The sequence below is a fragment of the Molossus molossus genome, unplaced genomic scaffold (assembly GCF_014108415.1).
Source record: "Molossus molossus isolate mMolMol1 unplaced genomic scaffold, mMolMol1.p scaffold_m16_p_19, whole genome shotgun sequence".
Taxonomy (NCBI): domain Eukaryota; kingdom Metazoa; phylum Chordata; class Mammalia; order Chiroptera; family Molossidae; genus Molossus; species Molossus molossus.
In genome coordinates, this window is record NW_023425354.1 from 27,959,828 (window position 1) to 28,104,006 (window position 144,179).

The 144,179-nt window shown below is 39.9% G+C and overlaps 2 protein-coding genes and 2 pseudogenes across 7 annotated transcripts in view; 3 read left to right on the forward strand and 1 right to left on the reverse strand.

Annotated features, from left to right (window-relative positions):
* Positions 1–6,123: 6,123 nt before the first annotated feature.
* On the reverse strand, positions 6,124–108,794 carry NPEPPS (aminopeptidase puromycin sensitive). Of its 6 annotated transcripts, XR_004960280.1 has the most exons (24): positions 108,351–108,685; positions 96,452–96,536; positions 53,920–53,997; positions 42,500–42,621; positions 40,504–40,611; positions 38,689–38,889; positions 38,133–38,229; positions 37,986–38,019; positions 37,024–37,138; positions 34,190–34,354; positions 33,221–33,325; positions 31,968–32,028; positions 28,432–28,541; positions 24,674–24,737; positions 22,235–22,374; positions 19,680–19,814; positions 18,186–18,405; positions 15,785–15,927; positions 15,297–15,353; positions 11,159–11,266; positions 10,238–10,393; positions 9,959–10,006; positions 7,455–7,657; positions 6,156–6,674 (listed from the first exon to the last, which is right to left on the reverse strand). XR_004960280.1 is itself a non-coding variant. In XM_036268023.1 (23 exons), the coding sequence occupies exons 1-23, from the start codon at positions 108,609–108,611 to the stop codon at positions 7,505–7,507; spliced, it is 2,766 nt and encodes a 921-aa protein (XP_036123916.1). In that variant the 5' UTR covers positions 108,612–108,794; the 3' UTR covers positions 6,124–7,504. The 6 variants fall into 6 exon arrangements, 5 of the variants coding, with proteins under 5 accessions (XP_036123916.1, XP_036123917.1, XP_036123918.1 ...); XM_036268023.1 differs by having other exon boundaries at positions 6,124–7,657; positions 108,351–108,794; XM_036268024.1 differs by lacking the exons at positions 6,156–6,674; positions 108,351–108,685 and adding an exon at positions 101,435–101,450 and having other exon boundaries at positions 6,981–7,657.
* Positions 59,741–60,514, forward strand: LOC118633867 (annotated as a pseudogene).
* LOC118633868 lies at positions 61,193–61,775 on the forward strand (annotated as a pseudogene).
* A 33,922-nt stretch (positions 108,795–142,716) lies between the features above and the next one.
* MRPL45 (mitochondrial ribosomal protein L45) overlaps positions 142,717–144,179 on the forward strand; it is a 17,052-nt gene continuing 15,589 nt past the window's right edge. The window contains exons 1-2 of the mRNA XM_036268834.1: positions 142,717–142,923; positions 143,743–143,920. Of these exons, the coding sequence (XP_036124727.1) occupies positions 142,858–142,923; positions 143,743–143,920 (244 nt within the window). The 5' untranslated portion in view covers positions 142,717–142,857. The remainder of the gene's footprint in view (positions 142,924–143,742; positions 143,921–144,179) is intronic.

Consider the following 144,179-nt stretch of genomic DNA (forward strand, 5'->3'; position numbering starts at 1 on the left):
TCTGAGGACTGAGGGTCCCCATCCCACACCAGGCACCCTGCTCAGGGTTCCAGTGCCAGGAAGAGAAGTCCCCATAACTTCTGGCTGGAAAAACCAGAGGGAACTGAGGCTCAGGGAGGCTGAGGTGGCTGGAGCCCCAGGCAGCTCCTCTTAAAGGGCCCGCACATGGACTTATTGGACTCACTCCCTCTCAGCTTGGAGGGGAGGCAGCTCGAGGGGCGCCAGAGACATACAGGGAAGAACTGAGCTGTTTGGCATTGAAGCGAGGGCTGGAGAGGGGGCTTTCTCCAGGACAAATGTGCTGTCAGAGGCCTTTGTTCCCTTGGTGAGCCCTTCCCTCAGTTGGCAGGCAGACACACCTGCCATATCTGGGACTCCAGCAACCTGGCTCACACTGGATGCCCCGCCCTGGTGATTCCCTGAGGCCCCACCCCACCCAACTTTCAGGCCCACCCAAGCTGTTGCCAGTTGCTTAACCATAGGATTGGCCTGTCTTGGATCCTGCTTCAGGTTTTCCTAAATTCTTTCAAACATGCAGCATCTGGTTTCAGATAGCCCCATACCTCTCGTTAAGCAATACATAGAAACAAACACGGGGAGGCAGCCAAAATGAGGAGACAAAGAAACAGTCCCAAATAAAAGAACAGAACAAAACCCCAGGAAAAGAACTAAGTGAAATGGAGATAAGCAACCAAACAGATGCTGAGTTCAAAATACTGCTTATAAGGATGCTCAATGAACTTAGTGAGAACCTCAGTAAACTTAGTGAGGGCCTCAAGAGCATAAAAAAGGACCAGTCAGAAATGAAGGATGCACAGTCAGAAATGAAGGAGGCCCTAACTGAAATAAAGAATAATTTACACAGATTCAGTAGTAGAGTAGGGAAAGCCAAGACGCAAACCATCATTTTGGAATATAAGGAAGCAAAAAACACCCAATCAGAACAGCAAAAAGAAAAAAGAATCCAAAAAAATGAGAATCGTGTAAGGAGCCTCTGGGACAACTTCAAGCGTGCCAACATTCGCATCTTGGGGGTGCCAGAAGGAGAAGAGAGAGAACAAGAAATCAAAAACATATTTGAAACAATAATGGCAGAAATCTTCCCTAACTTGGTGAAGGAAACAGACATACAAGTCCAGGAAGCACAGAGAATCCCAAACAAGATGAACCCCAAGAGGCCCACACCAAGACACATCATCATCAAAATGCAAAAGGTTCAAGACAAAGAGAGAATCTTAAAAGCAGCAAGAGAAAAGCAGTTCGTTACCTACAAGGGAGTTCCCATAAGACTGTCAGCTGATTTCTCAAAAAAAAAAAAACTTTGCAGGCCAGAAGAGAGTGGCAAGAAATATTCAGAGTGCTGAAAAGCAAAACCTACAACCAAGGTTACTCTATCCTGCAAAGCTGTCATTTAGAATCGATGGCCATATAAAGAGTTTCCCAGACAAGGAAAAGCTAAAGGAGTTCATCACCACCAAACCATTATTATATGAAATGTTGAAGGGTCTTCTTAAAAAGTATGAACAAACAAAATGGCAACGAACACATATTATCAACAATTGAATCTACAAACAAAATGAACAAGCAGAACAGAAACATTCTCATACATATAGAGAATATTTTGTTGGTTGCCAGATGGGAGTGGGTTTGGGGGAATGGGTGAAAAAGGTGAAGGGATTAAGAAACACAAATTTGTTGCTAGACTGACAAACCTCAAAGGGAAGGGGGGTTGGGCGGTGGGAAGAAATAGACCAAAGAACTTATATGCGTAACCAATGAACACAGACAACAGTGTGGGAAAAGGCAGGAGGGGGCAGGAGTGGGGAGGAGGGGGTCAATGGGGTAAAAATGAGGAACATCTATAATACATTCAACAATAAAGATTTAAAAAAAGTATAAATTGGTTGTTAGTCTGACGAACCTCAAAGGGAACGGGGAGATGGGCAGAAAGAGATAAACCAAAGAACTAATATGCATAACCAATAGACACAGACAATAGTGTGAGGAGGCGAGGGGGGTGGGAGCAGAAAGGAGGGGGTCAATGGGGGCAACAATGGGGGACTTCTGTTGAACATTCAACAATAAAGATAAGTTTTTTAAAAAATGAAGTGAGAGAAAACACTTTACACTTGTAAAGGCAATAGCATTAACTTCATTTTCAACACCCCTTTATATCTTCCTAACATTCAAGTGCTCCATTAATAAAAGAGGGAACTGACCTATTAGAAAATCAATAATATCATTCATCTGAAAATTTTTAATGTTCTATACTTTTTATAAACTGTTTCTCTCCCCTCCGTTATCTTGTATTCAATGTTCTTGTTTTGAGACTTCTCCCACTAAACTATCAGTCATTCAACATGTGGTTTTCTTCTCTTTTAGAATATCCGTAAGATTAGTATATATAATACAAGTCCATTAATACATTAGACTGGGTTGAAATTGCAGCGTGAAGTAATACACCTGCACAATTTGTCAAATTGATAAAAAAGGTTATGGTGGGTTGGGGGTGGGGAGAAGGCAGATGTCTCAAGGGGACCATACTGGTATTGTCAGTTAAACCATAGCAAGATTTATTATTTTTTCCTTCCCTGTTGTCATCTTAACTGGCATATAGCATGTCTGCTGTCAGCTGCTAGCAACTTTCCCGAGAAAGCAGACTATGAGAGTTAAGCTATGTTCCTTCTCTGTTGCTAATTTCACCCCAATGTTGGAACCAGAAGTTTAATAATGAAAGCAATCGCTGGCAGATAACAGCAATAGAATTACAGGAGCAATCGAGAGTTCTTTACAAGTGGCAGTAACTACTCAATTGACTTCCTCCAACACTGCCATCTATCACATTTGCCATCAAATATACTGGTATAACAACCAATCCTCTGATGTTTTCCCAGGGAAAGCAGTTGTTTGGCCCAGTATTTTATTAACAGCAGGTTCTCCTGTCTCTTACTCTTGCATTTGAACCCAAACACCCCGACCACTCTGCACGCATAGGGTCGGTACAAGAAGGCACAGTCCATCTTGGTAAAGTATTTTGCACTGTCACAAAAGATAGTTTTATTGAACACACACACACAAATTCAGATCCTAAAACTAATATCTAAGAGGAGATTCTATTATCATCAGGTAATTTATTATTCAGTCAAAAGTGATGCTTTAAGTATAGATTCAGCACTATAAATAAATTACCAAAAGCTTTTTTTCCCTGACTTGCTGAGGAGAAAAAAATCACCCTACAAGTGTGGCTCCAAGTCTTTCTTATAACATTCTAGGAACTTTTTGGGTAATAGAGTAGGTTTATTTAAAGCTATAAAACTCAGCCCTGGCCAGTTTGGCTCAGCAGTTAGAGTGTCAGCCTGCGGACAGAGGGTCTCGGGTTCAATTCCCAGTCAAGGGCATGTCGATTTTCCTTTTTCTCTCTCTCCCTCCCTTCTTTTCCACTTTATCCTAAAAGTAAAAAAAAATTGCCCAGCCAATGTGGCTCAGTGGCTGAGCGTCCACTCATGCACCAAGAGGTCGCTGGTTCGATTCCTGGTCAGGGCACATGCCCAAGTTGTGGGCCCAATCCCCAGTGGGGGGCACGCAGGAGGCGTTCAATCGATGTCCCCTCATTCATGGTTCTATCACTCTCTCTCTCTAAAATCAATAAAGAAAAAAAAAATCAATGGAAAAATATCCTCAGGTGAGGATTAACACCACCACCCCAGGATATTTTTCCATTGATTTTTAGAGAGGAAGGGAGGGAGGGAGAGAAGCATTGATGTGAGAGAGAGACATCAATTGGTTGCTCCCCTCATGACCCCGACCAGGGCTGGGGATTGAACCTGCAACCCAAGTGCATGCTTTGACTGGGAATCAAACCTTCAATCCTTTGGTCCAAGGCTCTAACCACTGAGCAAACCTAGCCAGGGTAGATAGTCCTTATAATTTCAAGGTGTTTCTTGCTCCCTGAAACCCATAATTACAATTCACCCACCCCTGCCCATTGTTCCCATAAGGCTTTACTGCTTCATATTAATAAAAAAATGATATAAAATCCTCTATAGGGAGTATCAACATTTGTCTTTCCAACGTTCTGATTTCCACTACAATTAAAAACATTTTTTCTTTATTGATTTTAGAGAGGGTGAGGGAGAGAGATAGAAACATTGATAACTTGGGTGTATGCCCTGACCAGGAATTGAACTGGTGATCTCTTAGTGCATGGGTAGATGCTCAACCACTGAGCCACATGGGCCCGGCTCCACTACGATTTTATTCTTCTTTTTCTTTAAATCCTCACTCGAGGACATTTCTCTATTTTTTTTTGTTGTTGTTGTTTGTTCAGATAGAGTGGAAGGGAGAGAAACATCTATGTGAAAGGGACACATCGAGTGGCTGCCACCAGCATGACCCAACCAGGGCCGGGGACAAACTGCAACCGAGGTACATGCCCTTAGCGTGAACCAAACCTGGGTCTCTTAGGACTGCAGGCCGATGCTCTAACTGCTGAGCAAAACCGGCCAGGGCCCCACTACAATTTAAACCAAGAAATATTAGGGAAAAGGAAAATCATCAAATATGTTTAAAGCTAGTGCCTTGGTAGAGTTTGATTACATTATCTTCTAATTGTGGAAATGTGACTATTAGTAGTTGGAACACAGGTTTTGGATACTGTCAAGCTGGTTCTCAATGTTATGTGCAGTATAACTACCTACTTTTTCTGAGTACATTACCTACACTAGGGAGCTATTTAGAAGACAATAAATTAAAACACCCGACACAAAAGGTTGGATTAAGACCTTTAAAAATCAGGAATATGGTGTCCAATATATTAGGAGAAAACAGAAAACACACTTAAACTGGATAACTTGAGGAAGGTTTAATAGACTATTTACAAAGACATGGACAGAGTTGAGGGAAACCAACATGGAATGATGGAGTAATCGGGAGTCAGTAAAAGAGTCATCCTTTTTGTCCCTAGATTTGAAGGGTCTAAACGAAGGAGCTAAAAGCTAGAGAGGGCTGCTTAATGGGAGTCATGGTCTTCGGTAGAGGGACATAGACAACCCATGTGACCTGGCAAAGAGGAAGCCAGGAGAATCAATCCCAAGCATCCTTTTCTCATGCCCTGTGATCATCCAAGGATGTAACTAATTCGATCAATACAGTCTGAAATGAGAGAGCAAAAGAGCTTGTTAATGCCGTTCATATGGGCCAACAACTCCTGGGGCATAGAAGAGAATGGAGTAGTTCTTCTGAAGGGGAAACGAAAGATATTCAGCACAACCTCTCCCCCAACATAATTCAAAATTCTGATCTATTATACACAAAACTTGCGTGTAGGCTGAAATGAAAATACATTCTTTCTAAAATTTTTATTTTATTTTTTTATCCTCACCGGAGGACATTTTTGCATTTATCTTCAGATACAGCAGGAGGGAGAGAAGGAGGGAGGGAGAGAGAAACATCGATGTGAGAGAGACACATCAACTGGTTGCCATCCACACGATTCCAACCAGGGCCGGGGACAAACTGCAACCAAGGTATGTGCCCTTAGTGGGAACCGAACCCGAGACTCTCCGGTCCGTGGGCTGATGCTCTAACCATTGAGCAACTGGCCAGGGCCAGAATTTTTATTTTTATTCCTAGGGGAGAGAGAGCGAAGAGGGGAGAGAAAGAGAGAGGAAAGAGTGGGAAAAGAGAGAGGGAGGAGAGAGGGACTTTCCAGAATTTCTGGTTGCAAAATTCTGTGAGTTCTTTAATTAAAGCAGAATTCTTCTGTCTTTCTGTGGCCCTGCTTTGCAGCTTCCTTAAGCACATGCCTGGAGAGACTACAGGACAGCCCTGCGCATGGCACCTGTATAAGGAAGCCTCAATAAATGGGAACTGGTCTCAACTCCTGAATGCTGACTTTAAGGAGAGAGCTCTAAGAGATTTTTGAGAATCCAGAACTGATTTAGAAGGAATCTTACTATTTTTTGTTTAAGTACTGTTCATTAGGAATTCAGGAACTGGATTTTCTTAGACTCAAAAAACCCTATGATAGTGAAACTTATAATCCTACTGAAACGATAGGAAAGTTTTTAGTTTCTTATCAAAGATAAAAGACATCAGGACATCAATTTCACATTGACATTTTTATTAACGCCAACTGTTTTTTAATTATTATTTTTTAAAACAATAGCACAAAAATGTTTCAAGGAAGCAGTCTCACAATCTGATGACCTTCTGAAATACAGTTAAGCCACACCAAATATGAATTTGTTAATAACACAAAAAATATTTTAAAAAGAAAAATCGAAGGAAAAGAGGGAAAAAATAAAAGTTGTAGGGACAGAGAAAGGAATGAGATTTAGAGTTAAAACTCACTGCATTAGACAGGTGAGGCTTGTTAGTAGGATACACTGTTGAAGCAGAGTGGCACACCACAGGCTTATAGTCTTTGTTGCTGTTTTTAACCACTTACCAACAATATATAGGCCCTGCAGCGGTTACCACTGGCTTCTTACGTGCCCAAAATGAACCAGGAGAAGCCAGTGTTGATACTGTCATAAAGAGGTTTGGTAGTTGGCCTATAAGACAACTAAGACCATTTTCAGCAGAATTAACTCCTTCAGAAAGGCCTGGCTGAAAACCTTTTCAATGATTTCCATGGTCTCACCTATATGCCTTTCAGGGTTCTTAAAAGTCATCTTTAAAAAGAAAGAAAAAATTATGTTTATCAGTTTCTCTTATTTAATGTGGCTATAAAAGATGTTTCCTTATTATTTCTTTATCTCTAAGAAGGACACCGGGGGTGGGTACTGGGGGCGGAACTAAGGGGAGGAAAAAACCCAGACCAGGATAGGTTGTGTTTTTCTTTAATCTTTTTTTTTTTTTTTTTTTTTTTGGCCAAGGGGTCACACAGAAGGGAAGACAAGGAGGAAAACTACAATCCTTGGTTTGTATTGAGTTATGCAGGAAAATAGGTCTTCCAGATCAGTCCCCATGCCAAAAAAAAAAAAAAAAAACCCACTTGGAATTATGCACAGACTCTATGTTATATCAGCTATCAGTCTTTCATGTTTAATCATTCCCCGCAATGGACACTACCCTTGGCTTGTAGGCTGCTTGCAGAACCCACTTCACAAAAATCCTCTTCACCCAGAAGCCTCTAGTTTCCTTTTGGTAGGTTATAAAAACAGAACATCTGTCATTAACAGGAGAGTGTTAAATACTTTTAACCACTGACAAGGCTTCAGGAAGTTTCACAGTTTCATTATGCTCTATTTATTACTATCATATTTACAGTTTTATTTTTTTATTCTTTTTATTTTATTTTTTTTTCTGAATTGCTGATTTTCCTTTTTCAATAGAATTTAATTCTGGAGTGTGAGCAGGAACCAGTTAACTACATTCATTGTCCAACCCCCACTGGTTTGAAAGAAGACTCCAAATTCTTGGTATATAAATCAGCTGTTTGGTAGCTCCACCTCTTCCCTGCATCGAAGCAGCAGAACCGTAGTGGCAGCGTGCTCAGGGTTCACACCGTGGGTGGCGAAGCCTTTCGCTGAAGGAGGTACTGATGGATGCTCTCAGCATCTCGCTTAAGCCAAGCAGCATTCAGCAGGATATTTTCACAACACTGCTGGATGGTACGCTCAGCTGAAGGAGCTGGGTGACTCTCAAAGAAAGCCTGGTATAAAACAACCCAGAATGTGGGATCATTATTAGCAATAGTAAGAGGTTAGTACCACAGGGTCATAAAAAAACATCCACTGGTCTATAAAGGATTAATAAGCTTCACTCAATATAATTTACCACTGCCACCCCAAGCTAAAAGAAAACAAGCAGCTCCTTGGCCTTACCTACAGGAATTCTCTCCTAAGTATTATATGCTTAAAACCTAATCAAAAGTTAATATATAAAGAGACAGAACCTACAACCTTTCCTTAGATTCGTCCAGTGATTAATCTAGGCTTTGGAATCAGGCTTGAGACTTAAATCTAGGCTTGACCATATACTAGTCCATGACTTTGAGTAAATTAACTGCTCTAAATCTGCCTTCTCATCTATGACAAACTATGTCTTCCAGAAGATTAAAGGGACAACCCATATAAATAGTCAGCATAATACCTGGCACAGAGTACTTAAGGATTCAACACATTTTGGCTGCTTCAAATAAAGACTTGTAAGGAATGATAAAACCAAGAAACTTATATTGCTGCTATGCCCTAATAATTCAATACTCCATTGACTCATTTTTTTTCATACCAAAAAACTATTTCTGAGTTTATTATAATTTATTATAATGCTATTGTTTCAAGATTGAATTCACTTTCTAATGAAGTCTACCTGGTTTTACAGAAAACAAAGCAAGTCTTAAATACCAACCAGCAAAAGGATGGAGTCTTTCCTTTGAACTAGTAGTCACTAAAAAAGAGAATGACTGCCCAGCCCGTGTGGCTCAGTGGTTGAGTGTTGACCCATGCACCAAAAGGTCGCCAGTTCGATTCCCGGTCAGGACACATACCCAGGTTGTGGGCCCAATCCCCAGTGGGGAGCATGCAGGAGGCGGCCAATCAATGTTCTCTCTCATTGATGTTTCTTCCTCTCTCTCAAAAAAAAAGAAAAAAAAAGAGAGAGAGAATGACTAACTCATCAGATTAAGTCTAGACCTTTTAGAAATCAATAACCTTATTTACATAGATGACAACGGCTCCTGCTCATGCTCTGTAAGTCTCCTTATCATAGTTGTATTCTTGGGACCTGAGTAAAATGCAAGACTTCTTCCTCTTATTACAGCACCACAATTTATACAACAGAAACCTGGGAATTATCCTTGACTCTTTCTCCCCGCTCCCAGGTATGTTCATAACACAGAGAAGCCACTCAGTAAATATTTGTGGAATTAAAGATTAACAAATGCAAGGCCCTGAATCTCTTTCATTACTTCATCTTCTCCAAGTTACTAATGCATTCTTGCTTGGAGGGTTAGCTTCCCAACAACTTCACTTCCCCCTTTCAAAATATTCTCTACAATGCAACTAGGCTGAAATTTTTATAATACAAATCAGATCAAGTCACTCCTTTGTTTAGCTTTCCATTCTTAGGAAAATTTTAATACGGCTTATAGGGCCCCCCGGGTCTGGCCTCTACCTATCATACCATTCTTAAATTATCCACTACCCTCCTCTCCAAACCCATTATATGTATTTTGCCTTCAGAGTACTTATCTTTACAATACATTGTTTACATAAAACAATGCATAATACTAAATAAATGAAGGCAGAGATCAAGCCTTTCACTGTTTTCTCACGATCTGAAATCTTAAAAATCTTATTCCCAACAATGGCTCATAGAGTGAACCAAATGACACTGTAACTCTCAGAACTTCCAAATTCACACCTGCTAACCTCCTTGCCTTAAAAAAGATGAAGGTGAAAGTGACTTTAAAAATACTTCACAATTAAAAACAATGGAAGGCTTAAAGTTAAGATGTTCCTAATCAGTGTAGATTTCTTCACCAATGAACTTTACCATTATACTGATTATCAACTGTTTAAAGGCTAAGAGGAGAGTTCCTATATAGGTTATTAGGAAGAGAAAAAGAGCTAATACCAAGGACATACTCTGTTCCATCCCCACTATGTTATTTAATCTAAATCTTATCATCACCCAACTTTACAGATGAGGGAAAAGGCTCATAAAGGTTAAAAACTTGCTTGAAGTTGGAGAGCTAACACAGAGCAGAACAGACCTTTAAACACGGGTCAACTGCCTCCAAGTTCCTCATTCTCTCAAATATATTTCAATTCCCTCAAAGATGATTCCAACCCCAAATTCTTCAGGCATTAAAGAATCAACCTAAGCTGTCTTTCTCTAAGCAATAAAAGGAGACACTAATGTACATTACCCCTACATGCTATGATTATAGTTTGGTTAGTGTTTTTATTTACTAGATTGAAAAGTGAAAAGTTAACAGCATTTTCCTTACCTTAACCTCTCCAGCCATTTTATCAACTGCAAATCCCTCAACTGATAGCTGGAAAAATAAAAACAAGAGGCTTGGAATAAATCTCATTCAACCTAAAAACAAATCATTCTATTTTCTCCCAACTTCAGTTTATTCTAGGGGGTGCAGGATGGGTGATGGAGAATCCCTTTAATAAGGCTAAAAACCAAGGAAACTCTTAAAGAGCAAAGACCATAATCTATGGGTCCAGTGAATCATGGATGTCAATAACATCCACTCGAAATAAAAATCTTCACATACCTTTATTAGTCTGGATATTAAGAATCCTCCCTGGTATCGATTATAAAGTTCTTCCCAGTTTTCCTTTATAAATTTCCAAGCAGCCTTCCTTCCATGCTTGCTGCCTCCAGCCACTCCACCAATTACTGATACAGTGTCCTGTGGACGTACCTCTTCCTAAAAATAGAAAGAGAACTGAAAGTCTACTGTATCCAAAACATCTTCTGGTACCAGAAAGAGCAAATATTACTGAGGTACTCAAGTAATCATCACTTGAAGATACTTGTTCCCTGTTTTAGGAATAGCTGGCACCATAAGCTTCCAACAAAGAGAACATTTAACCTAGAGATCAGCCAAATTGAGAATAAAGCATTGAGATAGGTACAAACAGGCTGCTCAACAGATATTTGGCTTGGGCTACTACAGGGTAAAAAAGAGAAGAGATAGAAAAGTAGGCACAGGGATAAGTCAGCTTTCCAGTTTATTTCTTCTTCCAACTATTTTGATTCTCACCACTAGAGGAAGATGTAGAGGTCAGTAACAAAAGCTCATTCCAGTTTTCCTAACCTATGTTTAGGGCCAATCAAGACACCGAATCAAAGACACTTGACAGAGATCAGTGGGTAACAATTCCCTCTAAAAGCAGTTTTCAGCCCTGGACAGTGTGGCTCAGTTGTTAGAGCATCAGCCCGCACACTGAAGGGTCGTGGGTTCGATTCCCAGTTAAGGGCCCGTACTGAGGTTGCAGGTTCCATCCCCAAATGGTTGAGGGTGTGTGGGGGAAGGCAACCAGTCAGTGGGTCTCATACTAATGTTTCTTTCTCTCTCCCCTCTCCTTCCTTTCCACGCTCTCTAAAAATCAATGGAAAAAAATATCCTCAGGTGAGAATTAACAATAAATAAATAAATAAATAAATAAAATAGATTTTCATTGTAACTTACTGAAAGTGCAAACGTGAGGACTTTTTGAATCAATTCAGGTGAAAGAGTAGCCCCAAGGACTCTTTCAATTCGGTTTTTCTCTTCCTGCATATCTGCTTGCTTGTGAAGCTATAGTGAAAAAATAAAAATAGAGACCGTTAATTCTTCCCTGGAAGTTATGCATATGCTTATATGAGCTTCTTCCTCAAAACGGCGAAACTTCTGTTCTACATTCTCATTGGCTAAGAACGCAGGGTATGCAATTAATAAAAGAATACCTCCTAAGATGTTTGGCACTAAATTTCTCATATGCCATTTTTGTAAGTCTCTATATGTAAATGCTCACTATATGAATGGCGTCTCCTCAGTTCTGAGCAGTTTACTTCAAGATCTAAGGGTATCCCCTTTATGACCAAATTCTATGTTCAATGTTATATGAACAAATTAATCAATACTAATACCACCAATGATTATCAATTTAGAACAGGGAAAAATATGTATGATGCATTATTGAAAATAACATTTAAAAAATATTTGGTGAGTCTGGCTGGTGTGGCTCAGTGGTTGAGCATCAACCCATGCACCAAGAGATCTCTGATTTGATTCCTGGTCAGGACACATGCCCAGGTTGTGGGCCCGATACACAGTGGGGGGTGGGCAAGAGGCAGCCAACTGATGTTCTCTCTCATCAATGTTTCTATCTCTCTCCCCCTCTCCCTTCCTCTTGCTCTAAAATCAATAAAGAAACAATAGTTTTCTAAAAAACAGAAGCATAGACTATTTCCGGGGGTGGGGGTGGGGGTAGTAAAAAAAATAATAATAAAAAAATAAAAAACAGAAGCATAAAGAAAAAAATCAAAATACTACTTTATGTACATTATGAAATCAGGAATAAGATTATATTATACATGTTATTATTGTGCCCTGATATTTTTAAATTTCTGGTGAGATTTTTTTTTCTTTCTCCTTTTTTAGTCTCTTAGTCTTTTATAGTTAATATACAAAATATTTTTAATAATCAGAAACAAAATATTAATACATTTAAAAAAATTAGAACTACAAATGTACATGAGGTATCTGTTCAAGACAACTTAATTTATAGACTCTCTTGACCTTTTTTCCCCCTAAAGATTTAACACTGACCAGTGTCTGGAGACCCCCATCACAGCTCCCAGTTTCCTCTTCCTTTTCTTTGGACTCTTTTGTGCAGCAGTGTGATAAAATAGATAGGAAGTCAGGAGACCTGGGTTCTAGTCCCAGTTTGCTTCTAACTAGCTGTGGGATCTTGACTAAGTCCTTAACCTCTCCGGGTCTCAGTTTCCCCATCTGTAAAATGAGTGGAGTGGACAGATAATTTCTAAGGTCCTTTTCTGCTCTAGTACTCGGGTTTTCAAGATGCATTTTTCCCCCCAAGGAGAACCTGTTACATTAGTCCACTAGATGACACCATAGTCCTTAACCTCTCCGGGTCTCAGTTTCCCCATCTGTAAAATGAGTGGAGTGGACAGATAATTTCTAAGGTCCTTTTCAGCTCTTGTACTCGGGTTTTCAAGATGCATTTTTCCCCCAAGGAGAACCTGTTACATTAGTCCACTAGATGGCACCATAACACCCCATTTAAAATATACTTTGAACTAGTTACTTTTTATCCTGCCTCATTATCCCTAAATTACCAACAAAAAACAATCCTCCTCATCTCTTATGTTTTTTTTTTCAATCCTCACTCAAGGACATTTTTCCATGTTTTGTTCAGATAGAGTGGGAGGGAGGGAGGGGGGGGGGAGACAGAGAGACAGAGAGAGAGAGAGAGAGAGAGAGAGAGAGAAACACCGACATGAAAGGGACACATCGCATGGTTGCCACCCGCATGACCCAACCAGGGCTGGGGACAAACTGCAACCCAGGTACGTGCCCTTAGCGGGAAACGAACCTGGGTCTCTCCGGACCGCAGGCCGACGCTCTAACTGCTGAGCCAAATTGGCCAGGGCTCATCATGTTTTTTTTAAAAAAGAACTTTGATTCTGGGCTCTGGCAGGGTAGCTCAGTTGGCCAGATATGCCAACGTTGCAGGTTCAAACCCTGGTCAGGGCACTAATAAGAAGCAACCAATGAATGCCTAAATAAGTAGAATAACATACCGATGTGATTTTTTTTCTCTCTCTCTCCTACTCTGCCCCCCTCTTTAAAATCAATTAAAAAATAGCAATAATAACTCTTGCCCTGGCCGATTTGGCTCAGCGGTTAGAGCGTTGACCTGTGGTCCAGAGAGGCCCGAGTTCAGTTCCCGCTAAGGGCACGTACCTCGGTTGCAGTGTGTCCCTGGCCCCAGTTGGGGTCGTGTGGGTGGCAGCCAGTCGATGTGTCTATTATTTTTTATTTTTTTATCCTCGCCCGAGGACATTTTTTGATATTTTGTTCAGATAGAGTGGGAGGGAGAGAGAGAGAGAGAAACATCGACGTGAAAGGGACACATCGAGTGGCTGCCACCCACACAACCCAACCAGGGCCGGGGACAAACTGCAACCGAGGTACGTGCCCTTAGCGGGAACCGAACCCGGGTCTCTCGGGACCGCAGGCTGACGCTCTAACCGCTGAACCAAACCGGCCAGGGCTCTCTATTATTTTTTGTTCAGATAGAGTGGGAGGGAGAGAGAGGAAGAGAGTTGGGGCATGTGCGACAGGTAACTGATCCATGTTACATCACTGTTTCTCTCCCTTCCTCTCTCTAAAATAAAAAATAAAAAACTGATTTTGTCTTCATGAGAGCTCTTTCCATAGTAAAGCTGATTACTTTGAGCTTCTTGTGTTAAACAGATGCAAATTCTTATTAAATACACATACTAATATAAATTCTTTAAAGTATGTCATGACATGAAAATGTCAAGGTATCTGTCATAAAATTTTCAGAACCCCTATTTTGTCCCATACCCTTCATGGAATAGACAAAACCCACAAAATATATCATTTTGTATGCAAAGAAATATATGATTTATAGTGCACAGGTTTATAGACTATTAAGAATGAGAAGGGACCTTAATATCATTTAGTTGAAAGGTAAACCCAAAGCATAATTTATATTATTAGGAAGGAAACTCTTGCACAAGATGGGTAAGGAGCACATTTTGAGATGCAGTATCTTGAAAAATTTTTTTTTATCCTCACCCGTGGACATTTTTTTGATATTTTGTTCAGATAGAGTGGGAGGGAGAGAGAGAGAGAGGGAGAAACATTGACGTGAAAGGGACACATCGACTGGCTGCCACCCACACAACCCCAACCAGGGCCGGGAACAAACTGCAACCAAGGTACATGCCCTTAGCGGGAACCAAACCCAGGACTCTCCGGTCCGTGGGCTGATGCTCTAACCGCTGAGCTAAACCAGCCAGGGCAGTATTAGGATTTTCAAAAGTTTTGCCTATATTTTTTTCTAAGCCAGAGTTTAATTATGTGCCAACCACCCTGGGGAAACTACAGAGACTATACAGTCAGGTGAATTAATTTTCTGTCCATTCATAAAGAGGCACTGGTATAGTTCAAACCCTTGAGACACCTGGCCATCTATCCCTTTTCTAAGCACAAAAACAAATCTTTTGTTTAAAATGGGCAGAACCTTAAATAAGTTTACATTAAAGGGGGAAATTTTAAAGTACCTGACTTGTTAATCAAAACAAATGAATATTTTAGTGTTAAGATTTAAGATTAGAGCGTCGGCCCACAGACCAGAGAGACCCGGGTTCAGTTCCCGCTAAGGGCATGTACCTCGGTTGCAGTTTGTCCCCAGCTCTGGTTGGGTCATATGGGCGGTAACCACTCAATGTGTCCTTTTCACGTTGATGTTTCTCTCTCTCTCTCTCTCCCTCCCACTCTATCTGAATAAAAAATGGAAAAATGTCCTCGGGAGAGGATAAAAAAACAAACAAACAAACAAAAAAAACCCATAAACTGAGTAAAAATAAGAAGTAAAAAACTGGGTTACTTTTTATATCATATTAATAGTGTACATGAACAGACATTACATATTTCTCCCATAGTTTCTTAATATTTGGTGTCTGCAATTATTCATACCTGCATATATTTTTTGCCAGGACTTTAACCACATAAAACTCATACTATCTAAGTTCAAAAGCAGAAAATGGTAGCCCTTCCCCAATTTACTCACCTTTATCATAATGTCTAAGGTAGTGCCATCACCATGCTTCAAAACAGTCAGATAGACCTACAAGAGAATATAGGAACAAAAAAAAAAGGCATCTGATTAAACGTATCTTGTTCCAAATATTCTTAAGTTAAGAAAAGACAGAAAGCAAGTTAAAAAATGTAAATAGTCACATGTAGATGCTACATACAAATTGGGGCAAGGACCTAAAAGCCCACATGAACCAGAAAAATAGTAGTAATAGAAGGTCACACCAGCTTTCTCAGGGGAGTGTGCTCTGATAATCACCTTTCAGCATCATAGTGCAGACTGAGAAACTTTAAACAAATGAGAAGCTGGCTACAAACCCCTAAATAGAATATATTAAAATTGGGTCAGACATGATTTGCAGATCAGTACTTAGGTCATTTTTAGTTACTATTAAATAAGATCACACTACACAGAATGATGCAGTCACCTAGAAATTAAAGTAATTCATTATAAAAACCTACAGGACTCCTCAGATCAGCGGAGAGAATCTGTTTCCCTTCCACATGGTCCTTAAACCGGCGACGAGCTTCTTCTAACGTTGCCTTATGTCCTGCTTTTCCTAGTTTGCCCAGGACCAAGCCCCTCAGGAGTGCATCTAGATGACCTGATTTAGAAGTAAAAGAGACACAGAACTACTTAAAAAGCCTATTTTTGCAAATATGCCACCTAGATATCTTATAATTGTGTTATATCATGTCTACAATCTTGAACAAACAAAATCAATTATCTTAGTACTTGAAAGAACATGATTTAAATTTATCAAATCATAAGAGTGAAATAAAGTGCTAAAGAGACTAGATAGGCAAATAAATTGCTGACTTTGTCTATACTCACAAATGTCAACCATCTAAATTTACTAAATGTTCACTCTAGGTAATTACACAGCCAAGGATTATGTGTGAAAGAACAGGCATGGACCATGCAATTTTAATTTTAATGCAAATTTCAGGGAAAGGTCACATATAGAACTAGTGTATGGTATATAAGAAATTGAAATCTTAGATTTAAAAAAAATATTTTTCTTCTTATTTATGTTAGAGAGAGAGGAAGGGAGAGGGAGAGAGGGACAGAAACATCGACGAGAGGAAGAAATATCGATCGGGCGCCTCCTGCATGCCCCCTCTATTGGGGATTGAGCCCGCATCCTGGGCATGTGCCCTGACCAGGCATTGAACCAGTGACCTCTTGCTGCATGGCTCGATGCTCAACCTCTGAGGCACACCAACTGAGTGAAATCTTAGATTTTTAAAATCAAAATTTGACAAATCTATTACTCCAAAGATATGCAAATGACCAATAAGCACACGAAAGATGCTCAACATCATTGGTCATTAGGGAAATGCAAATAAAAACCACAATGAGGTACCATTTCACACCCAATAGGATGGCTAGAATAAAAAAGACAGATAATAACAAGTGTTGACAAGGACATAAAATCAGAACACTCAGACATTGTTGGTGGAATGTAAAATGGTGTGGCCAACTGTGAAAAACAGATTGGCAATTCCTCAAAAGGTTAAACATAGCATTACCATATGACCCAGGAATTCCACTCTTAAGAATATACCCAAGAGAAATTAAAGCATATGTCCACACAAAAATTCATATACAAATGTTCATAGCAGCATTCATAATAGTAAAAAAGTTAAAATAATCCAAACATCTATCAACTGATAATAGACAAAATGTGGTACTGTATATCCATACAATGGAATATTGTTTTGGCTATAAAAAGGAATAAGGTGATATATGAAGCATGGATGAACCTTGAAAACATGCTAAGTGAATGAAACCAGACACAAAAGGCCACAAAGGGTATGATTCCATTATGCAAAATGTCCGGAAAAGGCAAATCCATGCGATAGAAAGCACATTAGTGGTTGCCTGGGATGGGCTGCCAGAGAATGGGGAGTAACTGCCAACTGCTATGAAGTTTCTTATGAGTGTTCTGGAATTAGATGGTGGTGATGGTTGTGCAAACTTGTGAACATACTAAAAGACACTGAACTGTATATTTTAAAGGGTGCATGTTATGGTATATTGATTATATAAAAAAAACAAAAAACAAAACAAAAGCACCAACATACAAATCTAATAGATTTGCAACAGTACAGTGGCCAAATAAGTTGTATGTAGTATATTCATATAATGAAATACTACCCAGCAATAAAATGGAATGAACAACCTGGATCATAGTGAATGACAAGAACATCCTATTGAGGGACAGAAGTCAGATATAAAAACAGAATATATATGATTCCATTTATATAAAGTTCTAGAAGAGACGATATTAATCTAGGGTAAAAGAAATCAGAATACTGTTTGCTTCCCAGAACAAGACTGGTCAGGAGGAAATACCACCTTTAGTTATTAGCAGATGGTAGAAAATAATATTTAAAGCCCTGAAATCACCATTCCCTCAAAGAGAAGAGAACACAAGTAGAAGGCCAAATAACTTCCTTAATTCAGAAAACTGTCCTGTGTCTTTATAAGTGGTATATAAGGTACCTGGTATTTATGGTAATAATAGATAAAATAATCCAAAATTCCCTATAGCTTTTCTTGACTATAAATGGAACTCATTTTTTGAAACTCATAAAATACTTTTATTTCCACCATTTGCTTATGCACGAATCATATTTAGCAATGAATACAGATAATACAACCAGCACTATTTTTATGTTGGTCACCCATCTAACTTCACAAATAGGATTAAAAGACCTAAGTCTTAATTCTGGCTAGCTGAATTACATAGTAACATCTAGCAGATACCAAGATGATGCTACTGCTATTGTTAACCACAGATGAGTAAAAAAAAAAAAATTTCTGATCAGTTCTTTTTCCATTTAGTATATCTATTACCTTCTCCAGGTTTGGGATCCCAGCCCAGTCTCTCCCCTATAGGTGAAAAGACATCTTTCACAAACTCCTGGATTTCCTCATAGAAGTCTGTGTGGGACAAGAGAGTTGAGAGAATCCCCAGGTTACAGCTCAGGTCGCTCCATACAGTATAATTGGGCTCATTCACAAAAGCCTCCATGACTTTTAGAACCTCTACAGTGCTAATGATTCCAGCTCGAGCCTGGGATAGGAAAAAACATAAATTAATCTAGTCTACAAACAAAAACAAAACAAAAAACACGAGCATGCATTTTTGGTATTATCTACTGCTAGTCAGTCATCTGTTTCAAACGAAATGAAACATATCTATATAAGTTCAGAATACTAGGCTTTTATAGAATAAAAATCCTATATGATAACATTCCTTATTTACTTTTTTTGCTATTTATAAAAGAGCCATGTAAAAATATGCTAAATTCTACCAATTTGGAAATAATAAAAAAAAAAGAGAGAAAACAGTTAACTTCCCATTTCTATACAGTTTCCTTTAGAAAATTTTCATACTTTTAGAAAAGTTGCAAAAAACAAAAACAAAAAAACAGTTGGGACTTTGGTTTTTGACAGAGGCTCTTTCAAAACTGGACCTGCAAACTGTGTCAACTTTAGCCTATCCTTTACTCATTTCTAAAAGAACACATACTGGAAGGCACTACAAATTCAGAGTCCTTTCAGAATTAGCTAAGAGAGTTAGGAAAAAGAACTTCTGTTACAGCAGCCAACTGCACAAACACACCACTCTCCTGGGACAGGTCTCTCTCAGCAATGAGATCAGCAGATGTAAGGTTTTGTGCATCAATGCTAATCTGTGTTTACACAAAGGAGGAATCCAAAACCAGTTACTGCAGAGGGGAGGGAAAACTTCAAGTCCAATTTAAAGGAACACTAGGAGGAATCTGACAATTTTATCACAAAGACATCTAGAAATTATCTAACCTATGTTGGAGTCATAAAGATACTACTACTACTCGCTGCTTTAAATCTTTTCTGGAACAAAGCCAAATACAAATATAATTCTAAAGCTAACGGGCTATTAAAATTGAGTAGTAACAAAACATTAAAAAAAATTCTAGACTTTCCCAGCAAAGCACAACCACTATTTTAGAAAAATATAAATCACTCTGAATCAATTAAGTATTTTTAAAAAATCATATCAGTAGGAAAATTTCTTCAAGGCTCTTATCTATTTCTATTGAAAAGAATTTCTGCATTACAAAGGATAGTTTAAGTAGACTTGTAAAAGCTGGCTTAGGAGTAGTGAAATGGGATTCGTTTCTGGTAAATTATATAGGTTCAATCTTGTCATGTTAGTCAATAATTAGTCATTTGCTCTAATCCCAAAGGCATTCAACCTTCAGGAAGAACTATATTCTTCTAATTATGTTTCAGTTAGACACTCCAGGAAAAACAAAATCCTTTAATCAACAAAATCCATCGTACTACTTGAGAGAGGCTCACCAAGGAGAAGAGGTCATTCTGTAATCCAAGTCGATCCACAGGGGGCAGAGAAAGGTCACGAATGCCTGGTAATAAACTTTCCAGCATGGCCGAGCTGTACTGGGTCCGATAAAACCCAACTGTTCCCAGGTTTAACTGAAAAGATATCCAGTAGGTATTATTAAACAGTTGCATTTTTTTAATAATGTTTTTTAATCCTCACCCGAGGACATTTTTTTGCATTTATCTACAGATAGAGCAGGAAGGGAGGGAGAGAAGGAGGAAGTGGGGAGAGAGAAACATTGATGTGAGAGAGACACATCAACTGGCTGCCACCCGCACGACCAACCAGGGCCGGGGACAAACTGCAACCGAGGTACGTGCCCTTAGCGGGAACCGAACCCGGGTCTCTCTGTACCGCAGGCCGACGCTCCAACCGCTGAGCCAAACCGGCCAGGGCTGCATTTATTTATTTTTTTTATTTATTTATTTATTTTTTATTTTTTTTTATGTCCGTATTTATTATCTACCTTTTTTTTTTTTTTTTTTAATCCTCACCCGAGGATATTTTTTCCATTTTTTTGTACAGATAGAGTGGGAGGGAGAGAGAGGAAGGGAGAGAGAGAGAAACATCGACGTGAAGGGACACATCGAGTGGCTGCCACCCGCACGACCAACCAAGGCCGGGGACAAACTGCAACCGAAGTACGTGCCCTTAGCGGGAACTGAACCCGGGTCTCTCCGGACCGCAGGCCGACGCTCTAACCGCTGAGCCAAACTGGCCAGGGCAATTTTTTAAGTCACTCTTTTGTACGTGTGAAAGAGCTCTGGTTTTAGTATATCTGTATTAAAAACAACAAAGATCATATTTTTAAGTTTAGAGAGAATATTTACTGTATGTAAAAACACTTTGACAGTGGAATCTCTAAGAAAGACGAAGCCTTTACAAACATTGATCCGTTGAGCCTAGAGCCACAAGGGAATAACAACTGCCAGGTCCTAGATTTTAAAGACTTAAAAAAACGCCAGTTCGTATGATTTTTGAAGTGAAGATATCACAGACTATCCTTTTCTGTGGGCTATTTGCCAACAATAAAAAATACTTGTGATAGTATTTACACACACAAATTTTTTTTTTTAATCCTCACCCGAGGACATTTTTTCATTTCTTGTTCAGATAGAGTGGGAGGGACAGAGAGGAAGAGAGAGAGAGAGAAACATTGACGTGAAAGGGACAGATAGAGTGGTTGCCACCCGCACAACCCAACCAGGGCTGGGGACAAACTGCAACCGAGGTATGTGCCCTTAGCGGAAACCGAACCAGGGTTTCTCTGGACCGCAGGCTGACACTCTAACCGCTGAGCCAAACTGACCAGGGACACACAAAATATTTTAATGGTAAAATAACACTATAAGATTTAGTATTTATATATAAATACTATAAAAAAAAATCACCTCACAATTCTAATACAATTATTATTTTATTACCTTTATCTTTTACTGTAGAAATAAAGCCTTTATTTACCTAATTACAATCATAGTGCAGCTATAACATTTTTCTCATTTATAAGAAAATGTTTGTACTGCATTTTAATCTTCCAGATTATAATTTCAAATAGAAATACAGTATACCACTGAGTATAAAAATTAAAACAGAAGGAGAAATGGCTCTTTTCAGAAAAGCAAAAAATCCAGCCAATGTGTAATTCCTATTAGGAAGCTACAATTGGGAGAAAAGTTTCTAGTAGATATTTTTATTATGAAAAGTACAGAGTATAGAATAATGGAAAATAAGATTTATCAACTGTTTTTATGTTTGTTTGTTGTTTTTTTAATCCTCACCAGAGGATAATTTTTCCACTTATCTTTAGATAGAGAGGAAGGGGGGGAGGAAGGGGGAGGGAAGGAGGTGGGGAGAGGGAGGGGGAGAGAGAGAGAGAGAGAGAGACATCAATGTGAGAGACATCGACTGGCTGCCTCCCACACGACCCAAACCAGGGCCAGGGCCGAACCTCAAGCAAGGTACACACTCTTGGCCAGAACTGAACCCGCAACTCTTTGGTCCGCAGGTTGCCGTTCTAACCACTGAGCAAAAGCAGCCAGGGCACCAACTGTTATTTTTATGAAATGGTTTTAAAACACCAGCTAAAGGAATTTCACATTCCGGTGACACAAACTGATTATTATGTCTGATGATAGTTCTACACATACGATGACAACACATCATTGAAGTTAACATGTCATTACAATGACAGGACAGTGTGAAGTTGCAAGACTACAAATATTTTGGTTAATGTGACTTTATACATAGTCTATTTTTTTCTCTTTAATGTTTATCCCTTTGTATCTGCTTATCTACCACTCTCTTACCTGACATAAGGCAAACATCTAGACAATAATATTTGAAACTGGCCTTAAATTTACACAGGGAAGTTCAGAACTGTTTTTTTCTTTGCAAATCCTAGTCTAAACTGAAGCAGTAAAATTTAGTAGCAGCCATAAAAAGCATAAAAGAAGTGGCAGAAATAAATCCATTTAGATAAGATAAAAGTGGACATGCCATTTTCCGGACTCACCTTTACCCATTGGTCTGGTTTTACATTCTTTAAAACAATATTCATCTCTGGCTTATCCATTAGAATTTTCAGTTTGGCATGGTTAGGATCTTCACTAGTAGAGATTGTGATAGGAACCATCCACTGGGGACAGTCTTCTCCTTAAGCAAAAGAACAAATACAAAACTTGAAAAATAATTTCTACTGTAAAAAATAGAAGGTGAAGTGCAGAGAGAGGACTAGAACCCTCTGCACAGACTTGAGTCTATTAAACCAAAAGCTCTTTTTTTGGTACCAGATTACTTTATTTGAAGCAATGGTACAAATGCAAAGATGTAAGTGTATGCTTTGGTACAAGTATAGAAAAGGCAAAGGTAACTCCAACATGCATGTTCTGCTTTGGTAACCAGGGAAGTCACTCCCACAGCTATGGGAAGCCATTTTTAATGGTACAAAAACTCTTTCAGGTGACCTAAACAATACCAATGCAAAGGAAAAGAGAATCTATTAACAAAACCATAATAATCTAAAAAAAAAAAAGAGTTTACTTATTTGAAGAATAACAAATAGAGTGATTTTTACTTTTCTCTTTACAGACCAATAAAGACAGCAATGATTCTACTGTCTTAAAGAAATTTCGAATGGGTGTTAAGTCCTCACATAACATTTAAAAACAAATGCTAAGGTTCAGTCTTTAACAGGTATATATATGTATATACTACTGAAACATTAAAGGGGTGGTTTTTATTTTTCTGATAGAGAGGATTCAACCTGGGAGCTATTGGATTCCATTATGGATGAATTGTATCTAAAAGCCAAAGCTTTTGTATGGTAGATACACATACTCTCTTAGTTATCAGACAGCAAAACTGACTTTGCATTAAGATGCCAAGCAAAAGAGAGTCACTGCCCAGTAGTACACTAAAGGAAATATTTTAATATGTTATATACTTTATGTTATCAGGCTACACCACATATTAAAATGTCCTCTTGACACGGGATATTTCAGGTTTTAACACTGCCTATATTGGTCATAGAATATTAGAAGAACCTGCAAAACCTGTTGGTCCTACAGTGCAAGATTGGAGGTGTGAGGCATAAAATGGCAACTGTGACACTTAGGGATTTATGTGGATAATATACCTGTCATCTGACTTGTCAAAGGTATTTAATAAAAGAGTAATTCTAAATACTAAGGAAGATTAAGGGTGGAAGATTGTATATCTTTAACCTTAATAGAGTGCATCATATTTAGGTAAGTGGAACATGAAAAGGCACTGGCGATTCTGATAAATACCTCTTCCTGATAAGAACTATTTTAAAGGAAATCTAAAAGGTGTAGAAAAACACTTGATTTATTTATTTTACTAATCTTTAATTTCCTGGGTAAAAGAGTCTAATGATATGTAGAAGTACTGAAAAAAGCAGAGATAAGTGGTAATTAAGGGTATAAACTCATGGAATTCAATTATTTTGTTTGAATTCTTACTCTTTTTTTTTATCCTCGCCTGAGGATATTTTTCCATTTTTTGTTCAGATAGAGTGGGAGGGACAGAGAGGAAAAGAAAGAAAGAAACATCGACATGAAAGGGACACATCGAGTGGCTGTAACCCACACGACCAACCAGGGCTGGGGACAAACTGCAACCAAGGTACGTGCCCTTAGCGGGAACTGAACCCGGGTCTCTCCTGACCGCAGGCCGACACTCTAACCACTGAGCCAAACCGGCCAGGGCTGAATTCCTACTCTTTAACTCATTAGAGAATTAACTCAAGGTGACCGTGGGCAATTTAACTAACCTAGCTATGCCTCAGCTCCCTCATTTATAAATGGAAATAATTTTACCTACTAATAGGGTTGCTGAGAGTATAGAATAAGTTATAGAACTTAGCACTGTAATACATCTAAATAATCACAGGGCTTTACTTACTTACTTACCATGCCCAAGAAATTAAAAAAATAATTAGCCACCCACACAAATGTGTATCAGGTGTTCTTTTAGGGAGTAAGGCTAGAGGCATCATTTCTTGAATGTTCTTGTTCTTATTCTTCTTCATACACAGAGACATGGAATTTAAAAAATCTAAGAATATGACATTACATAAATTTCATGAACATATATTTTTTTAATTAAAAAAAAAATGATTTGAGAGGGAGAGAGACTGATTTGTTGTTCCACTTATTTATGCATTCATTGGTTGATTCTTTGTGTGTCCTGACTGGGGATCAAAACCACAACCTTGGCGTATGGGGACGATGCTCCAACCAACTGAGCTACACGGCCAAAGAATCTCCTTTCTTGATTTTTTGGATTTCATTTTTATTCTATTACCATTTCCTTGTTTTTATTTAATTCTATTAAAATTTTTTAAATGGATAGTTATTTCCTATTAGTTGCAACGCAAATGGTATGGTATCCAAACTCACTGATCAGCTGCCACTTATAGCCATTTGCTTACCAACATATGGTCCACTGGCACAGAACTTCCTTTGGGACAACTTCAGTATTCTGTCATCTTCTACCTAAAGAAGGAAAACAAAGGCTATAGTAGTATAAAATTGTTTTCTTTTTTTTTTGAGGGGGCAACACTTCTGTAACAAAGTAGAAGGTAAAACTAGTATAATCAAATGTCTTACAAGTATACAAAATGCAATGATAATGATGATGATGCTACAGAATAGTGAAAAGTCGCTATTTCTTATTTAGTCTTCAAAATAACAATAGTCTAAATAAAAAGGCAGGTTCTATGTAATATGTGCACTCAAAAGAGATATGTACCCAGATGAGAACTTTAAAGGATTCAAGTTTTCAAAGGGATATATAACAATAAATAATATTACAGCAAGTTATTTTAGATTAGCATGAACTCAATATTCAGAATTCAAATTTTTAGAATGACTGATAAACATAAAAGCAGCACACATTTTATTTTCAAAGGATAAGCTTTGCAATGAAACCAAAAAAATGGGGGGGGGGGGACTGCAAAAACTAAAAAGCAACCAGAAGCAACAAAGGCAAGTATATACTTTTATTTATTGATTGATTTTAGAGAGAAAAAGGAAGGGGGGAAAGGGGTGTGTGTGTGGGGAGAAAGAAGCAAGTACATATATATATATTTTTAAATATATTTTTATTGATTTCAGAGAGAGGGAGAGGGAGAGAGAGAAACATCAATGTGAGAAACATCTTGTATGCATCTTGACAAGGGATGGAACCCACAATCAGGGCATGTGCCCTGACCAGGAATCAAACCAGTGACCTCTTGGTGCATGGGCAATGCTCAACTAACTAAGCCACTCCGGCCAGGGTGTAACTACATATTTTGAAAACTACTTCAACAAAATGTAGTCATTTGTTTTATTTATCATTTATTACTATACCCCAGGACACTTTTAATTTTTTTTTCTTTATGGATATTAGAGAGAGAGGAAGGGAGAGGAGGAGAGAGATAGAAACATTGATTGGCCGTCTCCTGCATGCCTCCCATTGGGGATCAGGCCCATAACCTGGGCATGTGCCCTGACCAGGAATCGAACCGGCAACCTCTTGGTGCACGGGTCGATGCTCAACCACTGAACCATACTAGTAGGGCAGAATATTTAAAAAAAATTTTTTTCTTTATTGATTTTAGAGAGAGAGAAAGGGAGAGGGAAAGATAGAAACATCAATGAGCGAGAACATCAAATGACCACTTCCTGCATGCCCCCCAGTGAGGATATGGCCCACAACCTGGGCATGTGCCCCAACCGGGAATCGAACTGTCAATCTCTTGGAGCATGGGTTGACACCCAACCACTGAGCTACACTGGCTGGGCAAGCTCTCCTATTTTTAAAAGAATTACAAGTCATGGACATACAAATGGCCAAGAAACATATGAAAAAATGCTCAACGTCACTAATTATCAAAGAGATGCAAATTAAAACAACAATGAGGTATCACTTCACACCTGTCAGAATGGCCACCATCAACAAGTGCTGGCAAAGGTGCAGAGAAAAGGGGACCCTAGTACACTGCTGGTGGGAATGCAGACTGGTGCAGCCACTGTGGAAAACACTATGGTGTTACATCAAAAAATTAAAAATTGAACTGCCATTTGACCCAGTGATCCCACTTCTAGTAATATACCCTAAGAAGCCTGAAACACCAATCAGAAAGAATATATGTACCCTTATGTTCATAGCAGCACTATTTACAATAGCTAAGATCTGGAAACAGCCCAAGTGCCCATCGGTAGACAAATGGATAAAAAAGCTGTGGTACATAAACACAATGGAATACTATGCAGCTGTAAGAAAGAAAGATCTCTTATCCTTTGAGATGACATGGAGGGACTTAGAAAGTATTATCCTAAGTGAAACAAGCCAAGCAGAGAAAAAGACAAATATCACATGATCTCACTTATTTCTGGAATATAATGAACTAAACAAACTGATGAACAAAATAGACCCAGAGACATAGAAGTAGGGTACAGACTGACATTCCTCAGAAAGGGGGGGGGTGGAGGGAAGGGATAAACCACAGAACTTATATGCATGTATGCATAACCGATGGACATAGACAACAAAACTGGGGATGGGGTGGGAGGGGATAGGGAAGAGGGAGTCAATGGGCGGAAAAAAGGAGAAACATCTGTAACAAAAATAAATTAATAAAAAATAAAATGAAAATAAATAAATAAAAGAATTATAAGTCATAACTAGGCTTTTTATAATAATAAAAATCGAGGATGAGTTTGGCTGTGCTTATAGACAAAAAACAACAACAAAGTAAATAAAGTCTTGATAGTAGCTTGATTGGAGAAGTTAAATTAATCTCAAAAATATTGGGATGAGCCCTGGCCAGTTTGGCTCAGCGGTTAGAGCGTTGGCCTGCGGTCCGGAGAGACCCGGGTTCGGTTCCCGCTAAGGGCACGTACTTCGGTTGCAGTTTGTCCCCGGCCCTGGTTAGTCGTGCGGGTGGCAGCCACTCGATGTGTCCCTTCACGTCGATGTTTCTCTCTCTCTCTCCCTTCCTCTCTCTCCCTCCCACTCTATCTGTAAAAAAAAAAAAAATAAAAAAAAATAAAAAAAAAAATAAAAAAAAAAAAAAAATATTGGGATGAGTAGTCTCTGTTCTAACTTAAAACTGTGCTCTGCTTGAAGAAAAAAAACTATGGCCTGATAGCTTTTTGTGTAATCATCAAATAATTTTGAATTGACAGTTTTTGAGGGAAAAAAATCCCATGAGGTGAAAGGAACAATCACCTTTGTATGTTATCATTCTTTTTTTGTTGTTGCAGTTGTTAATCCTTACCCGAGGATCTTTTTTCATTGATTTTTTTAGAGTGAGTGAAAGGGAGGGAGAGAGAGAGAGAGAGAGAAAGAGAGAAACATCAACGTGAGAGAGACAACGACTGGATGCCTCCCTCACAACCCTGACTGGGGCCGGGGATTGAAACTGTAACCCAGGTATGTGCCCTTGACTGGGAATTGAACCTGAGACCCTTTAGTCCACGGGCAGACACTCTGACCTCTGAGCCAAACCAGCCAGGGCTCTTATTATTCTTAAAACAGTTGGATAAAATGAAAACTATTTGGCAGTCTAATTGGAGTGTCAATATCAAGTTTGATCAGACATCTCTTATAACAGACTAGACAAAAATGGAGAAAGAAGACTAGAAAGAAACAGAATGGTCACAGTGGTAGGTCACTAAACTTATATTTTTTCCACCAAATATGATTGATTACATTCCCTAAACTGCCTTTTCAAATGCTTACAGCCAGTCTAACTAAGAGGTCCTCCAATGTGTGTACTTTATTACAAAACACAATTGTGTTTGCCCAGCCGGTGTGGCTCAGTAGTTGAGCACTGACCCATGCACCAGGAAGTCGCTGGTTCGATTCCTGGTCAGGGCACATGCCCAGGTTTTAGACCGATCCCCAGTGGGTTGTGCAGGAGGCAAATGATCGATGTTTCTCTCTATTCCTTCCCCTCTCTCTAAAATCAACTCAGAGAAATATTTTAAAATACAATTGTGATTAAGGTTAAGATGTGGCTTTGAAAGGTTAACTTACACTGTAATGTACCATGTAAATTTGGGTGCATTTTAAGTGTACCAGGGTTGGTCTAAATGTCACCTAGAATTCTTAAAGTACAGACAAACAAATTTGATACCACTGATTGAATGTCATTTAATACAGTATCAGACAAATTGAGAGAATTTTTATTAAGTTTACCTGTTCTGCTTCCACATAAATGAGGGGGAATCCCATTTGTTTGGTCCAGGTATTCATCACCGCTGCTATAGGTTTACCACTAGCACTTTCCAAACATTCCCAGAGGTCCTCTAGGAGATAAACACAAACAATGAAAATGTAAATGGTTACTTTTTTATTTCCCTAAAATAACAGAAATTTTATATTAACTCTTGACACTGCATTGTTGACCAACTCTTTGGTTCTTTCATGTTCAAAAAACAAACAGTGGGCCCTGGCCGGTTTGGTTCAGCGGAGAGCGTCGGCCTGCGGTCTGGAGAGACCCGGGTTCGGTTCCCACTAAGGGCATGTACCTTGGTTGCAGTTTGTCCCCGGCCCTGGTTGGTCGTGCGGGTGTCAGCCACTCGATGTGTTCCTTTCACATCGATGTTTCTCTCTCTCTCTCTGTTCCTCTCTCTCCCTCCCACTCTACCTGAACAAAAAATGGGAAAATGTCCTCCGGTGAGGATAAAAAAAAAAAAAAAAAAAGAAAACAAACAGTGGGCCAAAGTAATGTCCTCCTTGCCTCCCCATTAAGTTAACTCTATCACAAAAACTGGTCTTATATTCTAAGATGCTCCTAATTGTTAATTTGTTAAAAATTTTAAATTATAATAAACAAAAGTAAAACAAGTGAGTTTGAACAAGAATAAATAGAAACAAACAAATGGCAATGTGTTTAAGATCATTACTGCCCTGGCCAGTTTGGCTCAGCAGTTAGAGCGTCGGCCTGCGGTCCGGAGAGACCCGGGTTCGGTTCTCGCTAAGGGCACGTACTTCGGTTGTAGTTTGTCCCCGGCCCTGGTTGGTCGTGCGGGTGGCAGCCACTCGATGTGTCCCTTCACATCGATGTTTCTCTCTCTCTCTCCCTCCCACTCTATCTGTACAAAAAATGGAAAAATATCCTCGGGTGAGGATTAAAAAAAAAAAAAATCACTACTAAACAATCACTCACAAACATAAAACCATTATTCACATTCAATAACAGAGATAAAAATACTCATGAGGTGGTGGTAGAGTGAGCAAAACAGTAATGCCACGTGATACATACTTTCATGTGGGCATGAACAGAGAAAAAACACTTAAAGACAGAAAATATAAAAAATAACAGCATGTTCAATAAGCTGAAGATAGAGGGCACATGTGTGGGAGTAATGGGCCATGATGCTAAAAAGCAGGTAAGGCCAAACTGCTTATGACTCTGTATGGCTTACAAAGAAGTACTGACTTTATCATGAAGGGAATGTGGCATCCCAAGTTTTTAATCAGTAGTGTGATGCAATCAGGTATTCACTTCAGAAAGATAACCCTAGCTAGCCTCAGAGTGAGATGAAATTAAAGAGTGGGGCACGCAAGTAGTGAGTTAACAGGCAACTGCAGAATTCAATGGATAGATCATGAAGGCATGAATTAAAGAAAGCACAGTAAGGATAGAAAGAGGGCACTGGAACTGCTGCAAGAGGATAAATACCATGGATGGTAACTGAAATGTATTTGAATTGCCAATTGTTCCTAAACCACAAAACAAACCAAAAAAGCGTACACATGGTAGGCCTTGCTATTCAAATGTGGCCTATGAACTAGTGGTACTGGCTTCACTTCAGGGCCTGTTAGAAATGCATGCTCTCAGGCCTTACTCCAGACCTACGGAATTAGAAACATTTTAATAGACCCCAGGTGATAGTATGTCCATTACAGTTTAAGAAGCACAAAGTGCCCTGGCCAGTTTGGCTCAGCGGTTAGAGCGTCAGCCCGTGGACCAGAGAGTCCCAGAGAGTTCCTGAGAGTCCCGGGTTCAGTTCCCGCTAAGGGCACATACCTCAGTTGCAGTTTGTACCCAGCCCCAGTTGGAGTTGTGTGGGTGGCGGCCACTCGATGTGTCTCTCTCACATCAATGTTTCTCTCTCTCTTCTTCCCTCTCTCCCTCCCACTCTATCTGAAGATAAATGCAAAAATGTCCTCGGGTGAAGATAAAAAAAACCCCACAAAGTTCTTTCTTCATATATTATATACCCGCATACCTTGGAGATATTGCAGGTTCTGTTCTAGACCACCACAATAAAGCAAATATCTCAATTAAGTGAGTCACACAAATTTTTTGGTTTCTTAGTGCATATAAAAGTTATGTTTATAGTATTTTTTTCTTTATTGGTTTTTTTTTTGGTTTGTTTTTAGAGAGAGAGGAAGGAAGAGGGGGAGTCAGATAGAAACATCGATGACAGAGAACATCGACTGGCTGCCTCCTGCATGCCCCTGACTGGAGACTGGGCCCAAAACCCAGGCACATGCCCTGACCAGGAATCAAATTGGCAACCTCTTATTGCCTGGGCTGATGCTCAACCAATGAGCCACACTGGCCATGCTAAAAGTTATGTTTATACTATACTATAATCTATTAAGTGAGAAATAGTACGTATTATGTCTAAAAATGTACATACCTTAGTTAAAAAATACTTTATTAATAAAAAATATTAACCATTGACTGAGCCTGTTTGAAAAATAGCACTTACAGACTTGGCTCAGTGCAGGGTTGCCCTAAACCTTCAATTTGTAAATAACGCAATGTCTGCGAAGTACAATAAAACAAGGTATGCCTCTATATGTATTCCAAAAACTCATAAAACTTGCAAGAGTACATTTTTTGTTAGCCCTTCTTTAAGGAACAGGATGCCTCTATATTTTATAAACTGATGGAAATTTATGGGGTTGGGGGTGGTGGTGTCAAGGTTACATCATGTCCTGAACAGAGGAGCTACTGTATTTTTAAATCACAGGTCACAAACCTCAGGAACAGCCTATGGCCAGGACTCTCTGAACTTCTGGCATTCTATTTGACACTTATGACATTACATAAATCTTGTTTTTTTAAAAACTATTTCTGTTCACTAAAGAACTCAACACTATGACTCTGGCTCTTTTGCATATCCAACCAACTCTTAAGCCTTCATTCATCCTTTTGATTCTGATAGCAAATAAACAGACCATCATACGCTAAAAACCTAAGATTTCACTTCACTGAAACTCCGTAGTTCCATAAGTTCACTTCTAAAAGCAGTTAATCTGCAGCTATTTTAATGGCAAATGATTAATTTAGGGCAATAAAACCAACAAATCACCAAAAAGAACAAGCTCTGATATGGTAAACAGAACCCTTCAGACTTTTTTTTTGGACAGTTTATTTTTTGATAAACAGCTTGTTCTAAGTAACACAACATTTTTGTTTTTTAAAATACCAGTTTTGTTGAGATATAATTCATACAACATACATTTTAGCCATTTAAAGTGTGCAGTTCAATGGTGTTTAGTCTTCAGACTCTTTTAATGGCAGAACACGGAGCTATGGAAATTGAAGGATGACCAAAAGGATAAGGGGCCCTGACTTAACAAATGGCACCAAATAGGTCAATTTTATTTCCTATCCATCAAAAGGAAAGTTAAGCACTTAGAAATAAGTAAATGTCCTACTCTCAATAGAGTCCCAACACCTTCTATTTCTCTTTCAAGCTATTAGAGATTACCTGTGGCAGCATTCTTTTGCTGGAACTTGGTTAAATACATGTTCATTCCTTTCTTAAAATCCTGAGAAAACACAATTTTTAAAATCCATGAGTCAGACCTCAGAATTTACAGTATATTTACATATCAATACTCAAAAGCTACTTTACTCAGATACATATATGTCTACTGCCTTTTATTTAAGAATGCATACTCTGGCCCTGGCCGGTTTGGCTCAGCGGTTGGAGCGTCGGCCTGCGGTACAGAGAGACCTGGGTTCGGTTCCCGCTAAGGGCACATACCTCGGTTGCAGTTTGTCCCCGGCCCTGGTTGGTCATGCGGGTGGCAGCCACTCGATGTGTCCCTTCACATCGATGTTTCTCTCTCTCTCTCTTCCTCTCTCTCCCTCCCTCTCTATCTGAACAAAAAATGGAAAAATGTCCTCGGGTGAGGATAAAAAAAAGAATGCATACTCTAGCCCAGCCCGTGTGGCTCAGTAGTTGAGCGTCGATTCGTACACCAAGAGAGAGGTCTCTGGTTCGATTCCCAGTCAGGGCACATGCCCAGGTTGTAGGCCTAATCCCTGGTGGGGGGCATGCAGTAGGCAGCCAATCAATGTTCTCTCTCATCGATGTTTCTATCTCTCTCCCCCTCTCCCTTCCTGTCTCTCTAAAATCAATAAAGAAAAAATATTAAAAGAAAACAAAAAAAAAACCCACTCTGGCCCTGGCCGGTTTGGCTCAGCGGTTGGAGCGTCAGCCCACGGACCAGAGAGTCCCAGGTTCGGTTCCCGCTAGGGGCACATACCTCGGTTGCAGTTTGTCCCCGGCTCCAGTTGAGGTTGTGTGGGTGGCAACCAGTCGATGTGTCTCTCTCACATCGATGTTTCTCTCTCTCTTCCTCCCTCTCTCCCTCCTGCTCTATCTGAAGATAAATGCAAAAAAAATATCCTCGAGTGAGGATTTAAAAATAAATAAATAAATGAATGAATGAATAAATAAATAATATGTAGACTCTACCTTTTACTTTCACTTTTAAGCTTTATACCAGCCTTCCACCCACTCCCAAACATAGCTGTACATCACTCATCTAAGAGATCACAAGTTTCAATATAAAAAATAAATAAATAAAGATAAGCCGGATCAGTGTAATATCTTTCTAGATTCTAGAAAAATATTATTTAGGAACTTAACCTAAATAAAATCTGACACGTTTCCATGCAAAATCTATTATTTCACCATAAAAGAATAGAAGACTTTTAAAATTGCTTTTTTACCTTATCCCCAATGTAGTCATGTAGCATTCGGATGACAGATGCACCTTTGCTATATGATATAGCATCAAATATCTCATCAACTTCAGAAGGATGGCCCACACTGACCTGGTAGACAGTGTGATTCAAGGTTATGAGAGGAAGCAGACAACCTATAATTCTGAATTACATAAAAAGCTTTCTAGGAAAACCCTTCTAACCAATAAGATATTTTTCTGCCTTTAGCTCACTCATAATGTATAATGACGATTCTTAAAAATAGTATCACTAATAAAATGGAATATATAACATGATTCCCCTTCATCTCTTAGGGTCCAGTCTTGGCTCTATTTTGCGAGGAGGCAAGTCACTATGGATCTGTTTATTGGTGGTGGTGGTGAATGGGGGTGGGGAAGGAAGAGATGAAAAACTTTTGCTTTCTTTCACTAACTGTAATAATGGCTTACAATTATATAGAACTTTGGTTAAATATGTTAAAGTAGACTCTAAATCTTTAAAGGCAAATTTTATACATATAAAGTAGCTGAAATGACAATAAGCTAAGTCAAGTGAATTTATTTAACTATATCTATATATGTATATGTGTATATATTTACCTATATATACACACATACATACAGATGACAACAATAAAAGAATAAAAGAATATATTCAGGATTTTCTTTGAAATAAACAATGGAATGATAATATTCCACTATGTATATTTCCCAACAGGTATGGTTCTCCCATACTATTCAATGAAAATGTATTCAGTGAATGTTAAGGGTACATAGTACTTGACTTTACAAAGATCAATTTTTAAACTGCCTATCTTAAGAAGAAACATAATTAGACCAGTCTTGCTAGATATTCAAGACTAGAAATATAGAACTATAAAAACAACTGAAATCACCCATGCAATTTTCAGAGTCCTAAGTATCTCTATAACAAATTACTTTATTAAAAATGAGAATGGTTGAAATTATGGCTCACTTCAATAGGATGGCTGTTATCTAAGGCATCAAGCTCCTGGGCGCGGGTATAATCAGCAGAAACAAACTGAGTCCAGATATCATACTCTGGGAAGCAGTGGTCTACACACAAATATTCAATCCAGGATGCAAAACCTTCATTTAACCAAAGATGTGTCCACCATTCCTAAAAACAAGAAAAAACATGTAAAGAAAACAAAATGCTTGTCATTCTACTAATTTTTCAAATGTCCTTTCCACTAGACTCTAAAACTTACCAACTTAATGAACTAAATTCAAAACAAAACAATAAATAACTCACTTTTTTTTTTAAATCCCTACCTGAGGATATGTTTTCAACTATTTTAGAGAGAAATGAAGGAGAGAGGGAGGAAGAGAGGAGAGGGGGGAGAGAAAAAAGAGCGAGGGAGAGAAAGAAACATTGATGGGACAGAGCAATATCAACCAGTCGCATATGGGTTCTAACAGGGGATTGAACCAGAAACCTTTCGTTGTATGGGATGACACTGCAACCCACTGAGTCATACGGGACAGGGCAGTAACTCATACCTCTGAACAAAAGAGATGCCTAAAAGGAATTCCAAGAAAGGCCAACTGATGATATTAGCATTATGCCTGAAGGACAATTAAAAACATTAATAAGTAACATTTTACTACCAAAAATAGAAAAGGAGGAAGGAGACCTGGACAGTAGTTACAGCATTGGCCCTTGGACCTAAGGGTCACGGGTTCAATTCCTGGTCAAGGTCACATACCTGGGTTGCAGGTATGATCCCTGGCCCTGGGGCTGTGCAGGAGGCAACCAGTCAATGTGTCTCTCTCATATCAATGTCTGTATCTCTCTCTCCTCATCCTTTCCTTCCACTCTGTCTAAGAAAATCAATGGAAAAATATCCTCAGGTGAGGATTAACAACAAAAAAAAAGAAAAGAAAAGGAGGAAGGAGCCAGGAGTAGCAGGGAAGCCCTTGTATGGAAAAGTGGAAGAGAGTAGATAAATGTAGGCTTTCCCTCCTATATTATTTTCTATATTGTCATATAAAATTTAGTTTAATAAAGATGTCTCTTTAAAAAAAAACAGAAATCTACCAGGACCAAACAAGAAACACTGGAACTATTACCATAATGACCAAGAAAAATCATTGTTTATGGATGAGTTAAACTTTCTAGATAAACAGAATAGCAACACTGCTTATATAAAAATTAGGTGAGAGGAAGAGAAATGTCATGGTAACAAGTAGTTTAGTAATGAATGGTATTTAAGTATTTGTGGAATATAAAATTCTCACCTGTTAAGAATTAATAGGAGAATGGACAAAGAATATAATGAGTCACAGATAAAATCAACTTAAAAAACACACAACTTTTTAGAAAGATTTCAATCTAATTTTCATTAAAGCTGATTAAATCTCTTATGACAAGAAAGCAACATATGCATCCATGATAAAGGATTAATGCAATGGTAAAAAACAAAAAGGCATTTTAAAATTCCAAAAAGACAAAAATGTTCCAGCATTAAGTGATAAATGGCTATTTGTCTAAGTACTTTGTGCACTTATTTAATGAGTAGCCTCCGTTAAGATGGATGGTACAAAGCTAGTTATTTTCCAACCTATCTCTAAGCTCTTGAATTTCAGTCAGTGAAAAAACTGGCATCTAATAACTAGAATAGTTATTCAAATCCAGTAAAAAGCTGTTTAAAAACAATATAATAATTAATGCACACATTTCCCTTACTAAAAGTTATTACTGGTAGTTTCAAAATAAAATTATAAAAAATAAAGTCTACTGAGAACTGAGCAAAAAAAAAATTGTTTAGTAGCAACAAATGCTGCATTAAATAGAAATGAACATTTCTGTACATACTTGAATACAGGTACTAGCATACTTAATTCCACATAAAATTATATTTCAAAACATATTTTATCACCCCTAAGTAAAATTTAAACATCCAAAGTAAAAAGAAAGGGTTTACTTTCCAGGGCTGACTTCCTTTAGAAACTCTCTCAGATATGTCATAGTTGCTACATGTCTTACTTTCTTGCTTATTTCTGTGACATATGGTCTCAACTAACATCCAACTCAGGTTTTGCTCTTTGGCAGCCTAAAATACCATCAGAGATTTGGATGACTCCAGAATCTCTAGTTCTTTCTTTGCAGAGGTAGTTTTAGTTCACTTATTAAACCTTGTACTCCCAAGCTCTAACATAATTGGCTGTTATAGATAGTATTTATTTAGACTAAGAGGGAAAGGTCAAGACTAAAGGACAGTGATCAACGCAAACATCATAATAAACACGGATTTCAATGGGACAGTAGAAATTTTAATAAACTTTACACTAATTCTGCAGTTTCTTTGCTTTAATTTCTATCAAATTTCACATAACATTTTAGGCAATGAAAAAAAACTGACTTTTAAAAACATTTCAACCTAATTGACTATCAGTGTGTTATTTATCAGGTTACTTTTGTGAACTACACAATAAATATGACTAAGGAAACTACAGTTAACCTGGAATCTCATTGTATGGAATCTCTCCACTTAAGAGGAATCTCATTCTCTTACCCAAATTAGTATCATGACTCCCCCCATCAGCAGGCAAATTCTAGAACAATTTAGGAAGTATTTTCTGTTGAAAAAACATTGTCCACATGCCCTTGATCAACACAGAGATTATGATAAACACGTTTCCATGTCTACCTTTTGTAATAAAGTTTTTCTATCATTCAATTTTTTTTGGCACAATGTTCCAGGCAACCCTGAAATACTATGTAGCCAATATAATGTGCAGCAGGATAAAGATAAATATATTTGAGCACTTAAAAATATTAAATACCATAGTAACAAGATTTCCAAACCATTGATGGGCGAGTTCATGTCCCACAACCAGAGCAACCCACTGGCGTGATGAAGAACAGGAGTTTTTTGAATCAATAAGCAACGCAGTCTCCCTGTGTTAAAAAATAAAATAAAAAAAGAATTAAACAATAAAAATATTCCAATAAAAAAATTCACAAGTAGGGTAGCGAGATCCAAACGGTAAATAAGATGGTCAAATTAGTAATTAAGAGGTGGCAAGAAAATATTTCCTTAGAGTGGGACAGAAAAAGTTTCAGGAAGATTAAAGACTACATTCTACTGTAGAATTCATACAACAGAAGATAAAGCGGTGACACAAGTTTAATTATCAGTTTATTGATAGGATAGCTGCCTGAAATTTTAGAAAAATTTTGTCTAAGAGACTTAGGGATTATTGTGCTAGATAGAGAAGACGGTTCTTCCATTAAAAGACGATAGTGCTAAGTGGGGAGAAGATGCATTCCATAGTCCCCAAAAGAACACTAAGTAGGTTATCTAAAACTTAGCTCAACGAAGAAGGCAACTGCAGGTAGAAGGCAAAACCTGCTTCAAAAATTATACAATCCACATGTTTATACTGTGGTGACAGACATGTAAGAAACTTGGCTAGAAAATATTAAATCAGGGAAGGTTCTTCAAGTTGGATAAATAACTGCGAAACTATTGGGAGGAATGGAAGGCACTGAAATAAGAAATTGAGCAAAAAACATATCTAAAAATGTTACTAATGACAGATGCTCACTTTAAAATTTTATACTTTCAGATAGTAGCACTGGAGGGTGTTCATCACATTTTTGAAATGTGCACAGAACTGACGGGAGGTAGGAAAATGTATGGCACATCATAAAGCAGAAGATATATTCAACTGTGATTAGGAGTGAAGCTCTTATGAAATTAGTGATTGAAAAGATAAGGCAAGGTAATACATCATTAACATACCTATAAGTAACAAGGCCCCAGTTCTCCATGGCACCTTCATAAAATAAATATAAACATTTATTGATATATATACACACTTCTTCCTCAAAAATCACAAAATTCAAAAAAAGTTATTACAATTCAGCAATAAAATGAAATTTACTTTACCAGCTGCAAAGTCTGCAATAGCAATGAGATCAATTTTAGGTAGAGGATAAGGAACATTGAAGTAGTCCTTATAAAAAGGCAGGGTTTTAGCAGCAACCTATAAAAGTGTAAAAAAAAAACAACACCATCTGATAAATATTTTATTGTAATTCATAGAGAAATCCACAAAGGAATCCTGTTGCAAGCCAAATTATCTCAAATTACTAGAAATCAATCCCAGGGGGCCCTATGTCCAAAGACTGCCTTAGCTCCAAGCTATGTAAATGTTGGCCAAACTTTAATTTAGTTATAACTTGGTATGAAAAATATAATTACATATTTTCCCACTCACTCTCTAGATAAATTCTACTCCGATATTCTCTTAATCATTATCTCATAAAATATTAGTGCAACAGCAAGGTTGGTAGTTTAAAATATTCTATTACAAATAAAACCAAAGTAGCACAATGAATATCAGATTAAATTATAAATAAATGTACTAATAATTGATCAGAAATGTAAATTCCCCAACCTGGAGTTATGGACTGTTGGAACAATCCTCTTCAAGTACATTTACCTCTAACGCAAATTTTCCTTGCTCTGCTTTGCCAACAGGGGTGTAAACACGGACACACACACCATCTTTTGACCTTGTTTCTACAAAGTCATATTCACCCACAACAAATGCCACCAGATACGTTGACATGACAGGTGTGCGGGCAAACTTCACTTCCACTACATTTTCATCATCAGGGTATGGTTTCCGATCAATTACATTCTTTAAAAAAAGAAAAAATGTAAACAGGTTTACTTGAAACATAGAGCAAACACTAGCCCAAAATGATACGCTTTGTTGCCTCTTCTCCCTCCTTTCCTGAACTTATCCTAATCCATCCAGTGCTTTTATGCTGTCACTGTCAAGATCTTTCCTATTAAGAAGGAAAGTGATTTTATCAAGCTTTCACACTAAGAAATTTGAGGCTAAAGTATTAAAACTACCAAAGATTTGTGAGTAAAAAGAAACAACTTTATTATATGCCATGCACTGGAATGTTTTAAGACAGATCTCAATACTCTTTAAGTAAAATAAGGACAGGAGACAATAATTATTAATAAAAAGAAAATGTAATTGTGGAATCTACATTTCAAAGGGTACAGATTTCTATATTTAGAGCATTCTCTGTACCAAGACTGGCTCTAAGTAAATTTGTGAAGTAATCTCCACTTTACCTCTGGAGTCCCCAATTTCCCTTTGGTGTTCTCCCTCTTTTTCCTATTCAGGCTCTCAGTGTCCTCGAGTTCTATTCCTTCTTCCAAGGAAGACTTATTCAAGAACAGACCTGAGCCCTGGCCGGTTTGGCTCAGCGGTCAGAGCGTCGGCCTGCGGTCCTGAGAGACCCGGGTTCGGTTCCCGCTAAGGGCATGTATCTCGGTTGCAGTTTGTCCCCGGCCCTGGTCGGTTGTGCGGGTGGCAACCACTCGATGTGTTCCTTTCACATCGATGTTTCTCTCTCTCTCTCTCTGTTTCTCTCTCTCCCTCCCACTCTACCTGAACAAAAAATGGAAAAATGTCCTCGGGTGAGGATAAAAATAAATAAAAAAAAAAAAAAAAAAAAAGAACAGACCTGATAAATTCATACTAAATTGTAAATGAATATTTTAATTAATATATTAGCCTCCTCTCTAAGAATATTTGAAAAGAGAATGTCATTCTATCTATGGAACCCTTTCCATCAATAAAGGAGGCAAAAGCCAGTTATTTTCAGGTGCAGGAGGCTTTTCAAGTTCCCCAGATTCATAATATAAGTTACAGGCTACTCTGTATCTTGAAGCAATACACTTCAAGTGTTGAATGCTTACTCTGTTCATGAATGAGATCAATGCATATTCCAAAAATATAATCAGCCAAAAACCTAAATACAATGTATTATGAGGTAATATCTTTTGGTATTTAATAAGAAAGTCAAATTTTTTTGAGGATGGTGAACACACAATACAATATATAGATGATGTATTATAAAACTGAACACCTGAAACCTATATAATTTTATTAACTAATGTCACCCCAATAAATTCAATTTTAAAAAGTAAGATTTTTTTTCCTTTCAGGTCATATTTATTAAACTTGTCATTTATTTATGTTTCTAAATTAAAAGAAGTATATAATCTTATTAATATAGTTTATAAGGAATTTCTCCCATGAGGTGGAAAACTCTCCAAATAAGGCAATTTGGAAAAAGAGGTCTTACTGAAAATAAAAAACAAAACCCTGACATTTGTGTTCCTATTATGTATCAAGCACTGTGTTAGGTGGTTTCATGCTATCCTATGTAATCAGAAAAATAATATGCTAAAATTTTAAATTTAAATATACTTACAAACACATACATACCATGTTTGATAAAGCTACTCTGTCTTTAGGAACAACCAATGAGATATCAAAAGTGGCTTTGATAGCAGGCTCATCCCAGCAAGGAAAAGCCCTCCGAGCATCAGTAGCCTCAAAAAAAGAATACAAAATGTAAATATCACTGAATTAACCTAACAGTCTATTTCACAAAGTAACCGTCATTTCTCTCTCTCTCTCCTCCCCCCTTTCTCTATTTCTATCATTCATTCACTTGTTCAAATATTTACTTTCTACTCAGTGCCAGAAAACAAGCTAGGCACTGACTATAAAGAAACAGAAGACTTACTATCATTGCTACATAGTAAGGAACTAGATCTACTACAGATCGTAACAATTCACAGCATCGATTTTCAATCAGTATGGGGCAAGAATTTTTAAAATATGCAATACCTGACCTATTTAATCAAGGGCACTGACCTCTTTTCCCTTAGATTATCAAATTTAAAAATGACAACAGCCAACACAATAGCCAGCTAGTGTGAATGAATAAAAATTATACTTATTTTTTTTGTCAGATTGGCAAAAATATAACATTTTTTGGTGTGCCACAAAATTTCAGTAGTTTATGTGTGCCATAAGATGAAAAAGGTTGAAAACTGCTTGTTTATAGTATTATATATATATATATATATATATATATACATACATAAAAAATATGTATATAAATTTGTATGTAAATAATGATAAATTATTCATTATTTTTTATTGATTTTGAGAGAGAGAGAAACATTGACTGGATGCCTCCCTTATGCACCCTGACTGGAAATCAAACCCGCAACTTTTCGGTGTTCAGGATGACACTCCAACCAACTAAGCCACACAGGCCAGGGCTATAATTATATTTTTAAATAAAAACATTTAAAAAATGTAATGCAAATGGTTTCATAAATAATGTTAACACAGAGCATAGGGAGGCCAATAGTACACTATAAGGATTCAGAATTGGGAAAACATGGTAAGTTGCTTCTCTGGCTTTTATTTCAAAAATAAAAATATTTTCAGAATCTTTAATGTACTTTGTTCTTTACCTGGAATGGCAGCAATGAAAATAAAAACAGATACTCCATCAATTATAAGCAGGTAATTTGTTCAACAGCATTTCTATATACTACACATAAAACTGTCACTACTTGACCTACTTAAAGAGACCTCATTCTTTCTTTAAAAATAAAAACAGAACACACTTATTAAAGAAAAATAAAATTTAGTGGCTCAGTAGAACATCAGTTACAAAAGGAAGGAATTAAATAAAATAGAAAAAATAGTACTAATGACAAATCCTGTGTCATGAAAAGAAGTAACAAAATATACAGAGGTAGATGAAGCACATACTTCTGAAAAAGGTTTTCTCAGAGGAAAAATGTTAGATGGCTGATTGCACTCTCAAAAAATATTAAATTATAAATTCTATCAAAGAATAAGTAAGACATTTGAAAAGTAAGCATGTAAGAAAAGATGTGGTACTACAGGAAAACTTAAATTAGAAGCAGAAGCAGTACAGAAATAAATTTATACTAGAGGAAATTAAATGAATAATATAAATAACAAAATTTAAAGGTTTCTAAAATATTCTAAGGACAAAGTGATGAAAGCAATCAAAAGCACTTTTGCCAAGTAGACAATAGAGCTATACATATTGTTAACTGATGCTCCTGAAGAAAAGAATACACACAACACACACACAAATACATGCAGGTAATAAATTTTCAATACTCAAATTGCTTTTATACTATGTACATTTCTTAATTAAAAGTATCCTCTTAGTATTTGACACCTGTGGGTTTTCCTATTAAATTAATAGTAATGCTATTTCTTTCCTTCTCATAATGAAAATAATTGACTGAATATAAAATAAAAATCTAAAAGCATGAATATAATTATGGCCAAAGGCACTTAGCTTCAAATAATCACACAAGTAATAAACCTTTGTCAGAATATCTAATTTAAGATCATAATACGTAAGAAAAGAATACCATACCTCAAACTGTGTGACAGCAGCATAGCGTACCTCTCCAGAAGGGGTAGTATATTTACTTCTATAGAAACCTTTCATTTTGTCATTCAGCTCTCCAACAAAATCTATCTTTAAGGTTCCTGTACCTGTGATTGTAGATAAATGAAAACCACTTTCATGGGACTATTAAGTACAAGTTATCAAAATTATGTCCTTAAGACACTAAACTTGGCTGGCTATTTACAATGTTTAAATCAATCCTTCCTTTCTCAAATATTCCTCCTGGCAATGAAGAGAACACAGTATTTACCAAAGAACATGGCAGACTAATCCTAAAGTAAACCTTAAAGTCATGTTTAAGATGGGTAACTGCTTAGAAAGTTCTTCAACTTTATTAGCTTAGTCTCAAATTACCAATACATGAAGATAAAAACAGGAAAGGAAATGAACGTTTATTATTATTAAACATATCACATGCTATTGTGTATTTGTTTTAAATCCTCACCCGAGGACACTTTTGCATTTATCTTCAGATAGAGGGGGAGGGAGAAAGGGGAGAAGAGAGAAAGAAACATTGCTGTGAGAGAGACACATTGAGTGGCTGCCACCCACATGACCCCAACCAGGGCCAGGGAACGTGCCCTTAGCGGGAATCGAACCCTGAACTCTCTGGTTCACGGCCGATGCTCTAACCGCTAAGCCAAACCGGCCAGGGCCATGCTATTGTGTTTTAAAAGTATCTATACTCCAGCTGGTGTGGCTTAGTGGTTGAGCATCCACCCATGCACCAAGAGATTGCCAGTTCGATTCCCGGTCAGGACACATGCCCAGGTTGTGGGCCAAATCCCCAGTGGGGGGTATGCAGGAGGTGGCCAATCGAAGTTCTCTCTCTCTCTCTCACACTTCCTCTCTCTGTAAAATCAATAAAGGAAAAAAAAAATTATTTTAAGTATCTATAAACTTGGAAGTAAGTACTGTCTCCATTTTTCAGATGAGGAAACTGAGGTTGAAAAGTTAAATAACTTGTCCAAGATCACACAATTAGTTAAGTAGCAAGAATGAGATAAAAACTTAGGCCTGTTTAACCCAAAACTCATGTTTCCTGCCAATATTACCATGTAATTGGTCCTTTTAGATAAATTTATACCAATACCTCTATTGTTAAGACAAGAGCCCTGGCCGGTTTGGCTCAGCGGTTAGAGCGTTGGCCTGCGGTCCAGAGAGACCCTGGTTCAGTGTCCGTTAAGGGTACGGACCTCGGTTGCAATTTGTCCCCGGTTCTGGTTGGGTCGTGCGGGTGGCAACCACTCGATGTGTCCCTTTCACATTGATGTTTCTCTTTCTCTCTCTTCCTCCCACTCTATCTGAACAAAAAACAAATAAATGTCCTCAGGTGAGGATTAAAAAAAGACAAGACACTATTCTGTTCAATCCAAATGGAACACTGATTCCATATTTTTGTAAGGAGCTACAGGGAATACCAATGATTTGATCATTAAAAGGGCATCAAAAAATCCCTTAGCCCTGGCCGGTTTGGCTCAGCAGTTAGAGCGTCGACCTGCGGTCCTGAGAGACCCGGGTTCGGTTCCCGCTAAGGGCGCGTACCTCGGTTGCAGTTTGTCCCCGGCCCTGGTCGGTCGTGCGGGTGGCAGCCACTCGATGTGTTCCTTTCACATCGATGTTTCTCTCTCTCTCTCCCACTCTACCTGAACAAAAAAATGGGAAAATGTCCTCGGGTGAGGATAAAAAAAAAAAATCCCTTAGACTTACTTCAATCATGTGAAATCTGATATTAAAGAAATACATTTAATCAATAATTATTAAATATGAATAAAAACAAACATTTATTCAACCTTAACATATATTCTACTGTGGTACAAGAGCAAAACCAATTCCAACAAAATGGGATTTTTTGTGAGTATGCTTTTTTTCACAGAAGAAATTATCTAGTTGTCATCTACTAAACTCAGATGCACAACAAAACAGTAATCCCATCCTACATTTTACAAATCAAGTCACACACACACAAAATTTTATTTTGATTTTGTAAATGACCTTTTTTTTTTTTTAATTCTCACCCGAGGACATTTTTCCTTTTCCTTTTTTTTTTGTTCAGATACAGTGGGAGGGAGAGAAACATCAATGTGAAAGGAACACATGAGTGGTTGCCTCCCCCACAACCCCAACCAGGGCCAGGGATGAAGCGCAACCAAGGTACATGCCGCCCTTGACTGGAATCGAACCTGGGACTCACTGGTCCACAGGCTGACACTCTAACTGCTGAGCCAAACTGGCCAGGGCTATATCCTAAAGTTTTAAACTATTACAGTGATACCTCGGTTCTCGAACGCCTCGGTTTTCGACCAAATCGGTATTCGACCAGGAGATTCGAGAAACTTTTGTCTCGGAATCCGAACAAATATTTGGAACTCGAACTTCCGAGATGAGCCGAGTTGAGCCGAATGGCGTTCATTCGGCCCAGCGCGCCTTGCTTGCGTCATCAGTGTGAGTGCAGAGAGAGAGTCACGCTTTGTGGAGTCACGCTTTCCTATTGGTTTCATTGCTTCGGTTCTCGAACAATTCGGTTCTCGACCGTCCTCCTGGAACGAATTATGTTCGAGAACCGAGGTATCACTGTATTTTGGAATGCTATGGAACAATGACACTGACAATACTCAAAATGCTCATTGTTCTCTCTCCCCCTTTCAAACATATCCTCTTGGATATTCACAAAATCAAATCTCCATCTTTCAAATTTGAATTTGCTTTTCGGAAAGGTCCAAAAGTCTTAAAGAGTCCAAGTCTACAGAATAAGTGAATGATGAACTGCAAACTATTTCTAGACAAAACACTAAGTTTAACTATGAAGTACTTAAACTGATGGTTTTCTTATGTGCCACAAACTGGTTCTGAAAGCAATTTCAAGTGAAAATTCAGACCTTTGCACCAAAGTCATCACTAAATCAAATGCCACATTCTTGAGGTAATCATGCTAGGAAAACAAAAAAACTCAAATGAAGCTCAATTGAAGAGACATTTGTGATTATTTTTTAAAAACCAGACATTCACCCTGGGCGGTTTGGCTCAGCAGTTAGAGCGTCGGCCCGCAGACCAGAGAGACCCGGGTTCAGCTCCCGCTAAGGGCACATACCTCGGTTGCAGTTTGTTCCCGGCCCTGGTTAGGTTGTGTGGGAGGCAGCCACTCGATGCGTCCCTTTCATGTCGATGTTTCTCTCTTTCTCTCTCTTCCTCTCTCTCTCCCTCCCACTCTATCTGAACAAAAAAAAAAAAAAAGAAAAATGTCTTCAAATGAGGATTAAAAAAAATAAAATAAATAAAAACCAGACATTCTGTCTGAAGGGAACAATGAAGATTTTTTTCTTTAAAAGAAAATGCTAGATTACTGGGACAGTAAATGTGAATATAGTAAAGGAATCTGATAAGAGTTGTGTTTTTTTTTCATCCTCATCCGTGGACATTTTTTCCATTTTTTGTTCAGATAGAGTGGGAGAGACAGAGAGAAAGGGAGAAACATCAACGTGAAAGAGACACATCGAGTGGCTGCCACCCGCACGACCCAACCAGGGCCGGGGACAAACTGCAACCGAGGCACGTGCTTTTAGCGGGAACCGAACCCAGGTCTCTCTAGACCGCAGGCCAATGCTCTAACCGCTGAGCCAAACCAGCCAGGGCTCTGATAAGAGTTCTAAATGACTGATAATTAAAGAATTTAACTATAAACAATATACCATTTCTCTTTCCTTTAGGAATTTACTGATTTTTTAAAAAAGCAGATATACTGCCCTGGCCAGTTTGGCTCAGTAGTTAGAGCGTCAGCCTGCAGACCAGAGTCCTGGGTTCGGTTCTCACTAAAGGCACGTACCTCGGTTGCAGTTTGTCCCCGGCCCCAGCCCTGGTTGGGGTCATGTGGGTGGCGACCAGTCAATGTGTCTCTCTCACATTAATGTTTTTCTCTCTCTCTTCCTTCCTCTCTCCCTCCTGCTCTCCCTCCTAAAAAAGCAGATATACTAACATTAATAAAGTTTACAAGGAATATCTAGATTATAAAAACCCACTCCCTTTTATGTTATAATTCCATAAATAGTAATGGTAAGTCTGTTTTTACTAAGTTAACTGTTAAGGTGTCTTTTATATAATTCATATTCTATGGTAAATCTACTTTTGATTTTTTCTGTTCAGAATAAAACTCATAACTAATAAGAAAGGCTGCTTACACTTTTACTTGATTTTAAATCTCCAAGGCCACCAAACCATAACAAGATATTGACAGTGACCACTTCCAAAAGTGGCATACTAAACAAAATACAAAGTATTGGGAAGGATTATTACCTGAAATTCAAACAAAACACAAGTTAAAATTTTTTTTCTAATGATTAATAAATCTAATTAGCATCACATTGTAAAATATTAATTACAAGTATTTACTATTAATGTAGAATTTTAGGCCAAGAACAGGAGAAAAAAGGACTTTTTGATTAATTTCCCTTATTAAATTTATACCATACTGAAGAACGAATTGCCGGGTTGTCTATTTTTTTTTTTAAATACTCACCCGAGGATATTTTTCCATTTATCTTCAGATAGAGTGGGAGGGAAGCAGTGGGAGAGAGAGAAAGAGAGACAAAGAGAGAGAGGGAGACATCGACAGATTGCCTCCTTACGACCCCAACCAGGGCCCAGGACCGAATGCAACCGAGGTACATGCCCTTGACTGGAATTGAACCTGCAACTCTTTGGTCCACGGGCCGATGCTCTAACTGCTAAGCCAAACCAGCTGGGGCCTTGTCTCCTCACTTTAAATTTTATTAATTTCTGCTCTTAAATCTTTATTTTTCTCTTCTACTTTCTTGAAATTATCTGTTCTTTTTGTCTAACTTTGATCTTAATGCTCAATTTTTAGTCTTTCTTCTTAGCTAAATATCTTCTCTGTGTAATGTTTTACCTTCATCTCACGTGTTTTGATATGTAGTAATTTCATTATTCAGCTGTAAAACTTTCTAAGTTCCGTAACAATTCTTTGACTCATTAATTTTCAGAGATTTAATTTTTCCCAAATATATGAAAAGCAATTTTGTTTCTTGTTAACTACTGACTTTCATCTTTTCACAATGTGAACAGAAAGTAGCCTGTAATGATACAGATTTTAAATTTTTTAAAGATTTTAACTTATTGCTATCAAAGTAATAGTTCATAGCACCCTGGCTGGTTCTGCTTAATGGTTAGAGCATCAGTCCGCAGACCAAAGAGTCACGGTTCGATTCCAGTCAACAGCATGTACCTCGATTGTGGTTTGTCCCCTGCCCTGGTAGGGGTCCTGCGGGAGGCAACCAGTCAACATGTCTCTCTCTTTTTTTTTTTTTTATCCTTACCCGAGGACATTTTTCCATTTTTTGTTCAGGTAGAGTGGGAGGGAGAGAGAGGAACAGAGAGAGAGAGAGAGAAACATCGATGTGAAGGGACACATCGAGTGGCTGCCACCCGCACAGCCAACCAGGGCCGGGGACAAACTGCAACCGAGGTACGTGCCCTTAGCGGGAACCGAACCCGGGTCTCTCAGGACCGCAGGCTGACGCTCTAACCGCTGAACCAAACCGGCCAGGGCTCAACATGTCTCTCTTACATTGATGTTTCTCTCTCTCTCTCCCCCTCCCTCCCACTCTATCTGAAGATAAACAGAAAAATGCCCTCAGGTGAGGATTAAAATACAAAACAAAAAACTCATATAGTACTATAGACTTACATATATAACATCCAGGTTCCTGCCCAATGGTACCCTACTCCTTACACTGCCCCCTGTAACAACTCTGATTTCTAAATACCTTGCTTATATAGCTATTTCTTTTCTTTTTCTCTTATCTTTTATAGCTATTTCTTCATTGTTTAATTTTACACATTATTTTCTTCTTACTATTGAAAGTGAAGTTTTGGCTAATGCATCTACCATTCCTGTATCTTTTTTTTTTTTTTTTTTCCAAATCTTTATTGTTGGATGTAAAATGTATTACAGATGTTCCACATTTTTCCCCCATTGACCCCCTCCTCCCCACTCCCGCCCCCCTCCCACCTTTTCCCACACTATTGTCTGTGTCCATTGGTTATGCATATAAGTTCTTTGGTTTATTTCTTCCCACCCCCCCAACCCCTTTCCCTTTGAGGTTTGTCAGTCTAGCAATGAGTTTGTGCTTCTTAATCCCTTCACCTTTTTCACCCATTCCCCCAACCCCCTTCCCAACTGGCAACCAATAAAATGTTCTCTGTATCTATGAGAATGTTTCTGTTCTGCCTGTTCATTTTGTTTGTAGATTCCATTGTTGATAGATATGTATTCATTGCCATTTTGTTTGTTCATACATTTTATCTTTTTCTTCAAAAAGACCCTTCATCATTTCATATAATAACGGTTTGGTGGTGATGAACTCCTTTAATTTTTTCTTGTCTGGGAAAGTTTTTGTATGTCCATCGATTCTAAATGACAGCTTTGCAGGATAGAGTAATTTTGGTTGTAGGTTCTTGGTTTTCATCACTCTGAATATTTCTTGCCACTCCCTTCTGGCCTGCAAAGTTTCTTTTGAGAAATCAGCTGACAGCCTAATGGGTACTCCCTTGTAGGTAACTAGCTGCCTTTCTCTTGCTGCTTTTAATATTCTCTCTTTGTCTTGAACCTTTTGCATTTTGATGATGATGTGTCTTGGTGTGGGCCTCTTGGGGTTCATCTTGTTTGGGACTCTCTGTGCTTCCTGGACTTGTATGTCTGTTTCCTTCACCAAGTTAGGAAAGTTTTCCGCCATTATTGTTTCAAACAGGTTTTCGATTTCTTGTTCTCTCTCTTCTCCTTCGGGCACCCCCAAGATGCGAATGTTGGCACGCTTGAAGTTATCCCAGAGGCTCCTTACTCTATCCTCATTTTTTTTGGATTCTTTTTTCTTTTTGCTGTTCTGATTGGGGATTCTTTGCTTCCTTATATTCCAAATCGATGGTTTGCTCCTTGGATCTACATACTCTATTATTGAAGCTGTGTAAATTATTCTTTATTTCAGTTAATGCCTCCTTTAATTCTAACTGTATCCATGATTTCTAACTGGTACTTTTTTATGCTCTTGATGCCCTCCCTAAGTTCACTGAGGTTCTCACTAAGTTCATTGAGCATCCTTATAAGCAGTATTTTGAACTCAGTATTTGTTAGGTTGCTTATCTCCCTTTCGCTTAGTTCTTTTATTGGGGTTTTGTTCTGTTCTTTCATTTGGGACCTGTTTCTTTGTATCCTCATTTTGGCTGCCTCCCTGTGTTTGTTTCTGTGTATTACTTAATGAGAGGTATGGGGCTCGCTGAGACCCGGTGCTGCTCGTTTGAAAGAATTTAGGAAAAACCTGAAGCAGGATCCAAGACCGGCCAATCCTATGGTTAAGCAAGTGGCAACAGCTTGAAAGTTGTGTGGGGCGGGGCGGGGCCTCAGGGAGTCAGCAGGGCGGGGCTACGAGTGTGAGCTAGGTTGCTGGAGTCCCAGATATGGCTTCTGTCTGCCGCCCCCGGGAAGGGCTCACCAAAGGAACAAAGGCCTCTGACAGCACGTTTGTCCCCGAGGAAGCCCCCTCTCCAGCTCTCGCTCCAGTGCCAAACAGCTCAGTTCTTCCCTGTGTGTCTCTGGTGCCCCTCGAGCTGCCTCCCCTCCGAGCTTAGAGGGAGAGAGTCCCATAAGTCCGTGCGCGGGCCCTTTAAGGAGCTGCCTGGGGCTCCAGCCGCTTCAGCCTCCCTGAGCCTCAGTTTCCACTGGTTTTTCCAGCCAGAAGTGATGGGGACTTCTCTTCCTGGCACTGGAACCCTGAACGGGACACCTGGTGTGGGACAGGGACCCCTCAGTCCTCAGGAAGGACCTTCCCAGCCGCGGAATCCTCCTGATTTTTATCCACCACGCTTGGGTGTGGGACCAGCCTGTCTCGCCGCTGCGCCGCCGCTGCGCCGCCGCCCCCCCTCGCGCCGCTGCCCCTCCTACCGCCGCTGCCCCTCCTACCGGTCTGGATGTAGCTTTTTTTTTTTCCTTAGTTCTGTAGTTGTACGACTTCCATTCAGCTTGATTTCAGGCGGTTTTGAATGATGGTTGTTCTGTAGTTTAGTTGTAACTTTGATGTGGTTGTGGGAGGACGCGATACCGCGTTTACCTACGCCACCATCTTGACCGGAAGTCCATTCCTGTATCTTTTACAAACAATTAAATTTTCTCTGTCCTTGCAAATCTGAAAATATCTTTAATTCATCCTCTTTTTTTTTTTAAGTCTTTGTAAAAAAGCTTTTTTAATTGACTTTGAGAGAAACAGAGAAACATCAATGTGAGAGCATTACATCAATCTGTGCCCTGTTCTTATTTAACAAATGTAATATTAACAAATTCTCTAAGGATATTAATTCGTTTTGGTTTTTCTTAGACTTTCATTTGTTTTTGCTTCTTCCAAGTTCCTATACTTCTATTATACGTACTGTTTTGCTTTCTGCTCTTTCATATTAGAAGTTTTATCAAATGTCTGGTAGTTGTTGCCCCAGTAACTTTGGGCTTGGCCATGCTACTTGCTTTGGTGAATAAAATGTGAATGGACATCATGTGCACCATCCATATAGAAGCTTTAAATGTCTTTGTGGTTTGACTGTTCACATCCCTGAACTTCTCTGCCCTTTGCCATGTGAGAGAACAGCAGGCTACAGATAATAGTTCACTACAGATCCTAGAATGAGAAGACTTGTGGGCTGAGTGGAACTCAATTAAGGTGGCATCATGGCTGCCAGTTCTCACAGGGACATGTATGAGCAGAAAACGTTTGTTGAAAGCCACTGAGATTTGTGATCCCATTTTTGGGTTAAAATGTACACAGACACTTATACATATAATATTTCTGGAAGTAGTCACCAAACAACGGAAGTGGAAGAGGTCAGAGAGGGGGATCTTAATTTTTATGTTATATTCTTAGGTATCTGTTAATACATGTTCATGGTAAAACATTTATCTTTATAATAATTTCATACAAAAAAATCCTAGTTAGAAAAAGGCAAAATGAAAGATTGTTAAGAGCCCTGAATAAGACAACTTGTCCAATTAAAAATTTTTCTAAAAATACTTTTATATTAAGACAACATGTTCAGTTTTAAAATTATGGAAACCAGAGAAAGGTGTAAATCAGAATATAAATAATCAATTATATGAACAACCAGACATATAATTTTATTTGTACCATTTCAGAGATATGATTCATCACCCTGTATATGTAATTTTATATTCTATATTTTAATTTTACATTATAATAAGCACTTTACAGTGTTAAGAATTCACAAACCTCACTTTTAATTGCTACATTTTTTCCACTATACACATATGTCATAATTTAATTATTTCTTTCGTGTTAGACAAACACATTAATTCCAGTTTTTTACTACCTTAAATAATGTCTCAGTAGACATAGGCATAAAGCTTTTCCTGTATTTATGGTTTTTCTTTAGGATATATTCCTATTACCAGAATCTCTGGGTCCAAAGACATAAACATGTTTATTCTTTCAATACACACTGCCAGACTGCTTTTAAATAAATTACATGGATTTACACTCTCACCAATAATATCAAGGCAGTCACATCATCGAGAATCTTTTTTCTTTCTTTTTGTTTTATCCTCACCCGAGGACATCTTTTGATATTTTGTTCAGACAGAGTGGGAGGGAGGGAGGGAGGGAAGGAGAGAGAGAGAGAGAGAGAGAGAGAAACATAGATGCGAAAGGGACACACCGAGTAGTCGCCACCCACACGACCCAATCAGGGCCGGGGACAAACTGCAACCGAGGTACACGCCCTCAGCGGGAACCGAACCTGGGTCTGTCCTGACTGCAGGCCGATGCTCCAACCGCTGAGCCAAACAGGCCAGGGCTTTCTTTTTGTTTTTTAAACTGATTTCAGAGAGAAGGGAGTGGGAGAGAGAATGATAGAAACATTGATCAACTACCTTCTGCATGCCCCACACTGGGGATCACATACCCCACACTGGGAATTGAGCCTGCAACCTGGGCATGTGCCCTGACCAGGAATCAATAGTCAACCTCCTGGTGCATGAGACTATGCTCAAACAGGCTGAGAATATTTTTTAAAATTTCACCTTATAGGACAGGCAAAAATTGGTATATCAGTAACTATTGTTTTGATTTTTCATTTTTATTTTTTTATGTTTTGACTTTTTAGAGAGAAATGAACAGAGTGGAAGAGACAGAAACATTGATGTGAAAGATACATCGATTGGCTGCCTCCTACATGCCCCCTACCGGGGGTAGAGCCTGAAACCCAGGCATGTGCCCTGACCAGGAATCAAACCAGGACCTCTCAGTCCATGGGACAATGCTCAATCCACCGAACCACATCAGCTGGGCTGTTTGGATATTTCTTATCACTAGGAAGTTGAATATCTCTTCACACGTTTATTAGTTATTTAGATTTTCTTTCATATGAATTATTTGTTGCTTTTCATTTGCTCATTAATCAAAGTGCTTTATTAACAGATTTGTATATAATTTTTCCACTATTTTAAGCTTGGAAAGTCTTCTGTTTTCCTTATGGTTTTATACTTAATAATAGTAACATATCAACAAATCTTTCCTTTCATGCCCTCACTAACATAATATCTATCTAGTCTCTAGTTGTATATAAAAATTATCTGTGGGATATTCATCTTGGAGATTTGGATTTAACTAGTAAAAGAGGGAGCGAGGTAAGTGTATTTTTATTTTTTAATATGTTTTTATTAATTTTTTTTTAAGAGAGAGAGGAAAGGAGAGAGGGATAGAAACATCGATGTGAGAAACACCAATCAGCTGTCTCCTGCATGTCCCCTTGAAACCTGGGCATGTGCCCAGACTGGGAATTGAACTGGGACCTCTCAGTCCAAGCTAAGGTGTACTTTTAAAAAGCCGAAACCGGCCCTGGCTGGTTCTGCTCAGCGGTTAGAGCATCGGCCTGCGGACCAGGGAGTCCCGGGTTCGGTTCCCACTAAGGGCACACACCTCGTTTGCAGTTTGTCCCCGGGCCTGGTTGGGGTCATGTGGGTGGCAACCAGTTGATGTGTTTCTCTCACGTGGATGTTTCGCTCTTTCTCTTCCTCCCTCTCTCCCTCATACTCCATCTGAAGATAAATGCAAAAATATCCATGGGTGAGGATAAAAAAAACAAAACAAAAAGCTGAAACTGAAAAGGTGAAAAACAATGCATTATGTTCCAGGGTAAAATGAGTATTAGTTTTGGGGCTTTTTTCTCTCTCTCCTGGTGGTCCAAAAGTTGCAATAAACCTGACTTTAATCTGCTTAAAACATATGGAGAAGAATTGGCATACAATAAATTTCTTTGGAAGAAGTACGATGTTACTATTCATCACAGGACTTTACAAAAGTCACGTGTCTTACCTGGTTGGAGAGTACTAGGAAAAGACAAGGTGACTTTTTCATCTTCATTCTGATAGTTAAATCCTGTAGCATGTATTTCTGGAATGGAAAATAATACATTACAACAAATCCTACTGAACTAATAAAGTCAAATGCAAACTGCAAAAATTAACATTTTCAAGAGCAAAATATCTACTGAAACTAAATATTCTTTTTGTTTGGTTGTTAATCCTCACTCAAGGATATTTTTTCCACTGGTTTTTAGAGAGAGCAGAAGGTGGGGGGCGAAGAGAGAGAGAGAGAGAGAGAGAGAGAGAGAGAGAGAGAGAAATATTGATGTGAAAGAGACATATTGGCCCTGGCCGGTTTGGCTCAGCGGTTAGAGCGTCGGCCTGCGGTCTGGAGAGACCCGGGTTCAGTTCCCGCTAAGGGCATGTACTTCGGTTGCAGTTTGTCCCCGGCCCTGGTTGGTCGTGCGGGTGGCAGCCACTCGATGTGTCCCTTCATGTCGATGTTTCTCTCACTCTCTCTCTCTTCCTCTCTCTCCCTCCCACTCTATCTGTACAAAAAATGGAAAAATATCCTCGGGTGAGAATAAAAAAAAAAAAAAAGAGAGAGACATATTGGCCCTGGCAGTGGTTAGAGTGTTGGCCCACGGACCAATGAGTCGCGGGATTGATTCTGGTCAAGGGCACATACCTTGGTCGTGATTTGTCCCTGGCCCTGGTTGGGGTTGTGGGGGAGGCAACCAATAGATGTGTCTCTCTCACGTCAATGTCTCTCTCTCTCTCCCCCTCCCCCACTTTATCTGAAGATAAATGGAAAAAAAATATCCTTGGATGAGAATTAAAAAAAAAAAAGCTCAATATCATTAACCACCAGGGAAATGCAAACCAAACCATAGTGAGATACCACTTCACAAACACTAACATGACTATAACAATAATAGTAAAGAAAGATAATAATAAGTGTAAGATGTAGAGAAATTGGAACACTCATACATTGCTCGATAGTAGGAATGTACAATGGTGCAGCTGCTTTGGAAAATAGTCTCGCAATTCCACAGAGGATTAAATATAATTATCAATATGACTCAGCAACTCCACTCCTAGGTATACATCCAAGAGAAATGAATACAATGATCACACAAAAACTTATACACAAATGTTCATAGTAGCATTATTCATAATAGTTAAAGTGGAAACAATGTATATGTCCAACAACTGATGAACAGATCAAATGTGGCATACAACAAAACATTATTTGACAACAAAAGAAATGAAGTGCCAATATATGCTACAATATTGATATCCTTTGAAAATATTATGCTAAGTGGAAAAAAGAAAAAGAACCAAAAGGCCACATATTTATAAGAAATGTCCAGAATAGGTAAATATAGAGACAAAAACTAGATCAAGGGTTGCCTAGGGCTGATAGATTAGTGGTGAGGGGAAATAGGAAATAACTGCTCATGGGTACTTCCCTTTGGGGGTGATGAAATGTTCTAAAATTTATTCTGGTGATGGCTGCACAACTCTGTGAATATACCAAAAACCACTGCATTGTACCTTTAAATGAATGCTTTACCCTGGTGGGTTTGGCTTAGCAGTAAGAGCATCGGCCCATGGACCGAACAGTCTTGGTTTCAATTCCTGGTCAGGGGCATGTACCTGGGTTGCAGGTTTGACTCCTGGCCCCAGTCAGGGACCTGTGGGAGGCAACCAATTGATGTTTCTCTCTTTCTCTCCTTCTCTCTCTCTTTTTCCCTCCCTTTCACTCTATCTAAAAAAATCAATGGAAAAATATCCTCGGGTGAGGATAAACAAAAATAAATAAATAAATGCTTTGTATGGGATATCAATTATATCTCAATAAAAATATTATTAAAAGAGAGAAGTAGCCCTGGCCAGTTTGGCTCAGTGGTTGGAGCGTTGGCCTGCGGTCCAGAGAGACCCGGGTTCAGTTCCCACTAAGGGCGCGTACCTTGGTTGCAGTTTGTCCTCGGCCCTGGTTGGTCGTGCGGGTGGCAGCCACTAGATGTGTCCTTTTCACGTCGATGTTTCTCTCTCTCTCTCCCTCCCACTCTATCTGTACAAAAAATGGAAAAATGTCCTCAGGTGAGGATAAGAAAAAAGAGAGAGAGAGAGAAGTAGCCTTATCAGCCACAGGCTTAAGTTTGATACAGGTAACAGTGATTCAGATTTAATAACATTCTATGAGCCAAGCAAGGTACACACAATTCATTCTTTTTTTATGAATAACCCAAAGATTGAATTTCCAATGTTTCTAATATCATTATGGTTCAAATGTCTTTATAAAGCCAAAATCTTTACCAAACCAATAAGAAACCATAATTTCAGACTTTAAAGAGCTTTAATCAATTACTCCTCATTTTATACATGAAGAAAATAAAGTAAAATTATTTCTACTATCATAAGCTAGCTCCTAAATTTAAACAGAAATTCAAGACTTAGTATATATATAATACTGATGAACTCTCTACTAAAACTATGACTTTTACGGGCAAACACTAGATCTTTGTTCTGATTCCCTAGAATTATACTTAGCCTATACGAAAGCCAAGAATCATCTCAACGCTTAAGAATGTACCTATCTCCAGTGCAGTTAATACAACCAATTCTGAAGAAGCTGCCAGGGAGAGTTCTCTTTTCTTTGTGAAGGGCAGGGCACCCTGGAATGGGTTCACCCCAAGAGAGAGGGAGGGAAAGGAAGAAAGGAAGGAAAAAAGGATGGAAGGGAGGGAGGGAGCAAGGAAGGGAGGAAAGACCTTTCTGACTAACATATAAAACAGCATCACTTTTTATTACTGTGACAAAGACCATCTCCATAAAGGTTTACTAAAGCTAACTTGTTTTGAAAAATGCACAAAAAAGTTTCAAACTTGTAAGAAATGAAAATACAAACACAAAAGAATAGCAGTTTTAAAATTGAAATAAAATACTGTATTGCTAGATTCCATTAGATATACACATCAACTATATTACATGTGTACAAAAAAAGAACAAATTTCCCTCTTAGAAAAAAGGGAGTAGCTATGTATTTGAATTCTTAAAAAATCTCTTATATGCCCTGGCCGGTTTGGCTCAGCGGTTAGAGCGTCAGCCTGCGGTCCATAGAGACCCGGGTTCGGTTCCTGCTAAGGGCATGTACCTTGGCTGCAGTTTGTCCCCGGCCCTGGTTGGGTCGTGTGGGAGGCGGCCACTCGATGTGTCCCTTTCACATCGATGTTTCTCTCTCTTCCTCTCTCTCCTTCCCGCTCTATCTGAGTGAAAAATGGAAAAATGTCCTCGGGTGAGGATTAAAAAAAAAAAAAAATCTCTTATATTATGGGATACCCTTCCAATAATTTTATGTTGAAAAACATGCCACTTTGCAAATATACATTAGAGTTTGAAACAATCTTGGTCAATCATAGTTTTGGCTCTTCTATACATGACACCACCATTCATCCAGTGGCTCAAGTAAAAAACAATGAATCATCCTAACTGCCTCCCTCCATGTGTGTCTGTCTGTCTCTCATATCACACATCCAATACGCAGATTCAATGGCCTATACCTTTAATTTCAGACTATTCAATGCCTCCACCACTACAACCCCAGCCCAATATACCATTATTTCTCTCCTAGACCACTACACAATAGCCTCCTGTTTCCATTCTTGCTGCCTTACAGTCTATTTTTCTTCACACAGCAGCCAGAGTAATGAGAGATCAAAGCCTCTGGGGATTCCCAAAATACTCAGATTAAAAAACTCACTCTGGCCCTGGCTGGTTTGGCTCAGTGGTTAGAGCATCGGCCTGTGGACCAGAGTCCTGGGTTCGGTTCCCGCTAAGGGCACGTACCTTGGTTGCAGTTTGTCCCAGCCCTGGTTGGAGTTGTGTGGGTGGCAGCCACTTGATGTGTCTCTCTCACATCAATGTTTCTCTCTCTCTCTTCCCCCTTCTCTCCGTCCCACTCTATCTGAAAATAAATGCAAAAATGTCCTCAGGTGAGGATAAAAAATAAAAAAAACTTTATAAAAAAAAAATCAGTCTGAGGTTGACAATTACTGTTAGAGAGGACAATAAAAGCACTCATCATAAAATAAAAAATTAGATCAGATTTCATTAATATTTAAAATTTGTGATTATCAAGAGACACTGTTAAGAAAATGAATAGGTGCCCAGCTGGTGTGGCTCAGTGGTTGACTGTCAACCCATGCACTAAGAGGTTGCCAGTTCAATTCCCGGTCAGGGAACATACCCAGGTTGTGGGCCAAATCCCCAGTGTAGGGCATGCAGAAGGCGGCCAGTCAATGTTTTCTCTCATCAATGTTTCTATCTTTCTCCCTCTCCCTTCCTCTCTCTCTAAAATCAATAAAGAAAATCAATAGGCAAATCTTGTATGAGTATTCTTTGTCATATATATGACACAGAACTTTTATCCAGATATACGTAAAAACACCTCAACGATACAAAGACAACTCAATTAAAACATAAGCAGAAACCTGAACAATTTCATAAAGAAAAATATGTGAATTTTGCCAAATGTCATTTGCTAAATAGCAAATTAGAAAGTACTCAACAACATCAGTAGGGAAATGCAAGTTATAACCACAATGACATACTACTACATACCCACTAGAATGGCTAAATCTAAAAAGATTGAGAACAAACATGTTGTCAAGGATGTGAAGCAATAACTAGAACTCATATTTTGCTGCTGGTGCCTCTTTGTTCTTCAAAGACTGCAAGCATTCTCCAACCTCAGGGTTTCTGCAACTGCTTAGAAAGTTCTTTCTCTAGATATCTACACATTTTATGTCATTCAGGGCTCTCTCTGCTCAAATCACTTCTTTAGAGATTCATTCTATCATCTTAAAGAATACTCCTCACTCTATATTCTGTTATTGTGATTTCTGAGCACTTATCCCTACTTTATATTACATATTTGTAACTGTCTGTTTTTCCAAAATGAATATATGTATCTGGAATGTTGATTTTTGGTTTTGTCCACCACTCCATCTCCAATGCTAGAACAGTTTCTAGTACTTAGTACATCTAGTAAACATTAGCAGAATGAATTAATTACTTCAAAAAACAATAGACTACGTGATTATGTCATAGAGATAATTAATACTACCCATACAAGATATATTAATGAAAAGCCACCTTTACTAAAGTTGTATGAATGGGGACTTATGGCTAAAATTTCCAGCTACAACATAATACTATATTGATTCAAAGAGTGATTTATTTCAAATACCTTAGAAAATAATCGTTGCTCTGAAACTATTAGATTGTTCAAACATTGGAAAGCCATTAATACTAAAGATACATATGAAAAATCTCAATATAGTCATCCCTCACCACTTCATGCTTCGGATCTCGTGGCTTCACTCTATCACGGTTTTTTCATATAGTATTTGGAAAAAGCACTCTAGAGTGAAGCTGCGAAAAGTCAAAGCACGAAGTGGCGAGAGACAACTTATATAAATAAAGAATCCTACTTCGCAGAAATTCATTTATCGCGGTAGAGTCTGGAAAAACTGTAATAAACGAGGGCCGACTGTAAATATGCTTCATTGACATTGAAGTAGAGAATAAACGGCAATATTTCTAAATTAATGTCTATATTACTTCAATAGTAATTCACCAATAGTTTATATTAACGTATTTATAATTTAAAAATGTATATATACATGAACATTGTACATAGACATGTGTGTATAATTGATAAATATAACCAAACTTAACTTTGACCAAAAACCTTTTTTAAAAAGCCTATGGGTTCCTTGATCTGCAGCTTTGCATGAGGAGACAGCCAGGCCCAAGTTGGAACCATGTTTCACAACCAGTATGACAATGATGTCATTGTTTGGAGTCCTCAGGGCAGGATTCATCAAACTGAATATGCAATGGAAGCTATCAAACAAGGTTCAGCCATAGTTGGTCTGAAATAAAAAACCCATGCAATATTGGTTGCATTGAAGAGAGCACAAAGCTTGCAGCTCATCAAAAAAAAAAAAAAAAAAAACCAAAAAATTATCCATGTTGACAAGTATCTCAGTTGCAGGACTTACTGCTGATGTTAGTAGTAATTTTATGTGCCAGGAGTGTTTGGATTTCAGATTTGTACTTGACAGTCTTCTTCCTGCGTCTCGTCTTATATCTCTAATTGGAAGCAAGACCCAGATACCAACACAAAGATATGGCTGAAGATCATATGGTGTTGGACTGCTTATTGCTGGTTATGGGCCTTCATGTTTTCCAACTGCTATTTTGACTGCAGAGCTATGTCCACTGGAACTCATTCTCAATCAGCTCGTATGTACTTGAGAGACGTATGTCTGAGTTTATGGAGTGCAATTTGAATGAACTGGTTAAGCATGGTCTGCATGCTTTAACAGAGACCCTTCCTGCATGCAGAACAGAACCTAACTACAAAGAATGTTTCCACTGGAATTGTTGGCAAAGACTTGGAGTTTAAGATCTATGATGAAGATGATGTGTCTCCATTCCTGGAAGGTCTTCAAGAAAGGCCACAGAGAAAGGCACAGCCTGCTTAACCTGCTGATGCACCTGCAGAAAAGGCTGTCAAACCAATGGAGCATTAATGATAATCCCCTAGTCTATATGTGTAAGAATGCAGGAACATGTACTGATAACAATTCTCTATACTTTGAACCAAAAGATGCAGTGGTAGAATGGTATGTTTTAGGGATCAGTCCAGGTGTGAGTTTTTTCCCAAGCAGCTTCACTGAAACCATATAATAGGATGCATTATTTTATAGGTTCTATATAATAATTTTCTAGAAAGTATAGTTATCTGCACTAATGTTTTATATGAAGAACATAGTGTCTTTGTGGTTTTAAAGACAATTGTGAAATAAAATTGTTTCATCTGAAAAAAAAAAAACCCACAAAAAACAAAAAATCCAGTAACTGAGAGAATAGGAGAGAACCTTATAATCAGGTATAGATGGTATTCAACTCTGAACCCTTGTTTGCACACCTATTAAATTAAAATCCTTACCTGCTTTTCTCAATTATTTAAAGATTATGTAACATACTCTATATAAAGTGCTTAGGATTCTGGCGCAGAGCTGAGCAGAGGCGGGTGCGGCTATCCAGTCAGGCTGAGAGGGGGGTGCAGTTTGGTTTCCCCCTGATAACCCCACTCAGGCTCGAGCCCCACCCACCCCTTCGCGGTCCAGGCCGACCCCACCCAATTATCCCCTGCGGCGGGAGGCCAGGGGCGTTCTGGGCGCCCCCCAGCAGACCCCCTCCCCATCATGGGTAGCCAGAGCTCCAAGGCTCCCCTAGGAGGCAGCAGGGCCCCCCCTCACGCCCCAAGGCCAACGGACAGGAGAATGGCCACGTGAAAAGCAATGGAGACTTATCCCCAAGGGTGAATGGGAGTCACCCCATGTGAATAGCACAGAGGAGGCAGCCGGGGCCATTGGTGATGCCATTGAGCCAGCACCCCCTAGCCAGGGAGCTGAGGCCAAGGGGGATGTTCCCCCCAAAGGAGATCCCCAAGAAGTAGTAGTTCTCTTTCAAGAAGGCTTTCAAATTGAGTGGCCTGTCTTTCAAGAGAAATCGGGAGGGCGGTGGTGAATCGTCTACCTCTTCACCCCCAGACGAAGAGCAGGAGCAGGGGGGGAGATGAGTGCTTGCGACAAGGCAGGCACTGCCCAGGAAGGGGAAGGCTGATGCCATTCAGAAAGACAGGAGCCCCAGGCCAAGGGAGCAGAGGCTAACGCTGCCTCCAAGGGAGGAGACACAGAAGAGGAGGCAGGGTCCCAGGCTGCACAGCTGTTCACTCCCTCGGGGCTGGAAAGTGGCCCTACACCTGCCAGCAAGCAGAATGAGTAGCTGGGTTGGGGCAGGTGGGTGATCTCTAAGTTGCAAAAACTGTACTGTTCTTGTGAGGTCACTGCCTGGACCTGGTGCCCTGGCTAGCTTCCTGTGCCCAGAAAGGAAGGGGCTGCTGTCCCTCCTAGACACGTTCCCTCTTCTCCTTTCCCTCCTGTGGATTCTCCCATCATCCACCTGGTCTTCCTCTTAAGGCCAGTTGAAGATGGTCCCTTGGTTTCCCAAGTTAGGTTAGTGATGTGAAATGCTCCTGCCCCTAACCCTACCACCTTTTTCCCTGTCCCCATCCCTACAGAAGGCAGTTACTGGTTTTCTCCCCTAATTCTTTTCCAAGTAAGTTTTGTTTACTCCCCAAATCCCTGAGCCAGATGTGGGGTACCTACACTCCCAAACCCTGAGTGTCCCGCCTTTCCTCTGTTGAGTTTTTAGTCTCTTGTGCTGTGCCTAGTGGCACCTGGGTTAGGGGAGGACACTGCCCCTGTCTAGGTTTTTATAAATGTCTTACTCTCAAGTTCAAACCTCCAGCTTGTGAAATCAACTGTGTCTCTTTTTTGACTTGGTAAGCAAGTATTAGGCTTTGGGTGGGGGGGAGGGTCTGTAAACTGAAACAACTTCTTGTCTTTTTCCCCCCGCCTATTGTTGTAAATAACTTTTAATGGTCAAACCCCAGATTTGTACTTTTTTTTCCTAACTTTTAAAACCATTCTCTTCCACCTGGTTTTACTGTAACATTTGGAAAAGAAATAAATGTTGTCCCTTAAAAAAAAAAAAAAAAGTGCTTAGCATTGCCCAGCCAATGTGGCTCAGTGGTTGAGCACTGATCCATACACCAAGAGGTCACTGGTTCAATTCCCAGTTAGAGCACATGCCCAGGTTGTGGACCATAGAGGCAGCCAACCGATGTTCTCTCTCATCGATGTTTCTCTCTCTCCCCCTCTCCCTTCCTCTCTCCCTAAAATAAAAAATATACATAAATATATATATACTCTTTTCTAAATCATATATCTAACACAATACTTTATTAATTCAGCTATAACTAATATATTATACATATATAATAAGAACTATTACTGAAATTACTTAAGAAGTGCTGCTACATTTCAGAAAAAAATGTTTAATAGAAATTGGCATTTTCAAATCATGGCTATAAAAATACATATTTGGGCCCTGGCCAGTTTGGCTCAGCGGTTAGAGCGTCGGCCTGTGGTCCGGAGAGACCCGGGTTCGGTTCCCGCTAAGGGCACGTACTTCGGTTGCAGTTTGTCCCCGGCTCTGGTTGGTCGTGCGGGTGGCAGCCACTCGATGTGTCCCTTTCACGTCGATGTTTCTCTCTCTCTCTCTTCCTCTCTCTCCCTCCCACTCTATCTGTACAAAAGATGGAAAAATGTCCTCGGGTGAGGATTTAAAAAAAAAAAATACATATTTGGGTATAAACATGAATGTGTAAGTAGTATGTTACTAGTCTACTAGATAGAAGCAAATTTTGAATATAATCATATATATATAAAACCATAACAAGAAAAATCTCACTCAAAATAATGGCAATACAGACTCACTTTGATTGTAGCAGTTTACTCACGACAATATAGATCTACAGATTTCATAATAAGATAGAACTACAAACTGATATTAAATGCCTTTTTTTAGAAAGTAATTATCATTTTGACTATAAGTAAAAAAATCAGAACTATGTATATAGTATACATTTGTGAGCACAAACACATAGTATACATATATTTGTGCGTGTATTTATAGACAGAGAAACACACACATACATTAACATATATCTGTCTGTAAATGCACAGATCATCTGTGGAAGAATATGTATGAAAAGAATATGTACAAAACTCTCCATTATGGGGAGCTGGGAGGCTGGGGAGGGGCAAAGCATGTCTACTTTGTACTATATACCATTTATTTATACCTTCTGAATTTGGCATCATATATATATTATTAACTATGAAAAAATCTTAAACATTTAAAAATCTTTTTTTTTTTTTTTAATCCTCACCCGAGGACATTTTTCCATTTTTTGTACAGATAGAGTGGAAGGGAGAGAGAGGGAGAGAGAGAGAGGAGAGAAACATCGACGTGAAAGGGACACATCGAGTGGCTGCCACCCGCACGACCAACCAGGGCCGGGGACAAACTGCAACTGAGGTACATGCCCCTAGCGGGAACTGAACCTGGGTCTCTCTGGACCACAGGCTGATGCTCTAACTGCTGAGCCAAACTGGCCAGGGCTAAAAATCTTTTTAAAGATACTCCTTTTGAAATCCTGGTCAAATTTTTATAGCAAGTGCATTTATCAAACAAATCTAATAAACATGTGTTACCCTTCTGGGTTTTCCAACTATGGTTAATCAACAAGGAGGCACTCTTGCCTAGACCTTTAGGATTCAGGCCAACTATTATTTAAAAATCATACTCATCCTTAGAAAATACAGTCACTGTCTGGAGAATTTCCCCAAGGCCAAAAAAAAAGTTTGGGATGCATCTAAAAGCATTATTATTATTTTTTAAGTATGTTTTTATAGATTTCAGAGAAAGAGGAAAGGCGAGAGAGAGTGAGAAACATGGATCAGTTGCCTCCCTTACATACCCGCACAGGGAACTGAATTAGCAATGTTTCAGTGCATGGGACAATACTCAACCAACTGAGCCACACTGGCTAGGACAAGCAGTAAATTTTTAGAAAGAAAATTTACAGCTTTAAAATGAATATATTAGAAGAGGAATTACTAAGCAAACACCCACCTCAAGATGTTTAAAAAAGTTGTAAAACAAATCCAAAGTAGAAGAAGGAAATAATAAAGATAAGAGAAGAAGTTAAGTAAACAGAAAATAAGCATTCAATTAAGGACTTAAAAATCAAGAGTTAAGCCTGACTGGTGTGGCTCAGTGGTTGAGTGTCAACCCATGCACCAAGAGGTCACCAGTTCAATTCCTGGTCAGTGCACATGCCCAAGTTGTGGGCCCCTGATCTCCAGTGAGGAGCATGCAGGCGGTGGCCAATCGCTGGTCTCTCTCATTGATATTTCTCTCTTTCCCTCTCCCTTCCTCTCTCTCTAAAATCCATAAAGAAAAAAGAAAAATATATATATTAAAAAAACAAAAAAACAAAAGCTGAACTGAAGGACAATAAAGAGCTTCCTGGACAAGAAAAGGCTAAATGAGTTCATCACTACCAAACCAGTATTACAAGAAATATTAAAGAGACGTCATTCAGGCTTCTAGTCAAGATGGTGAAATAGGTAAATGCAGTACTTACATCATTCCACAACCACACTGAATTACAACTAAACTACAGAACAATCATCATTCAGAATCACCTGAAATCTGGCTAAATTAAAGTACTGCAATTAGGGAATTAAAGAAGCCACATTGAGACTGGAGTAGGAGGGGTGGAGACAAGAAATGGGCTGGTCCCACAACATAACAAAAAAAATTGAGAGCGATATCTTGGCTGTGGAGGACCCCACTAAGAAGCAGGGGGTCTCAGCCCCACACCAGGACCCCAACTCAGGGTTCCAGTGCCAGAAAGAGAAGTCCTCATAACTTATCACTGTGAAAACCAGCAGGGATTGTGGAAAGAGAAGTCTCCATAACTTCTCGCTGTGAAAACCAGCAGGGATGGTGGCTGAGTCATAAGCATTCCTCTTAAAGGGCCCATGCACAGACTTACTCATTCACTCTGAGTTCCAATGCTGAGGCACCAGCCTGAAAGGTGCCAAGGACACACAAGGAGAAACTGAATTGTCTAGCATCAGGATGAGGGCTGGAAGGGCAGCTTTTTCCCAGACAGAAGTGCTGGCAGAGGCCATTGCTTCTTTGCTGAGCCTCCCTCCAAGCCAGGAGGTGGGCGCATATCTGAGTCTCCATCAACCAGACTAACACTGTTCGCCCCACCCTGATTATTCCCCGAGACCCCACCCAACTTTCTGGCCTACCCAAGCCCTTCCCAATGGCTTTTCCATACAAACAGCCTGTCTAGGTTCAAACAAGCAGAATCTGGCATTGGTGTGCCCCTTACCTCTTGCTAAGTGGCAGCCAACCTTGGTCTGCAGTTTGGCCTGCTCCAGGCACCTTCAAGCCCAGTACAAGTAACAGCCATCTACAGATTGCTTTACAGCTCAGGCCAGATGGCTCTAGGCAGGACAGGCCAGTAGCTGACCTTGGCCTATACCTCCTGAGAGGCCCCAAAGCCAGTGCACCCAGTGGATAGCTTCAGACCACACCAAAGCACAACCCAACCACCTCCATGAGCGACACACTCAAGGGGCAGACTCAGTGGGCACCAGAGTCCCACTGAAGTGAGTCCTGCTCTGAGACTGGCTCCTTGTACAGCAGATCCTCTGTTGTGGTTGTGGCCAGTACTCGCAGCTGATCCACCTGGGGGGTAAATCCTTCCCACTAATGTGCCAATGGCAATCAAGACTCAGCTACAATGGGAGGATACACACAGCCCACACAGGGGGCACACCTGAAGTGCCCAGTTTGGTGACCAGGCAGGCTGCATCTTTGGGTTCTACAGGACACTTACTACATAAGGTCACTACCAAGACCAAGAGATATAGCAGCTCTAACTAATACATAGAAACAAACACAGGGAGGAAGCCCAAATAAGGAGACAAAGAAACATGTCCTGAATAAAAGAACAGAATGAAACTCCAGAAAAAGAACTAAACAAAATGGAGACAAGCAATCTACCAGATGCTGAGTTCAAAACATTGGTTATAAGGATGCTCAAGGGTCTCCTTGAGAACCTTATCTCTTATTAACAAAGAGATAAGAAATATAAAAATGGAGATAGAAAACATAAAATTGAACCAGACAGAAATGAAGAATGCAATAACTGAAATGAAGAATAGGAATCAACAGTAGAGCAGATGAAGCAGAGGATCAAATCAGCGATATGGAAGATAAGGAAGCAGAAAACACCCAATCAGAATAGTGGAGGGGGGAGAAGAATCCAGAAAAATGGGGATAATTTAAGGAGCCTCTGGGACAACTTCAAGTACACCAGCATTCGTATCATGGGAGTACCAAAAGGAGAAGAGAGAGAGCAAGAAATTGAAAACCTATTTGAAAAAATAATGACGGTAAAACTATCCTAACCTGGTGAAGGAAACAGACATACATACAAGTCCAGGAAGGGCACAGTCCCAAACAAGATAAACCCATTAAGGCCTACACCAAGTCATATCATAATTAAAATGCCAAAAGTTAAAGACAAAGAGAGAATGTTTTTAATTTTTTTTTCTTTATTGATTTTAGAGAGAGAGGGAGAAAGGGAGAGTGAGAGAGAGATAGAAACATCGATGAGAGAGAACATTGACTGGCTGTCTCCTGCATGCCCCCCCACTGGGGATATGGTTCACACCTGGGCATGTGCCCTGACCAGGAATCGAACCAACTACCTCTTGGTGCATGGGTCAATGCTCAACCACTAAGCCACACTGGCCAGGCCAAAGAGGAAATCTTAAAAGCAGCAATAGAAAGACAGTTAATTACCTACAAGGGTGTTCCCATGATTTCTCAACAAAAACTTTGCAGGCCAGAGGGATTGGCATGAAATATTCAAAGTGATGAAAAGCATGATTACTCTACCCAACAAGGCTATCATTTATAATCAAAGGGCAGATAAAGAGCTTCCCAATGAGAAAAGGACAAAATACTACATCAACACCAAACCAGTGTAACAGAAAATGTTTCTTCTTTAAGAAGAAAAAAATATTGAAAATATGAATAAAATGGCAATAAATATATATCATTCAACAATTATTTTAAATATGTTTTTCTTTTTAATCCTCACCTGAGGATATTTTTCTATTGATTTTCAGACAGAGTGAAAGGGAGAGAGACAAACATCAATGAGAGAGAGACACACATAGATTGGTTGCATTCCACACGACCACAATCAGGGCCAGGGATAGAACTGCAACTGAGATACGTGCCTTTGACTGGAATCGAACCCATGATTCTATGGTCCACAGACCAATGCTCTAACACCTGAGCCAAACCAGCCAGGGCTAAATATGTTTTTTTTTTAATTTTTATTTTTTGAAAGAGAGAGAGGAAGGGGGAGAGAGAGAGAGTGGAAGGGAGAGAGAGATAGAAGCATCGTTTGGCTGCCTCCTGCATGCCCCCTACTGGGAATCAAGCCTGCAACCCAGGAATGTACCCTGACTGGGAATTGAACCAGGACCTCTCAATTCAATCCACTAAGCCACACTATCTGGGCTCAGCAACTATTTTAAATGACTGAAAGTAAAGAGACAGCATGAAAGGATCTAAAGGGTATTATACTAAGTAAACTAAGTCAGACAGAGAAAGACAAATACATTATAATTTCACTTATATGTGGAATCTAAAAGAACAATATAAACAAAGTGACACAATAGAAAGAGACTCATAGCTAGAGAATAGACTGAGGGTTGACAGAAGGGAGGAAGGTCAGGGACTGGTTGAATAAAGTGTAGGAATTAAGTACAATGTGGGCCCAGCCAGTTTGGCTCTATGGTTGAGTGTCAACCCCTGCACCAAGAGGTTGCCAGTTCAATTCCCAGTCAAGGCACATGCCCAGGTTGTGGGCCAAATCCCCAATGGGGGGGCATGCAGGAGGTGGCCAATCGATGTTCTCTCTCATTGATGTTTCTATCTCTCTCTTCCTCTCTCTTTCAAATCAATAATAAAAAAAAAAAGTAAAAAGTAAAAGGTTGGTTCTTTGAAAAAAGCTAATGAAACTGAAAAAGAGCTGGGGACTAAAGGGAGAAAAGAGAAGGCACAAATAAAACAAAACATATAAATAAATTTATAAAATTATTTATATAAGATATATAAACATAAATAAAATTATATTTTATCATAAGGGATCTGATAGCTAAGATTCCTTTTAATTCTAGTAATTTAAAACTATTTACAGCACAGCTTTCCCAAACAGTGTTCTGTGGCAGTTCTACATATAATTATAGGTTTGCCAAGCTATTGGTCTCCTTAGCCCCTGGGTCAGCCAGACAGGGCCTGAGCAATGCTAAAGACCTCTGATACTCTCCTCAGGTGAGCCTCTTCAGTCCATCATACCAAGAAAACATTACCATTTTCTATTATTTCTTGTGGGGTGAGAGGGGAGTTAAGAAGTATGAATTTGGCCCTGGACGGTTTGGCTCAGAGGTTGGAGCGTCGGCCTGCGGTACAGAGAGACCCGGGTTTGGTTCCCGCTAAGGGCACGTACCTCGGTTGCAGTTTGTCCCTGGCCCTGGTTGGTCGTGCGGGTGGCAGCCACTCGATGTGTCCCTTCACATCGATGTTTCTCTCTCTCTCTCTGTTCCTCTCTCTCCCTCCCACTTTATCTGAACAAAAAATAGAAAAAATGTCCTCAGGTGAGGATTAAAAAAAAAAAAAAAAGTATGGATTTGAACAACTAACTCTTCCAGCTTAGCATTTAAGAACAGCATATGTATTATCAAAATGAAAAAAGATAATAAGCAAGTGGTGGCAAGAACATAGAAATTTTTTTTTGTTTTAATGTTTTTATACTCACCGAAGGATATGTTTTCATTTTTTTGTTCAGATAGAGTGGGAGGGAGAGAGAGAAACATCGATGTGAAAGGGACACATCGAGTGGTTGCCACCCGCACAACCCATCCAGAGCCAGGGACAAACTGCAACCAAGGTATGTGCCCTTAGCGGGAACTGAACCCGGGTCTCTCTGGACTGCAGGCTGACGCTCTAACCGCTGAGAAAACCGGCCAAGTCAGAAAAGAAAATCTTTGTATACACAGTTGGAGGGAATGTAAATTGATACAACCCTTACGGAAAACAGTATGAGAAGTCTTCAAGAACTGAAAATATAACTAACTTATGATCCAGCAATCCCACTTCTGGGTATATATAAGGAGGAAATGAAATCAGTTATCTCCCATGCTCACTGCAGCATTATTTGCAATAGCAAAAATATAGAAACAACCTAAAATGCCTATTGATGGATGAAGAAAATGTGTGTGTGTGTAAACAAATGGAATAGCATACAGTCTTAAAAAAGATCCTGCCAGCTCTGGCCGGTTTGGTCAGCGGTTAGAGTGTCGGCCTGCGGTCCAGAGAGACCCAGGTTCGGTTCCTGCTAAGGACATGTACCTCAGTTGCAGTTTGTCCCCGACCCTGGTTGGTTATGCGGGTGGCGGCCACTCGATGTGTCCCTTTCACATCAATGTTTCTCTTTCTCTCTCTCTGTTCCTCTCCCCCCCTCCCACTCTATCTGAAAAAAAATGGAAAAATGTCCTCGGGTGAGGATAAAAAAAAACACAAAAGGTCCTGCCATTTGTGACAACATGGATGAACCCGGGGGACTTTATGCTAAGTGAAATAGGCCAGACACAGAAAGACAAATACATACTGCATAATATCACATATCTTATATTGGAATATAAAATAATCAAACCCATGGAAGTAGAGAGTGAAATGGTGGTTGGCAATAGTAGGGGAAGAGAAAATGGAAGGATATTGGTCAAAGGGTACAAAATTTCAGTTATACCAGAAGAATAAATTCTGGAGATCTAACAAACAGCAATGTAACTATAGTTAACAATATTGTATTGTATACTTGAGACTTGCTAAGAGGATAGATCCTAAGTGGAAAAAAAGAAAGGGAGGGAGGAAGGAAAGAAAAAGTAAAGTAAAAAAAAAAAGAAACAAAGAGCCCTGGCCACTTTGGCTCAGCTGTGAGAGTGTCGGCCTGCGGGCCAAAGGGTCACAGGTTCGATTCCTAGTGAAGGGTATGTACCTAGGTTGCAGGTTCAACCCCTGGCAACAGTTGGGGTCATGCGAGAGGCAATCAATATAGATGTGTCTCTCTCACATCAATCTCTCTCTCTCTCTCTCTCTCTCTCTAACCTTTCCTCCTTCCCTCCCTCCCACTCTATCTGATAATTAGTAGAAAAATATCCTCAGGTGAGGAATAAAAAGAAAGGGAAAGGAAAAGAAAGAGGGAGGGAATAGTAACTATGTGAGGTGATGAATGTTAACTAGCTTATGATGATTATTTCACAATGCATGTGTTTATCAAAATATCAAGTTGTAGCCCAGCTGATGTGCCTCAGTGGTTGGGCAGCAACCCATGCACCAAGAGGTCACCAGTTTGATACCTGGTCAGGACACATGCCCAGGTTGTGGGCCTAATCCCCAGCAGGGAGCATGCAGGAGGCAGCTAATCAATGTTCTCTCTCATTGATGTTTCTGTCTCTCCCTCCCTCTCCCTTCCTCTCGCTCTAAAGTCAATAAAAAAAATATTTTTAATCACCATGGCCAGTTTGGCTCAGCGGTTAGAGCATCGGCCGGCAAACCAGAGAGACCCGGGTTCGGTTCCTGCTAAGGGCACATACCTCGGTTGCAGTTTGTTCCAGGCTCCGGTTGGGGTTGTGTGGGTGGCAACCAGTCAATGTGTCTCTCTCACATCGATGTTTCTCTCTCTCCTCTTCCCTCTCTCCCTCCTGCTCTATCCGAAGATAAATGCAAAAACGTCCTTGGGTAAGGATAAAAAGAAAAAACAAATCAAGTTGTATATCTTAAATTATGTAATTTGTGACTTTTATGCTATTTCCTTAATATTTAAAACACTATACGAAATCTTTACAATTAGTAAATCAAAGGGAAGTAAATACAAATTAAAGCTAATGGCCCTGGCTGTTTTGGCTTAGCGGTACAGCATCAGCCTGCGGACCAATGAGTTGCGGGTTAGATTACAGTCAAGGGCACGTACCAGGGTTGCGGTTCGTCCCTGGCCCTAGTCGGAGTCATGAGGGAGGCAACCAGTCGATGTGTCCCTCTCACGTCGATGTTTCTCTCCCTCTCTTTCTACCTGAAGATAAATGGAAAAATATCCTCGGGTGAGGATAAAAAAAGCTAATGACAAAAGAATCCCACATATAAATATAATTTTGTTTGTTACCTATAAAATCAATAGAATACTTATATGAAGAAATTCAGGCCTAACAAATATGATAGACTTACTCCATTTCTTTAGATTTGCTTCAGTTCACTAAATAAATGCCTACTGAACACTTACTATATGTCAGATACTTTGGAAAACCACAAGTGAGACAGAACAAATCATGGTTGTTGGTCCTTATAGAACTTAGGTTCTGATAAGCAGTATTATAGACATAAACAGACAATTATAATATGGCATGGTTAAATTAATGACAAGCAGTAGACTATGGTGATTAAGGACCCTAGAAGCCAAAGTGCCTGGGTTTGAATCAGTTACCAGTTTTATGACCTATAAGTTACATAGCCTCTCTGTACCCAGGGTTGTTGTCTATATGAATATGCAATACACTCAGTGCCTGGCATACAGTAAGCAATAAATTCCTCATTATTTTTATTAGTATTAATATTAAACATTGTCATTATTATGAAAAATTATGCACTTGGTTGGGCATCCAACCTGGTCTGAAGGTTAGGAAGACCAATGTAATTTCTATAATCAAATGATGTCACCTAAATTCTTAAAACAATAATCACTAAAGCAATCCACATCACATTAAAGGTGTTTAAATAATGTTTAAGATACATAACAAATACAAATAAGATAAACTTAAAAACTATTATAGCCTGGCCAGTGTGGCTCAGTGGTTGAGCATCAACCCATGCACCAAGAGGTCACAGATTCAATTCCCAGTCAGGGCACACGCCCAGGTTGGGGACCTGATCTCCAGTGGGGGGCATGCAGAAGGTGGCCAATTGATGTTCCCTCATTAATGTTTCTACCTCTCTCTTCTTCTCCTCTCTCTCTCTAAATTCAATAAAGAAAGTAATTTAAAATAAATAAAAACTATTATATGCTCATATAGCTTATATTTGTACCATATGAAAACCTGACTATTCTTTATCTGAGAGTCTTTTGCTATCATTCAAAATCAATTAAAGTGAAAGTATGTACAGTTTCAAACTTCATGTTCTTTATGTCTAACTTATTCTAAAAAGGAATAAAAAGGTTGACTAACAGTACTATTTGTTTCTTCTAATGCAAGGATTTATTCAATCTGACTTCAGTTTGAACTAATAGGATTTACAGATTACTTATTTATTTATTTACTTATTCAATCCTCACCCGAGGATGTTTCCATTGACTCTGGAGAGAAAGGAAGAGAAACATCAATGTGAGAAAGAAACATCAATCGGCTGTCTCCTGCTGGGGCTCAAAACCGAAACCTAGGTATATGCCCTGACTAGGAATTGAACCCACAACCTTTTGGTGTACAAGATGACACTCCAACCAACAGAGCCACTCATCCTGGGCAGATTACTTATTTTTATTTATTTATTTATCCTCACCCAAGGATATTTTTCCATTGATTTTTTTTTTTTGAGTGGAAGGGAGAGAGAGAAACATCAATGTGAGAGAAACACATTGATTGGCTGCCTCCTGCACAACCCTGACTGGGGTCAGGGATCCAACCTGCAACCCAAGTATATGTCCTTGACAGGGAATCGAACCAATGACCCTTTGGTCTGCAACCAATGCTCTAACTGCTGAGTTAAATACGCCAAGGTAGATTATTTTTTAAAATGTTTTTATTAATTTTTACTTTTAGAAAGAGAGAGAAGGGAGAAAACATCAATGTGAGAAACATCGATTGGGCTGCATGCCCCCTACTGGGGATCGACCCCACAACCTAGGCATATGCCCTGACCGGGAATCAAACCAGGACCTCTCAGTCCATGGGGAAGGTTTAAATATATAATAAATATCCATTAATATATATAAGGCAAACTAATTTATCTAAAAAGTGAGCTGAGTGGCAGAATCTGAGAAACAGGTGACTTTTTGTACAGTATTACTTGAAGTTTTGAACTTCCACAATAATCAAAGGTACTTGCTTCTAGTATAATTATGTTTATGTACATATTTATGTAGCCCAGCCTGTGTGCTCAGTGGTTGAGCATGAGACGTTTTCAAAAATAATTTTTCTTTATTGATTTTAGAGAGAGGGAGAGAGAGGGATAGAAACATTGATGAGAAAGAACACTGCTGCCCCACACTGGGGATCGGGCCCACAACCTGAGCATGTGCCCTGACCAGAAATCGAACCAGTGACCTCTTGGTACATGGGTCAACACTCAGCCAATGAGCCACACTAGCTGGGCAAGCATGAGACTCTAAATGTTTATAAAGCAGCCACATAATGTTGAGTTGGGAACCAGTATTTAAATGGAAGAGTATATTCACCTTCAGAGTAAAGTTTCATTAAAATGAGAACTATAAAAGTGTAGGAAGAAAAAAAAAACCTCTCCAAAATTGTCACTGAATTGTTTACAGTTGTCAAAGCATCTCAACACACAAGATCTGTAAAAAAAATGGTACAATTCTAATAAGAAATTGATAATGACTTCCACAGTAAAGTGAAATAGCCTCTTCATGTGCAGTTGCCACAATTCAGAAATCGAAACTACTGGCAAATTTGCTTATACTTGTAATGGATCAACTGTTACTGTATCTGAACTAAAGAAATGAAAAAGTTTTAGTTTCTGTTTGAAATAGTCTCACTTTCATCTTTCAAGGGAGAGAGGGTAGAAGAGTGGATGACTCGGACTCAATATCGAGATAGTATAAATTCCATTAAGGATTGTTTTAAGGCAAGTTCTAATATTTCGTGGGTAAGTCCCAAGATTACTCAGTGATCACAAAATGTTAAGTGGGAATTCTAATATGTATACCAATAACACCACATACTAAATCAAGTGCAGAAATATTACATAGAATATAAAAATCTAGAAAATCACCAAAAAGATAATTCAAAATCAAAATATCCTTTCATAGGAGGGGCAGACATGCAGATGGGCTGGTCCCACACCCACATGTGGAGAATAAAAACCAGGAGGGACATCTTGGCTGGGAAAGTCCTCCCTGAGGAGTGAGGGGTCCCCGTCCCACACCAGGCACCCAGCTCAGGGTTCCAGTGCCAGGAAGAAAAGTCCCCATAACTTCTGGCTGGAAATACCACTGGGAAATGAGGCTGAGGGAGGCTGTGGCTGCTAAAGTCCCAGGCAGCTCCTCTTGAAGGGCCTGCGCACAAACTTACTCAGACTTGCTCCCTCTAAGCTAGGAGGGGAGGCAGCCTGGGGGGCGCTAGAGACATACAAGGGAGAACTAAGCTGTTTGGCCTCGGACAAGGGCTGGAGACACAGCTTTCTCCTGGACAGATGGAGGCTGATGTTGCTTTGGTGAGCTCCTCCTTGGGGCGGCAGACAGCCGCCATAGCTGGGACTCCAGCAACCTGGCTCACACTGTTTGCCTCACCTCAGTGATTTCCTGAGGCCCTGCCCTACAGAACTCTCGGGTCCACCAAAGCTGCTTCCAAAGGCTTTACCATAGGATTGGCCTGTCTTGGATCCTGCTTCAGAGTTTCCTAAAATCTCTCAAACAAGCAGCATCTGGTCTTAGTGAGCCTCATACCTCTCGTTCAGTGACCCCCAGGCCTGGCACTAGAAGCAGCCAGCCTTGGATCACAGCTTGGCTTTACCTGGGCATCTCCAAGCCCAGCACAAGAAGCAGCCCATTTGCAGATCACTCTCTAGCTTATGCTGGGTGGCCCTGGATAGAACACAGGCAGTGGTTGACCTTGTCCCAGAGCCAGCGCACCCAGTGGACCGCTTCAAACCACATCAAACCACCACCACCCAACCACCTCCACAAGTGACACACTCAATGAGCAGACTCAGTGGGTACCAAAGCCCTACTGAAGTAAGTCTTGCTCTGTGTGGTGGGCCCCTACACAGCTGATCCTCCAAGGTAGTCAGAGGCCTGTGGTCAGTGGGCACAGCCAGTCCTTACAGCTGATCAACCTGAGTAAATTCCTCCCACTGATGTACCAACAGCAATTAAGACTCAGTTACAACAGAAGGGTATACAGTCCACATCAGGGGTGCACCTCGAGGGCCCAACTGGGGTGATCAGGGAGGCTGTGCCACTGGATCCTACAGGACACCTACAACAACAGGCCACCCTACGAAGCCTAGGAGACATAGCAACTCTACCTAATACACAGAAACAACCACAGGGAAGCAGCCAAAATGGGGAGACAAAGAAACATGTTCCAAATGAAAGAAAAGAACAGAACTCCAGGAAAAGAATTAAACAAAGTGGAGATAAGCAATCAATCAGATGCAGAGTACAAAACACAGTTTATAAGGTTGCCCAAGGAACTTGGTGAGACATTCAAGGAACTTAGTGAGACCTTCAAGGAACTTAAGGAGACCTCCAAAGAACTCAGTAAGAACATCAACAACATAAAAAAAGACAAGTCAGAAATGAAGGATGCACTAACTGAAATAAAGAATAATTTACAAGGAATCAATAATAGAGTAGGTAAAGCCAAGAAGCAAATCATCGATTTGGAACATAAGGAAGCAGAAAACACCCAATCATAACAGCAAAAAGAAAAAAGAATCCAAAAAAAATGAGGGTAGTGTAAGGAGCCTCAGGGACAACTTCAAGTATATCAACATTCCCATCATGGGGGTGCCAGAAAGAGAAGAGAGAGAAATTGAAAATCTGTTTGAAAAAAAATGACAGCAAACTTCCCTAACTTGGTGAAGGAAACAGACATACAAGTCCAGGAAGCACAGAGTCCCAAACAAGTTGAACCCAAAGAGGTCCACATCAAGACACATCATCATCAAAATGCCAAAGGTTAAATACAAAGAGAGAATCTTAAAAGCAAGAAGAGAAAAGCAGTACGGTACCTACAAAGGATCCCCCATAAGACTGTCAGCTGATTTCTCAAAAGAAACTTTGCAGGCCAGAAAGGAGTGACAAGAGATATTGAAGCTGATGAAAAGCAACAACCTACAACCAAGATTACTCTATCCTGCAAAGCTATCATTTAGAATTGATGGACATATCAAGAGTTTCCCAGAAAAGAAAAAAGCTAAAGGAGTTCATCACCACCAAACCAGTATTATATGAAATGTTGAAGGGACTTCTTGAAGGAGAAGAACAAAAATATGAACAATAAAATGGCAATTAACACATATCTATCAACAATTGAATCTACAAACAAAATGAGCAAGCAGAACAGAAACAGACTCTTAGATACAGAAAACTTTGTTGCTTGCCAGATGTGCGGGAGCTGGGGGATGGGTGAAAAAGATGAAGGAATTAAGAAGTACAAATTGGTTGTTAGACTGATGAACCTCAAAGGGAAGGGGCAGGGAGGGCGGGATGAGATAAACTAAAGAACTTCTATGCATATATGCATAACCAATAGACACCAACAATAGTGTGGGGAAGTAGGATTGGGGAAGAAGGGGTCAATGGGGGAAAAGAAGGAGGGATGTCTGTAATACATTCAACAATAAAGATGAGTTAAAAAAGAACACACAAAATATCATTTCAGTAAGTTGAAGATTACCTTGGAGGTAAATTCAACAGACAGATTTGATTGGTACAGCGAAAGATACCATAACAAAGTTAAAACACAAAAGACAAACCTAATAAAATATTTGCAACAAAAAAAATGGCATATCTACAATATATAAAATATATGTTTAAAGCAATACAAAAATGGGCAAAAAATCACAGATATACAATTGTCATAAGAAATCCAAAAGGCAAATAAGTACATGAAAAGTATATTCAAACTACTAATGTCAGGTTCAAATAAAAACAATATATTTTTCATTTCTCAGATTAGAAAAGAATATCAAGATTGATAAAAATACCCAAGGTAATAGTAATATAAATTAACAACAAAACCCAATGTAAAGGTAGTATAAGATTCCCCTAATCTTGATGGGAATGTAAAATAATAAAAAATTTTAGGGATATTTGATAATCATATTTGCAACAGATGATTTTATATTTATTAAAAACTTAACACAGCACTCTTACATTTGATGCAATTTATAGGTATACCACTCTAACTGGTGCACAAAAGATGTCCTCTGTACTGTTTATAATTGCCAAAAAAGTTAGGGATAACCAAGATGTATAATATTAAGAAATGGCTATGTAAAATGACACATCTATACAAAGGAATACGAGGTGTTTGTGAGACATATCTACAAATATTACCTTTAAAGATATATACCAGATTAGAGTTAAAAAGCAAGTTGCAAAACGTTATATGTATTATAATCTCACTTCTATAATTAAAGGGAAAAAATTACTTGCATAAACGAATTCATATCAGATTATTAACATGGTTACTTCTGGGAGTAGAAGGGTAGGTGATACAATGAAGAAAGGAAAGAAGGGAGTTTTCACTTCTTATATTCTATGCTATTTGACTTTATTACAACAAGCATGTATTTCCTTTTATAACTTTAAAATATAGGACTTCCGGTCAAGATGGCGGGGTAGGTGAATGGAAGTCCTACAACTACGGAATTAAAGCAGCAGCCACATCCAGACTGGCACGAGGGGCGGCGGCGGCAGGACAGGCGGTGGGACGGGCTGGTCCCACACCCAAAAGTGGCGGATAAAAATCAGGAGGATACCTCCGCTGGGAAGGTCCTTCCTGAGGACTGAGGGGTCGCCGTCCCACACTAGGTGCCCTGCTCAGGGTTCCAGTGCCAGGAAGAGAATCCCCATAACTTCTGGCTGAAAAAAACAGCAGGAACTGAGGCTCAGGGAAGCAGCTGGAGCCCCAGGCAGCTCCTTAAAGGGCCCGCACATGAACTTATTGGACTCTCTCCCTCTAAGCTTGGAGGGGAGGCAGCTCGAGGGGCGCCAGAGACATACAGGGAAGAACTGAGCTGTTTGGCACTGGAGCGAGGGCTGAAGAGGGGGCTTTCTCCGGGACAAACGTGCTGTCAGAGGCCTTTGTTCCTTTGGTGAGCCCTTCCCTGGGGTGGCAGACAAGCCTTATCAAGGACTTCAGCAACCTGGCTCACACTGGTAGCCCCGCCCTGGTCACTCCCTAAGGCTCCGCCCCACCCCACCCAACTTTCAGGCCCACCCAAGCTGTTGCCACTTGCTTAACCATAGGATTGGCCTGTCTTGGATCCTGCTTCAGGTTTTTCCTAAATTCTTTCAAACGAGCAGCATCTGGTCTCAGCTAGCCCCATACCCTCGTTAAGTAATACACAGAAGCAAACACAGGGAGGCAGCCAAAATGAGGAGACAAAGAAACAGGTCCCAAATGAAAGAACAGAACAAAATCCCAGGAGGAGAACTAAGCGAAATGGAGACAAGCAACCTAACAGATGCTGAGTTCAAAATACTGCTTATAAGGATGCTCAATGAACTTAGTGAGAACCTCAGTGAACTTAGGGAGGGCCTCAAGACCATAAAAAAGGACCAGTCAGAAATCATGGATGCACAGTTAGAATTGAAGGAGGCATTAACTGAAATAAAGAATAATTTACACAGCCCTGGCCAGTTTGGTTCAGCGGTTAGAGCGTCGGCCTGCGGTCCCGAGAGACCCGGGTTCGGTTCCCGCTAAGGGCACGTCGATGTTTCTCTCTCTCTCTTCCTTCCTCTCTCTCCCTCCCACTCTGTCTGTGCAAAAAATGGAAAAGTGTCCTCAGGTGAGGATTAAAAAAAAAAAAAAAAGAATAATTTACACAGCTTCAATAATAGAGTACGTAAATCCAAGGAGCAAACCATCGATCTGGAATATAAGGAAGCAAAAAACGCCCAATCAGAACAGCAAAAAGAAAAAAGAATAAAAAAAAATGAGGATAGTGTAAGGAACCTCTGGTTCCTTCCCCCAGAAGGAGAAGAGCGAGAACAAGAAATCAAAAACCTGTTTGAAACAATAATGGCAGAAAACTTTCCTAACTTGGTGAATGAAACAGACATATAAGTCCAGGAAGCACAGAGAGTCCCAAACAAGATGAACCCCAAGAGGCCCACACCAAGACATATCATCATCAAAATGCAAAAGGTTCAAGACAAAGAGAGAATCTTAAAAGCAGCAAGAGAAAGGCAGCTAGTTACCTACAAGGGAGTTCCCATAAGGCTGTCAGCTGATTTCTCAAAAGAAACTTTGCAGGCCAGAAGGGAGTGGCAAGAAATATTCAGAATGATGAAAAACAAGAACCTACAACCAAAATTACTCTATCCTGCAAAGCTGTTATTTAGAATCGATGGCCATATAAAGACTTTCCCAGACAGCCCTGGCCGGTTTGGCTCAGCGGTTAGAGCGTCGGCCTGCGGTCCTGAGAAACCCGGGTTCGGTTCCCACTAGGGGCGCGTACCTCGGTTGCAGTTTGTCCCCGGCCCTGGTCGGTTGTGCGGGTGGCAGCCACTCGATGTGTCCCTTTCACATCGATGTTTCTCTCTCTCTCTCTCTGTTCCTCTCTCTCCCTCCCACTCTACCTGAACAAAAAATGGAAAAATGTCCTCGGGTGAGGATAAAAAAAAAAAAAAGACTTTCCCAGACAAGAAAAAGTTAAAGAAGTTCATCATCACCAACCCGTTATTATATGAAATGATGAAGGGTCTTTTTGAAGAAAAAGATAAAATATATGAACAAACAAAATGGCAATGAATACACATCTATCGACAATGGAATCTACAAACAAAATGAACAGGCAGAACAGAAACATTCTCATAGATACAGAGAACATTTTGTTGGTTGCCAGTTGGGAGGGGGTTTGGGGCAATGGATGAAAAAGGTGAAGAGATTAAGAAGTACAAATTCATTGCTAGACTGACAAACCTCAAAGTGAAAGGGGTTGGGGGGGTGGGAGGAAATAAACCAAAGAACTTATATATGCATAACCAATGGACACAGACAATAGTGTGGGAAAAGGCGGGAGTGGGGAGGAAGGACCAATGGGGGAAAAATGTGGAACATCGGTAATACATTTTACATTCAACAGTAAAGATTAAAAAAAATGTTTAAATATAAGCAAAACAATATATTAAATACCATGTGATGATGACAACCTGTAATTGTTTTCTAATTGTTCACATTTAAAATTTTTTTAGATGTTTTTATTGATTTTTTAGAGAGAGCAACACAGATGTGATAAACATCGATCAGCTGCCTCCTGCATGCCCCCTACTGGGGATCAAGCTAGAAATCCGGTCATGTGCTCTGACTGGGAATCAAACTAGGAATCGAACTAGGACCTCAGTCCGTGGGACAATGCTCAATCCACTCAGCCAAACTGGCCAGGCTAATTGTTCACATTTTTAAAATCATTCCTGTGCAAAGTTTATAAAACTATTTTAAACATTAATAACAATCTCCAGATCTTTAAGCTGTTATCTTAATATCTGCTAATGATAATTTATATCTGGATTAAGGCCAGTAAACTTTGAACCTACAAATAGTTGAGTGAAATAGCACCTGCTATAGATCTCATAATGAAATATATTTCATATTTTAGAATGATGCATGTAGACTTTTGCTTCTGGCTATGACAGCTTAGTTGGTATCAGAAAAACTATAAAAACTGGATAAAAATGTTTTAAGTGTTTGGGAATCACACAAAGATTAGCTCAGTATTCACAGACTCTTAATTCATTTGTTGCACGTATTGACTTCTAAGCTGAACATAGAGACCAATAAAGAAAGAAGAGTCCCACCCAGCCAGCGTGGCTCAATGGTGGAGCATCAACCCATGCACCAAGAGGTCGCAGGTTTGATACGTGGTCAGGGCACATGCCCAGGATGTGGGCTCGGTCCCCAGTAGGGGGCATGCCGGAGGCAGCCGATAGATGTTTCTCTCTCACATCGATGTATCTCTCTCTAAAAAAAAAAAAAAAAATCAATAACAACATATATTTAAAAAAAGAAAGAAGAGTCATAAAGTTTGCAGTAGTCTTACTAGGCTGAAGAGAGAAAAACTGGAATTAAGGACTACCAAAGAAGCCAGGATTCAAAGGCCAAGATCCCAGAAAAATGGAATAACAGATAAAGTCTAACATTCTTCATTCAATTTCCCCTCAAGACATCTGAGGACTCCTAGATTTAAGCAGTTTTATAATGGTAGGGTACTAAAAAATGGATTTCAGGGCCCAAAAAGGAAGGAAAAACCTTAGTAAAGATTCCTGACAGGGTTACAAAACAGCAATAAAAGTAAATTGAAGTGAAAAAAACAAAACAAACCTAGTTGGATCAAAATGATCTTACTTAGTGAAACACTGAAAGCTTTTCCCCTAAAGTCCAGAACAAGACAAGAATGCCTGTTTTAGCCACTTGTATTAAATATAACACTAGAGGTTCTCACCAGACTGATTAAGCAAAAAAGGAAATAAAAGGCATCCAAACTGGAAAGGAAGAAATAATTATCTCTGTTTACAGACAAAACAACCTTATATGTAGAAAATCCTAAAGGTTCCACAAACAACAACAGCAGCAAAAAAACTATGAGTTAAACAAATTCAGCAGTGTTGTATAGCACAAAATCAACATTTAAAATATCAGTTGCATTTCTAAACACTAATAATGAACAATCTCAAAGGGAAATTAACAAAACCATTCCATTTACAATACAATAAAAAAGAGCCCTGGCTGGTTTGGCTCAGCGATTGGAGCGTTGGCTTGAGGTCCAGAGAGACCTGGGTTCGGTTCCCGCTGGAGGCATGTACCTCGGTTGCAGTTTGTCCCCGGCCCTGGTTGGTCGTACGGGTGGTGGCCACTCGGTGTCCCTTTCACGTCGATGTTTCTCTCTCTCTCTCTCCCTCCCACTCTATCTGAACAAAAAATGGAAAAATGTCTTTGGGTAAGGATTAAAAATATATATATATGCAATACTTAAGAACAAATTTAACCAAGGAGGTGAAAGACCTGTACGCTGAAAACTACAAAACATTCCTGAGAGAAGTTAAAGAAGATACAAATTGCCCTGTCCAGGTGGCTCAGTTGGTTGGAGCATCATCATGTACATCAAAAGGTTGCAGGATGGATTCATAGTCAGGGCACATACCTAGGGTGTGGGTTCAACTGGTCAGGGCACATACAGGATGCAAGTGATCAATGTCTCTTTCACATCGATGTTTCTCTCTTTCTAAAAATCAATGAAACATATCCTCAGGTGAGGATTAATAAAAACAACAACAAATAAAGACATCCCTCATTCATGGATTAGAAAACTTAGTGTTTTTTTGTAGAAATTTAAAAATCCATCCAAAAATTCACATGGAATCTCAAAGGACCTAAAAGAGCCAAAACAATCTTGAAAAATAAAGAACAAAGTTGGAAGTCTCACATTTCCTGATTACACAGCTACAGTAATTAAAAAAGAAAGAAAGAAAGAAAACGTGTGATATATAGACAAATGGAGTAGCATAGAGAGCCCAAAAATAAACTCTTCCATATATGGTCAAATGATTTTCAAAGAGGGTGCTAAGACCATTCAATGGGGAAAAAACAGTGTTTGGAAAACTGGATATACACATGCAAAGAAAATGAAGTTGGATCCTTTATACTACATACAAAATTAAACTCAAAATAGATCAAAGATGTAAATGTAAAAATTATATAACTCTAGAAGAAAACACAGAAGATAATTTTAATGCCCTTAAAATTTGCAATGACATCTTAGGTCACAAAAAACATGAACTATAAAAGAAAACACAGTAAACTGGAGTTCACTGAAATTAAAAACTTTTGCTCTTTAAAAAAACACTAACAAAAATGAAAAGGCAAGCCACAGACTGGGAGAGAGCATATGTAAAATATGTCCAAGAAAAACTTGTATCTGGAATATATAAAAAAATTCTTAAAATTCAGTAAGAAGATAAACAACCCCTACCCCCAAATGGCAAAAGGTCTGAACAGATATTTCACCAAGGTAGACATATGGATGGCAAATAAAAACATGAAAAGACCCCTGGCCAGTTTAGCTCAGTGGTTAGAGCATCGGCCTGCAGTCCAGAGAGACCCAGGTTTGGTTCCCGCTAAGGGCACTTACATCAGTTGCAGTTTGTCCCCGGCCCTGGTTGGGTCATGCGGGTGGCAACCACTCGATGCGTCCCTTTCACATCGATGTCTCTCTCTCTCTCTTTCTCTTCTTTGCTCTCCCTCCCACTCTATCTGAACAAAAAAATGGAAAAAATGTCCTCATCCAAAAAATGTCCTCGGATGAGGATAAAAAAACAAAACAAACAAACAAAAAAGAACATAAAAAGATGCCCAACATCGTCAGCATTTAAGGAAATGTAAATTAAAACCATACCAAGATATACCACAACCACCTGAATAGCTAAAATTAAAAAGATAGAATTTAACAAGTGCTAGCAAGGATATGGAGCAAATGGAACTATCACACACAGTTGATGGGAATATAAAATGGTACAACCACTTTGGAAATTTGGAAGTTTCTCCAAAAATTCTCCATTTACCATATAATGCAGTTACTGTATTCCAGATATTTACCTAAGATAAATGAAAGCATATGTCCACACAAAGGCAAAGATTGTTCTTATATATTAAAATGTAATCTATTATATTGGAAATAAAAATAAAATCATCAGGAAAATTACTGGTCTTGCATGTAGGAGCTTAGAAGTTGCCACTCCATCCTAACAAGTAAAAAGTTGAACTAAATGAAAGATCAACAACTTTCTGTAGTTCCATCAGAGAAGTGAGAACACAGAGGCAAACTGTTGGCAAACAAAACTTGAGACAGTCAGATACAGAGAATCACAATTTACCAGAGCAAGAACCCACAAAAAGAAACCAATCACCTCTGGCAACCAGTGCTGGGGTAAGAAAATCTGAACTATAATTAAACTGCTGGAGGCTCAGTGTGGACAAGCCTATAAGTTAAAAATTCTGGTAGGACCCAGTCAAAGGGGGACTCACATAGTTGTGAATTTTACCTTCAGGAGCTCTACCTGGTCCTAACAGTGAATATCAGAGAAAAATCCCATCATGCTTCTTGCAGGGAGAAAGAAAAAGGAAACATTTTGAAATATATTATTCTTTGTAATAAAACCTGAACTCAGGAGAAACTATTTTACCAGAGCTTAAGCTGTGGGGGTTTTATCAGAGCCTAATCTACCTGTGGTAAGGGAAATACCCAACTCCAGCCCCTCATCATTCTGTCCCATCTAAGGGGGAAAGAAAACCTGAGAAGTACTAGGGAAGCTCACAGACAAGGGGTGCAGGCTGACGGAAAGACTAAGATCCAATCATAGGACCACAGAACACTTCTTCTGCCCCTCTTCTTATCATTGCATTATTAAAGGCCTATTGATCACAGTTCCTTTTACTCAGTACAAAAAAGAACAAGGTATACTAAAAGACAGAAAACAAAATTTAAAGAGATTGAACAAACATCAAAACCAGATTCAAATATGGCAGAAATGTTGGAATTATCAGACTAGTAGTTTTCTGTTTTTAACTATGATCGATATGCTAAAGGCTTTAATGAAAAAAGAAGATAAAGGAATGGTAGACAAACATTGTAACAGAAATGAAGAATGCCTTTGATGGGCTCATTATTAGACTGGACACAGCTGAGGAAAGAATCTGAGCTTAAGGACATAATAGAAACTCCTAAAACTGAAAAGCAAAGAGAAAAAAACTGAAAACAGAAACAAAACAAAAAGCCCACAAAATAACCAAGAATATTAGGGAAACTACAAAAGATATAGCATACCCGCAATGGGAATACCTAAAGGAGAAAGAAATAAAGAAACAGAAGCAATTTTTGAAGCAATAATGACTAAGAATTTCCTCAAATTAATGTCAGACACCAAACTACAGATATAGGAAGTTCAGAAAAGACCAAAGAGGATAAATGCAAAAAAAAACAAAAACAAAAACAACCCTATACCTAGGCATATCATATTCAAACTTTTGGAAATCAGCGATAAAGAAAAAAAAATCCTTCCAGAGGATATTAATGTGCCCTGATGTTTGAGAACCACCGCACTTATCCATAAATGGATGGATGGATGGATGGATGGATGGATGGAAGGAAGGAAGGAAGGAAGGGAGGGAGGGAGGGAGGAAGGAAAGGGAGGGAGGGAGGGAGGGAGGGAGGGAGGGAGGGAGGGAGGGAGGAAGGAAGGAAGGAAGGAAGGAAGGAAGGAAGGAAGGAAGGAAGGAAGGAAGGAAGGAAGGAAGGAAGGAAACCCCCACCCGCCCGCCCTGGCCGGTTTGGCTCAGCGGTTAGAGCGTCGGCCTGCGGTCCAGACAGACCCAGGTTCAGTTCCTGCTAAGGGCACGTACCTCGGTTGCAGTTTGTCCCCGGCCCTGGTTGGTCGTGCAGGTGGCAGCCACTCGATGTGTCCCTTTCACGTCAATATTTCTCTCTCTCTCTCTCTCTTCCTCTCTCTCCCTCCCACTCTATCTGAACAAAAAAATGGAAAAATGTCCTCAGGTGAGGATTAAAAAAACAATCTTGAAAGAAGCTAGGGGAAAAAAAAATACCTATAAGTGGAACAATGATAAGAATTACATTAGACTTCTCAGAAACCATGCTAGTAAGAAGAATGGTGTGAAATATTTAAAGTTTTGAGAAAGAAAAAAAACCACTAACCTAGAATCCTGTACCCTTCAAAATTGAAAGAGAATCCTCCTCTCAACCTTGGTATGATCCTAAAAACTGCTCTTAAAAATCAGTTTGTTTGTTTGTTTATTTATTTATTTATTGTTCAGATAGAGTAGGAGGGAGAGACTGGAAGAGAGAGAGAGAAACATCGACATGAAAGGGACACATCGAGTGGCTGCCACCCGCACAACCCAACCAGGGCCGTGGACAAACTGCAACTGAGGTACGTGCCCTTAGCGGCAACCGAACCCAGGTCTCTCTGGACCGCCGGCCGACGCTCTAACTGCTGAGCCAAACCGGCCAGGGCTAATTTTATTTTTTTTAAATATGTTTTTATTGTTTTTTAGAGATAGAAACATCAACATGAGAAAGAAATATTGATCGCCTGCCTCCTGCATGACTCCTACTAGGGACTGAATCCAAAACCCAGGCATGTGCCTTTACGAGAAATCCAACCACAACCTCTCTCTCAGTCCATGAGATGACACTCAACCTACTGAGCCACACCAGCCAGGCAAAATTAGTCTTTTTTTAAAAAAGTAAGAAGAAATAAAGCCTTTTTCAGACAAATAAAATTTGAGAGAATTTCTTGCCAGTACACATGCTTTACAAGAAATGCTAAAAGAAGTTCTTTAGAGAGAAGGCAAATGATATAGGTCAGAATCTCAGATTTACATAAAGAAAGGAAGAACATCAGAGAATGATTAAATTAAGGTAAAATAAAAGAGTTTACTTTTCCTATTCTTTTTTTTCCTTTAATATTTTTTCCTTTATTGATTTTAAAGAGAAAGGAAGAGGGAGAGAGAGATAGAAACGTTGATGAGAGAGAACATCAACTGGCTGCCTCCCGCATGCCCCCCACTGGGGATCAGGCCCACAACCTGGGCATGTGCCCTGACCGGAAATCGAACCTGCGACCCCTTGGTGCGTGGGTTGATGCTCAACCACTGAGCCACACCAACCAGGCTACTTTTCCTATTCTTAATTGATAATAGTTTACTCAAAATATTATTAGCAGCAATGTATTTGGTTATGTGGGCTTGTGTGTGTGTGTATGCTTACATATAAGTGAAATAAATGACAGCACTGATACAAGGGATGGGAGGGGGAATTAGGACTATATTGTTATTATAAGGTACTTGCACTACCTATGAAGCAGTATAGTTTTTTGAAAGTGGACTTGGATTAGTTGTAAATATGTATTTCAAACTCTAAGGCAACCACTAAAATAACTTTTAAAAAAAAGTATAATTGACATGCTAAGAAAGAAGAGAAAATGGCATCATATAAAATGCTCAACTAAAATCCAAAATGCAGAAAAAGTGAGGGGGGAAAAAAACAGGAACAAAGGACAAGAGCAACACATAGAAAACAGTAACAAATATGGTAGACACAAATCCAGCAATATCAATAATCACATTAAACATCAATGGTCTAGCCCTGCCCAGCTTGGCTCAGTAGTTAGAGTGTTGGCCTGTCAACCAACTGAGGAATTTCGAGTTTGATTCCTAGTCAAAGGTGTGTGTCTGGGTTGTGGGTTCAATCTCCAGCCCCGTTCAGGGTCATGTGGGAGGCAGCCAGTCAATGAGTCTCCTCAAATTGATGTTTCTCTCTATCTCCCTCCCTCCTTCTTCTCTATCTAAAAAAATTAATGGAGCCCTGGCTGGTTTGGTTCAGCAGTTGGCGCATCGGCCCACAGACCAAAGAGTCTTGGGTTTGATTCCAGTCAAGAGCACATACTTCAGTTGCAGTTCGGTCCCTGGACCTGGTCGGGGTCATGCGGGAGGCAACCAATTGATGTGTCTCTTTCACATCAATGCTTTTTCTCTCTCTCTCCCTCGCGCCCTCCCTCCCTCCCAACCATTCTGTCTAAAAATAAATGCAAAAATATCCTCAGCTGTGGATTGAATGAATGAATGAATAAATAAATAAAGTGTTAACACACACCAAAAAAAAACCAATGGTCTAGCCCTGGGGAGTTTGCACAGTGGTTAGAGCATTAGTCCATGGACCCAAGGATCGAGAATTCAATTCCCGATCAAGGGAACCTACCTGGGTTACAGGTTTGATCCCCAGCCCAGGTCAGGGTGCATGCAGGAGGCAACCAATCAATGTGTCTCTCTCACATCAATGTTTCTTTCTCTCTCTCCCTCCCTTCCACTCTCTCTAAGAATGAATGGGAAAAAATACCCTCGATGAGGATTAACAACAACAACAAAAAAACATGGTCTAAATTCACCAATTTAAAAACAGAGTAGTGCCTGGCCGGTTTGGCTCAGCGGTTAGAGCGTTGGCCTGCGGTCCGGAGAGACCCGGGTTCGGTTCCCGCTAAGGGCACGTACATTGGTTGCAGTTTGTCCCCGGCCCTGGTTGGGTCGTGTGGGTGGCAACCACTCGATGTATCGCTTTCACGTCGATGTTTCTCTCTCTCTCTCTCCCTCTCACTCTATCTTAACAAAATATCGAAAAATGTCCTCGGGTGAGGATAAAAAAAAAAACAAAAAAAACAAACAAAAAAACATAGTAGTGCCCTGGCCGGTTTGGCTCAGTGGTTGGAGCGTCGACCTGCGACCAGAGAGTCCCGGGTTCAGTTCTCGCTAGGGGCACATACAAAAAAAAATAAAAATTAAAAAAAAAAAAAGTTGTCACAGTAGTTCAAAAAACAAAACCCGCCCTGGCCGGTTTGGCTCAGCGGTTAGAGCGTCGGCCTGCAGTCCGGAGAGACCCGGGTTTGGTTCCCGCTAAGGGCATGTACTTCGGTTGCAGTTTGTCCCCGGCCCTGGTTGGTCATGAGGGTGGCAGCCACTCGATGTGTCCCTTTCACATCGATGTTTCTCTCTCTCTCTCTCCCTCTTGCTCTATCTGAACAAAGAATGAAAAAAAAAAAAAAAAAAGTGTCCTCGGGTGAGGATAAAAAAAAACAAAAACAAAACCCAACTCATCTTGTCTATAAACTCACTTTAAATATCAAGACATGTAATAAAAGGGATGGAGAAAGATAATCAAAAGGAAGTGTGAGCAACTATATTAATTTTTGAAGTCTGTTTAAAAAAAGCAAGGAAAGTTAAGAGGGTAATTACATAATGATAAAGAAGTCAACACTCCAAGAAGACATAACAATCCTTAACGTGTATGCATCTAACAACAGATTGTCGAAATACATGAAGCAAAACTGATAAAATGGCAAGGAGAGCCCTGGCCGATGTGGTTCATTTGGTTGGGAGTCATCCCATGCACCGTACGGTTGCCAGTTCGATTTCCAGTCAGGTCCTATCTCCAGGTTGTAGACTCAGTCCCTGGCAGAAGTCGTGCAGGAGGCAGCTGACTGATGTCTCCCCCCAGCCCCGTCCCTCTCTCTCTAAAAAAATAAATGAAAAATATTTTTTAAAATGGCAAGGAGAAATAGATGGATGAATCTACTATTACAGTTGGAGACTTTAACACCCTTCTAGCAGACAGGACAGATTCAGCAGCAGAAAATTGTAACACACCACATTTCCCTGGAATCTGTTTTCAGAGGTTGCAAATTCAACAGAACTGAATATGGCCCACAAATATGTTCTGTCTGGGCAGAAAAGTTCTTTAAAAGTTGAGTATGATTATATGAGATGTGTACTCTCCAGTTCAGCCTCTGTCCCAACATTCTTATTTTCCTATATCAAGCTCAATTCATTCATGTTTGGTATTTCCTTAATCCCAATGGGTAACTTTCGGTTGAGGCTGCTACCATATATCATTATCATTATTATTATTATTAATTCTCACCCAAGGATCATTTTTCCATTGATTTTTAGAGAAAATGGAAAGGAGGGAGGGAGGGAAGGACAGAGAGAGACAGAGACAGAGAGAGAAACATCAATGTGAGAAAAACACGATTAGTTGCCTCCTGCACATACCCCAACTGGGGCCAGGGATCAAACCTGCAACCCAGTTATGTGCCCTTGACTGGGAATTGAACACGAGACACTTTGGTCTGCGGGCCAACGCTCTAACAGCTGAACCACACCAGCCAGGGGTATCATTATTTTTATATTTAAAGTTATTCTTGGGTTCCTTTCGTATAAAATTTCCTTATGAGCTCTTGCCGGTTTGGCTCAGTGGTTAGTGTCAGCCCATGGACCAAAGAATCTAAAGTTAAATTTTGGTCAAGAGCACATCGGTTTTGGCTTGGTCTCCAGTCCTGGTCAGAGTTATGCAGGAGGTGACCAGTCGATATGTGTCTCACGTCGATGTTTCTCTCTCTCTCTCTCTCTCTTCCCCTCCCTCCCAATTTATCCAAAGACAAACGAAGCCCTGGCCAGTTTGGCTCAGCGGTTAGAGAGTCGGCCTGCGGTCAAGAGAGACCCGGGTTTGGTTCCCGCTAAGGGCATGTACTTCAGTTGCAGTTGTCCCTGGCCCTGGTTGGGTCGTGCAGGTGGCAGCCACTCAATGCGTCCCTTTCACATCGATGTTTCTCTCTCTCTCTCTTCCTCTCTCTCCCTCCCGTTCTGTCTGAATAAAAAATGTCCTCGGGTGAGGATTAAAAAATAAATAAATAAAGATATACGGAAAAATATCCTTGAGTGAGGATTAAAAAATAATAAAAAATTAAAATACAAAAATAAAATAAAATTTCCTTATGAAATTCTACATCTCATTTCAATACAATTGTATTAGAAATAGACATTTTCCCTTCTCTTTCAATCTTCCTGATTTGAGGGCTGGCTCTTAATTAGTCATGTATGCATTTTCAGAACGTTGACATAGCAACTCTATTGCAAAGGACATAGTAACTTATTAATGTTATTAATCCACACAATTGTATGACAGAATATATATTACTAATAGTTGAATAAAGGCTCATGATCAAGTGTTAGGAACCATTCCTTTTTTTCAAAATAATAGCTTTGCTTGAAATTATTAATATTTGGCAAAATTTCTTCTATTTTTAATTTTTTTTTTTTTTTTTTTTTTTATCCTCATCCGAGGACATTTTTCCATTTTTTGTACAGACAGAGTGGGAGGGAGAGAGAGGAAGGGAGAGAGAGGGAAACATCGATGTGAAAGGGACACATCGAGTGGCTGCCACCCGCACGACCAACCAGGGCCGGGGACAAACCGCAACCGAGGTACGTGCCCTTAGCGGGAACCGAACCCGGGCCTCTCCGGACCACAGGCGGACGCTCTAACCGCTGAGCCAAACCGGCCAGGGCATATTTCTTCTATTTTTAAAATATATTTTTTTCTTTATTGATTTGAGAAAGAAAGGAAGGGAAAGAGAGAGAGATAGAACCATCGATGAGAGAGAACATCGATTGGCCACCTCCTGCATGCCTCCCACTGGGGATCGGGCCCACAACCCGGGCATGTTCCCTGACTGGGAATCAAACTGTCAACCTCTTGGTGCATGGCTCAGCACTCAACCACTGAGCCACACCAGTCAGGCAGCAGTATTTCTTCTAAGCTGTTTTATCCTTTTATTAACATACACATGTACATAGGCACACACTGAAAAATACAAGAATAAACTTGTGTTAGCCCTGGCCAGTGTTGCTCAGTGGTTAGAGAGTTGGTTCATGCACCAAAGGGTCACAGGCTTGATTCCCAGTCAAGGGCACATACCTGGGTTTCAGGTTTGATCCCTGGTGGGAGGCAACCAATTAATGTGTGTTTTTGTGTGTCTCTCTTCCCCCTCCCCCTGTTCCCTTCCACTCGCTCTAAAAACCAATGAAAAAAATATATCCTCAGGTAAGGATTAACAAAACAAAACCAAAAAAAAAAGGATAAATATGTCAAAGTTTACAGGCCTCACGTGGATAAAACAAAGTGATGCTGAATTTATGTATTAGAATTCTGTATGAAATATTATGTCACTAATGAAAAAATTTTTTTCTTACACAGCTAATTCTACAAACATATACCTGGCAGAGTATACTAAGGGAAAAGTTGGTACAAATCTTTCAAGTGATCATTTTCTATGTGGCTATGCCCAAGCCATCTATTAATGATAAATTAAAAAACTCTTTACCTGTCAGAACCTGAGTTTAGACACTCAAAAGTTTCATATTTCTCTTGCAGAAGTTGATGACAATACTAATCCCTACATTGTGTAGGGAGGCGCATTCCTTGCACTGGCTTAAGTGCTAGTGATTTCACCAACCCTTGAAGTGCAGAACAGTAAAAAAACAGTTTTCAGCAGTTTTTCTTACTGATTTATCATTTTAAAAATATTACAAAGATCTTAAATATATATATATATATATATATATATATATGTTTTTAAATAAATTATTTGTTTAAAAGGCAGTGCCTTAGTTTATAGAGACACATGCCAATAGGTCTTTCTGGGTTACTGCACATATCACAAGATGGCCTTTTTCATCGATTAAAAACTTACACAAAGAAGCAACAATTCTGTGCCTTCAAATAATTTTCTGATTTTACCTTAAAGCACCAAGACTGGGTGGCAACCCATATGTAAATTGGTCTTGCAGAAGGCATTCAACAGTAAAAATGTACTATATGAAATAGATGGGTTAACAAATGTTATCTCTCCTAGTGACTCATTTGTTCCCCTGCCATCAGCATACAGCCCTGGAAGGAGCTGGCAGTCAAATTATTAACTACCAGTTTACAAAAAAAATAACACATTCTACTCTCTCATAAGATACATATAAAAAAATGATACTATGGCCCAGGCAGTGTGGCTCAGTGGATTGAGCATCGTCCCATGGACTAAGAGGTCTTGGTTCAATTCCCAGTCAGGGCGAATGCCCAGGTTGGGGGCTCGATCCCCAGTGGGGGGCGTATGAGGGGCAGCTTGTAAATGTTTCTCTCTCACATCAATGTTTCTCTCTCTCTATCTCTAAAAAAAAAAAAAAAAATCAATAAAAAAAAATATTAAAAAAAAAATACTACTATGGCCTGGCCAGTGTGGCTCAATGGTTGAGTGCTGACCCATACACTAGGAGGTCGCCAGTTCAGTTCCCAGTCAGGGCACATGCCCAGGTTGTGGGCTCAATTGCCAGTGGGGGGCATGCAGGAGGCGGCAAATCGATGTTCTCTCATTGATGTTTCTATCTTTCTCTCCCTCTCCCTTCTTCTCTCTCTAAAAATCAATAAAGGAAAAAAAATTTTTTTAATGCTACTATGTCCAAGTGTAAAATTAAGCTACATATATCTATCTGTGTATAAATATGTATATCTGGACAGCCAAATCTATCTTTGTTTCTTTTTTAAAAACTTTTTTTTTCTTTTTATTGATGTTAGAAAGAGAAAGGGAGAGAGAGATAGAAACATCGATGAGAGAGAATATCAATTGGCTGCCTCCTGCATGCCCCCCACTGGGGATCAGTCCCACAACCTGGGCATGTGCTCTGATCAGGAATCGAACCAGCAACCTCTTGGTGCATGGGTCAATGCTCAACCACTGAACCACACCAGCCACGCCTATCTGTATTTCTGACTGAAACCTTAAAATGTCAAATTTATACAACTTCCCATTCTCTTATACTCCAAAATAAAATGGGCTTACATAGTACTCCAGGATTTTCCTCTTGCTATAGGAGAAATGAGTTGAGAAATGTACCTTTGCTAGTGCTAAAGAAAATATTTTATGTATCTAACAAAATTTAATATTTTATCTAAATTCTCTCCAAATTCTCTTCACTTCCTCTAAGTTTTCATTTCTCTTCTGACACTTAGTGAGAACACTAACTCTACATCCTTGAGATTCAGATCATTATGAGCTTGACGCCGTTTAAATTCTCTGAATTTTTACTTGACATTTTAGTAGAGGAAGATAAAAAACAAACCTGAGCTAAACCCATGCCAGCTGGATGGCACACATTTCTTTTACTATATCTACCTATCTATACTGGACATCATTTAAAAACTCTACATTGGCCCTGGCCTGTGTGGCTCAATGGATAGAGTGTCAGCCTGTGCATCAAAGGGTTGAGGGTTCAATTCCTCGTCAAAGGTACATATCTGGGCTGCAGGTTCAATCCACAGCCCCATCGGGGTACATGCGGGAGGCAATCAATCAATGTGTCTCTCTCACATTGATATTTTTCTCTCTCTTGCACCCTTCCCCTCCCCCCTCTAAAAATCAATGGAAAAATATCCTTGGGTGAGGATTAACAAAAACAAATTAAAAAATAAGCTACAATGAATTTAAATATTCTCTACTTACAACAAAGAAAGCTTGCCTTGATATGCTTGGCTAACATGCTTCCATTTTTCTTCAGTTAAAGAAATTAAATAATCTCTTTCATTTACCAAACAATTTTTTTAAGTAGGCATGCAGCCCTGGCTGGTTTGGCTCAGCAGTTAAGAGCATCAGCCCAAAGACTGAAGGGTTTGTGGGTTCGATTCCGGTCAAGGGCACGTACCTGGATTATAGGTTCGATCCTGGCCCCAGTCGGGGTCATACAGGAGGCAACCAATCAATGTTGTCTCTCTCTCTCTCTCCCTCCCTTCCACTCTAAAAATCAATGAAAAAATATTCTCAGGTGAGGATTAACAAAAAAAATTAAAGTAAAAAATAGCCTGATGTGGCTTAGTGTATTGAGTGTCATCTCATGAACTGAGGCGGTCCCAGTTCCATTCTCAGTCAGGGCACATGCCCGGGTTTCGGGCTTGATCCCCAGTGGGGGTGTGCAAGAGGCAGCCGATTAATGTTTCTCTCTCACATCGATGTTTCTATATCTCTCCCTTCCTCTCTCTCTAAAAAAAACAATAAAACATTAAAAAATAAAAGGTCAAATTTATAGTCAAATGAGAAGACTTTCTAAGAGAAAGTCTCAGAGTAGTACAGACTAACCAATAAATCATTTTTATAAAGAATGTCAAGGTGAAGTAAAAAATTAAAAGCAATTCAGCTCCAATATTAATATATCTGTGAGTTTATGCCAAACTTGTAACTTTAAAAACCACAGCTTATGTAGAAATAAGTTCATGCCAAAATTGATTAAATTTAATCCTTATTGTAATTACAAGTTCTAAAATAGTTCTCATTTTATTTTATTTTATTTATTATTATTTTTTTTTATCCTCACCCGAGGATATTTTTTCCATTTTTTGTACAGATAGAGTGGGAGGGAGAGAGAGGAAGAGAGAGAGAGTGAGAAACATCGACGTGAAGGGACACATCGAGTGGCTGCCACCCGCACGACCAACCAGGGCCGGGGACAAACTGCAACCGAAGTACGTGCCCTTAGCGGGAACCGAACCCCGGTCTCTCCGGACCGCAGGCTGACGCTCTAACCGCTGAGCCAAACTGGCCAGGGCTTTATTTTATTTTTTTGAAAGAGAGGAACGCCCGGCCAGTGTGGCTCAGCGGTTGAGTGTCAACCCATGCACCAAGAGGTTGCCTGTTCGATTCCCAGTCAGGGCACATGCCCAGGTTGTGGGCTAAATCCCCATTGGGGGACACGCAGGAGGCGGCTAATTGGTGGTCTCTCTCATTGATGTTTGTCTCTCCCTCTCCCTTCCTCTCTCTCTAAAAAAAAAAAAGAGAGAGAGAGAGAGCAAGGAAGAGAGAAACAGAAACATCGATTGGCTGCCTCCTGCACACTCTCCATTGGGGATCAAGCCCGCAACCTGGGCATGTGCCCTGCCTGACGGGGAATCAAACCAGCGACCTCTTAGTGCATGAGATGACGCTCAAGCCTCATCAGCCAGGCGAAATGGTTCTCATTTTAAAGATGTTGACTGAGTTCCTACACATTCTATACCATGTTTCTTTTTCATCTATTCTTTCCCTGTAACTACCTCCATCATCTAGCTTCTTACCTTCATATTTGATTTCATAAAGCAAATATTTTTCTCTCAGTTATTAATAAGACTTATCTCAACTTTAATCTATAGTTCAAGAGGAAAAAAAACACATATGCCCTAGCCAATTTGGCTCAGCAGTTAGAGCATTGGCACATACCTGGGTTGCAGGTTCAATTCCTGGCCCCAGTCAGAGTCTGTAGGAAGCAACCAACTAATATCTCCCTCATATCAATGTTCTCTCTCCCCACCCCACCCCACTCCTTCCCTTCCATTCTATCAAAAAAAAAAAAAAATCAATGGAAAAATATCTTCGGGTAAAGATTAAAACAAAAAGAAAACCACGTATAAATTAAGCCCCCTTGATGAACTTTTCATGTTCAAACTGTTAAATTTTTAAAATAATTCTTCAGTTTTATTCATAGGGACAGGAAATTAAAATGAAAAACAGCTCTTACCTTCATCTCCCTCTGGTACATATGAAGCTGTAATAATGTCAATATCAGCACAATTCATCACAATCTGATTGGTTGCCTGCCTCACCTAAGGGGAAAGAAAAACCAACAGTGTCAGAAATAGCTTGACTAATAATATTTACATCTTCATCTTGACCTAATATATGATGTAGGCATACTTTTTTAAACCCAGATATTACTACAACCTAAACTATTTATATATCAATGGTAAAAATAAATGAGTACTTTTAAGCAATCCAAAGCAATTCACTTTATATTAAAAGCAATAATAAATGCATAAGTAGTTCACAGAATTTAAACATCTGACCAGTTAGCTAAAATAAAAGCAACTTTTTTCTACTTGAACCTTGATTTATAACTACTTTTTTTTTTTTTTTAATCCTCATCCGAGGACATTTTTCCATTTTTTGTTCAGGTAGAGTGGGAGGGAGAGAGAAGAACAGAGAGAGAGAGAGAAACAACGATGTGAAAGGAACACATCGAGTGGCTGCCACCCGCACGACTGACCAGAGCCAGGGACAAACTGCAACCGAGGTACATGCCCTTAGTGGGAACCGAACCCGGGTCTCTAAGGACCGCAGGCCGACGCTCTAACCGCTGAGCCAAACCGGCCAGGGCTATAACTACTTCTTAATTTTTTTAACTTCAAAAAAAATTTAATTAGAAAACATGTCTTATATGTTGCAATTAGTTATGTATTATATATCCCTTGAAACCTATCATGAGACCTTTTATAAGGATGGAGGAAAAAAGTATCATAAACTATGTCAGAACTTCATAAAACCCTCTTCAATTTTTTTTTTTTCCAAAGAAACATTTTGGCTAAAACAGACACTAATGACACACCCCCAAGACTAAATAAAGTTTTATTTACGGCTTTGTCTTATTTGCTTCAGATCCAAAAAATAAATAAAATATAGAAATAATAAAAGCCTTTTCCTCTCTCCCTCGTTCCCTGGAGATAACCACTATCCTAAGGCAAATGTATCTTTATCTTTCTCAGGTATTTTAGCACTTTTGCTACATGTATAAAAATGAGCAATGTTTTTGCCCTGGCTGGTTTGGCTCCACAGTTAGAGTGTCAGCCCTCAGATCAATGAGTTGCAGGTTCAAGAGCATGTACCTCAGTTGTGGTTGGTTCATCCCTGGGCCTGGTCAGGGTCATGCCGGAGGCAACCAGTCAATGTGTCCCTCTCATGTCAATGTTCCTCTCTCTCTCCCCCTCCTGCCCACTCTATCTGGAGATAAATAGAAAAATATCCTCGTATGAGGATTAAAAAAAAAACAGCAATGCTTTTAATTTTATATAAATGATATCAAATTGTATATATAAGCTTTTACAGCTTGATTTTTTCATTTAACATTGTTTCTGAGATGGGTAAATGCTGATAAATGTATACCTTCGTTTTTAACTCCTGCATAGTAATATTCCATTCCTTCCTGGAAGAAGTTAGGTTACTTCCACTTTTTTATTATTTAAAACAGTACTATAGCCAGACCAGTGTGGTTCAGTGGTTGAGCATCGACCCATGCACCAAGAGGTCCCTGGTTTAATTCCTGGTCAGGGCACATGCTCAGGTTGTGGGCCCAATTCCCAGTGGGAGGCATGCAGGAGGCGGCCAATCAATGTTCCCTTTCATAAATGTTTCTATCTCTCTCCCTCTCCCTTCCTCTCTCTCTAAAATTAATAAAGAAAAAAATTTTTTTAATAAATAATAAAATAAAATAGTACTATAATAAGTATCTTGATCCAAGTTTTCTTGTACACAAGTTTTCTTTACCAAGAACTGCCAAATTATCCTCCAGAGTAGTCTCAACTGACACTCCCAAGAGCAAAGAATAAAGGAATCCCACTTTCAGCAACCTCCAAAAAAACTTTTAAATTATTGACAATCTGATAGGTATTAAATGGTATTCCGTTGTTTTCACTAAAATTTCCCTGATTACTAGTAACAATGGTTACTAAGCATTTTTAATTTTTTTGCCATAAATTGGCAAATTTTTCCTCTATAAATTGCTTGTTCGCAGCCCTCGTCCATTTTTCAATTTGGCTGTAATCTTGTTTTTATTTTATTTTTAATCCTCATCCGAGGACATTTTTCCATTTTTTGTACAGACAGAGGAGGAGGGAGAGAGAGGAAGAGCGAGAGAGGGAAACATCGATGTGAAAGGGACACATCGAGTGGCTGCCACCCGCACGACCAACCAGGGTCAGGGACAATCTGCAACCGAGGTACATGCCCTTAGCGGGAACCGAACCCGGGTCTCTCCGGACCGCAGGCCAACGCTCTAACCGCTGAGCCAAACCGGCCAGGGCTAATCTTGTTTTTATATACTTGTTACATTAAACAAAATATCAAATTCATTTTCAGACATTTGAATGGTGTAAATCTAAAATAACAAAAATATAGATAGCCTAAATGACAAACAAATGCCAGCAGAGACCAGCCAAGCAGGTGAGTGCAATAGGTGGGATGAAAGGGATGCATAAAGTAGGGGGAAACAGCCACTTCTTAGGGCCAACCAATCATTGTAGAACTGAAAAAGCAGACTTTGTGTTGACAGATCTTCCAATTTTAAAAAAGCCACAAATTCAGATTTCATGTGCAATCTCCTAATTTTTAATTGGTGATACTAATTCAAAATTTTCAAAAACACTGTGTAGATCAAACAAAACCCATATGTAGGTCAATAATGTCTTGAGATCACTGAAAAGACCACAAACCTAGGTAAGGATACAGGAGTAATATATTATCTGTATGAAAAAGCTATACCTAACAGTAATCATTTTATTAACAACCCATACATAAACATGATTAATTCTTTTTTTTTTTTTTTAAATTTAATTTAATTTTTTTTTTTTTTTTTTTTTTTTTTTATCCTCACCCGAGGACATTTTTCCATTTTTTGTTCAGGTAGAGTGGGAGGGAGAGAGAAGAACAGAGAGAGAGAGAAACATCGATGCGAAAGGAACACATCGAGTGGCTGCCACCCACACAAACGACCAGGGCCGGGGACAAACTGCAACCGAGGCACGCGCCCTTAGCGGGAACCGAACCCGGGTCTCTCAGGACCGCAGGCCGACGCTCTAACCGCTGAGCCAAACCGGCCAGGGCAAACATGATTAATTCTAAACTAAAATTACATAATCTATATTACAGATAGTATGTTATTTTTTTAATTTGGTTTAAAATTTTATTCTACTATATAAGAAAAATACAACCAGATACTATCACATTTAGAAGGACTAATCAAATTGTTATTTTGAAAATGACATCAGTGGTGATTAAAATATTAGTATATTTAGCTCTGGCCAGTTTGGCTCAGCGGTTGGAGCGTCAGCTTGTGGACCAAAAGGTCGCGGGTCTGATTCCCAGTCAAGGCCACATGCCTGGGTTGCAGGTTTGATTCCCTGTCCTGGTGGGCGTTGTGCACGAGGCAACCAATCGATGAGCCTCTCACATGGATGTTTCTCTTTCTCTCCCCGTTCTGCTCTATCACTTTCTTGTTGGTGTCTTTAGGAAGTTGCATACCATCTTTGGGCCCCTCTTTCTTCAACTGAGGAAATCAATACTCAGAAAGGTTAAGTAACTTGGTCAAATTCACTCAGCCTTGAGAGCAAGAGAACTGATCATTCGATTCCCAGTCTAGGATTCTTTTTATTTTTCACATCACAACTTGTGGCTTTCCTGTTACTGATCTGAATGGGCAGAAGAAACCATAGAGAGATTCATCTATCCATCTAATAAATCCATCTAATTAAATTTCAATGAGTTTATTGAAAATAAATAAATGTAATAGATAAAATTTAAATTCAGCATGAATAAATGTTGAGTACGTTGTGAACCAGACTTCCTCATCCAGGGAGTGCTGAACTGACATCCAGTACTTAATCTACTAGGTTATCAATACTGTGGGCTTCTTCCTTGTAGATGTCTGGCCACAGAGCTCTGAGTGCACATTTGTTTACTGATGGTCATGCCCACATTAGGCCTTGACCTCACTTCTCCTTTCTAAACAGAAACAGTCACTTGGGCAGCAGCAAGATGGTACAGCTCCACACCAATAGCATGTTATTAGGCCCATAATAGACTGTCAAAATATCTAACATGTGAAGTGTTGGCTCATTATATATTTTGGCTCATTAAAAAAAAATAATAATAACCACCCCTTCACCCTGGCTGAGTTACTCAATTGGCTGGAGCACCATCCTGTACTCCCAAAGGGTGGTGGGTTCAATTTTGGTCAGGGCACATACGGGAGGCAGCCAAACGATGTTCCCTCTCACATCTCTCATATCTCTCACCTCTCCCCATCTCCTTCTTCTCTCTCTAAAAATCAACAAAAACATATACTTGAGTGAGGATTGTTTTTAAAAAAATCCTTCTCATAAATCAAATCTTCTTGTTCCTAAACAAAAATGGCATTTAATAAGGTTTTTTTTTTTTAATTTAGTAAATGATAATACTCCTTCATAGTGTTTATTTCACCAGAACATATCCAAACAGCCCTAAACTTTTATGTCCCGACTGGCCACTCATAGCACTATATTTGAACAAAAAGAAGAAAAAAAATCTTTGCCTATTCACAAAAATGACTTTTAAAAAATTCAGAAAAAGAGAAATTAAGCACTTACTGGGTATTCTCCAAAGGATAAAATGAATCAAAACCTTCCAGAGTTTGAAGTTTATGCCAACAAAATAATAACAGGAGTTTTATGCATCTTAATCTTTATCTAGGCAATCATATTTTCATCCATCAACATCTACAGTGAATTTAATGGCAGCTAAGCAGTTAATCTACGAAAGTCAAGATACCTATACAACACTACATATGCCAAATGATACTATTTATCTCACTACTATTATAACATTCTGAGGGAACCTATGTACTTTGGAAAGGCATGGTACACAACATCCAGTTATAAGTATCTTCCCATTCCTCCAGTGATTAGGGAAAACCTACCTGTTTATACTAATGAATTAAGCTACTTGTGGAACAGCTACTAATTTTTTTCCAGGAATATTGCCACTTCTGGAAGCGTAGGAGAAAAGAAACAATGGGACAAAAATACTTAATAACAGAACTCATGCCCTGGCTGGTTTGGCTCAGCGGTTGGAGAGTTGGCCTGACCAGAGAGTCCCGGGTTTGGTTCCTGCTGGGGGCATGTACAAAAAAAAAAAAAAAAATAGAACTCCACTCACATTTCGTTGTTAATCCTTACCTAAGGATACTTTCCCATCGATTTTTTACAGAAAGTGAAAGGGAAGGAGGGACAGAGAGGGTGAGGGGAAGAGGAAGGGACAGACAGACATCAATGTGAGAGACACATTGATTGGTTGCCTCCAACAGGACCCCTGCAACCCAGAGGTGCTTTTGACTGGCAATCAAACCCAAGACCCTTTGGTCCTGGCCCGATACTCTAACTGCTTAGCCAAACCAGCCAGGGCTCAACTCACACTTTAAAAATCAGATAGTATACTGTCTCATATTAGAGATGCATTTAAAACAACTGGATAATCCATAGAAAGTGTTTGTTGTAGCATTTAGTGCCTGATACACAGTAATCACTGAATAGATATTGTTAAGCCACACACAAAAAAAGATTAAATGTGCTCTAATCATAAAGATGTCACTCTGAATATCACTAACAGCATTCACCTAACAATTTATAAAGTGCCTGATCAGAATGATATAAATTTAAGAACTATGTACTGTAATATGTAACACTTTGGATATCAATATATATGTACTGCCCAAGGAAGGTAGTTTAAAATATCCATATAGACTTAGACGTATGCTTAAGTGTTTGACTACTACACTACAACATTGCTCTTTTTGATACTTTCCAAAAATAGCACTGACCTGATGATTCTGTATGTGATTTCTCACAAATAAACATCATCATGTTAGTGCATATTACCTGTGTGTTCCACTATCAAAAATGCAGGTAATAGCTTGGCCAGTGTGGCTTGGTGGTTGAGCATCAACCCATGCACCAAGAGGCCACCAGTTCGATTCCCGGTCAGGGCACATGCCCAGGTTGTGGATCCGATCCCCAGTGGGGGGCATGCAGGAGGCAGCCAATCGATGTTCTTTCTTTTTTTTTTTTTTATCCTCACCCGAGGGTATTTTTCCATTTTTTGTACAGATAGAGTGGGAGGGAGAGAGAGGAAGGGAGAGAGAGAGAGAAACATCGACGTGAAGGGACACATCGAGTGGCTGCCACCCGCACGACCAACCAGGGCCGGGGACAAACTGCAACCGAAGTACGTGCCCTTAGCGGGAACCAAACCCGGGTCTCTCCAGACCGCAGGCCGACGCTCTAACCGCTGAGCCAAACCGGCCAGGGCTCGATGTTCTTTCTTATCGATGCTTCTATCTCTCTCTCCCTCTCCACTCTTCTCTCTCTAAAAATCAATAAAGAAAAAATTTTAAATAAATAAAAAATACACGTAATAATGCAAAGTAATTTCAGCATTAAGATCTGCAGTTTCGAAGCTTAAAAGAGCAAAATGTTAAAGATGGCATATAAAATTGTGTTAATAATAAGCTTATTTTCCACTTTTCCACTTAAGATGCTATTAAAGAATGGAACTTTAGTATATTCTTCTTTGTTTCAAATCCAGGGTTTTAAGTCTCCTTGGAGTCTCATACAGGCTGCAAGAAGCAAAGCTAAGTAACAGCTCTACTTGAAGGGACAGCTTGACCATCTGTAAGAATTTTACAATGGAAGTTTCCTATGAATTAGGAAGGCAGCAATCTGAGACATGTTTTTTTCCTGAACGAGTCTTTACTACAATCACTCAAGAATACACCTTACCTGTACTATAGTAAGACTCAAGAGGTTTTTTTGTGATTGCCAAAGTCCTGAGATTTTAGTAAAAGGAAATCTCCAGTGTGACAATTCCAAATACCAGTCAGTCTGAAGCCTGAGTCACTTTGCCTAACAAGCAATTTCATCATTAAAATTTTGTAATAATTGTTGTCTTTGTGGAACAGGGCTGTAATTTCTAAAGACAATAAGGAGCAAATAATTAGTAAACACAAGTTGAGCCAAGTTTTCTAACAAAAGAGACACTGAGCCCTGGCCAGTTTGGCTCAGCGGTTATAGCATCGGCCTGTGGTCCAGAGAGACCCGGGTTCGGTTCCCGCTAGGGGCATGTACCTCAGTTGCAGTTTGTCCCCGGCCCTGGTTGGTCGTGTGGGTGGCAGCCACTCGATGTATCCCTTTCACGTTGATGTTCCCCTCTCTCTCTCTTCCTCTCTCTCCCTCCCACTCTATCTGTACAAAAAAATGGAAAAATGTCCTCGGGTGAGGATAAAAAAAAACAAAAGAGACACTGAAAGAGCAAGTTTCAGAAAGTCATAATAAGTACCATTAATGTAAAAATGTTAAACATACAGAACATTGCTATTCATTGTCTGTGGCTAATTACATACACAATAAAACTTTTAAACTACACATAAAAATAATACCTACCTAAAGAGAGACATTACCTCTGGGGGGTATGAGTGGAAGAGAGAGAAATGGGCTTTAGTGGTATCTGTGACATTTTATTTCCCCCTCCCCCAAAATCATGCAGTCTGAAGCAAATGGGGAAAAATATTAATATGTGCTAAATCTAGGTAGTGGGTTACTTTTTCATATTTCTAAAATATGTCCTATTTTAAAATAAAATTTTAAAGTGATTACAAGTGGCCAAATAAACTGAGAACTACAGGTTTGTATGGGGTTCAACATGAAATCTCCAAGATGTGGAGAACCAATCTAGGTTAACAACAAAACAACTATTAGAAGACTCAGTCCTTTGTCACTGACACATACAGATTAGAATAAGACTTAACTTTACAATAAGAATAGGCTCATTTATGTAGCAAAGTTCCGAGAAGTTTCATAGTTTCAATTTACTACTTAAAACCACATTTATCCAGGTTGAATTGGGCAGTATCAATTATCCAGAACCAGGAAGTTAAAGGGGGGAAAAAAGCCTGTATGGAAAGCCAGAACAGATGATACAAAGTCCATACAACACTTCACTCAGAGGAGAATCCATCAAACCCTCACTTAGAAATTTATTTATAAATTCAGTCACTTAGACCTCTTCAGATCAAGTTCAGTAAAATAAAAAAGGAAAGACATTTCACAATAGGCAGCAACAAGGCACAATAAGCAGCAAAAAATAATAGCCTCATTAAGAAAAAAAAAAATTTAAAGAACAGATACGAAATTAATAAATCATAACACATAGTTTTGGGTAATCTATGGCTATAAGTATCAATGACAGATGTTCAGAATGATGTCCAATATTTTTAAAAAGAAGAAACAAAGCTAGAAGTACAGAATTTTAAAAAACAATACATTCTAGCAATATTTCCATCCTAATCAGTAAATATTTTTTAAAATTCTAAATGCCTCAGAGGGTAAGCTTCAGTTATCTGGGAAATTCACTGCAGAATTCACTGCCAGATGATATCAGATAAAGCTTAACACATAAAAGTTTCTTAGGTGTTTCCTCATAGATACATTTCAAGAAACAGAACAGAAATCTGAACAACTTCAATTCCTTATCATCAATCTTTCAAATTTAACTTCTTAAGACCATTTAGTAATCTAGCACAATGCTGGGCAAATTATTAATTTTATCATTTTTTAAAGTAAAAAAAACTACCAAAATTACTGCATAGAAAATATGCAAAATCGGGGCAGAAAATTCCATAACACAGGATTGACAATAACATCCATTTAGATGCCAATTTTTAGTCTGCGAAACAAACTACTATATCTGTAACTCTCCTGCAAGTGCCAATTTAGTCATCACAAACATGAATATTTTGTTGGTGGAGCCAGGGACTGTATAGTGTGTCCTGACTTCTGGCCTTGAAGGATGAAGTTAATTTCCCTGGCACAGGTGAAACATTTCCATAAGAAAAAGCCCAATTACTGTATAAACCACTATAAAATCATAACAAAGAATTGAAGCCACTCACATACACTTGTAACCTATTTTTTAATTACCCACAAAGCAAGAAAATCAGAATCTGAAATATTCACAAAAATCCGTTGCTCTCAAATATCCTAATAAAAAGAGAGGAGAAAGGAAATGTCCCATATCTCTAGGTCAGCAATTTTCAACCTTTTTCATCTCATGGCACACATAAATAAACTACTAAAATTCTGCAGCACACCAAAAAATATATTTTTCCAATCTGACAAAAAGTAGGAGTAATTTTGATTCATTCACACCAAACAGCTATTGTTGTGTTAGCTGTTGTCATTTTTTATTTGACAATCTATGGAAAAAGAAAGAGGTCAGTGCCCCAACTAAACAGTCAGGTATCAAATGTTTTAAAAGTCTTGCGACACACGGATTGAAAATTGCTGCTCTAGGCCCATAACACCTTTCAAAACCTGCCGAATTAGATAGACTACACTCACTTGTATGAAAGACAACTAACTACTTTTTAAATCAGTGCACAATAACTAATTTCTTCGCCTTCCCTAGGAATCCACACCCAAGGCCAGGTTAAAAATCCACTCAGTTTCTAATATGTAACCTGTACAAATACTCTGGGCTTATCATAAAATTCTGCAACTAAAGCAACCAAACAACGTGCATACTTTGTGCAATGTGGTTCCAACTATTAGGAAACTGACCCAATACCAGTTATAAATCTGGTTTCTACAGATGTAATATTGTTCACATTTTTAGATTTCCACTATAAGATACTACCTAATGTACAATTTATTGCTCCAGTCCACGAATTTCAAAAACATTAACATATGCTTTCTACTACTGATGTTAACTTTCTTACTAATGTTAATTCCTCTTTACATTTCCAAAGGTGGCAATTCATGCAATTAGAGTCCAGTTGTCCTTTAATGACACCTGTTAGAATTCACTATATAATGCCATCTTTCATCTGTGTTGCCAATTAGCCTGAAAAGGATTTCTGAAAAGAAATATTTTGAAAAGTTCATGTTACTAAAAAAAAAAAAAAAAATCATATATTTCCTTGTACCAAATTGACAAGTCCCTGACAACATCTATCACATTACCAGGTGTTCCCCCAGGCCCAAACCAGTCTTTAAATATTTCTCATCTCTTTGGAAAAGCAAGCAGAAAAGGGATAAGAAGTACATCACTGTTTGTTGTTCTATCCTAACACTTCTGACAATTTTTTTCTGAAAACTACCCTTAAATATATATTCTTCTCAGAATTATGAACCTATTATGCTAACTAATGTGGTAAAGAAACAAATTATTTTTTTTTAATGTTAGTCATTTCACATAATTCGAACTCATTCATCACTAGGTCCTTCTTCCTTTGCCAAGTCACAAGACACACTACTGTTTACAATCCCTCCCATCTGCCCCCTGCCAATACATATCAAACACTCCAGTCACTTGGCTTAAACAAACAGTGTCACCCAAATAACCCTCTCAAACTCTAATTTAAACCCCAGATGCATTCATTCTGATTCATATTCTTAATGGAAAAATTCTAAATCACCTGACTTTCACAGGGTTAAGTTTTGCCTTTTGATGCAACCTGTCCCTAGAGTCCTCATGCTTTCACTCAAGTGCCTCAAATCTGACAGTACACTTTTTAATTCTACACTCTCAGACATATTTTTACTCTGAGTACTTGGATTTCAAAGACAACTGCTAACTTTCAATTCATTCAAACACTAGTCCACATTTTCATTTCACTGCTACATACACACCCTGTTCTTTACAGTTGAGGCCTACTGATTTTTCCTTCTGACTGCAATGGGAAGAAAAATGAAACAAAATATTTTTACCATCATTCTTTTTAAAGATAACTGCTAAACAGTTCCCATTTTTCATTACAGACTTCACATAATACACCATATAATACGGCATCACAAATGTCTACTGTCAGGACCTTTGTAGGGCATCAATATTAATGGTCTTCAAAATCAAACAATACTTCAAATAATGCTGCAGGGGGTGAGGGGAGGTGGGGAGAGCATGATTCACCAAAAACTGCAATGAAGAGTAATGGAATATTTTCACCAGTGGCATGCTAAAACTAATATTTTCTTTCAGAGGACGGTACTGCTAATCAACCATCACTATAGCAATAAATCCACCTGCTTCAAAGGCTACAAAGCTAAGAAGATGGGTGGAAAAGCGGAGATGGGGTCCTCCTTGAGCTTCTCTAGGGGTTATAAGAGAATAAAGTCACTGCTGCACTGTCACTTGAGGAGAAGGGGAGGGGGGAGGGGCGGATCATCTCGGAAACCCAGCCCCTGGGCCGGAGCAGGCGGGGAGAACTCAGCAAGGCTGCCTGGGATTAACATTCTCCTTCTCACCCTCTCCCCCCTTCTAGAATCTCCCCTCCTCGCCAACGCGCGGCGGCCGGAGGAGTCCCAGATGACCGCCCCTTCCAATGGGTCCTCCGTGGGGCGTAGGTAGACCCACAGAAAAGAAATGAGTCAGGAGGCTGAGACAGAGCCTGGACTCCGATAACCCCTCTGGCCTCTCCTAACACCCTCCAGCTTCTCCCAGAACACAGCCAAGCCCGGAAGGGCCGGGAGTCAGTGGGATGCCCCACACAGGTGTGCCTGCCCCGGAGGGGAGCACCGGCCCGGCCGGCGGCTCCCGCAGCGCGCCCCCAGCGCGGCCTGGAACCCAGCCCAGCAGGGCAGAGCACACCAGACCGGGCACCCCGCGACCGCCCCAGAGGGGCGCGCCCGTCCGGGAGCCAGTCTCCCCAGTCCCAGGCCCGCAGCGCCCAGGCCCGCCCGCCAGTCCGCCCTCCCTCCCGGCCGGGCCCCCAGTCCAACCCGCGGGCGCGGCCTAACTAACTGCTTGCCCGGCAGCTCGCCCCCGGCGCCCGAGGGTCGCCGTACCTGGGCGGCGGCCTCCAGCTTGCCCTCGAAGGTGAAGTCCAGCAAGTCAGGCTTGAGGCAAAGGCTGTAGTTGATGGGGGAGACATCGGCAGGCAGCCTCTCGAAGGGCCTCTTCTCCGGCATCGCGGCGAGGCCCAGGCTGTAGAGGCGGCGGCGGCGGCGAGAGGAGCGGCTGAGGAGGAGAAGGAGGAGGGGAGGAGGCGGAGGGCCGAGGAAGAGCAGGCGGCGAGCGAGGGAGGGGGCGGCGGCTGCTAGCCACATCCACCGAGCGCGGGCGACCGCCTCAGGAGAGCTACCCGGGGGATCCTGGGGGGCTGGGGAGAGACCCAGCCCGAACGCCAGGGGCCGGGAGGGAGTCAATGCGGGCGGGCTGACTGCCTACGGGGAAGGGGGCGGAGGGGCGGGCATGGGAGGAGAGCCTGGAGGGAGGGAGGGAGGGAGGGAGCAAAGGAGGCGGTGGCAGCGGCGGCAGCGGCGTGCGCGGCCCCGCCGGCCGGACGCGCCCCCGCCGGTGTGCGCGCGCGCCAGGGCAGGGGGCGGAGCGGCGAGGCCGCGGCTGACGGGGTGGGAGGGCACTGAGTCGCGAGCGCGAGCAGCGGGTTGGAGGCGGCCGGCGGCACTGCACCTGTCGGCGTCGCTGGGGGAGCGGATAGCCTTCTAGAACGAGCTGGGAAGGATTTGAGAAGCTAAGGGCAAGGTGTGAACACCGCCTCACCTCCCCCACCCCCCGCCCCGAGAGCTGTCTTTGGAAATTGAAGCCTGGTTAGTTGGTCGGTGCAATCGGGGTTAAATGTTAAAATATCAATTCCGAGCAAAACCCTAAACTGGATTTTTACCTCTAGATCAGTGGAAAGCTGTGACCCGAGGATCTTTAGCTGTAACTATTCCTGTTACTTTAAGTAATAATTTCAAGGGAAGATATGGAAAATTTTGTCTGAAAACTTTTAATAATATACATTACACAAACCAATGCGATTTGGACCTTTGCATGAGTGATTTTAAAGGTTAGGAAGATTTTTTTTCCCATTATTTAATGTTCAAAATAAGATATGTTTTACCTTTTTTGCATTTTCATCTTTGTTTCTGCTTTTTTTAAAAATAAGAAAACACTGGTGTGGCTCAGTGGTTGAGCGTCGACCCCATGCATCAAGAGATCACATGTTCGATTTTCAGTCAGGGCACATGCCCAGGTTATGGGACCCATCCCCAGTGGGGGGCATGCAGGAGGCAGCCAATCCGTGTTCTCTCTCATTGATATTTCAATTTCTCTCCCTCTCCCTTCCTCTCTCTCTCTCTAAAATCAATAAAGAAAAGTTATTTTAAAAAAGAAGAAGAAAACCCTCTTTCAATTGTGGCCTCTTAAAAGGTAAATTAGCTGTGGCTTCCTCAGTTCTGTAGCTATCTAGCAAACTGAGGTTATATATATATTTAATATAAATATATATTAATTATATGTAAATATGCATATATTTAAAGTGTTAAGGACAGGGAGATTTTTCCATGATCCCCATTTTCCTTTATAGAACCTTCTCATGTAGAACCCATTACTTTCTAAAACTCAGTAATAAATGTTGTGCTGGACCAGCACTGTACAATGGAAATATAATGTGAGCCAACTAGCTTTAAATTTTCTAGTAGATATATCAAAAATTTTAAAGAAGGAAAAAGGAAACAAGTGAAATTGATATCTTATTTAACCTAACATATACAGAATAGTATCATTTCGACATGTAATCAATATAAAAATATTAATGATTTTTTTTCTGTATTAAGTCTTTGAAATCCAGTGTGCATTTTACATTTACAACACATCTCAGTTCTGACTAGCCACATTTTGCATGCTCAATAACACCATGTGACTAGTCACTATTGTATTAGACAGCACAGTCTTGGACACCAAGCTTGCCCTCTTATTCTCTGAATCCTACGTACCTTTTAAGACAGACTGAAACTCTGCAGTACTTTCAAACTAACATATGAGATGGGGCCTTTTTTAGGTGGACGCATTTCTATGACCACTTCTTGGCCATAGAAATAATAATAGAGTAGCCCTGGCTGGTTTGGCTCAGCGGTACAGCATCAGCCCACAGACCAATGAGTCGCGGCTTCAATTGCAGTTGGTCCCCCAGCCCTGGTCAGGTTGTGCAGGAGGCAACCAGTTGATGTTTCTCTTTCTCTCTCCCTCCCTCCCAGTCTATCTGATGATAAATAGAAAAATATCCTTGGGTGAGAACTTTTAAAAAATAAAAAAGAAATAATAATAGAGTAATAATGTAATTAATAATTGAATGATAATGTATTGAGTGCTTACTAACCACTTTTCATGTATTAATTTATTTAATCCTTTCAACAACTGTGTTAGGTGGATACCATTATCCCCATTTTACAGATCAAAAAACAGGCACACATAGATTCAGTGACTTGCCCAAAGTCATAGCTAATAAATGGTAGAGCTGTTATTAGGACCCCGTCTCCCCACCCCCTCCTGGAAAATTTTGCATAGTTTTCCTATTTTTCTAAGTCTCCAGTTTTGTTTTATTCCAATACATCTGTATCTCAGCTTCTTTAAAAGTTATTTTTATTATGCAAGACTTCATAAGGCTCTCTTTTGTCTGTTAAAGAAAATTCAATTTATGCCCTGGCCGGTTTGGTTCAGCGGTTGGAGCGTCGACCTGCGGTCCTGAGAGACCCGGGTTCGGTTCCCGTTAAGGGCACGTGCTTCGGTTGCAGTTTGTCCCCGGCCCTGGTCGGTTGTGCGGGTGGCAGCCACTCGATGTGTTCCTTTCACATCGATGTTTCTCTCTCTCTCTGTGTTCCTCTCTCTCCCTCCCACTCTACCTGAACAAAAAAAAAAAAAAAGGAAAAATGTCCTCGGGCGAGGATAAAAAAAAAAAAAGAAAATTCAATTTATAATTATCTAAGGCTCTCTGTGAACTGTCCTTACCATTTTCTCAGAGTTGTTTCTTCTTATCCTTTACTATACATCCTCCGGTCTTAGCAAGCTAACCTGTTTACCATCTGCCCCTTACAGCTTGCTCACTCTCTACCATTGCTCATGCATTATTGCTGGAAAGGCCTCATCCCTTTCAGCAAACTCATGCCCCTCACCCCTTCCTTTAAAACTCACCTTTTCCAGAAAGTCCTCATTGACTAACTCCACCCAATTCTAACCCCTTTCCCATCAGCTCCCAAGTACTAGCTTTTGCTGATTTATTTGTACTTGTTCTGTTGTTGTATTTTAAACTTGTTTTTATATGTATATCTTTTCAAGATGTCCTATTAGAAACAGCTTGGCTTCTAATTATTTTATAACTGTCAGTACTGAACCCTACACAAAGTGAAACTCAGTTGTTCTTGACCCAACTAAGCAACTGACCAAGAGAGAATATTTTACCAAGTCTGTAACCTTTTCTTTATGTACAAGATGTGTGCCTCACCGAGAAATCCACAGTGCCTCACTATGTGAACCTAAGACTAGAGGCAACCTTCTTTTATAAAATCACAGAAAATGATTTTTTTTTAATCTTTATTGTTGGATGTAAAATGTATTACAGATGTTCCACATTTTTCCCCCACTGACCCCCTCCTTCCCCCTCCCGCCCCCCTCCCACCTTTTCCCACACTATTGTGTGTGTCCATTGGTTATGCGTATAAGTTCTTTGGTTTATTTCTCCCCCCCCCCCCCACCAACCCCTTTCCCTTTGAGGTTTGTCAGTCTGGCAATGAATTTGTACTTCTTAATCTCTTCACCTTTTTCACCCATTCCCCCAAACCCCCTCCCAACTGGCAACCAACAAAATGTTCTCTGTATCTATGAGAATGTTTCTGTTCTGCCTGTTCATTTTGTTTGTAGATTCCATTGTTGATAGATATGTATTCATTGCCATTTTGTTTGTACATATATTTTATCTTTTTCTTCAGAAAGATCCTTCATCATTTCATATAATAATGGTTTGGTGATGATGAACTACTTTAACTTTTTCTTGTCTGGGAAAGTTTTTATATGGCCATCAATTCTAAATGACAGCTTTGCAGGATAGAGTAACCTTGGTTGTAGGTTCTTGCTTTTCATCACTCTGAATGTTTCTTGCCACTCCCTTCTGGCCTGCAAAGTTTCTTTTGAGAAATCAGCTGACAGCCTAATGGGAACTCCCTTGTAGGTAACTAGCTGCCTTTCTCTTGCTGCTTTTAAGAGTCTCTCTTTGTCTTGAATCTTTTGCATTTTGATGATGATGTGTCTTGGTGTGGGCCTCTTGAGGTTCATCTTGTTTGGGACTCTCTATGCTTCTTGGACTTGTATGTCTGCTTCCTTCACCAAGTTAGGAAAGTTTTCTGCCATTATTGTTTCAAACAGGTTTTTGATTTATTGTTCTCACTCTTCTCCTTCTGGCACCCCCAAGATGCGAATGTTGGCACGCTTGAAGTTGTCCCAGAGGCTCCTTACACTATCCTCATTTTTTTAATTCTTTTTTCTTTTTGCTGTTCTGATTGGGCATTTTTTGCTTCCTTATATTCCAAATCGATGGTTTGCTCCTTGGATTTACGTACTCTATTATTGAAGCTGTGTAAATTATTCTTTATTTCAGTTAATGCCTCCTTCAATTCTAACTGCGTATCCATGATTTCTGACTGGTCCTTTTTTATGCTCTTGAGGTCCTCCCTAAGTTCACTGAGGTTCTCACTAAGTTCATTGAGCATCCTTATAAGCAGTATTCAGAAAATGATTTTTAAACCAAAACAAATACTAGGATCATAGACTTCATGGCAGCAGTAATTGTGACTCTGCTGAGGAAAAGCTGGGCAGGAGGAGGGACTTAACTGGCCCATTCCTAGTTCCCTGACCCAGGAGGTTCCAATGCAGCAAGTCAAGAGTAACCCAGACCTACTACCTCTGACTTAATATAGGGGAATGGAAGATCACATATAATTCCCATAAAAAAAAAAAAAGCCTGGCCGGTGTGACTCAGTGGTTGAGCATTGACCCATGCACCAGGAGGTCACTGGTTCGATTCACAGTCAGGGCACATGCCCATGTTGTGGGCCCAATTCCCAGTGGGAGGCATGCAGAAGGTGGCCAGTCAATGTTCTCTCTCATTGATGTTTCTCTCTCTCTCTCTCTCTCTCTCTCTCTCTCTTTCTCTCTCTCTCTCTCTCTCCCCTTCTCCCTTCCTCTCTCTAAAATGAGTAAAAAAATAAATAAAAAATAGCCCTGGCCAGTTTGGCTCAGCGGTTAGAGCATCGGCCTGCGGTCCAGAGAGAACCGGGTTCGGTTCCCTCTAAGGGCACGTACCTCGATTGCAGTTTGTCCTCGGCCCTGGTTGGTCGTGCGGGTGGCAGCCACTTGCTGTGTCCCTTTCACATCGATGTTTCTCTCTCTCCCTCCCACTCTATTTGAACAACAACAACAAAAAATGAAAAAATGTCCTCGGGTGAGGATTAAACAAACAAACAAAAAAGACTAGCTAACAATCTCACATATGCTCAAAGCAGGCTTCTCTGGAATAACTAAAATGAAGAACACAAGTACCCTTGGAAATTAATTTCCCTCAGAGGGGAGGGAGGTTGGAGGACTGGATGGAAAAGGTGAAAGGATTAAGAAGTACAAATTGATAGTTACAAAATAGTCACTGGGACGTAAAGTACAGCATAGGGAATATAGTCAATAATATTGTAATAACTATGCAGGGTGCCTAGTGAGTACTAGAAATATTGGGGGGAACACATCGTAAAGTATACGATTGTCTAACCACTATGTTGTACACCTGAAACTAATACAAAATAATTTTGAATGTAAACTCTAATTGACCCCCCCCCCCATAAAAAGAATGAGGGATGGACCATGTTCTATACTTAAATTGTGGTGGTTGTTGCACTGCGCTGTGAATATGCCCTAAACAATTACGTAGGTGAATTTTATGGTATGTGAATTATATTTCAATAAAGATGTTTCAAAAATAAAATAAGCCCTGTCCGGTTTGGCTCAGCGGTTAGAGCATTGGCCTGCGGTCCCGAGAGACCCGGGTTCAGTTCCTGCTAAGGGCACGTACCTCGGTTGCAGTTTGTCCCCGGCCCTGGTTGGTCATGCAGGTGGTAGCCACTCGATGTATCCCTTTCACGTCGATGTTTCTCTCTCTCTCTCTCTCTCCCTCCCACTCTACCTGAACAAAAAATGGAAAAATGTCCTCGGGTGAGGATAAAAAAAATAAAAATAAAATAAAATAAAATTATGGTGCATACCCAATACTATACATGATAATACTAGATCCAATAAACAATCTTTGGCCCAGTTGGTATGGGTAAGTAGAGTAAGCGTCATCCCAGGCACCAAGAGGTCACTGGTTTGATTCCTGGCCAGGGCACATGCCAGGGTTGCAGGTTTGATCCCCAGCAGGAGGCAGCTGATTGATGTTTCTGTCTCTCTCTCTCTCTCTCTCCCCCTTCCTCTCTCTGAAATCAATAAAAACATATTTTAAATAATAATAAAATAAACAGTTTTTGCTTTAAAAAAAAAAAAAAGAAATTAATTTCCTTCCGTAGTACTTCAGAAGGAGTGGGGAAGTCAGTAATGTGTCAAAGTTATTAGCCCTACCTCTAACAAATTTATAGGCTTCTCTGTTTAGAAACCCTTGAAAATCTGCAAAGGGAAAACTTACGAAACTTGTATACTTCAATAAAAAGAAAGAGTCTGGCTGGTGTGGCTCAGCGGTTAAGCGTTGACCCATGCACCAAGAGGTCGCCGGTTTGATTCCTAGTCAGGACACATGCCCAGGTTGTGGGCCCAATCCCCAGTTGGGGGCATGCAGGAGGCGGCCGATTGATGTTCTCTCTCATTGATGTTTCTATCTCTCTCTTCCTCTCATTTCCTCTCTCTAAAATCAATAAAGGAAAAAAATATTTTTTTTAAAGTTAAGAAAGAGCCCAGGGTGGCTGAGTGGATTGAGTGTCATCCCATGGACTGAGAAGTCCCGGTTCAATTTCTGGTCAGAGCACATGCCCGGGTTGCAGGTTTGATCCTCAGTTGGGGGCGTGCAGGAGGCAGCCAATAAGTGTTTCTGTCTCACATTGATGTTTCTCTCTCTCCCTTCCTCTCTCTCTAAAAAAAATCAATAAAAATATATTTTTTAAAAAGTTAAAGAAAAAAGTGATTCAAAGTCATTCTAATCTTAGACACTTTTTGTCTTTAGTTTTCAAGCACTAGTCTGAGAATCTGATTACATAGTCCCAAACTTATCAATGACCTGTGACCCTAGGGCAAGTTTTACCAATTTCTCTGCTTAAAGTGTTCCCATTTGTAAAGGAGGAAGGTGAATAGTGCATGTTTTTTTAAAAAAAGGTATTATTTTGCCCTGGCCGGTTTGGCTCAGTGGTTGGAGCGTCGGCCTGCGGTACAGAGAGACCCAGGTTCGGTTCCCGCTGAGGGCATGTACCTCGGTTGCAGTTTGTCCCCGGCCCTGGTTGGTCGTGTGGGTGGCAGCCACTCCATGTGTCCCTTTCACGTCGATGTTTCTGTCTCTCTCTTCCTCTCTCTCCCTCCCACTCTATCTGAACAAAAAATGCAAAAATGTCCTCGGGTGAGGATAAAAAATAAATAAATAAAAATAAAAAGGTATTATTTTACCTATAGTTTGGGGATTTCTCAAAAACAAGCTATCATGTTAATGTTAGAATGGTCTTCATAGTAAGAATTATAGATAAAGAGTTGCTGTCAAGGATTTATAAAGCAAATGTGAATCATTGAAAGAGATGTTTCAAAGCAAAGAGAATATAAAGGAGTTGGATTAGGGAGACAAAATATTCATGCATGCCCTGGCTGAATTGCTCTGATGGTTAGAGTGTCATCCCGATATGCCAAGGTTGCAGGTTCAATCCTTGGTTAGGGCACATACAAGAAACAGCCAGTGAATTCATAAATGCATAAATAAGTGGAGCAATAAATGGATGTCTCTCTCTCTGTCTCTCCTCTCTAATATTGATCTATCTATCTATATATGTGTGTGTGTATAAATATATATATTCATGCAGGAGGGAAAGATACACTAGCTTTGAAACATTGAAAAGGAGAAGAGAAGGATATGGAAGAGTTTAGAAAACCGTTATAAAATCCACTACATTAAATCAAAACAAAGCATTACTGTTACTACTTAGCCTCCCTGACTTAGAAATTGTGGCCTTCAATGTCAATTTCAAGCATGGAAATTAAAACTCTAATTCCACTAATATGAATCTTGCATGCGGAAGATGGTAAAGAGGTTCCAAAAACCAGGAACACAAAAAAGTTGGACAGCAATCCAAAAGAAGCTGATGCCACAAGATCCCAGCCTCAACTCTTTTCTGTAACTTAAAATAGCTGTTGGGATGACTGTTGGAAGTGTGGGGAGTAGATGGAATGTTGCCTACCCATCCTGTGTTCTTCATGAAAGGGAAGTAGATTAATTCCATATGCTTTAATCCTAGCCCTGGCTGGTGTGGCTCAGATGGTTAGGCATGTCCAGTGCACCAAAAGGTTGCCTCTCAGGTCACATGCCCAGGTTTTGGGCTTGATCCTCGGTAGGGACAAGAGGCAGCCAATCGATGCTCTCATGTTGATATTTCTCTCTCTCTTTCTTCCTCTGCCTTCTTCTCTCTCTCTAAAAATCAATAAAAAGTTTTTTAAAAAAATAAGTAAAATGGCCCTGGCTGGTTTGGTTCAGCGGTTAGAGCGTTGGCCTGCGGTTCCTAGAGATCCGGGTTTGGTTTCCGCTAAGGGCATGTACCTCGGTTGCAGTTTGTCCTGGTTGGGTCATGCGGGTGGCAGCCACTCGATGTGTCCCTTTTACATCGATGTCTCTCTCTCTCTCTCTCTCTCTCTCTCTCTCTCTCTCTCCCCCTTCCTCCCTCCCACTCTATCTGAACAAAAAAATGGAAAAATGTCCTTGGGTGAGGATAAAAAAATAAAAATAAGTAAAATGTATCCTTTATTGATGGATAATAACTATATATGATATAGCAGGTGATATGTGTGTGTATACATATATATCTGTATATATATTTGAAGATGGCAATATGACATATACATCCAAATATGGCCAAAGAAAGGTCCTCGGAGTTGGAAGAGTTTTATTTCTCTTGGTATCTTTCCATCAGGAAGTTGAAAAGTCATACGTTTCCACCTGTCTTACTTCCTTTCTAGCCTCTTCGCCCCTCCCTTTTTATTTCAGTACTTCTGCTTCCTTTTTCACAACCACTACCCCAAGATTATTTACCAATCCCAGTGACTGGCAACTACATGACTAAACTCAGGCATTCTCTGGTGATCTTCAAATTGAGATGAACCTGTTTGATCACATCCTTGTCTGAAGGGTTAGACACTAGCCTTGCAGAAAGTGAGGGAGTAAAGCCAACACCCTCTGCTGCAGGCAAGAATGCATATGTCTGTGTCTGATGCGTGGGTCTCTGGAATGCTGCTACATTTCTTGTGGAATCCCAAGTCTTTAAAGGTTACAGTATTTGGGAGCTAGCATGCTGGAATTGACTTAGCAATGATGTTGCCTTGACTTCAAATCCAAAATAAAAATAAAAATAAAAATAAGTGAGGGTTCAGGTTGAACCAGAGCAATAGATTAGCCAAGAGGATTAGAAATCTCAGAAGCTTGTCAACAGTCAGGTGGCCCCAGTTTCTCCACCCTTGGCTCTATTACTGTTTGCTTTTTAAATCCCTTACAAGAAGAATTTACATCAGAATTTCTTCTTAATCAATACCTGACCAAGCCTTGTGAAGAGAATAATTCTTAACCTCTGTCTAACACTAGGTTAAGGGTGAGGTGAAGAAAAGAGACCTAAGATATTAAAGCCTTCCAATTTTGTCAAATCACATCTTACAGGGTGTGATTTTATGAGAACAATTTGCGTTGGAGTTTTAGCCACATATCTTAAATAACAGAGGATGAAAATCTTCCACTGCCAACATCCCTAATTTGCATAACAGTCAAGATTAATAAACACTTAAAAAGTATATGAGAAGCTAGATATTGGCTTGTGGCGTGCACAAGACTGAACTGAAAGTTATCCCCAATAAACTAATAATGCTGGAGCTGACGAAAAACTAAAAGCAAGCATCTAGGACCCTTTCATTTTCAGATATTCTGCATTTTCTAGGGAATAGTTTCAGTATGGGGCTAGCCCTTGGGATCTGGTGACATTTTTTTTTCTTGTAATAAAACCTAGATGGTAATATCTCTATACTGTGAATTGACTCAAGAAGCCAAAGAGACAAAAAGCAATGCAAACTTCTCATATTCTTTGGTCCTGGGAAGCTGTACCCTTAGATTTCTAGATATGGTTTATTTTAGTTCAAAGTGTGATCACACTGTATAAAACATACATTCACTGAGAATGAGGCATAGCACAGATACCCTAGGAACCTGACATCAAGAATTAGGGCAGGCCAAAACAAAAGACAAAACTCTTTAGGCAAGCAGGCACAATCCAAGCATTCAAGAGAGATTTATATTTTTCTTGCCCAAACCTACATTAACTATGAGGTGGGAGCCATAGTTTTAGGAATTCTGCATCAGGGAGCCCTAAACTCTTACTGGGCCCTATCCTGATGTGTCTCAGTGCCAAGAGATGCCAAAATATGACATTATTCTTTAGCCGTATATACTTTTTAAAAAGTATGTTTTTATTGATTTCAGAGAGGAAGGGAGAGGGATAGAAACATCAGTTGGCTGCCTCCTACATGCCCCCTACTGGGGATGGAAACCACAACCTGTGCCCAGATGGGGAATTGGCTAACGACCTCCTGGTGCTTGGGAGGATGCTCAACCATCTGAGCCACACCAGCTGGACTAGCCCTATATACTTTGCCAAAGTGATTTATTACTGTCTCATCTCAGTGTAAGAGGACATCAATATGTGGAAGGGAGGGTGACAGAATCAAAGGAATTGAAGAGGTAGAGGGGAGGAAAAAGAGTCACTATTTTACAGATAATGTTATTCTTACTCTCTGATGGGTAAATCACTTTTTTTAATCATAAGCCCCTTTTATTTTTTCCAAGAACTAGAACACCATCATTCCATCCAGGTTGGGTTGAGACTTGAATTTTACAAATTTCAGTTTTCAAAGCAGCCACATTTTATCCCCCTAATCAAGGAATTAAAATAGTAATTTATTTTAAGGCCTTTATTTTCCATAAATTTTCCCCCTTCCTGGTAAAGGGACAGAGAAATCCAATATGCCATGTTACAAACACTAGCATTCAAACTTAAATTTTAAGGGTAGGCATAGTAAGTTGAAATGAGTTCCTTTTGCTTTGTTCTTTTTTGTTATTATAGGGGACTTCAAATAAAAGAGGATCAGAAACTGACACAGGGCAGAGACAGAAGCAGTAATTTGCCCAAGGTTAACTGCAAAGCAGTGACTAAAGCCATGATGAGAAGAATTTCTGACTCCCAGTCCTGTCTGTTTTCCAAATATCCTTGCACTTGTAAGTAACTGTCAGAAGACAAATGTTGAAATATTAGGGGTACTACTTGCCCTAGATTTTACCAGATGGTCCTGGTTTCACATTATTCCCTACTGTTGTCATAGCCATGTACCTGTCCTAGAAATTCCAATATTCCAACATTTGAGTTTAAAGAAAATGAAAGAAGAATTGTGTGCCTGGGAGTCAAAGCAAATAGGGCACATGATAGCTGGTGTCAAGGCCCAGTAACAGGAAGGAGACAGAAAGATCTGATTGCTAGAATAACCAGGCAGCTCAAATGAGGGTAATAGAATCCCATGCTACAGAACATCAGCTGATGCTGAAAAGAATGCTTTCTCCATGAGTTCTTAAAACAGGCTCAGAGTAATATTTCTGTTTTGAACCTACCTCTGGAGCACTAGTACTCCAGCCTCCATTAGAAGAGATTTCCACCTTGGAGAGCTGACATATTATGATAAGTCCTGCCCTGGCCGGTTTGGCTCAGCGGTGAGAGCGTTGGCCTGCGGTCCTGAGAGACCCGGGTTCGGTTCCCGCTAAGGGCGCGTACCTCGGTTGCAGTTTGTCCCCAGCCCTGGTCGGTTGTGCGGGTGGCAGCCACTCGATGTGTTCCTTTCACGTCGATGTTTCTCTCTCTCTCTCTCTCTCTCTGTTCCTCTCTCTCCCTCCCACTCTACCTGAACAAAAAATGGAAAAATGTCCTCCGGTGAGGATAAAAAAAAAAAAGATAAGTCCTAAAAAACAGAACTATGGGGATAATTAGAAAAAAATTTTTTTCATGCAGCAATTTCGAAGCCCTCAAACTGCTTTACAAAAATCAGATCTGTTTGTTTCTCACTAGGAATAGCAAATCAAGCAAGAGAAACAAGTTCTCTAAGTTCATCAACCCATATGGTTAATCCTGGGCTCTTAGTCTCTACACAAACAAACCCTAGATATCCTATTGAAGTATCCTCTTTATTTAGTACAATTAATCCATATGATTCTAAATGCATTTAAATGCTTTTCAAAGTATTTTTTTCAGTGTGAAAGAATAGAAATCCATGGAATAGAAGAAAGGTTTAATTCTTCTCCTTTTACTATGATTATTGCTAACCTTTTAATTCTGTGTATTAACTTGAAAAACACATTCTCATCAGCCAGGTGGGGCCTCTTGTTCTGCAAAGTAGACCAAGTAATTCTTCCCTAGGTTTGCCAGATTAAGTAAGGACACCTAGTTAAATTTGATTTTCAGGTAAACAATAAATACTTCATAGGACATGTTCATACTAAAAATATGCAATATTTGGGGGATATACTTATACTAAAAACTATTCATTGTTTATCTGAAATTCAAATTTTATCAAACATCCTGTATTTTTATTAGCTAAATCTGGCGACTCCACCAGTAGTCTGCTTTCAGATTTGGAAGATGGCAGCCAGTGGCTTTGGAACCGTTTGATTACATAAAAAGGAATTTTAAAATAGCTTTGTGTGTTTGAAAAAATCTTTTTCTTGAGAGTCAGTTGGCATTCTGTCATGTTTCGTTTTTTAGGCTATGAAACCCCTAAAGGACTCTCTCTTTTCTAATTTTTGTATTAACCTTAGTGGAAAACAGCATAGTTTAATATCAACTGGCTCCATAAAAAATCATTTGTCTCTTCAGCTATTTCAAATGCTTTAAATACTTTTTCTGAGATTAAATACCCATGTTCAAAATAGGGTGGCGATTGTGCCATATTTTATAAGAGAAATTGCTTTGAGAGCAATGTTGGCAAGATTATGTGGGGTAGCAGCCAAATGCTGATCTACCACACTGGGAAACCAATGATGGTTTTTTATTTCTTTCTCTCACCATTATTACTATATTAATATACTTTTAGCATTTCCACTCACCTGCAAATGATACAGTCAGACATTATAGACCTGATTCTGCCACTCCTGTAGGTATTAAAGCTTAACCATTTTAATAGGGGAGGAAAAAACTACTGTGAAGAATAAAAATTCACAGGATTTTCATCAAGGAATTTCACATTTTAACATAACTCAGGAGAAGGAAATATTTTCCATAATTATTAATAATTTGGTCCTTTAAAATAACCATCTCTTGCCCAGGCTGGTTTTAACTCAATGGTTAGAGTGTCGGCCCGCGGAAAATGAGTCGTGGGTTCAATTCCGGTCAAGGGCATGTACCTCACTTGTAGTTCATCCCTGGCCCTGGTCAGGGTCGTGCGGGAGGCAACCAGTCGGTGTGTCTCTCACTTCAATGTTTCTCTCTCTCTCTCCCTCCCTTCCCACTCTATCTGAAGATAAATAGAAAAATACCCTTGGATGAGGATTAAAAAAAAAATCACCTCTTCTTACTCATTTAATTTTTTTAAATTTTAATTTAAAAAAATATTTTTATTGATTTTTAGAAAGAGGAAGGGAGAGGGAAAAGGGAAACATAGATATAAGAGCGAAGCACCGATTGACTGCCTCCTGCAGGATGGATTGAGCCCAACCTGGGCATGTGCCCTGTTAGGTGCTTGGGACAATGCCCAACCAACTGAGCCACACCAGCCAGTGCCTTAATTGTTTCTTAAACATTTATTGAGTGCCTAGTGGGTGCTACTCATTGTGTGTGTTTGTGTGTGTGTCTTCTTTTATACAACATGTTTTTTTGTTTGTTTGTTTGTTTGTTTTAATCATCACCCGAGGACATTTTTGCATCCATTTTCAGATAGAGCGGGAGGGAGAGAGGGAGGAAGAGAGAGAGAGAAACATTGATATGAGAGAGACATATTGACTGGTTGCCACCCACACAACCCCAACCAGGGCTAGGGACAAACTGCAACCAAGGTACGTGCCCATAGCGGGAACCGAACCCGGGTCTCTGGTCCAAGGACTGACACTCTAACCACTGAGCAAAACCAGCCAGGGCTATACAAAATGGTTTTGATCTACACATGTTGTTGCATGTATTAGTAGTTCATTCTTTTATATTGCTGAGCAGCATTTTAGTACTAGACTACAATTTTTTTTTTCTTTTTATCAATTTTAGAGAGAGAGGAAGGGAGAGGGAGAGAAAGAGAGAAACATCTATGAGAGAGAACATCGGTTAGCCGCCTCCTGCATGCCCCCACCCTGAGGATTTGGCCCACAACCTGGGCATGTGCCTTGACCGGGAATCAAACTGGTGACTACTTGGCACCTGAGTCGATGCTCAACCACTGAACCACACCAGCCAGCCTAGACAGCAATTTTTAATTGATTTTTTTTTTTTTTTTTTTAGAGAGAGAGATAGAAAAACATTGATGTGAGAGAGAAACTTTGATCCACTGCTGCTGCACGACCCCTACTGGGGATCGAGCCTGAAACCCAAGCACCTGCCCTGACCCGGAATAGAACTGGGACCTCTCAGTCCATGGGACAATGCTCAGTCCACTGACCTACACTGGCTGGGCTAGACCACAGTTTTTAAAGAACAATAAACACCTTTATTACATGAGTTAAGGGAGGAGGAAGAGGATTTATTTGCTTTTTCGGGCCTTGATTTTCCTCAGCTAGAACTCCAGGTCCTTGCCCTCTAGCACATAGCCATGTGCTTGGCCACAATACCCAGGCCTTGGAGCAATGCATAAAAGAAGCTTGCCCTGATGGAAGTCTTCCTCTAGAAGACTGCTGATTTTGGCATTCTTTTTCCTTTCATCATATTTCTTCTGAATTTTCTTTGACCGTTTTTTTGTTTCAAATCTCTGTCTCCTCAGGGGTCAGCTTGGTCCCCTTCTTGCAGTGCAGGGGCAGTGCCTAGTGGGGTTCCTACCACTGTCAGTAAGTTCAGTGTGCTGGCAATGAGCATGATGCAGTTTTTTACTAGGGTCTTGGTGAGGACCAGTTCATCGTTGGACAACATAGACATCGATAATTCTTGTTTTTTGTGTACAACACTCAAAGCCCAAGGAGAAGTTGCCCACGTTCAACCTCAAGGCACAGTACTTTTGCTGCCTACACAGATGCAGACTATGTATATGCAGCAGGGCCAACAATAAACTCATATTTTCATTTCTTGTGGTACGACTTTCTCTTGCCCTTGGTTTTGCAATACTTATGCCAGTTGTCCCAAGACATGCCCATGGCTCAGTCCTGGCTGTAAAGAGGACTATATTGCAATTTATTTATCCATTTTCTTATTGATAAATATTTTGTTATTCCTAGTTTGGGGCTATTATAACTAAGGCTACCTATGAGCATTCTTGTACAATTTTATGAATATGTATCTTCATTTCTCTTTGGACATACTTAAGAATGGAATTGCTGGGTCATAGGCTAAATATAAATTTAACCTTATTTAAAAATGCCAAACAATGCCCCAGCCAGGTGGCTCAGTTGGTTGGGGCATCATTCCATACACCAAAAATGTTGCAGGCTTGATTCCCAGTTGGGCAAATACCTAGGTTTTGAGTTCAGTCCTCAGTTGGGGAGCATACAGGAGCCAATTGATTAATGTTTCTCTCTCTCACTAATGTTGCTCTCTTTCTCTCACTGATGTTTCTCTCTATCTCTCTCTCCCCCTCCTCTCTCTCTAAAAGCAATAAAAACATCCTTGGGTGAGGATTAAAACAAACAAACAAACAAACAAACAAACAAACAAAAAACCCTGCTAAACAGTTCTCTAACATGGTCCTACCATTTAACACTCCCACCAGCAGAGTTCCAGTTTTTTTCACATCTTCACCAACACTTGGTATTGTTAGTCCTTTTTAGCCCTTCCGGTAGATGTGAAATTGCATCTTCTTTTTTTTTTAATCCTTATCCAAGGATAATTTTTTCATTTTTGTTTAGACAGAGTGGGAGGGAGAAAAAGGGAAAGAGGGAGAGAGAGAGAAAACATTGATGTGAGAGAGACACATCAACTGGTTGCCTCCCAAATGACCCTGACCAGGGCCGGGAATGAACCGCAACAGAGGTACATGTCCTTGACCGGAATAGAACCTGCAACTCATTGGTTAGTGAGCTGACACTCTAACTGCTGAGCCAAACCGGCCAGGGCTTTTTTTTTTTTTTAATCCTCACTTGAGGACATTTTTCCAGTTTTTGTTCAGATAGAATGGGAGGGAGAGAGAGGAAGAGAGAGAGAAAGAAACATCAACGTGAAGGGACACATCGAGTGGCTGCCACCTGCACGACCAGCCAGGGCTGGGGACAAACTACAACCGAGGTACACGCCCTTAGCAGGAACCGAACCTGGGTCTCTCTGGACTGCAGGCCGACGCTCCAACTGCTGAACCAAACCGGCCAGGTCTTTTTTAAGGTTCTTAATACACATTGCCAAACTGGCCTCCAGAAATGTACCAATTTACAATTTACACTCCTTTCAGCAATATATGAGGATATCTACTTCCACACCCTCTACCGTTATTAGCTTTGTTTTCTTTTCATCTTTATTTGGTAGGTGAATGTTATACCTCATTGCTGTTTATTTTCCATTTCTTTGATTTCTGGTTAGGAAGATTTTTTTTTCCACTTTGGCCATATTTATTGCTGTGGTGAATTGCTATATACTTTATACTATTTCATTTATTCCCCCAAGTACTGCATGGAATAAATGTTAGTATTTTCATTTTGGAAAACTGCGAAATGCATGGATTAAATGACCTGCCTGGGATCTCAGTGACTGGTAACTGGCAGAACCAGTGCCAGAACCCAGGTCAGTCTGACTCAGAACAAGCACTCTTTCCTCCTCAAGACTTAGTCTTCCCATGATCTCTTTCTGTAAACTCCAGGGCTGATGTAATTTAACCCAAAGAATGGAACAAGGAGGAATAGAGCTTGAGTCCCTAACAGAAGGTGCCTAACAGGGCCCACTCAAGAGCAGATGAGTTTCCATCACCTGTTTCATTTAAATATTAAGAACTATTTTTTAAAATAGTACTGATATTTTTATTTGTTAAAATATGTTTTTATTGATTTTTTTAAAGAGAGAGGAAGGGGGAGAGAGATAGAAACATCGATGTGAGAGAGAAACATTGATCAGCTGCCTCCTGCACACCCTCCTACTGGGAATCGAGCCCACAACCCCAGCATGTGCCCTGACCGGGAATGGAACTGGGACCTTTTAGTCCATGGGATGACACTCAATGCACTGAGCCACACCAGCTGGGCCAAATATTAAGAACTATTAAAAGACATCTTCTCTTTTTTTAAAAAATTTTTTATTTATTTTTTTGTTATAGATGTTTCTCCTTTTTTACCCCATTGGCACCCCCCTCCCCACCCCACCCCCGCCTCGTCCCTCGGCTTTGTTGTCCATGTCCATTGGTCATGCATACATGTATATAAGGTCTGTGGTTTAGCTCCTCCCACCCCCCCATCCCCTCTTCTGAGGGATGAAAGACATCTCTTGATGATCCTCAGAATCTCCTGACTTTCCAAAAATGCCACCCAAGTCTTTTATCTCTCTCTGGAACCTCTCAGTGCCTTAGTTTCTTAATCTATAAAATTTGGTGTTGGAGTAAGGTATGTAAGTGTCAAATCACTATGTTGTACACCCGAAAGTAATATAATATTGTATGTCAACTATAATTGAAAACACATTTTTTAAATGGAAGAAAAAAATTAGATATTGTATTAGATACTCTTTGAAGTTTTTTCTAGCTCTTAAATTATTTTTTTCTACTAATTTTCTGTAGAAAAAGTTATTATACTTGGCATCCATCAGCTTTGGCTGATGAGGGCTGCATTCAACAGTTCGTGAAGTTTAGAAAACTCCCCTTAAAAGAGCTGTTTCCTTTCTAACATACCTTTCCATCCTTCTCACTGTCCTTTCCCCTTGATATGTTGCATTATTTTCCAGAGGGTCTCTCTTTCCCTTCCTCCCCCCTCTCACATCTCTTTCCCTGTCCTGGATTTGAATATTCCACCACCATCCCTATGTTCCTATGTCACAATCTTTGTGTTTCTACTTTCCCTCTTTCTTTCTCTGGATTTTTAAGTGTTTTTATTGCATCTATTCTCTATGCCCATCTCTGTAAAAACCACAAGATAGCCATAAAGCCTAGAAACATACACAATACCTTATTTTTTACAGATTGAACTCCCTTGATTACTTCTTGGTTAGTTTGGTTTATTCAGTGAAAATTAAAATTAAAGATAAGGTATATGAGACAAAAAAGCATCATAGACTCATTTGCAGGAATTGATAGAAACGCTACAGCACTGCATGCCCTGTGGGTTGATGCATTGCACTGACCTAAGCTTTCCTAATGAGAAACATTATATTGACCACATCATGTAATGTTATTGAACATAGAATGTATTGTAATACTCATAAGCCTTTTGTTATGGATATTCACCTGTTTCCAGATTTTCTGGCCACTTGTAGTTCATCAGTGGATTTTTGTCCTTGCTTTTTCTTTTACTTTGTGTTATATGTATTTCTTCCTAAGTATGCTCTTCATTAGAACTAGCCCATGTATTAATGATTTAGCTTTGAAGATAGACCCAAATGCTTAAGTGGAGTCTATCAAGAACCAAAAGTTATAGAACAGTTATTTTGGCCCGTCTATGTTTGTCGATGGTCAGAATTTCTGTCTCAATTGAGAAGAGGAAGTTACTCAAGAGAGGCCCCTTAGCAACACTCAACATCGATTTTTTAAAAAATAGCATATCAGCTATGGCCTTTTTACTTTTCTGGAACAGTCTCTGAAATTATTAAAGATAATAAAATACATTTCTACAAAGTACTATTTCCTGAGCCATTAAATGTTTATTTCTTATTCCTTTCTTTCCCTTTTCACAACATTGGGAGACAAGAATTTATGATGGCCACAGCACAAATGAGAAAGTGGATGTACAGATAGGTTGTGAATTTCCAAAGCTCACAGTAAGTTGGACCAGATCTGAAAACAGAAACTGGGTCTCTTTGCTGGCTGAGTCTCCTGTCCATGTCTTTTTATCCTGCTGTCTGGTTAATGTAGAAGATGTGGCTTCCCTATTTGTTGCTCTTGGAAGATGAACCTCTCTCTTCCTCTCTGCCTTCCTCTTTACCTTCTACCTCCAGTGTGCGCGCGCGCACACACACACACACACACACAAGCAAGAATAATAATGATAACCTCACTTTATTAAGTGAGCAAGAGAAAAATAAAGTCCCTAACAGACTGCCATGCAGAATGGCTCAGGTGATAGCCAGCCACCTAGAAGCAGGGAAATGTCTGTGGTCACTGGTGATTTCAGTAATTTTTCCCCCCACTACCAGCTGTCATCACAATTTCCAGAAAAGCTGCCAAGAAAAAGCAGTAATTAGCATTTCACAGGACCCCCTCCCTCCACACTGTTATGGATCTTGGAACTTTTTCTGAGTGCTTTTTGCTCACATATCCTCCTTCCTCCACTATTCTAGACAGAGGCAAGGTATTTGACCTCACCTACAGTTGAAGAACTCAGTACCCTTGAAGGTGCTTCCCTTCTGCCAGAAGTCCTTACTAAAACTGAGTTATTATTCCTTTCCCTAATCTGGATTGTTTCCTTCAAATTAACACCCGTAGGGATAAGCACCTTATTCCTACTTTCCTTTTTCCCTTTCTCCTCTTAAGCTCTCTCACTCCAGACTATACACTCAGGCCTTTAGCTCTTGAGGCACTTTATCACACTGTAGGTAACTAGCAAATGAGGTGCTTATCTTTACTTCTAAGGAATATGATTTATGTACCCTAACCCAGCACAATGCCTGGCCCATTGTTGAGACTCAGTCAACCTTTATTGAATAGAACTTGCCTAAATTGGCCCTAGGCACCTCCTAAATTTTACAGTGTGCTGAGTAAGCCAACGACTCCCTGTCTGAGGAGACCCACCCAAAGACCAGAACAAGAGAGAGGAGCTTGACCGATGTTCCCCTCTGCCTGTGATTCTACCCCACATTTCTCCGCTGCCACAGGCTAAGTAAGGCTAAGTCCTCAAACTTGTTTTTTTCCAGACACTTTTGTGGGGGCAGAGTTGCTAATAATAGAACAGGCTGTGGACTAGGTAGGGATCAGGGTAGAGGCCAATGCCTGAACTATATATTACAGAAATCACTAAGAAAGTTAGATTAGAATTTGATAGGGACTGAAGTACTAGACTGATCTCCCAAGAGAGGTATCTGTCTATAGGAGTGAGTTAAGAGTGCTGTCTCTAGAGACCTGCTGTCCAGGCTCAAATAGTATTTGTACAATTTTTAAACTGTGTGATCTTGGACACATTAATCTCTACTTTATCTCTCTATACCTCAATTTCCTCACCCATGAAGTAAGGATAATAATGGTGCTTGTTTCATAAAGCTGATGAAGGGTTAACTAGGTTAATATATGTTAGTGCTCAATGTTGTTATTACTAAGGAGAATGGCTGGATGGCAGCAAGTTTACCTCGTTGAGGTTTTTATGTGCAAATACAGGGTTGAGGCAGAGTTAAGTGGTAGGGTCTGGAGATAGCAGAATTTCTTGGGATAAATGAGTGCAAAGAATTTTTTTTTTCCTTTATTGATTTTATTGATTATTTATTTATTTATTTATTTATTTATTTATTCTATCCTCACCTGAGGACATTTTTCCGTTTTTGTTCAGATAGAGTGGGAAGGAGAGAGAGAGAAACATTGACATGAAAGGGACACATTGAGTGGCTGCCTCCCTCACAACCCCAACCGGGGCCGGGGACAAACTGCAACTGAGGTATGTGCCCTTAGCAGGAACCAAATCTGGGTCTCTCTGGACCGCGGGCCAACACTCTAACCACTGAGCCAAACCGGCCAGGGTTTCTTTATTGATTTTAGAGAGGAAGGGAGAGGGAGAGAGAGATAGAAACATCAATTAGCGAGAACATCTATTGGTCGCCTCCGGCATGCCCCCCACTGGGATTTGGCCCACAACCTGGGCATATACCCTGACCGGAAATCAAACCAGCAACCTCTCCAATGAGCCACACTGGCTGGGCGAGTGCAAAGAATTTGGAGTTTAGGGTGGTGGAACGATTAGAGAAGAGAATAAAGAGGAGAAATAGGGAGAAGGGAAAAATGAAAAGCAATTTCAAATTTACAATAGTATAATAGCAAGATATATTTTAAGAACAAATATATTGAATTTGAAATTGCTTATATTGCTGAGATCTAAACCACCACAAAAATGAACTGGTACAGTGCTCCTTGGAGAGCAATTTGGCACTATCAAAATTAAAATATACATAAATATTTTTTCTTTATTGATTTTTAGAGAGAGGAAGGGAGAGAGAGAGAGAGAGATAGACACATCAATGAAAGGGAACATCGATTGGCTGCCTCCTGCATGCCCCCAACTGGGGATTGGGCTCACAACCTGGGCATGTGCCCTAACCGGGAATCGAATTGGCATCCTCTTGGTGCATGGGTCAAAACTCAACCACTGAGCCACACCGGCCAGGTAAAATATACATATTTTTGACCCTTCAAATCTATGTCCAGGAATTTGTTCTACCTTGGTACTTGTAAACAGATTTATGACCTCTTTGTAAAACCAGAGTATGAGAACCACCTAAGTATCTATCAGCACAGTATATCTATGCAGTAAAATACTACAAGGCCATTAAAAATATTAAGGCAGCCCTGGCCTGTTTGGCTCAGTGGTTCGAGCGTCGGCCTGTGGACCAGAGAGTCCCAGGTTCGGTTCCCACTAGGGTCATGTACTAAAAAAAAAAAAAATATATATATATATATATATATATATAGGCAAGTACCACCGGTGTGGCTCAGTGGTTGAGCATGAACCCATGGACCAAGAAGTTGCCAGTTCGATTCCCGGTCAGGACACAAGCCCAGGTTGTAGGCCCGATCCCCAATGGGGAGCATGCAGGAGGCAGCCAACTGATGTTGTCTCTCATCGATGTTTCTATATCCCCCTCTTATTTCCTCTCTCTTTAAAATCAATAAAGGGAAAAAAAATTTTTTAAATATTGAGGCAAGGTTATACATTTTTTTTTCTTTATTGATTTTTAGAGAGAGGAAGGGAGAGGGAAAGAGAGATAGAAACATCGATGAGAGAGAACATCGATTGCCCGCCTCTGGCATTCTCCTCACTAGGGATCAAGCCCGCAACCCTGGGCATGTGCCCTGACCAGGAATCAAACCGGAACCTTTCAGTCCATGGGATGACGCTCAATCCACTGAGTCACACCTACCAAGCATAAATATTTTTATAAATCAATAACTTAGACCAGCAATTTCAAATTTTTCATCTCATGGCACACATAAACTAATTACTAAAATTCTGCAGCACACCAAAAAACATTATATTTTTTGCAAATCTGACAAACAAATAAGTATAATCTTCATTCACTCACATCAGGCAGATATTGTTGGCTCTTGTTATTATTATTATTTTTTAATTTGACAACCTAAAAGAAAAGAGGTCAGTGCCTCTGACTAAATAAGCAGGTAATGCATGTTTTAAAAATTCTTGCGGCATATCAGTTAAAAATTGCTGACTTAGATGATGATCTAGCTGAGAAAGATAATTAAAAGAATGATGATAGAAGCAAAATTTTAAATCATTGTGACAGATTAGGACAAAGTGCCAAAATCAACAAGAAATTTGACAGGGATAAAGTGAAGACTTACATTAGGTTTTTAAAAAAATCTATTGTACAGGAAGGAGTGGGACTGGCATGACAGCATTTGACGTGAAACAGGTTTGGGTCTCACTAAATCCAGTGCTATCACGGTTTTAAGAAAACACACAATGTCAGATCAAGGGGAATAATAGTCTCACCACGTTTTGAACTGGCCAGTTCTGGTTGCCCCATATTAAAGAATATTGCTGAACTAGTGTATTCCCAGTGAGTGATCAGATTGGAAAAAAATCCAGTAACTTTACCAGGTGAGGAAGAATAGGTTGAATTTGGAGATGTTAAATATGGGGAAGAGAAGATTAAGGTGGATAAATAATAGCTGTTTTCAAATAGCTGATTTTGACACATATAAGGCTAACACTATGAAATTGCCAATATTTAACCATTTTTATCTCTACAATGGCAATTTCATTTGGTTCAACCTAGAAGAAGAGGGTATAGGCTCATTTTGTAATGCTGCAGAAGACAAATGAGAATCATTGGGTGAAAGAAGGAAGCAAAGATTACATCAATATAGGAAGGAGTTTGTCACAATCAGATGCTCTAGAGCAGATTGAACTGCCTTACAAAGTTCTAGGTTCCTTGTCACTAAGAGAGCCCAGGCAGTGCTGGGTGACAGTCTATTGAGAATATTTAGAATTTTCTGCATTCATTGGGAGACTCTCCATAATCCAGCATGAGTTTCCAACCTCTCCATCTGAACCCCACAATACAAAGATAACACACCAGACTGCTGTGAATGCCTTGGCCTTTCTTTGTTGTCTTACACTCTTGTGTCCTTGTGCACATCAATCCTAGAATTTCATATCTCGTCACAATGCACCCTGCAAATTCCTACTCACCTCTCCAGACTCAGTTCAAGTGTAGACCCATCTGAACTCCTCAAACAGTCTGTAATACTCTCTTCTTTGCACCTTGTACCTTGTGCTTACTTCTGCAGTGGCACTTAACATTCTTTTGTAATTTTTTGTGGACTTGTCTGTTTCCTACTAAATGTGAGCTGCTCGTGGGCCAGAAACATGTGTCTTCCATCTTTATATCCCCGGTGTTAAAGCACATTTTGTAGCTTCATTTAATATTCATTGTTATTGCCCTGATCGGTTTGGCTCAGCAGTTAGAGCGTCGCCTTCGGATTGAGGGGTCTAGGGTTCCGATTCTTGGTTGGGGGCACATGCCTAGGTTTCAGGGGTTCGGTCCCAGCCTGACTAGAGCTATGTGGGAGGCAACTAGTCAATGTGTCTCTCTCAAGTCAATGTTTCTCTCTCTCTTCCTCCCTCCCTTCCTCTCTATCTTAAACAAATCAATGGAAAAATATCCTCGGATGAGGATTAACAATATATATATATATATATATACATATATATATATGCACATACACACTATGCACACACACACATATATATAGTCATTAAGTGAATACTGTTGGATGTTTTGATTATATATGTAAATTTTAAAAATTATTACATATGTATTTAAATAAAATATTAATAAAAACGAATGTCTTACTATGTGTGATACACATTGATATTTTCTTCTTTTTTTTTTTTATCCTCACCTGAGGACATTTTTCCATTTTTTGTTCAGATAGAGTGGGAGGGAGAGAGAGGAAGAGAGAGAGAGAGAGAAACATCAACGTGAAAGGAACACATCGAGTGGCTGCCACCCGCACGACCAACCAGGGCCGGGGACAAACTGCAACCGAGGTACGTGCCCAACATTAGAGGGGAGGGACAGAAAGAACAAAGAATAGAGGGAAAATTCTGAGGTGGGACAGGCAGGACAGTTGAGTACATGTGAAAAACAAAGGAATGGGGAGCAAAGTACATCCTGGCTAAGGGTGAGGAGGAAGGAAAGGTGCAGCACTCCTGGGCCAGGAGGTTAGGCCTGCTGATCTACTATTCTTTTCAAACTATGGAGCTTGGTGTTCCAACCCTGTAGCTTTCTTCTCCCCTCCCTATGGCTCACTTTCCCTTCCTCCCCTTTAGGCAGCCCTTATGGAAACTCTGAAACTTTTTCTCTTTTCTTCCAGATGGGGAGCTCTGGCAGAAAAAGTGTTCTGGCCTGTGTGCAATAACGCCGTTCTCTTTGCCAAGGGATAGAGTTAAAATCTGCTTTCCTGGAAACCAGCTAATGTCTTTAGGAAGCATGACCTTAGTTAGGGAGAGATTGGGACCTTTGGATAAAGGAGGGATAGGAAAATAATTTTCAGCATCCATTGGTATAGTGACTCACAAGGATAAAACATGAACACCAACAAATAATTTAAAAATGGAATCTCCTGCCCTGGCCGGTTTGGTTCAGCAGTTAGAGTGTCGGCACGTGGACCGAAGGGTCATGGGTTTGATTGTGGTAAGGACACGTACCTGGGTCGCGGGTTTGGTCCCCAGCCCTGGTGGTCAGGGTCTTGCAAGAGGAAAGCAATCAATGTGTCTCTCTCACATCAGATTTTTCTCTCTCTCTCCCTTCCTCTCCCTCCCTCCCTTCCTTCCTTCCAGTCTCTCAAAAAAAAAAAAAAAAAAAAAAAAAAAAAAATCAATGGAAAAAAATCCTGGAGTGAGGATTAACAACAACAAAATGGAATCTCCTGTGTCTGAGATCTAAACTCAGGATCACAGATTCCTATATAGCTCTCCTTTAAATCTTAGATAACTCTGAAGTGTTTTCAACAACCTGTGGAGGAGGAAAGAAACAAACATGTATGTTATATTTCCACAAGACATATAATGAAAGAGATATAAGCATAACACAATTGATTTCCTATTAACTTTCAGGAATTTGGAGGTTATAAAAATTTTTGTAAAATCCAGAAAGCCCAGAACATTATTATAGTCCATAATTCACGTTGCCGAGGGAAAGAGAATGGAATTTGGGGTGGGGTTAGGAACCTGAGTTATGTGCCTAGATAAGTCCTGACTCACTAGTGATAATGGCCAGTCACTTCCTGGCTCAGTGTTCCAGTTCCAATCCCCCTTTCTCCAGCCCCTTCCTCTGCCCATGTAAAATAAAATAACAATTTTATTCTTTCTTGAGAAAGTTAAGCCTGATTGTTTCTATAAAGCACTCAGGGAAATAGCCAATCCGTGAGTGTAGCAATGTGAGATGATTTTGTTCATTTTATAACCAAAGTCCTGGGTGGTTCCTAAAACTATGAGGGCTATAAACGTCTTAGTTGTTGTTGGAATCCTCAGATAGGGAGAAAATACATAGGTGGTCCACTTTCGTCTTCTCTCTGTCCTGTATTCTGAGATGACATTGTTGTGTTGCTAACAAAGGCTGGTGGAGAGATATTTGGAAGATAACTGGGTAACACCCAACTAGGTCAGGGCATGAGTCAGGGCTCAAGGACTCGATACCAACCTCTCCCACTCCTGCCAGGAAACCTCTTGAGGTGAGACAGACATGAGAAAGGAACGAAGTGGGGGGCCTCAGGGAGTCTGCCCTGGGGCCTCTGGCTTGCTGTTTCACCCTGGTTTGCCCTGCAGCTGTACCGCATCTGCTGACATGCAAGCCCTAACACGTCTCCCTCCCTCTCCCGAACTTCTGCTTGATCTCAGAAACAGATGGCATATTCCACTCAGAAGTGACTATAGTAGAGATGAGAGGAAAAGGGAAGAACTGAACCAGGTGGAGATCTGTCACTTCAAAAAATACAGGGCAAAATAAGTTTTATCTAGGAGGTGGGTAGGAAGTAGAAACGAAATTCACCTCTGAGGAATCAGGATAAGTAAAGAACAAAAGAGCACCATGGCTGGGCTGACACCCATAACAGAGCAGAATTGAGGACTAAAGCTGAGGAGGACCAAGAAGCACTAGCCTGGAAACCTGCTAGACTCAAGAGCAAAATGGCAAAACGTCACCTTTCTTGTTTGGTGGTCCTCAGGTCTTGCAAATCCATCTCTCTTACATCAATACCATTCCATATTGGTGGCAATTCTTAGAACTCTCCTTCAGGGCAAAAAACACAAACAAACAAAAACTAGTTTTAGCATCTAATGTCTACCAGTCACGTTTCCATATATGATTTCACTTAGTGCTCACAATAGCCCTCTGAAATAAGTTTTATTATCCCCATTTCATAGAGACTTAGAGGATTTAAGAGATTTGTTCTTAGAGTTTGGAAGTAGTGGGGTCTGTATCGGTTGCCGGAGTCCCCATAGATTTCACTATACCAAGCTGCCTTTGACTTGAAGTCAATCAAATAAAAATGATGTCAAAGTAGTAGAGGTTTCTTAAAACTTTAAAAACAGAAAGGAGCGGACCAAGTAAACAGTGATGGACAGGAGTATCTAAATCTCTAACCACAGGTATTTAAAAATCCTGGAATTGGGTTTGTATAGGCCTCCCTGCTGTCTGAGATCCCAGTGCAGCCCTGGTACCCTCTAGTGGAAGTTTTCTGCATTCACACAGCTTCCCTTCAACCCCAAAGAGCTGGAGAACATCCCCAAAAAATGGTCAGCTGGAAGGTACATGTTTATATGTCAGGCTTCATGGCAAGTAGATAAAAGAATACAGACTAGAGTGAAGATATGCTGAGCACTTGGTTCACAAGGGGCCCCCAAAGAAGTTCTTGTCAGTGTATTATAAATGAGCTCAGGCCTTTGTGCATTATTATTAACAGCTCCATATGCATCGCATGGGACTGTAGGCTTTTAGGGCTCTAGAGAGTGATTTTTTTTTTTTTAATGGGGAAACTTTGCTCTGGCCAGTTTGGCTCAGCGGTTGGAACATCGGCCTGTGGACCAGAGAGTCCCAGGTTCGGTTCCCGCTAGAAGCACGTATGAAAATAAATAAATAAATAGATAAATAAATAATAAAAAAATTTAAAAATGGGAAAAATTAGTGATCAGAGATGTGAAGTGACTTGCCTTAAGGCAGAGTAAGTCAATGTCAGCAATGGTGGGACTAGAAACATGTCTCCTGCCTCCCAACTCAGAACCCTTCCCATTGTATCACACTTTTCTATTTCTTGGTAGATTGATTTTAGACTTAAATTGTTGTGCATATAAGGACACGAGGTTATAGGTATAGTCAGGAAGTTGTTTTGCCTTCATCTGCCCAGAATCTACACACTTTTCAATCTTTTGTTCAACACATTTATAGAGTGCCTGTTATTGCCAAACACTACTCTAGGAATTGTTATTTTTTGTTTGTTTTTATTTTTCTGTTTGTGTGTGTGCGTTTCTTTTTGTTGTTGTTGTTAATCCTCACCTAAGAATATTTTTTCATTGATTTTTCGATAGAGTGGACCGGGGATTGAATTTGCAACCCAGGTATATGCCCTTGACCAGGAATGGAACCTGCGACCCTTAGGTCCATGGGCTGACACTCTACCGCTGAGCCAAACCATCGGGAATTGTAATTACAGGGTACCCCAGCATATGAGAAGGCTCCAGTACCCAGTGTTTAGTCCTCCTGGCACTCCTGGACCTTCTTCCCCATTTCCCAGTGCTAAAGTGTCAGATTTCTTTCTATCTCCCTCCTCCTAGAGAGGTAATCCCTGGAAACGGAAATGGGTTAGAAACAGATTACTCTGATCCAGGAGCTTTGCTCTCTCCTCTCTAACCGTGGTGGTTGTGGGTGAGGGGAGAGTCACAAATAGCTTGAAATTCCCTTTTAGGATTATTGCTTGATTTAGCCAGCTGGGGCAAAAGTGGAGCAAGAAGAGGCTAGGGATTAATTCTAGACCTAACTTGAATAGTGGGCAGCATGGGCTTCTTTTCTGGCTGAGCCAGAATGAACAACATCTCTTCCTAAACATACCTTTAGAGATAAGGAGTCTGAGGCGGGCAGAAAATGGCCTTTGTCCACAGCAGCAGGGATAATCAGAAGGATAGATGAGAAAGAAAAGCAGTGAGAAGAAAGTAGTGCAGCACAGAAATAAGAAATCACTTTTGGGCCTGGAAAGAAACCTGCCTCTAGGTGGTCTTAGTTTTTTTTGTGTGTTTTTTTTTTTTTGCAGTTGCGGGTGATATTTCATCATTACTTTTTAAATCTATTTTCAGATTTTTCCCAATGAAATGAATTATTTGTGGAAAAAATATAAGCTTTAGAGGGGAAAAGGCAATACACTGATTTTCAAATATTTAATGATAACCTATAGCTTACATCATTCCTTATATCTAAATTAATCACAGATGGATCAAAGATTTAGAAGTAGGAAATAAAAATAAAAGAATCAAAAGGAAATATGAGATTTTTAGAAATAATCTTAGAGTAGGCAAGACTTCTGAGCAACGCACACAAAAATTTGATGGCAGCAAATACAATAAATAAACTCAAAATATAGGGGACAAAGTGGGGGAAATAATTCATATGTGATCTCTCTCGCGTGCTCTCTGCTTTGTGTCTGCAATGCGCTGGATAGAGTTTCTTCCAGGTTCTGGGAAATCTCTTGTGGGGCTGAATCAAGTTGTTTCAATTTAACAAAAAATACTACTACTACTAATAATAATAATTCATATGTGAGAAATGTTATTTTCCTTAAACTATGAACAGTATATTTTTTAAAATATTTTTTCTTTATTGACTTTAGAGAGAGAGGAAGGGAGAGGGAGAGAGAGATAGAAACATCAATGAGGCCCTGGCCAGTTTGGCTCAGTGGTTGGAGCATTGGCCTGTGGACCAGAGAGTCCCAGGTTCTATCCCGCTAGGGGCACGTACCAAAAAAAAAAAAAAAAATCAATCAGAGAGAACATTGATTGACTGCCTTCTACACGTGCCCCATTGGGGATCAGGCCCACAACCTGGGCATGTGCCTTGACTAGGTATCAAACCAGCAACACCAGCAACCTCTTGATGCATGGGTCAATGTTCAACCAGTGAGCCACACAGACTGGGCACCAGCATTTTTAAAAAAATGTTTTTATTGATTTATTTTTTAGAGAGGGTGGAAGGGAGAAAGAGATAGAAACATCGATGTGAGAGAGAAACATCAATTGGCTGTCTCCTGCATGCAGCCTACTGGGGATCAAGCCCGAAACCCAGGCATGTGCCCTGACCGGAAATCGAACAAGGACCTCTCAATCCATGGGACAACACTCAATCCACTAAGCAACACTGGCAGAGCCATGAACAGTACGTTTGAATCAATAAGAAAAATATCAACTAATTAACAGAAAAGTGGGCAAAGGACCTGGAATAATGCTTTACAGATAAAGATATACAATTAACTTAGAAATACATGAAAATGAATGTAAAACTTCTAAAGAAAAGACACTATCTTGCCCTGGCTGGTGCTCAATGGTTAGAGCACCGGCCCACAGACCAATGAGTCACGGGTTCGATTCCGATCAAGGGCATGTACCTTGGTTTCAGTTTTTCCCCAGCCCTGGTTGTGTTGTGTGGGAGGCAATCAGTCGATATGTCTCTCTCACATCAGTGTTTCTCTCTCTCACTCTCTCTCTCTTTCTCTCTCTCTCTCCTTCCCTCTCCCTCCCTCCCACTCTATCTGTTGATAAACAGAAAAATATCATATCCTCAGGTGAGGATTTAAAAATAAGACACCAGACTGTTATGTTCATTATATTCCACAAATAAGTGAGATCATGTGGTATTTGTCTTTCTCTGCTTGGCTTGTTTCGCTTAGGATAATACTCTCCAGGTCCCTCCATGTCGTCTCAAAGGATAAGAGATCTTTCTTTTTTGCAACTGTGTGGTACTCCACTGTGTATATGTACAGCTTTTTTATCCATTTGTCTACTGATGGACATTTGGGCTGTTTCCAGATCTTAGCTATTGTAAATAGTGCTGCTATGAACATGGGGGTACATATATTCTTTCTGATTGGTGTTTCAGGCTTCTTAGGGTATATTCCTAGAAATGGGATCACTGGGTCAAATGGCAGTTCAATTTTTAATTTTTTGAGGTAACACCATATTGTTTTCCATAGTGGCTGCACCAGTCTGCATTCCCACCAGCAGTGTACTAGATTCCCCTTTTCTCCACATGTGAAAGTGGGGTACAGACTGATAATCCCCAGAAGAGGGGGTGGGAGGGATAAACCAGAGAATTTATATGCATGTATGCATGAACAATGGACATGGACAACAAAGCTGGGGACAGGGTGGGAAGGGGTGAGGAGGGGTGGGGAGGGGGATATCAATGGGGAGAAAAAGAGAAACATCTGTAACAAAAATTAATAAATTAATTAAATAAAAAATAAATAAAAATATTTTGAAAGCTAAAAAAAATAAAATAAATAAAAATTTGTAAAAAGACACCCTCTTCTTTGTACCCATCAGTTTGACAAATGATAAAACTATTGGCTATGTACAGTATAGATAAGACTATGCAGAAACTGAGATTTTCCACACACTGTGGAGGGCGTGCACACTGATGCTGCCTCTCTTGGGGATCAGTGTGGTCATATCTCCCCAAATTCAAAGTCCACATTCCCTATGGACCATTACAGTCACTCTAGGAATTTATTCTAGATGTACGCTTTCAAAGAACCCACTTTTGGTTTCTTTCATTCTATTATTTTCCTGCTTTTAATTTCATTCATTTCTGCTCTGATTTTTAGGTGGTCTTAGTTTCAACAGAGGTGAGAATTGCTCCCTAGGGGAAGACAGCTAACATATTGGCTTCCTGAGGATTTCCAGTTTGTATCTGGGTTAGGAGCTCTCTTGCTTTAGGGACACTGCACTGGGGTGGACTCTGGGGGCAGGGATGTTATTTGCGTCCAGCACAAAAAGTTATACTTACTAGGACTCTGCTAGGCTCTGTATATCCCTCCAGAGTCATAGGGCTTGGAAGCAGTGGCCATAACTAACCAGAGTGGGAACATGTATTAACTTATTTAATGACAATAACAATTCTAAGAGTTAGGTACTTATTTACCCCTTTTCTCTAGGTGAGAGGAGGTGGAGCTAAGATGTAAATTTAGGCACTATAGCACTCATAACTGTTATGTGAGAGTCACAGATAGTCACCTCTTGGAGTGACAAAGAAGCTCTGCTAATATTGTTAGCTAAAAATAACTTGGAAACGTTTCTTTGAAAGTCACAATTTTTTGTTTCTTCTATGTCACTTTATGTTGGAGAATTCACTTCTGCTCTTCATGCTCTCAAGTGAAGGAAGTACAACATACATACAAACCTATTACTTTCAGTGTAATCAATAAACATGTTTTGTAATTAGATTCTTTCAATTCTCTAGAAGGATTTTCCTTCTTCAAATCAACTGTGCATCTTCCAGAATGTAGGTTACCAAGAAGAATTTTAGGAATTTCACTCTTAGATGTCACTTGCCACGGGGAGAGGGAAAAATGCAGGTAAATGACCCACGGGGGAAAATGCAGGTACATGACCCACTGCTCATGGGATAGCCCATTCTCTTAGGCTCCATTTAGAAATTTCAATAGGACAGCAGGGGATTCTAGGAATCGCCTGTATTTGGAGAAATAAGAAGTCAACTTTGCCCTCTGCTTCATCATATTTCATCTGGGATTCTATTCATTTATTGAATAAATAAATATGTGAGTGTCTACTATGTGCAAGACTGTCCATTGTGAGGCTGAGCCCCTAACCACTTTATTCCTGCCTCTAATTGCATGAGTTCCCTTCTCTTGCTTTTTCTGAAATGTGAATTACTAGAGTTATAGAATAAAAAAATATCCAGTGTTGTTACTTCCCCAGCAGACAGCTCCCAATTTTCCATGAAGTTAATGACATAGGAAGGAAAATGAATTTTCCAAAAGAACAGCTAATAAAAAAAGCACTCTTATAATACATCTCAGAATGAATTAAATATTAACTTTATTATTTCATCTAGGCTTGATATGAAAGAAATTTGCATTCTATGAAAAGCTGATCAGAGGGCAGGCAGAGAATGATATGGGATGCATTGGCTACCATGTATGCATTGGCCAACATAAAACTCAGCAGTGGGGCAGATAATCCCAGATACACTCTATCAATTCCATGTTGCTATTAATGTGTAAACTATAGGTTCAGTGCTGTGGCTAGGACTGGTAGGGGAATTCTTACCCTTGAATAATTTGCAGTATAGTTGAGAAGTCAAGATTTAAGACAATACATGTGATTCCCAAACCCAAAAGTAATCTCTCTCTCTTTTTTTTTTTAAATCCTCACTAGAGGACATTTTTCCATTTTTTGTACAGATAAAGTGGGAGGGAGAGGGGGGGGAGAGAGAGAGAAATATCGATGTGTGAGTGGCTGCCACCCCCACGACCAACCAGGGCCGGGAACAAACTGCAACCGAAGTACGTGCCCTTAGCGGGAACCGAACCCGGGTTTCTCGGGACCGCAGGCCGACGCTCTAACCGCTGAGCCAAACCGGCCAGGGCTAATCTCTCTCTTTCATTTGATAGTCCTCAGCATTTTACCTGAAACTTTGTAGCAATTCTATTCCAGCTAGTAAGCTCCAGCTAGGAAATACCAACTCATTGCAAAATACTGTAGGTAAGAGCTCAATAAACACTAATTGTTAGAATAAGGTAAGAATCTATGGTTAAGTATGGAAAGTGTCATTCAGCAATGATTACAGCACTGGATTTTCCAGGATAATCTCAACATCATGAATCTTTTAACAACTGAATATGAAGCAGTACAGCATAGTAATTAGTGCATAGGTTCTGGAGTTAGACTGCTTGGATTTGTTATTAGCTATCTAGTGTTAACTAAAAATTGTAATTTTTTTGCGAACCAACCTCACACATAAAAAGAGAATATTACTCTTGTTTGTGGTGAGAAGTAATGCAATTAATATATGTAAATGCTTAGAAAATTGCCTGGCACCGGGTAAACATTTCCAAGTGTAAACAATAATTTGTTAATGTTAATCTCATGCCTCTTTCCCAGAATGACAAGAAATGATTTTGTCGGTCCACGTGTTTTTTGCTTTAATAAACACAGTAGTTATTATGTTTGTTCAATAAACACAGTAGAGATTAATTCCCTTTATTTGACATTAAGAAAAAATTTTCTTCACACAGTCCATTCTGGGAAAACTAGGGCTCAAGCTTAAGGTTACACAGTATACTGAGGTCAGACCCAGACCAAGAAACTATTCGTTACTGACCTTTCTGAGATCAAAGTAGGCATTGAAAAAAAAAAAAGCAACTTGTCCCAGAAGAGCCACACCTTTCCATTATTCTCCGAATTGAAACAAGGTGCAGCGATGTCCCAATCATACAAGAATGCAGCAACTCCCGGCCGCCAGAAAGACTCATGCGCAGGCGCACCTCGCGCCCCAGCGCTCTGCGGTTGGCGCGTGACAGCCGTGCGTTCCACCCTACCCCCTAACGCCATCTTAGTACGCACGCGTAGTTCGTACACCACGCGCACGTGCGCGTTCGCGCTGCTCACACTTTGGCGGAGGGCGCGCGCCCTGGAAAATTCCACACCCTAGCCAGCTCCACCCTAGGTGCCTTCTCTCCCCTCCCAGGCTCTTCACTCTTAGTCTCCAACCCAGCAGCCTTTGCGTGAACAAAATGGCTGCCCCCACGACACGGGGGTTGTGTTGCTTATCCAGGGCTTTAGGATGGTGGTCTCAGCAGGTGCGTAGGGAGAGGGCGAGTAGGAATCGAGGGGCTGGAGGAGAACAGAGTAGAGGGAAATACTCCCTTCGCAGTTTTCCTTGGTGAGCTTAGACGATACAAGTGATACCAAGGGAAGAGTTGAAGGTAAACGGACCCAGATGGTGAGCTAAGTGGCCGAGTAGCGAAAGCCTGGGTAGGGTCAAGAGGGCGAGCAAGTTTTCGGGGATTAAGTTTCTCCGGTTTGGCCTGGGTTTGTTTGGCGAGGAGGGTTTAAAGGGGAAAGACGTAATGGTTTGGAAGGTGTGCTCGCTTATCTGCGATTTTATAAATATCCTAAATGAAACTATCTGGAAAACCTCAGGGTCAGAGAGAAAAGAGACTGGCCTTTAAAGAGCGTACTGATCAGTTGAGAGAACGACGAAGTTTACTGTGAGGGTACCAATAAAATGAGCAGAATGTAATCTCAGTAAAAACAGAGGAAATGCCAAGAAGAAGACTTTTCTTATGCTTTAATAGTAGCATTCTGTATATTTCAGCATTGGGTTGGTGTTTAAGTTCCCCATCAGACTGAAGGTTCTTTGAAAGCAAAAGGCTTGCTTTAATTAATCTGTATCCCTAGGAGTTGGCATAGCCTTGTACTATGGAGAGTACTAAACGGAATTCTTCAGTAAATATTTAGTGGCATTTAGTAACAGTTGCTTACTGGCTTCTAGTAAAAACACCCATTGCCCCTAAGTCATTCTTTGGATGTGCCTTTTCTACCTTTGCTTAGAGTTTGTTCAAGATAGTAGTTTTTTCCCCCAGGTTACCTATATCCTAACTTTTCCTGCCTTCCAGCCAGTCCTGGTGACTCAGCCCATAGCTGTAGTTCCAGTGAGAACTAAAAAACGTTTCACACCTCCTACTTACCAACCCAAGTACAAATCAGAAAAGGAGTTTATAGAGCACGCCAGGAAAGCAGGAGTGGTCATTCCTCCAGAACGTTTGGAGCGTCCCATACATCTGGCTTGTACAGGTGAGGCATGGTATTTTTGAGACCTTGACTCAATCTCCTTCTGTCAGAGATAAAAAGTGGGATTATTTGGACTATGACTGACAGTATTTAATTAGCCACAAAATCAATTGAGCCTCAATAATGATTTACTTTGTATACACTATATTTTATGAGGTCATCTTTGATCTTGTTTTCACACTATTCCTAGAAGGCAAAGGTGAAATTTCCCCATTTTGTACAAGAAGAAACTGAGGCTCTGAGAGAAGATTTAAACTATCTT

What these genes read in the sequence shown, in the direction of transcription:
- NPEPPS (XM_036268023.1), bottom strand. Translation starts at nt 108,611, where the DNA reads ATGTGGCTAGCAGCCGCCGCCCCCTCCCTCGCTCGCCGCCTGCTCTTC. An exon ending in CTGCTGTCACACAGTTTGAG is followed by an intron (nt 40,612 to 42,499) that starts GTATGGTATTCT and finishes TCTTTTTTTGAG; the next exon opens with GCTACTGATGCTCGGAGGGC. An exon ending in AAGGAAAATTTGCGTTAGAG is followed by an intron (nt 38,230 to 38,688) that starts GTAAATGTACTT and finishes ACACTTTTATAG; the next exon opens with GTTGCTGCTAAAACCCTGCC.